Raw genomic sequence first — 142,620 nt, 5'->3', positions numbered from 1 at the left:
AACTAATCTTCGAACGACCACAAGGTAACTTGCCAAGTAATACTAAACCCAACCTAAGGGAATAGCTCAACGCAATTAATATTCAAGATGACGAATGAGTCGTTAAGCCTAAACCAGAACTTAGGCAATAAACTGTGGTAAGAAAAGGTCAAGGTGAGAAAGGTCATAATAAAAACAAATCAGAGAATGTCGAATATAAACCTCGTGTGCCATACCCCAATGAGACAAGGAAAGACCGCTCAGATGAATAATTTGGTAAATTCCTTAAACTCTTAAAAAAATTACACATTAACTTACCGTTTATTGAAGCTCTATTGCAGATACCAAATGCAATGAAAGTTTTCAAGGAGCTTTTAGCAAATAAGCGGAAGTTGGACGAGGCGTCGCATGTGGAGCTAAACGCAGTGTGCTCAGCTATTCTGCAAAATAAGCTACCGAATAAATTAAAAGATCCAGGGATTTTTACGATTCCTTGCTTAATTGGTAGTTTAGATGTTAATAATGCATTAGCTGATTTAGGGACTAGTATCAACGTCGTGCCTTACAAAATGTTTAAGCAACTAGGTCTCGGGAAACCCAAACAGACTAGGATGAGCATTCAATTAGCAGATAAAACTATAAGATTCCCTAGGGGTATTAATGAAGATATGCTAGTTAAAATCGATAAATTTATATTTCCCGTTGACTTCATTGTTCTAGACATAGAGGAGGATAGCAACACTCCTTTAATTCTAGGAAGCCCTTTTTAGCAACTGCTAAAACGATTATTGATGTTGGCACATGTGAACTCACACTCCATGTGGGAGACGAAACAATCACTCTTTAAGCCCGTAATTCTAGCAACACATCGGAAATTGAAGGTGATCGTTTAACCTATTCTATTAAAACTGACAATATGGAACAACCTACTTTGCAGGAAATGAGTCTGAAGGAAGCACATGAGTCATTCTCAAGCAATAGTAGAGGACTTGTTCATGAAGATCGAATGTTACAAATCGAGGAGCTAGATAAATGGCGGACCCATAAACCGAGAATACACGACAAACTAAAACTACACCAGGACGAGCTCAATACCTTTCCAAATCAGCTTAAGGTTGAAGATAGAGTCTTATTAGATTTTGTAAATCCCCACATTGTCACTACCACACCGAATGAAGAAATCCTCTTACGGTATTCAGCATTTTCCCATTCGGTACAGTCGAGGTGAGTCATCCCAAGTTCAGCACTTTTAAGGTAAACAACACCTGTTTAAAACTGTATTTTGATGAGATTGGTAGCAAGAATAAGGAGTATAAACTCCTCAAACCACCATGATCATTCAACGGAGAGGTAAGTCGAGCCTAGACTATAAATAAGCGCTTCTCGGGAGGCAACCTGAGTACTAACTGTATTAACTTCTTTAAAATTTAGTCTTCAACACCAACTTACTAACAGAGCTTTTGAATATAGGTTTTCCACAGAGACACGGCCAAGCACATAGGCGTGCTTAGGGCCATGTGAAAACAGGGCAAAGATTTCCCCAAACACGGGTTAGGATAAAACGCTACAGCCGTGCCACATGACCGTGGTTGAGCCTGCCAAAATAACACGGGCGTATGACACGCCCATGTGGAAGAACCATGGGTGAACCTGTTAGATTGATACAGGCGTAGGTCTTCATACACAGGCATGAGAGAAGCGAACAACGCCAGAAACGGCCGTGCGACACGGCCGTGTGCACCCACACACCCAAGGAACATGGGCGTGTACTAAATGTTAGATGCGCCCAACTTCAAAATTCGCGAATCACACGGGCTGAAATTGGCGAACACGGGTCTGTTACCTGGCTGTGTACCCCAAAATCTATAAATACCCTGCACTATTCATTGTTTTCGCCACTTAAAAACCCTAACCCTAGCCGCTGTAATTCCACACGGCCTCCCCGCCACGCCTGTGTACTGCCCCCAACTCTATTTTTGATGCTCAATCCTCCCTTCCTAGCATTTGGTTACTTTTTTCTTGTCTATTTTAATGATTTCTGAGGCTTTTTATCATAATAATATGCAAGTTTTTATGTTATTTTCATACTTTTAAATGTCATAATCTAGAATAATTTTCATTTTTTTTCATGTTCAAGTTTTTTTTATTCTATTATAAGATTTCTTTACTCCATTTGATTAGTTAAAGTAAAATATTCATGGTTAGGATAGGTGGAATACTCATGCCTTTTTCAAATATTCTAACTCAATTCTCATACTTTTCAAATGCTTCTTGTTATTTGCCAAATTTTTTTATATATCTTTTATTATTATTCATGCTATTATCATGCAATACCACGAAAGTATGCTATAAAATGGATTAGTTTGATTAGAATTGTTAACTGATGATAGTTGTGGCTGAAGTGTTAGCCACAATCTATGACCTTTTTGAATTTAGATACATTCTTACTTGTCCACTCATCAAAACAAAGTAATGGTTTTGATTGCAGGTTCAGAATGTCGTCTTCACGTAGTAAAAAGGCTGTTGTCCCTGCTTCAAAGGAAAGGAAGGGAGCGTCATCTTCCACAGGTCCTACCACGGAAGTTTGTCACTCTTTCCTAAGGTTCCCCATCGGGCACCAAGAAGAACTATTCCAAATACTCCGGGCCTGACCTTTAATTACGGGCTGCTGTATCGACTAGGCCACGGTAGAACAAGTTTAGTTGGCTGAAGCGATTCGGGCCCTCCTAACCACCGACCCTTGGGAGCTGTTCTTTAGGATCATCGAGCCAACATACCTCGAGATCACAATGGAACTATACTCAACGTTTTATTTTCAGACCGTAATGACGAACAACGATGATCCCAGCATAGTCTAATTTCGCCTAAGGGGTTAGTCCACTAGCCCAGAGTCCCAGAATTCGGTACGACGCTGGGTTTATATACGGAAGAATTCAAGGAAGAGAATGACTTGGATGCTCTCAACCGCCACATCCATCGTTCTCCTTTACGGTGCTGGGATGCACTAGTACCAGATGGGGCCATTTACAATCCTAGTCGCTCCAAGGCATCGGCTCTCCCTCCATCTCTGAGGTACCTACACACCATTTTGGCTCACACGATTACAGGATGGCGAGAGAGCACTGGCGTCGTCAACACTCATGATGCCTACTTTTTATGGTGTATGTCGCATGGGCACGTCATCGACCTTCCCTATTTCATCGCCCTCGCAATTCAGCACCAGACGGAGCGGAATAGGAAGGGGGTCATCTCCATTGGCCCCTATGTTACTCGATTGGCTTGACACTTCGGACTCCTCAACACCACAGCCCAAGAATCATCCTTAACCCTCATTGGCCAGATGTCTCCACAAATCATCTCGAGCATGCTTAAATGAGGATGATTGAAAAGCGCCCAGGAACCTACCCTCCTCAATATTGTCTCGCCCAATCCACCAAGGAGGAGGCCTACGAGGACATTCCTGATGATGTCCCTCCACAGCACGAGGACCCACCGAATCAGCCACCACCACCCTCTCGTCCAGTTCATGTGGCGACTTCATATACTAACATCTCTGAACGCCTCACTCGATTCGAGTAGTAATGTTTTCAATGATTTGACAATATTGATGTGACTCTACAGCAGATTTGTCAGCACCTCCATATCTCATCGCCAGTCCCACCTCGCAACCATCCAACGATGAAGATGTTTAAAAATATTTATTTATTATTTTATGTTTTTAATTTTTATTAAAACTGTAACGCCCCGATTTTTGGGCCTGAAAGTATTGGGCCTTGAGTTTGGGATCGAGTAGAAGACAGCCCGAATAATTTGGATATTATTATTATTATTTTTTATTATTATTTTGTATGTCGAGTGTAGTAATTAAATAAATTACGAAGGGTTACGGTATGGAGAAAAGGTCTAAAGCTCAGCCCATAGCTTTAGCAAAATTCTTAAATTTTGCCTCTTAAGGAAATCTGGGCATAAGGCCTTATAAATAAATTGGGCAAGATTGGGAATGAACAAGCGTACCTGGCCCAATGGTTAGCATGCTAGGTGGTGGGAAGGAGAGTTGGGGTTCGACTCCCAGCATGTGTAAAAGTGTTTTATTTTTCTTATATCAGGGAACGACTCAAGGAAACCTTATATATAGTTGGGGTTAAAAGGTAACACAAAGGGAAGCTTGGTCCAGTGGCAGAGGCGCTGGGAGTGTGGTATAGTGCCTAGGTTCGAGGGTTGGTGCACGCAAAGGCTTGTTTTTATTTTAGAAGCCAGGTCGCACTAAAGTAAGTTTTAAGAATAGTTGCGACCGAATTGTACCACAAGAGCGCCTGTGGCGCAGTGGCAGCAGCGTAGGGCGAATGCGTAAGGGGGCAAGGCGGATGGAGGTCTGGGGTTCGAGCCTCATCTCGCATACGCAAGGTTAGGATTTAATTTAGGAAGAATTCCTATGCCGAAATACACTCACTCGGCCATAGCTAATAAGTACCGTATATTTTGGCCTTTAGGATTCAGTTTTTTGTCTTTTATTTTATTTTATTTTATTTTCTCCTCTCTTCATCAACTTCCTTTCTTCTTCTTTTTTTCCTCTATAGCCGAATCTTTAGGCCAGAAAAGGACCGACTTCTGCTAAGGTTTGAAGGTTAGATCTACATCAGAATTGAATAAGAACTAAAGTGGAATCGTTGGCTGAAGGAACCGGTGGTAAGTTTTTGAAACTATTTCTTTATTTTGAGAGTAAAGAAAAGCCGAAACCCTTATGGGTGGCTAGCGTTTTGGACTAAGGGTTTTGTGCCTCTTTCTGTTTGGTTGTGTAAGCGTTAGTGTGGAAAAGGGGGCGTACAGCGAAAGGCTTGAAGGTTAACTCGGTTTGAAATCTAGATCTAGCCCATATTTCTATAGAAAGGTAAGAACTTTGGGGTTTAAGGCCTTGTTGGCCGAATATGGTAAGGGGTCTAGTATGTAGGCTGTTTTTGATATTTAGACTGACGTATTAGTAACTCAATTGTAGGCAACTCGTGTGTGGATCTCGCCAACGTATCGTTACAAATCAGGTGTGTAAACGACACCCACTCATAGACTAGATCGGCAAAAGCGAAAAGCGAAAAGTCAAAAGCCATTTTTGAACTTCTTGACGTCGCGGCCTTCCGTGAGGTGGTTTGGTTGTTAATTTTGGTAATCGCAAGTAGTATGATTGCAGAGTGCGCAATTTTGTGCACTTCGGTATATTTGGGCTTAATGGGCCGAAAATGGGTTAGTGGGCCATCGGGCCCAATTCGGTAAAAACGCTCGATAAATGCTTCTCCTAATGTGTTAATGGTTAGAATATGTATGTAAACTCTAGAATAGTAAATTTTATTAAACTAGCCCTAAGTATGAAAATGACCGTTATACCTCTAGGGTTAATTTTGACTGAAATGCATGATATTCTGATTATGTTTGTTGTATGCCATGACATGTATATCTGTTGCATGGGATCTGGGTTATGTTATGGAGGAAGAACCTGTTCGGTGGTCGTGCCACATATTACGATATAAGCGCTTTCTCATGGATTATAGTTAGTACCGCAACCGGTGCTAACACTGTAAGTGTAGGGATGGCATAGGTGATTTATTCCTCACAGGAAGTGTAGGGATGGACGGAGGCAAGTGTAGGGTTGGATGGGTTTATCATGCATTAATCATATGAGACTATTTTGTTATGGGCCAACTGTATTAAAATGGGCCCAACTGTGTTAATATGGGTAAGGCCCAATATATCTCGACTTGTAATAGGGCTACGGCCCAGATTAATACTGATATGGGCTGGGCCCAATATACTCCGATACTGTAAGGGGCTATGGCCCAGATTAATAATGATATGGGCTAAAGCCCAGTTAACACTGATTTCTGAATAGGGCTTAGGCCCAGTAAAGCTTGAACTGATTTGGGCTCTGGTTGGGATACTTTACACACTAAGTTTTCCAAACTCACCCCCTTTTTCTTCCATCCTTGCAGGTGAGCCCTAGTTGGTAGACTTGGAGCTGGGCGGGATTCAGAGTGGCCACGAAGATTAAATTTCTGGTTTTTAAATAAGTTTCAATTAACTTCCTTTTAAATTTCACATCTATTTTTGATTATTTCTATTTTGGTTAAAGTTGTAATAAGGCCGCTCTATTATTTTTGTTTTGGGTTTTTAAATTACTTAAATCATTTTCAACTTGAGATTCACATCACTTAAATTGATTCCTTAAAAATTGGTTACCTCTAGGGCGCATTTTATAAAAGTTACTTATTTTCAAAATATCACGATAACCGAGCAAAGCTTCCGCAACGTAAATGTTTTCAAAGGAAATAAATATTTTAAATAGACTTAAACTTAATTTGTTGTGCGTGGACAAGTAATAAGCTTAAAGTGTGGCAATGGATGTGTGCATGTCTAAGATTGGATCATGGAAGAGCTAGGTACTTAAGCAATCTAATTGGCTCACCTCCTCTTTTCTTGAATCCTACCTGGTGCGCAGCTTCCATTCACTTTAATCTTTAACGAAGGTATTCTTTAAACACTAAGAAAGACTTTAGATAAAACATGACTTTTTTAGTAACGCTTCAATGTGACACGCCAGATTCGGTCATAATTTCTGGGCCGAGTTGGGTGTTACAAAAACTACCTTTTATTTTTATTAGATTTTAGAATTTTATTTTTAATTATCAATTTCGGTTATTTCTTTATGAGTAATTATTCTTCCTAATATCCCCTAAAAAGTTCCTGATTTTATCACAGTTATATGAGCTCTTAAGCTCATCATCGCATAGGAACTAAAAACTCCACCAGGAAAGGTTCTCCACGACTGCCATGTCCTGATTGACCACGACCATAGCTACCACTAGATATAATCTTCTTTTGGCGCAGGACTTATGGACTAATAAACCTCTACCACCGCCGGTGTATCTTCCTCCACTCTCGCACCGATTACTCTCCAAAACTCCAATTCGAGGAATTCATCATACAGGAAGTTTCACTTCTCTCCCTATCTTATTTTTATATTCTAATATCTATCTTTGTACATTGTGGGCAATGTACATCTTAAGTGTGGGAGGTATTTATTTCATTATCAGAAAAATCCCTGAATGACTGCCTTGTTCTCTTGGAAAGCTCTCATATCGTATTTAGGATAAATTTTGATTGATTTATAACGTTGATTGATATATCTTGAATTAAAACATAGGCTTTTATGCATTGATTGTTTAAACCTCAAGACATTAGAAAATCAAGCATGATAAGTTGATTTTTAAGAATTTAAAATTTTAGGTTGTTTCCCCAAAGTTTAGGTATTACTTTGAGTTAGAATTCACAAGTTTTAAACATCAAAAAGCCATAATTTTTGTGAGATTCTTGAGCCTTTTGAGCATCTATTAATTCTTTCATGCTCACTTTTATTATTACTTTGAGTGTGTCAGTATTGAACTGTTATTCTAGAACTTGCTTGATTATGCATGTCAAGACCACACCTTTTGATTTCATATGTCAAAATGATTAAGGCACTTAGGATTAACCCACTCATGCCATGAAAAGCCTACCTCCACGATTAACCCCTAGTAAACCCCCTTGAGCCTAACAACCCATTTCTTGTATTATCCTTAATATTAACCCTTAACCTATTATTGTTGAAAGCCCCTAAATTAATCCCTATTTTTGTCGAGATTTGAGTTGAATAAATTGCTTAGCTATGTCTTGTTTTTAATAGTTAGTCTATTTTATTTAAGTTGTTCTTTAAAAAAAAACATGTATACATATTAGTAGTGATCTTCTGTTTGTAAGCTTCAGTATTTAAATTCCATGGTTAGAGAAGGAGTTATATTGTACGTAAGTGATGATTAAATATTTTTCTAGTTAAGTAATTTTTCAACTCAATCTCGACTCTAACCCTTTCTTTCATCTTGTGACCACACCCCCTAACTAAGCCTCATTACAACCCTCTAAAGACCTTTTGATTGATGTATCATCTTAAATTATAGTGGTGGAGATTTGATTTTCATGCAAGCCTATGGTAATGACTTTTCATTATTGACTATTAAGTGCTTCATTTATTGTCCTTAAACATCTCGAGTGATTTGAGTGAATCTTTAGTGAGGATGTGAAACTCTGTGATATTCTGAATCAAAGGTAATTACTTAGATGAGGGGAGACACCTATGTTTGCATGATTAAATACTCAACTTGGAATGTTTGAAACTTTTATATTCTTTTAGTTGAATTCTCAATGTATGATTACCTATGGATTATTTTGAGATATACCTGTGGATTATTTTGAGATATTATCGATAGAAATTATAAGTTGAGAAGAATTTATTTTGATTACGAGTTGAGAATTTTGCTTGAGGACAAGCAAATGCTCAAGTGTGGGGGTATTTGATAAACCGTAATTTGTACATATTTTTACCCCATGTTTAACGCATTTTATGGATGAATTCTCATTAGAATTGGTGAATTCGATGCTCCTAATGCTTTAATTTCATGTTTTATACTTAGGAGAGCATAGGAGAGTGAAAGGAACGAGAAACGGGCCAAAAACGGAGAAAATGGGCCAAAGTACGAAATCAACACGGCTTGGACCCCCTCACACGGGCAGACTACACGGCCGTGTCATTTTGGCAGGCTCGAGCACGACTGAAATGTCGCACAGGCGTGTCCCTACCGAGCCCAAGTTGAGTCCAATTGGAAAAGGCTAATTTTGAGGGCTCTTAGGCATTCCAAAGCCTATAGATACACCCTAGAGGAGGAAGAAAATAGAGGCACACAAAATAGGGAGTAAGGAATTACTCCAAGGAAGCCGATTGATCCATCTCAGAAGTCGGATTCACCATCAAGACTGAAGATCTCTCCTCAATTTCTCCTTCAGGAGTTTTGGATTTTCTTTATGTTTTGTATTCTTTATTATTCTAAGATGTTTTCTTATTTAGTTATGAACTAAAACCCCTAAATACCTAAGGGGAATGAAACCTAAGACGAATCATGTTATTATTTTCTGACTTGTATGATAAGTATTTAACTTGTTCTTAATTATGTGTTCTTAATTCTTATTTTGATATCCCAGAATACTGATTCAAGATAAGCTCTTATTTAGAGGAGGAATAAACCATGTCTAAGAGTACATTTGTCATAATTAAGCGGAGTTGTTTGCACGCCTAGACATAGGGTGACAAGATTTTGCCGGATTAGGGTGAAACCTAATAAGAGGATTCACAAATCGAGTTAATGCAACCCTAGGATGTTCATTAGAGAAAGGTCTCAATTATTCAACCTAGGGATTAGACGTTATTAGTCTTGAATGGGGATAATAACATAACTTAGGGATCTCTATGGAACAAGTTAAATGAATAAATCGCCCGATACAGAGCCAGAATAACAAGTACAATCTAGGTGGATTTTTCCTTAGGTATTGTCTTAATTCAATCGATTTTCCCAAAAGCAATTCCCCAATTTTATTCTCTGTGAGTTCTTAGTTTAGATAATTAGTTAGTTAAAACAAAACCTCTTTATTCTTAGGCTAGATAATAAAAAGATAGTAATTACTAGTACTTTTAGTTCCTTTGGGTTCGACAATCTGGTCTTTCTCAAACTATACTACTGTTCGATAGGTACACTTGCCTACATCGCGATAATAGTTAGTTTTAAGAATGATTAATTATAAATATTTAAAACCTATCACAAAATCACGCGATCATCTAACTATACTTGACTCAGTTCCTGTTAAAGTAGGTTTAGCATAATCATACATAGTACGCGGAGCAGGATTCTGATTAACAGCAATTGCAGGAGGTAGCGGATTTTTTTGGTTTTCAGCCATCTCCTTGGTTGTGGTTGAAGTATCGTCCTCTTGCTCGTTGTCTGTGTATCTTAAGCTTTGCTTTATTTCTCTTTGGTTTCTGCGAACTATACGATCGATTTCTTCGTCAAAAAGTAGTGGTCCTGACGGGTTTCTTCTAGTCATAAACTATAAAAACTTGCCAAGATAAAGAAAAAGTAAATTAATAAATAATAAAAAAATAGAATTAACTTGCAAGAAAAATAAATGGCTAAAGTAATAAAAATTGAGTGTTCCTAATATCTTAGTTCCACAAAGAATTCGCCAAAAACTTGATCGCGATTTTCGTGATGTAAGTTTTATATATTTATAATTAATCGTTCTTGAAAATAACTATTATCACGATGTAGGCAAGTGTACCTATCGAACAGTAGTATAGTTTTAGCAAGACCGGATTTTCGAACCCAAAGGAACTAAAAGTACTAGTAATGACTGTCTTTTTATTATCTAGCCTAAGAATAAGGGGGTTTTGCTTCAACTAACTACTTATCTAAACTAAGAATTCACAGAAAATAGAATTGGGGAATTACTTTTGGAAAAACGATTGAATTAAGACAATACCTAAGGAAGAATCCACCTAGACTTCATTTGTTATTCTGACTCCGAATCAGACAATTTATTCATTTAACTTGTTCCGTAGAGATCCCTAAGTTATGTTATTATCTCTATTCAAGACTAATAACGTCTAATCCCTAGATTGAATAATTGAGACTTTTCTCTAATTAACACCCTAGGGTTGCATTAACTCGACCTATGGATCCCCTTATTAGGTTTTACCCTAATCCGGCAAAATCTTGTCACCCTATCTCTAGGTGCGTAATAAATTTCGCTTAATTATGACAAAAGTACTCTTAGACAGGATTTATTCCTCCTCTGAATAAGAGCTTATCTTGAATCAGTATCCTGGGATATCAAAACAAGAATTAAGAACACATAATTAAAAACAAGTTAAATATTTATCATACAATTCAGAAAATAATAACAAGATTCATCTTAGGTTTCATTCCCTTTAGGTATTTAGGGGATTTAGTTCATAACTAAAAAGGAAAATATCTCAGAAGAATAATGAATAAAAAACATAAAGAAAACCTAAAACTCTTGAAGGGAAATTGAGGGGAGATCTTCAGTCTTGATGATGATTCCGGCTTTTGAGATGGATCAATCGGCTTCCCTTCAGCTATTCCATTCCTCCTTCTCTGTCTCCCTTTTCCTCTTCCTTTAAGGTGTATTTATAGGCTTTAGAATGCCTAAAAGTCCTCAAAATTAGCCTTTTCCGAATTGGACTCAACTTGGGCTCGGCAGGGACACGCCCGTGTGCGACTACTTCAGGCTGTGCTCGAACCTGTTAGAATGGCACGGGCGTGTGTTCTACCCGTGTGAGTCATGCTTCGATTCTGCCAAATTGACACGGCCGTGTGGTATGCCCGTGTAAGGAAGTTCAGGCCGTGTTGATTTTGTACGTTGGCCCATTTTCTCCGTTTTTAGCCCGTTTCTCGTTCCTTTCACTCTCCTATGCTCATCTAAGTATAAAACATGAAATTAAAACATTAGGAGCATCGAATTCACCAATTCTAAGGAAAAATCATCCATAAAATATGTTAAGCATGGGGTAAAAATATGTATAAATTACGGTTTATCAATCACCATTCTTTTGAAAGTCATGAGTAAGGGAAAATTTTGGGAAAAAATATATTTTGATTTCTTCAAGAGTTTCAACAATAATCATAACAAACTTTAATCATGACCACTCTATAAAAATACAAATAGGTATTTTGGATTATTTTATAATTATTTTTCAACTACTATTGATCGTGTCAAATTTACAATATATGTTCAATGATTTCAATTCATATAAATAAACAATATCTCAAGAATTTCAATATGCTTCTAGCATTCTAAATCCTTCAAGTATTTTAATATAAACATTACTATATAATGGTTCATAAAAGGTTGTAACAACACCATTAGACGCAAATTAAATCTTTTGTTAGTTTAATAATATATCTAAAAGTTATTGCATCCACCACAAAAAAATATTATATCTTTTCATAATCAATGCATGACTTAGAAAAAAAAAACTTCCTATTTTATTCTGCTTTTTGTAAAACTGCTTCATTTGTACCCTCACCGACTTTATACCTTTAGATATTTGGACTACTAGTCCAAAAACTCCATAAATTTGAGTTGAGTCTTTCTATTTTGACCAATCTATTTCATATCTATATTTATCAATAGATTTATTTAAGATCCTCCTTTTATTTCATTATTTCAACAATAATACTGCATGCAAAACCATTGTCAACCAGTTTTATTATTTAGTTCCACATTTTCTCGAATTGACATAACTTATTGAGATCTCTTATTTTCACTATTTTAATCTTCAGTTTCAAGTACTTGAATCTCTTCTAGAGCTTCACTTATTAGTTATATTTTGAGTCTCTTCTGGAGCACCTGCCTCCATTATATAACCATCTAGAAGAATTATTTCTTTTGCGAGAATTCTCATATTTGGAACTTGTAATGAGTTATCTTTGTTGAACTTCTGGTTCAAATTACTCTCCCCCTAACTCATTATAAGTTATTATTTCTCTCCACTAATGGTAGGAAAGCTATCGAATCAAAACAGTAATCACAAATCATGTCATAATTGAATCTCTAATACATTTAAAACATATAGTAATTCAAGGAGACTTGCAATTAATATATATTCCAAACTTTCTTTGAGGATTCACTCATCTCCGTTGTGGTGGAGCAAAACACATATGCACATACAAAATTTAAAGATGATAAATATTTAGCTTTTGACCAAAAACCAATTGTAATGGCAAGTATTTGTAACTTATTAGCTTGATGCATACAACACATAAATCAACATAATCTCATGTTAAAATAGGAAGTTTAGTTCTCATAAGTAATGATTTAGACATTAATCAAATGCATTCAATCAATAATTTTTCTAAACTGTTATGCGCATAAATAACAAGCATTTACAAATTTTTTTCAAACTCAATCAATAAAATATTGAGATATAAACTCATCAGCTTTAGCAAGATGAATTGTCTTCCTTGTATAATCTGAAACTAATTATTTAAACAACCAATCTTGCAAAAAAAACATGTTACAAATTGATAACACATATGTGATTATTTTATAGATGTGTCTATCAGGAATCATATAATATCAAAATCATCCATATGGTAAATGAATGAGCCCATATTTATTTCAGAAATGCAAGACATTAAATCTCAACTTTAGCTAGTGAGTTTCTAATAAGCAATTTTCATTAAAAACAAGCAACAAATAAGAATTCTTTAAATTAAAGAATCTTCTAATTCTTTAATGGATATCCATATGAATTCTCAATTAATTTTCGCATCATATATGATCCAGGATGGTCTAACTAATCATGCCAAGTGGTAAATGCATTTGTATCAGTAAACTTCTGGTTTACTTTAACATGCATTTCAATTGTACTAATAATATCAATATAAATTGTGACAAATTGATAATATTACCGTCATTCTTTTTACTTTGTATCCACATATAAGTACTATAGTGACATTAGCTATTGGAAATGTCTAAATCAATGTGAAGTTTATAATGTCACTAAGTTAATAAATATAATTTCCAAATAATTATATGTAATATTCGCTTTACAGAATATGCCAAAATCTTTAAATGCAGGGCGTTTGGTCTAGTGGTATAATTCTCGCTTTGGATGCGAGAAGTCTCGAGTTCGATTCAAAATACTTTTAAAACCCTTTTAGCAAGAGTTTTGCATAATCAGTTAATTACTGAGAATAACTACCTAGGTCATGTATATAAACAAGCTTATAATAAATATATCAATAAACATCACATCTCAAACATAAAAATATGACATAATGAAAAACTAGCAATTTTTTTCATAACCATCATCATAAACATGCATGAAATTTAATTCAAAATCCAACCATTCAATCTCATAATTTTTTTCATTTACAATTGCTCATGTCATTTCTCTAAATAATTAACAAATAGAATAATATAAAATGTATGAACTACTATCTTTAATAATTCTTTGAACTAAATCAAATCTGAATAACCATAAGATTCATAGGTTTGTTAACATAAATTTGAATACTAATATGTTTTAATCAAAATATATTATTTAATTATAAAACGTACTATAGTGACATAAATAAATCAGTTAATATTCATTTTCATGAACAAATAAGATGCTTAAAACAATATGTAACACATGTAATCAAAACTTAAAAAGATCATCTCAAAATATTTAAATCATATATCAAGTTGATTTAATATTTAAAGACTTATCTTTTTTTTTCCTTTTTTTTCTTTTTTTTGTTCTACGTTGATCATTGACGATAAGAAGTAAGCAAATTAAACTTCAGAAGTAGACTTTGAATCTAATCAAAATCTATTAATAGCAAACTTTGAGAGTGGATCTTATTCTCCAAGTGTACAATAGGTACATAACCAATGACTCTTCATAAATAAACTGTCTCTCTTCTTAAAAAGTTCTTGGAAATTCTTGTTATTTTCTTGCTTTATTCATTTTTCCACTTCTGATGGTGAGAAAATTTACTACGACCATCCCCCATGACTATTATTAGAGTTCAATTTACTACATCCACATCAAAGATTATGTCTTTCAAATTTATTACATATTGTTACATTCTCTTTAGATAATGGTTAGGTTTCGTGGCTAAAAACTTTTGTTCAATCATAAACAAAAAAATAATTAAAAAAATCATGATATTGCTACCATAGGAGCACATTTGAATCATGAAAAGTTGAATAAGTTCTTTGTTGCAAGTTCTTATCAGTAATATTTTTTCCAAATAGTCACAATCAGTTCAATTTAATAACAAGAGTAATCAATAACTCAATCCTCCATTGATTCATATGAAATATAATATTTTCATCATTCAAAATCTCAATTTGAGATCCATTATGAATATCTTTTAAAACCAATGGATTAACCATCACAATATATTAATATATTAGCTCTTCTAGAGCTTTCGACTAATTTTGTACTGCCAAATATTAGAATAATATTGGTTTTTATTTCTTTTGTATTTGTGTTCACTTCAGGGAATGCAATAGATTTACTAGGACGAACTTATAAACGTCCCAATAGATTCTTTATTTCATAATCATCATTGCAAACATGCGTGGATTTCAAATCAAAATCTATCTATTTATGTTGTCATGATTAGTCTACAATTATAATAAACATGATATAATAAATAAATCATAGTAAAATATACCTGAGATTCTTTAACATTATCGTTATCACCTTGACTATTATCACAAGCACACGTAAGGATTATATAAATTTCTTTGCATAATGATCACCCATAGTGTGCAGGCCCCAATTGAAGACTGAAATAGTAGTAGCTCTAGAAGGTAATCGACAATAGTTTAAGCAGCAAATTTGGAGTGATCAGCTATTGTATTGGTTGCTGCTTGAAAGAGGCAAGGTTTGGTCAAAGGGAAAAAAATTTTGTGACTTATGGAGAAAAAAAATTAAAAGAGAATCGTGTTGATAACATGTTATAAAATAAAAGATAGAGAATAAAGAACAAAGAGAATGGGAGAGCAAAGAGAAAGCATATTTTATTGATCAATCGGAATATTTACAAAGCTTCTCCAAAGTCTCTATTTATAGGCATAAGAAATATAAATGAAGTAGAAATTTACTTCTAATGACTATTAGAATTTAAAGTTCATCAAAACTTATTTTGATCTTAATGAACATCCACTTAATAATGTTGGACAAAACACGTTAGCGAATAAATATGGATATAAATAAAAAAATATTTATATAAATAAAATAAATATTTATATTTAAAATATCAGATACGAGAAATCAATTAGATAAATAAGATTATGAAAAACCATAAATCGAATAAAGAATCGAGTTTTACAAGATGTTGAGGCCTAGTTTACACAATTTCCTTAAGACAGATTCAGTCGCTCCTACGGTACTTAAAGAAACGTTGGTCAATTATCTATCAGGATACAACAGCACGATGATCGAAACAGTGATCAATGAACAAACATTACCTTCTTCTATCACCAGAACGTTGGAAAATATGGAGGGGTAAAGAGAAGAATTTTGGAGAACAAAATAAACTCGGTGTGAGAGTGTGCGTGTCAACAAATTCTGAAGAATTCTTTAGGCTTTTATAGGCATTCAATATGGAGGAATTTTAGGAAATATCCATGAATAAAGATACAAAATCTGTATTAAATGAGCAATTAAAATCAAATAAAATCAGGATATATGTCCTTTTAAATAAGATTTTGTATATTTGTTGAGAAAAAATAATTTTTTTATTGCCCAACCCTGACGGGTTTGTATTTGCACCCCTGTGCTTGAGACAAGATTTTAAGTTTAGTCATTCAATCACCTTTTAAGTGGGTTCTCATATATATATATATATATATATATATATATATATATATATATATATACACATCTCACACTTGATATTTAACCAATGTGGGATCTAAGCTTTTTTTTTTCCTCAACAAATATTCACAAGTAGCTTACTTTGAGTATCAATTTATCATTATCACTCAACCATTTTGAGCATATGATATACCGTTATAAAGGTCTCATGGAGTAGAATATAAAATCATAATTTTATTATTCAACTCTACACCTTTATCAATCGAGAATATACCTCAAAGTTTCTAAAAAATACAATTTTTCCAACAAATAAGATATTCATAACATAAATAAAATAAAACTCTATTTCTAATGAATCTTAAAATCTTAAAATATATCAAATTTATCTTGATCTTGATGTATAACCATTTAATAATAAAATAGTCATAAGAGTTTCAATTAGACTTTTGATGTGAGCATTAATTGTTGGTTATTAAGGGTTGTTGCATTCTATCCAATAAAGTAGATACTCCGGGTCCCGCTTGGACAAAACAAAAGATATTGTCTATAAATAGAAGTACATCTTGTTAACTAACATCTCGAAAATAAATAGAAGTACATCTTGTTAACTAACATCTCGAAAATATTGCGCCATAGTTAGGGCGGTCAATCCAACTCTCATACGAGCTCCTAGCTGTTCATTCATCTGACAGTAGACTAAAGCCACTTTTGATTCTGCAAGATTTTGTTCATTAATTACTCCAGATTCTTTCATTTCCATGTAAAGATCATTTCATCCACGAGTCTGTTCACCTACTCCGTCAAATACGGATATGCCCCTGTGAGCTTTGGAATGTTGTTGATCAATTCCATAATGAAAACTGTTTTACCTACCCCAACTCCCCTAAAATAGTCTGATTTTTCCTCCACGACGATAAGAAGCTAAAAGATCGACTACTTTAATTCTTGTTTCAAAAATAGATAATTTGTATATAATTGTATGAAAGCGAGCGCGAATTTATGAATAAGGGATGTTGTGTGAGTATCTACCTAACCTAAATTATCAACGGCCTCTTCAAGCACAGTGTTTATCCAAATTCTGAAATTCGGTTAATATAAAAAATGTGTGCAATTGAGGGTAGTGAATACAAGAATAATGCCATGTCTTCTCTAAAGAATTTATTCCGTATTGGGACACTTGAATGAGAGCCCTAAATTCATGATCCTCTTCGGAATTCCTTTTTTGTTTTCTTACTAGTTTTGATATTAATGCATTAATTCTACTACGGCGACACACAAATTACTACTGGGACTCTACATATCAAAGTTGTATACATATCATGAAATTGTTGCTGTAAGAAGATATAGTGAAAAGATAAAATCTCTAAAAAAATTATGTTATATATAATAGGGTTAAATTCTCATGTATTTCTTTTTTCTTATATTTTACTATACTTTTATTTTAACACTTTTCAACCCCGATCTTATTTATGGAGTTTAAAACTTCACCGATAATATACCAAATATTATTAGATTATTGAAAATCAATTTTGAAAAATATTTTGAAATTTTGTTAAAAATAAAATTGTTTCATCCTAAGAATGCCTTTATTGTAATGTCTTTAAATTTTAAATATACAAGTTAACACTATTTTATATTTAAAATAATAAAATATAATTCTATACTTATTATGCAAATATGTAAATATTTTATTATTTAATTAATATAAAAGTAAGTATGGTAAAAGATGTAAGAATCAGATTATATTTTGTCCTTTCTACTTAAACTATGAGTAAATTAGTTCTTGTATATATTAGACCAAAGAGTAAATTGGTTCTCTATTAGAAATTTTATCCATTTTTATCGTTAAATCATTATAACCAGAAAGTTACACATGACGTATCACATGAATCTCATACTAACATACATAAATTAATTTTTAATAATAAAATAAATGAAATTTTTAATAAAAGACTAATTTAATTTTTGATCTAATATACATTTTAATACAAAAATTTTATATTTTTTACAAAACAACTTTTACTTTTGGTTAAAATGGAATTTTGGGAGGAGTTTTTGGTCTATCAAAAGGCACAGCTAAATCACTTTATTTAAAATACCCAAAGGAAATAGTTTTGATTTTAAAAAAGACAATGCAAAACACACTCTTTGCTTTGGGAAATGTTTGGTCACAAGATTATGGTAATTGAAAAAAAGAGTAGGTCCATCATGCTTTCTTGGTGTCAAGATAAGCATCATACAAGTTTTGTTTTCTCACTAAAAATATTATTCTTTAAATACAATGTCTTTTTGAAACAAATAAAAAGTAGACGTTTGCAGAGGTGAGGGTTTGGGAGTGATGGAATATTAGGCATTAACCCATTTTAACAATTTAAAGAATAATTCATCATCTAAAACCTCAGGCCATTACTTAATTATTTAGGAGGCAGTAAGCATCACAAAAAAGTCATTCAATGTATTAACATTCAACTTGAGAAATCGAAAATCAACTCGAATTAAGATGTTCAAATAATTTATAAAATATAAATTTAAAAATTACACTTCAGTATGCATTCTTTCCACGTTGACAATAGTATTTATATTAATTAAACTAATACTCAAAGAATATTTTAAAATCATAAAACTTTAGCTTTTGTTAAAACGCCAAAGTCCAATTAATAGTTTTTTTTGTTTTAATCTAATTAATAGCTTTGTTAATATTATATTATGTTATGTCATGTCATCTGAAGAACAAGATGCTCCAATAAATTTAGAATTTCATGTGTTTTGTTGACTTTGATGGGATCATAATGGTATGCACTGCTAGATGCTAACATAATATTTGTTTTAATTCTCTTTCTATTCCAATCCCACGTGCTAGCCTAAATCTATTCCAATTAATTAATATTTTTAACTTAAATTTAAATACGTATATTCAGGACCATCTTTTTTTATATAATTTATTTCATATATTTTGAGGATTATTTACTGTCAGCATATTTGAATGCGTCCACTACAAATATTTTAAAATATCCCGATAATATAGCATAATAATTACTAAATTAGCAGCACTGTAGAGGTAAAATATATTGAGAGTTGTTGAGTGATAATCCGTAGTGTTAACTATAAATTGATATTGAAGTAGTTAATTACTTGTTTTATTTGGTTTGATAATTTAATGAAAAAATAATTATATTTAGTTATGTGTTGTTTAATTGAAGATTTTTGATCTATCTATAGAAACCAATCATTAGTTTTTAGAGATTGAATTGGATTCGAGTGAATCAAATCGACACTTAAAATATGGAGGATCAATCAAAATTATGATACTATTTTGAAAATCATATCTTCGATTGATTTTATATTAGTAAGTCGAATGGAATATATGTGGAGAGACTTGTATAGGTGATGGATTAGGGCTTATTGAGTGCATTCAAATCTGTTAATTAAGGAACATTTTTGTGAGATGGTGCAAATTGTATTGTAAACATTATTGAGAGAATTTACTTCCTAAGTTCTTAGGGGGGATTTGGATATGAGTGTTTTAGTCTTTATGTACAAAGATGAGTTTTCTATAATTGAAGAGTGGTAGAGTGTGAATCACTTGTTGTATTCATGTTTAAATATAGTGAAATTACTCATTGAGTTATGCTCCGTAGACGTAGGGAAATCGAACTACATAAATAAACCATTGTGTTGTTTTTATTTTGTTCACATAGTTTTTCTCAATGCCAAGTTGTAGTGGCCACTGCAATCTAACACTTCCATTATAATTTTGTATTTTAGCAAATAAGCAACTTGAGGTAGCAACAAGCACGATAAAAGAATATCTAGATGACTAATAAAAATTAAAACAAAATTATCATAAATATGTTATTCCAAGAAAGTAGTTAATAATACGATTACTAATAAAAAATGATAAGAAAAATAAATATGATATGCAATTTTATATAATTTCTCTAGCATTTCATATTGTTGGGTTATTCCTTTTTTAACATTTAACATATACTTTATTACCCATTTTCATCAGTTGTTGGTCCTTAACTGAGTTTATCATCACCATCATCTAAATTTGAAGTTGTATTTGTATTTGTGTTATTAAGATTATCAAGATCTTCTTTTTCTTCCATGTACTCTTTAATGGGTCATCCTAATTTTACCTACCAATAAGGTTATGAAGTAAGCAATATGCTAACATGATTCAACTATAATATATTGAGATGATGTGGTTAATATGGGAAATCTATTTTTTAAATAAAATATTATCTCAATCACATTTCAAACTTTCAATGTCTTAAATTAAAGAATTCTTACCTCAAATCTTTTTAAATCTCTTTTAAATAAATTATCTTCATACTTTTGGTCATAATTTTTATAAATAAGCAAATCATAACGCATTTATAACATATATATATATATATAATATACTTTTTTTCCATAATTTTTTAGATTTATAATATATAACTTTAGAAATTTTTTCATAACCATCTCAAATCGTAATATGTGTTCATGATTATAACTTAAACTATTATAAAAAATAATGTCTTAGAAGTTAAATAATGTACAAGTGTTGGAAAAGACATATGGTAATTGGATTTGGATGTGTTTTGTTTATGTAATTACTCCAATTCTTACATCGTCTTAAGAATTAGAAAGTGTAATTGGGTACTCCAACTATAGTTTATTTAGTGGGATCCACCAATTAAAATAGTTATCCATTATAAACAATTACTAAATAACTCTCCAAACACTACCTTAAAGGAAAACTTCTTTTAGGGTTTGTTTTGAAAGCACGGTATAATTGAATGAAAGTGTCATTATTAGAGGATTAACTATACTCTCTTGTAATCACAAAGAATTGTAATTTTCTAAACGTGTTTGGTTGACATAGTGTAATTACATTGTAATTCCATTTATCATATTCGGTAGTGCAAATTGTAATTATAAAGATACATAATTTATATTTTTAAAATTCATTATTTACTATAAAAATTTATTAGTACGATAAAAATAATTTCTAAACAAGTAACAAAAATTAAAATCAAATCATCATATGTATTGTATATTAGTCTAAAAAGTAGTTGATAATACGGTTGCTAATAAAAATAACAAAAAAAGGTTAACATCATATGCAATTTTATCTAATTGTTCTAGAGAATATTTGTTGGGTTGTTCTCTTTTTAATATTTAACATATTTTCCTTATCATTATCTATTGGCCATTGATCGAATTCATTATCGACTGAATTTGAATCTACATATTTAAGATTATGAAAATTCTTTACAGCAACAAATATATTCTCAACCATATTTCAAAACTTTAAATATCTCAAATTAAAGCATTTACGAACTATCTATGATACTTGTGTCTGGCATCACTCTCTCAGATGGTATTATGCCCCATGATATAGTGTAATAAAACATTTTATTCTTGCATAATTAACATCGATCTTATAATATTTGGACTCACAGTCCAAATAGTCTATTCCTTTAATTATAAAAACTTATAAACTTAATTTGGAGAAAATATTATGTTAGATTATATCATTTTTTTATAATATTATAATATGTATATATTAATTAAAAAATATTTTTATAATATATAACCTTTATAAAAAATATTTTATAAATTGTCTAAAACTTTTATAATTGTAACGCCCCCTTACCCGAGACCGTCGCAGGAGTCGAGCACGAGGCATTACTAAACTTATTTGAGCACTTAAACTAATTCAGACAATTTATATCATACTTTCCAGACAAGTTGTAAACTGCGTCACAGTCGCTAAAAAAATCATATCTCGAGTTACAAAACTCGAAATCCAATCCGTAAATTTTCCCCGAATCTAGACTCATATTTCTACTTACTAATTTTTTTCTAGAATTTTTGGTCAGGCCAATTAGTACAGTTTATTAGTTAAAGTCTCCCCTGCTTCAGGGTTCGGCTACTCTGACCCCTGTGCACTACGAACCAAATTTCTCCCTGTACAGAATTCAAATAACCAAGCCGTTTATTTCTATTAAAAATAGACTGAATAAGGAATCCATACATATACATTATGACTCCTAATTATTTTTGTACAATTTTTAATGATTTTTACAAATCAGAACAGGGGAGTTCAAAATCACTCTGACCTTATCTCACAAAAATTCAAATATCTCCTTATATGAAAGTCTTTTGCTTACACCTCTATGTGAAACTAGATTCAATAAGCTTTAATTTCATATTTTATTCAACCTCTAATTAGATTTTCATAATTTATGGTGAATTTTCAAAATCAAACTACTGCTACTAACCAAAAACCGTTTTAGTACAAAATATTGTTAACTAGTTTATAACATCTTTACTTCAATTCATTTAAACTCTATACATGCCATATAAATCTTTAAACATAAAACAAAAGCTACCGGAATTGATCTCGATAGTGTGCCTTGTTGTGTTGATCCGATCTACCAACTTCACTTCAATTCAGTCTACATAAAAATATCAAACACACACACAAGTAAGCTTATTGAAGCTTAGTAAGTTCATAGGTTTAAAAGTAATGCTTACCAAACATAATATTTCCAAACAATACCAAAACATTTACTAAAGTTTCTTGCCATTCACAACCACTGTTATAATACTTCACATAGTTGAGTTCAACAGTAACAACTACTCAATCTCTTTCATTTGGTTCACTTTTCTTGTATTTCTTATTATTAAATTAGGAAACGGCTTACGAAATTGAGTACGTCGTTGTTCAGTGCCACGATTCATAACTCAGTATGGTTTTCCTCATTGAAATACCATACCTACATTTTACAACTCGGTATGGGAAATGCCATACCTACATTTCTTAACTCAGTATGGATTTGATAATACCATACCTACATTTCACAACTCGGTATGGATGATACCATACCTACATTTCACACTTTGTCATGGAACAACCATGGTCTCATCTGTCAATTCATCACATGTCACGATACGAACGTACTCAATCCTGCGTTTTTCCTAATTTGCATTTCCATATTTATTCTTTCATTAACAAAATTTTCACAATCCCACAACAAATTCATATATAATAACACATTATGTCATTCAATCATTCACAAATAAACATCTAAATTCAACCATATGAACTTACTCGGCTAATTTGTAGAAGATATTAAAATTTAGGGACTATTCCGCAACTTTTTCTTTTCCTCATTCTCCTTTGGATTCTTGATCTATAATATAAAATATTTCCACTCATTAGCATTTATTTGATTTCTATTTCACTTCACAATTTATGCTCTTCAACTTTCAAAATTGCACTTTTACCCCAAAATTTTTAGTTTTTACAATTTAGTCCCTGCTCAATTTACCCATCAATTGAACCAATTTTTCTCAATTAACACTTTATTTTATTATTATAAACTATTTCAAAACCTTTGACATTCTGAATTTGAACACCAACCTTCAATTCACAACTTTTCACAATTAGGTCCTAAATACCATTTTCTATCAAAATTACTTAATAAAACCACCTTAATATGAAATTATAACTTAAATTTCATAATAATTCATCATAAATTTCCCTTACCCATCCAGGGTAACTTCCAATTTCACCCATAAAATCAAAAACTAATGAATTCTATAAGTGGACCTAATTGTAAAAGTCATAAAAACATAAAAATTATCAAGAAAAAGCAAGAATTAAACTCACATGATGTAAAAATATGAAAAACCACCTTTCTCCAGACCTTCTATGGCGTTTTGGCTGAGAAAATATGAAGAGATCTCTAGATTTTTCAATTTTGTTCTTATTTTATATGTCAAAATTGTAAAATTTCCAATTTTGCCCTTATTTCCCTTATTTTTCTGCTGATTTTCTCGCCCTTGCCATCCAGCCTATTCACTTTTAGGCTTAATTTCTCTTTAAATCCTCTTTCTTTTAACACTTGAGCTATTTAATCCTTTTAGCAAATTTTATTTTTATTACAATTTAGTCTTTTTTATTTAATTGACTACCCAAACGTTAAAATTTCTCAACCAAACTTTAATACTAGCTAAATGACACTTCATAAATATTTATAAAAATATTTATAGCTCGATTTTCAAATTCGAGGTCTCGATACCTCCTTTTTGACCCGTTTGACCTAATAAATTCTTTTAATTCACCAAATTCACCAATTCACAAATTCTTTTAAATTCTTACTTAACTCATAAATATTTAATTACTATCTTATTCAATCTAACTTGTCGAATTTAGTGATCTCAAATCACCATTTCTAACACCACCTGAAAATTAGGCCGTTACAATAATACTTCTTATAAATAATATTTTTTGTCATAATTATAGAAAATTATTTTTTATAAATAAGTTATGATAAAAAATTATATCATTTTTATAAATAAATATATTGTTTTTATAATATACAATATAAATACATAAATAAGTTATGTCCATACTTCTTAGCCATAATTTTAAAAACTTTTTAAGATTTAAATAATATTTTTATAACTTTATAAAATAAATAAATGTATTATAATATAATTCTTTGAGGATTTATAATATAAGGAATTCTTTGTCATAACCCTCCTAAACATTCATACGTGTTCATACTTATAATTTTTATAATTTGTATAAAAATAATTTTTAAAATTGAATTTAGGTGTAATTTTTGTGTAATTACTTCAATTCCCATCCACCCTTAACAGTTGAAAAGTGTATTTGAGGTGCTTGATTACACCCAAATCAGTGGAACTGATTAATTATAATGGTTACTCAAATATGTTACCATTGTGTAATTACAAGCAATTATGCATAAATCTAATTAGTAAGTGGCTTTCCAAATACTACCTTAGTTTTATTTAATTTTATTGGTAAACAAACGGATTTAAATTTTTTCATTTTTGTTAATTTGTTACATATAAATTGCAGAGCTATTATTTTTGTTAAAACATTGTATATAAATCATTCAACTGTTTATTGTTAGGTTAATAGACTAACTTCTCTTTTCATAAACTACAATAATCAAATTTTGTGAAATTAAAATAGAGGACTAAGCTTTCAATTTTTGTAAAGTAAATGGATAAAATTTTTAATTAAACATTTTATTTAATGATTGATTTAAGTAAATGTGAAAAGAGTCTTGCTTTGATTGTACTGTAAGTTGGTTTTGATCAGTGTTTTTGGTACAACAAAACCCAATGTTTAAGTTTAACATCATTAATATATGACCCCACCCCCCAAAAAAAAAAAAAAAAGAAAAATTAAGCTCCGGACCTAAAAGTTTCAGATTCAAGCTGTCTTGAAATGGGCTGGTTAAGGAGCCCCAAAAGGGAAACAAATCAGTGTTAAACAGTGTATAGACCAGAGCTTGTGTTGGGTGTGTTTATGAATTATCTTTCATGTCTTGTTTTAATTATTATTTTATTGTCATGTTCTTGTCTGAAAGTTATGGAATCTAAACTATGAAGATCTTGATCATTGAGATTGAAAGTCCAACAATGGAGAGGGACTGGAGCAGAAAACATTGAGACATTTACAAGCTTTACCGACATGGTGTTTTCACTTATGCAATTCCAAACTTGGAAATTAAGACATCAAGCATATGATTATGATCATTATCATTCTACAAATCTTAATTTGCACATCATTAACATTTTGTAAACTCTACATTTCTCTCAAATTTTAAAGAAAAAATAAATAAAGGGAAACAAACAGGGAAAATGGTTCTTAGAATAATTAAAAGAAATCAAATTCCAGATAGTTTTTCTGATCCTTGGTCACAGGAACAGCAGGTTTATCGCCAGCTGATGATGTGGGGACCGGAATCCGCTCGATTTCAACTGGTTTTGGAATCTCCGGGGGGCTTGCACAGCGAATTAAAGCCCAATTTACACCTTCAAAGAAAGGGTGTTGCTTAATCTCAGTTGCACCTCGCTTATAGGCTAACCTATGTTGTGGTTCTTTGACCAACAAACCCCTTATCAAATCTCTTGCGGCAAAACTTACTACTGGTGATTCTGGAAATCTCAAGGGTTGCCCTACGACATTGAAGAGTGTCGCTCGGTTCCCAGATCCTTTGAAAGGCGTTTTACCAAACAATAGCTCATACAAGAAGATCCCAAAAGTCCACCAATCAACAGCACTTCCATGTCCCTGACCTTTGATAATTTCGGGAGCCAAGTACTCATGGGTTCCCACAAATGACATGGAGCGAGCATTGGTTGGCTCAGCAATAAGCTCAGGCAATGGACTGACTTGGTTTCCCATTTCATTCTTCGGCTTGCGGTCTTTTTTGGATTTTGATGAAAAGAAGCGAGGTGAAAAACATGTTGTAGGTACCACACATGATGGCTGGATGCAGGAGGGCTCAATGCAAGCTGGTTGTACACAATAAGTTGAATTCTTTCGCAATGGTTCAGACTCAGGTGTGGACAACTTGACTAGTGTTGGATTGAAAGCACAACGGAGGGAAAGATCAAAGTCTGAAAGCATTATGTGTCCATCTTCTCGAACAAGAACATTTTCTGGCTTGAGATCACGATATACAATACCAAGCATGTGGAGATATTCCAAAGCAAGGAGAACCTCTGCTACATAGAATCTGTATGTTGAAGGCAAAATATCAAGGACTATCAGAATTTGGTTTCAACCTATTGTAATCAACTTACAAAGAAATAATTATCAAGCTAATCAGAAATCATCAAGATAGTTCAATAGATATTATAAGGAGGAATTTCCATACTTCACTGCTAGCTCAGTAAAATGCTTTCCTGGTTGTCTCTGTCTTAGTGTATGCAAATCACCGCCGGGGCAGAACTCCATCACTAAACATGAAAATTTATCAGTCTCGAAATGGGTATACAATGTTGGAAGGAAGGGATGGTCCAGGGATTGTAGTATTTCTCTCTCTGTTTGAGCTCGAAGAAGTTTCTTACGACTTGCTAAAGATGCTTTGTCCATCACCTTCATTGCAAAATAACACTTTGTACCATTTAATTCTGAAAGATAGACACTTCCAATATCCCCACAGCCTAATCTCTTCAGTAATCTGAAATGGTTCAAACCCAACACACCATCTTTCGCTCGGACAGCCTGTATGGCTTCCCACCTTATATCATTTGCCTTATGAGGTTTGTTGATACTACTACTTAAGCTGCTACACGTACTTTCATCGCTCACATCACTGCTTGTGCTACCTCTGCAAATACTGCTCTTACCACTCTCATTATAATCAGGATGATCACCAACTTTGGCACTTCCGCTAGTCTTAGCAAGGCCGGTGGCCCCATCACTAGATTTATCTGAAGCTGAATTAATCCCATGCTCCGATGCTTTCTTTTCTTGTTCACGAGAATCTTCTGGTGATCCACCACTCAGGGATAGACCTGAATCTACTTTCTTCGTCAAGGAATCAACGGACTTTAATTTATGAGGTTTTGATGGCTGCATACCCTCCGTGATTACAACAGAATTTTGTTTCTTAGGCACTATCCTTGGAGTAACAGGCGCTAAATCACTTGTCTTTGTGATTTGTATAGGAGATAGCCGACAAGAATTCCCTTCGCCAGTTTCGCTACCAAATGGTTTCCTCAGCTTTTCAGGGGAATGTATGACACTAGATTTTGAGGCCATCGAAAGATCGCAAAATTGTTACAAAGATTAGAGAATACAAATTCATTAGTTACCCCCAATCACGGATGCACGGTTACCTCCAGCAGCAATCCTAGTTACCTTCCCCTTCAATTTCATCACCCAAAAACTGATTTTTCCAACTGAAAGAACGGAAAAATATCACCTGCAAACAAAGTTTTCAATACATGAGTTAGATATTCATATAAACACACACACACATATATATACCCCTAAATGAAAATCTAAAAACCACAACCAGTAGCTTGATTTATACATCAAAAGTTCAGGAAACCTAGAATTCACACTGTATTCCTTCAGGTGATCCATTTATTAAATCTCAAAACCAAATCATTACAACAACCTTTTCAAAATTAAGCAAAGCACCATAAGACTCAAATTCATAGATGGACAATTCACCGGGATAAACCTCAGCATTTTCATCTCAAATCAAGGATAAACAGAATACCAAATAGGAAAGAACAGTGAAAAGTGGCTAAAAACAGAGAGAATTGCATACAGAACCAGATCATATCCAAAAATAAAGGCAACAAAGGAAAAAATTCTAACAATTTCATTGTGGTAAAAAGGAGAGCAGCTAACAACCAAGAAATGCAATCCTTCTTAGTCACCAAGATTGAAAGGGCCAGAGAAAAGAAAATGCAGTCATTTAAACACAGAAAAGAAAAAGAGAACATAAGAACAAAGTAAAGATCTCTCAAAGAAACAAAAGTCCTACCTTTGGATCAAAAATTCACACTAAGACCCATATGCTAAAAAAGACTCAGTGAGGAAATCACAAAACCAACTAAAAGCTAAGAGCAAAAAATAAAAATATATAGGTACCTGATATAGTTTGGAAGATCAGAAAGAGCTTACCTTCAGCAGTGGAGCAAAAACAAACCAACTTTCTCTCTCTTTGACTGACCAACAAACAATACAGATAGATTTAAAAAAAAAAAAGAAAAAGGAATTAATAGCTTCTCTTCCCAGAAAATATGTGGAGAGAAAGTAAAGAAAGGAAGACAGAAAGAGAAAGACTTTATGATTAAAAAAAAAAAAAAGCTTTAGAAAGAGAATGGGTTCAAAGAGAGAGGTGGGGTGGGTCTACCATTAAAAGCGAGAGAGAGTGAGAAAAGGTGAGAAGAGTCAAAGCTAAAGTAAGGCTTTTTGGGTGTTTCAATTATTTCAATGCTATTTATTTTGTTTTGTTCTTAAAAGAAGAACAAAGGTCTTAGAAAAACTTGAAAGGGGGCTCTCCAACCTGTCAATCCCTCTCATTTCTTCCTTTTAGTTTTAAGCCCTTCCTTTCATATATATATCTTTTATTTCAATGATTTTTTTTTATTAAGAAGTTTCCTTTCTCACCTTTATATTGTATTAGATATATTATATAAATTACAAGATCTAATGTATTCATTGTTTATTTTATCTTTTAATTATATGGTTACGAGTTTAACTTTTATTCAAAAACACTCATTATTGATCTGAATCTTCCCTTATTTTCATTATGCACATAAGTTCAAGTTTGGTTGAAGTCATATTCTTCATGAATGCCACCCCAAATGAGTGGTAATATTAAAGTTTTTATGCACAAAATTGTGTATATTTTCTTTTTCCAGTTTTAGGACCAAAGGCTAAGTGTAGGTTGGCCCTTTGATTGGGAGTCCTTTTAAAAAACAAGGGTGGTCCATGAAACGACAGCCTTGCTTTTAGCTTTATATGGGTTGTTATTGTTATAGATGATGAGGAAAGTTGGCCATATCATGGAGCTTCACTTAATTAGCTTATTATGAAGAAGATCTGACGGCTAGGATTTAGATGAGGTGGGCCCTCTCTAACTATTGCTAAAATTTTATTGAGTGGACAGTTATCTACTCATGTTTGGTGGGGGAGTGGGGTAGGAACTTTGCAAAACTTTTACTATGTTTTATATCTTTATTTTTCTCATTATAATTTTGCTACATCAAAAGAAATTATATTTTAAAATAACAAATAAGTTTTTGGTTTAATAAAACTTTTGTTATTTTATAAAAAATTATTTTTTATTTTAATTAATTTTAACTCAATTAATATCAGATTAACTCATAAACAACTTAAACTTAACACTTAAATATAGCATGCGTAAGAATAATTATGTGAATTAAATTTTAATATTTTATACTTTTACAAAATTATTCACCTTTAAAAATATTTTGTTATTTTTCTTGAAAATATGTCATTTTAAAGAAACTTCTCATTTTAACAATAAATATGAGTGTGACAAAATTTAATATTATTTAACTAGCCCAGGTGAAAATAAAATTAATATAAAAAGAAAAACTATTTAATTAATAAATTTTCTTAAAAATAATGATTATTGATATATATATATATATATATATATATATATATATAATTACTAATAATTGAGTTTTTCTTTTTCTTTTACAAATATTAAATTATACATACAGTGCTTGTAATGTTGATCTCTCTTTTACAAATATATTATCCGCTCATCATATCATCTCATTTCATAAATAGACATTTCATTTCATATTTTCTTTCATTTCTTATTCATTTGTCATCTCAATATCTAATACTGCATCTCACATTCAATTTTAAAATTTAATAGATTTCAAATGCTTATTCATTATCATCATTTTTTTTATCTTTTATCTCTCTACTAATACAACTCAGACAAATACACGAATCCAACTAACACATTAGTTTGGCACTCACTACCTCATCGGAAAAATCAGAAGCAAGTAGTTGCCCCCAGCGCTTATCAAATAGTTTGACACCCAGTGTCTCATCGGTATAACTGAAGCATTTTGGCACCCAGTGCCTCATTGACTCATAGTCGAAGTAACCCTGAACTCTTCTTATCCTATGGCATGCCAACTATATCCGTCTCTACTCGAACAGTTAATACAGTATTCATTACTCAATTTATCATCAATCAACATCTCAATCAACCAAATCAAGAATTCTATACATATATCATAGCTCATCACCACATTAGTATAATTCCACATTTCAAATAATATTTGATATTTTTGAATCTATTCAATTCAGTTATTTTCACATATAATCAATTTAAATCGAATCAATTCAGTTTATTTTTATCAAATAGTCACTTTATTGCATAGCATATCCTATTTTAGTCCAATTCAAAGTCAATTCCTTAATTTATCGAATTATACTACCTTCAATTCTATTTAATTTAATATTTTATCTCACCTTTTGTACCAAATTGTAAACAACGAATTTCAATTAAATATATTTACAATTATAATTTTAAATATATAACAATTTAAGACAAACATACCATATGAACTTACTTAATACTACCAACCAACAAATTTGTTCGTAAGAAATATTCTGCAATTTTTTCTTTTTTCCCAATTTTCCTTCATACGGTTTAATCCTTGATCATGCAAAGGAATATCAATGGCCGAATCTTGGAAGTTTTTAACAATGGCTTCTCATATTATGTTTTCTTATTTTGGTGGAATATGATGAATAAAAATAAAAATTGGTTTTTATTTTACTTAATCTCGCATAACTAATTAAAATTCTTTTAACATAAAGAAAGTTATCTTAAAACAAAGCATTACCATCCGCTACATTACCTTAGGGTCTAATTTCTATTTAGGTCCCTAAACCAACATTAATTATGCAATTTAACTAATAAACATCAATAGCGATTAACTTTTAAATTTTTACAATTTAATCATTTTTCTTTAATTAACTAACAAATCACTACAATTTCCAAATCAAACTTCAATACACTTATATAGTAACTCCGCAAATATTTAAATTAAATATTTACAAGTTTACAGAAACAAGGTTCCGATACTTCATTTTCCAAAACCACTTGACTTTAAGGACAAACCACTTGTACTTAAATATCCGTTCAATTAGCAAAAATTATCAAATCACAATTCAATAAATTACTATATTTTACTCATAAATATTAAATAATAATATTTACGGATTCACTCGTCGAATTTGTGGTCCGAAACTACTGTTTCTGACACCACTAAAAACGGGTTGTTGCAATATTAATCCTTGTAAATGTTATTTGTGAGTTGCTCGGGTATAATTGGCATGCCATAGAGTATAGAACTCTTTAAATTGTGTGTTATGCGAGTTGTTAAATGCGCCTGAGAGTATTGTAATGTAGTGCTTTGCGCATTCAAGAGGTTTGGTTGGTTAAGTTGTGCTTTGCATCACATAAATATGACTAAACATTTAATTATATCGTAACAAAATTTAAATATATACTCGTGTATCCAACATAACTTCCTACAAATGGTTACATGGGCTAGTAATTGAAATTTTTATTGTGTCTGTGAAACAATTAGAAGATATGTTGCTTTTGTAATATGGAACTAAGATTTTAATATTGTTATTCAAATATGATGCATGTGTCATTAGTGTGTTTGTCATTGACCTTCTATAATTTGTAGTAGTAGCAAATTAGGTACTTTCTGGCATTTAACGAGTTTGTTTTTAAGCCGTTTTAGGTTATTTTATTAAATTTTGAGTTTGTTTCTAAGCCGTTTTAGTTTATTTTATTAAATTTTCTGTTTCAGTAGTTTAGATTTAAATTCTTGCAAAATAAGTATTTTTATGCATAGTTTTGAGTTAGTTGACCTCTTCAACTAATACAGATCTTAAGGTAGTTTTAATGAGTAAATTGAGCATGCAGGACACCTATTTTCAGGCCCAAAAGCAATAGGAACAACAACCAAGTCGCAACACGAGTTAATTCTCTTTATTGGTGTTTATCGTTTTATGATTTTTGGTGAATACTGTTTAGACTTATTGTTGTAGAAATAATTTTAGTTTTAATCCATCCTCTTTTGGGTACGATCCCGGAGTACTTCTTGTACCTATTATACAAAACTATATTACAATTTGACTCGTATTGTAACACCCCTAACCCGCATCTGTAGTTAGAATAGGTTTTCAGAGCATTACCGAAGCTTATCGATCAAACACATTCAAAACATGTCAAAACAATTATCCTAAGTGCCCAACCAATGTACCCTTATTGGTACCACAATTATATCATCAAACATATCATCAAAGTATCATTCAAATCCAAATTATAAACATACCTAATTCCATCTATTTTGCCTAATTTATGAACTTAAACATTAACTGAATTTTACATGTTTATATATACATATATATACCAAACTAACATTATATTTATAACCTCATTTACAAACAATTCACAGAATAACTATTATTTAGACATTCTAGGTAAATGCCGACACATTTCAAAAGGATAAACATCACCACATTTGAGTTCGAGATCGCTGTTGGATGTTGAATCCGTGATCAAAATTAAGTACCTAACCTACGCACGAAAAACAAAACCGTACATTGAGTAAAACTCAGTAGTATTCCTATAATCCGATTATTTAAAAACAAAACAATATAACATACACAATTAAATGTTAAGCACAATTACATATTTAAAACCACATTTATTTATACAATAACATTAACCATTCAATACTAAAATCATGAATACATCATTTTATACTCCACTCAATTTCCATCAATTGTTATATAATAGTTTTTCACAATTTGATTCATATATCATTTAACAATAACATTACTCATTTCATATCCAATTCATGAATACATAATTCATGTATTTCATTTGCATATTTCAATTCACTATTTCATTTTCAATTCACATGCCGTATCAATCATAATACTGCTTTATTTAATTACCCCTATTAACACGACTCGGACTCAGACGGATACACGGATCCAACCAAACACACCAATTTGACACCAGTGCCTCATCGGATAATTCGAAGTAGTAAATTGACACCCAGTGTCTCATTAGTTAAACCGAAGTAAATTGGCACCCAGTGCCTCATCGAATAAATCAGAAATAATAAACTGACACCCAGTGTCTCATCGACTCGAAGTCAAACAAATCTTTGAACTCTTCCAATCCTATAGCATTCCATCTATATCTCACTTATCCCGATACAGTTAATAGGGTTCTAATTCACTTTTCAAATACAACGAATATTCATTTCAATTCAAATAATCAATATATTCAATATAAATATACCAATTCAATCCATTCAATCAACTTAAATTCAATTCAATGACAAAGTGTCAAATACTCACCTCAATATTTACCATATGCATTAAAAAAAGTCTACAAATAATAATTAGTTTCGGATTATAGAAATACAAACTAGAAATTCCAAGCTATCCCTCATCGACTTTATCTTTCCCCTTTTTAGTCGAGGGTTCCAGTACGACGTTAGCTATAGAATTAAAACAATTAAAATTCATCAATACAACACAATTCAATTTCATGTTGAATATTTTAAATTTTTACTCAATATTTGCCTAAATTTCAATTTAGTCCCTGACTAACTTTATTTCTTCACATTTAATTCTATATTTTCATTCAATTTCCACTTTAAACTAAATTTAACTCCCTATTTTCATTTAGATCCCTAAATTTTTAATTTTTACAATTTAGTCCCTATTACTCAAAATTTACAATTTATTCTACAATTCCATCCTTTTTTTTCATTTCTAATTTAAAAATCTATCAATTTAATCCCTCATACTAAAATTATTCAACATAGACAACACTTAAAACTCAATAATTTCTAAAATTTTGACATGGGTCGGGTAGTATTGAATACCGGGATTCCAAAAACATAAAAATTACAAGAAAAATGGACTAAATTGACTAACCAATTGAACTTGGAAACTTTGAAACCCTTGGCTGTGGCTTCCTTTCTTCTTTCCCTTTTTCGTTTTCTTTCTTTATTTCCTTTCTGTTTCGTTTTGCTTTGTTTCTTTTTAATTCATTCTTTTATTATTTTGTTTTTTATACATTAATATTTTATTATTATAAGATATATACTTAAATGTTAAGTAAATATATTATAATATATATATATATATATATATATTTTAACTTTAAATTTTATATTAATTTTCATCTTATGTCGCTTCATTTTAAGACAATGGTATAATTAGTTCTTTAGTCTCTTTAATTTTTCTTTAATCTATAATTCAACTTTCACCCTATATGTAATTTAGTCCTTATACCTAATTACTCTTAATTCATGCAAATTCACTTAACCATGTAACACCCTTTAACCCTAATCTGTCGCTAGAATAGGGTTACGGAGCATTATCGAACATTTTTTAACAAATACGAACAATCATTTAATACTATAACATACACATCATAATTTAATCATAATGTCCCTTTATTAAGCCATTGAGACCTAATTCATGTGTTAGAAACAAATCGGGACTCAATCGGAAACTCAAAAATTTTTTCATGAAATTTCATAATTTTCCTTAAGTGCAAGGTTCACACGCCTGTGTGGTCAAGGGACACGCCCATGTGACCTTATGACATGCCCGTACTTCAGACCATGTCCTAACCCGTGTAACTTCCTGACTTACCTCACACAGCCAAACCACACACCCGTGTGCTAGGCCGTGTGCTTCATATGGCTGAGACACACGCCTGTGTCTCTGCTCGTGTGGGAATACCTGAGCATTCTGTTTTAAACTTTTAATATGCAGGGGACACACGGCCTAATCACACACCTATGTGTAAGTTGCGTGTCTCACACGGTCTGGTCACACACCCATGTACCAGGCCGTGTAGACTCAAAAGGAGCCTTGTACATCAAGTTTACCAACCCTGCAAATCTTGAACAACAAGCAACTCAAAATCCAAATATTCAACCAATCCAAAACATATTTAAATACCGCTAAAATTTATCAAAATCATTAATCTAATGACTTAACCAATATACTTTCATAGGTACTTCACATATATTATTCAAATCAATCCAATTAAATACCATTTAAACCAACTCTAATTTCATACTAATTTTCTACTAAAACTTATCATTTGATAACCTTAGCATATCATATATAACTAACCATTCATATTACAACATCATTTACAAACATTTTCCAAAATGACAAACACATCATCCTAGGTACATGCTATTACTAAAAGAAACATACTTCACCACTTTGAGTTCAGGATCGGCTTTGGATATTGAATCAACGATTTGGCTTTAACCTAACCTGTGCACAGAAACAAACCGTACGCTAAGTATAAACTCAGTGGTATTTCTATAATCCAAATACTTTTAAAACAAAATAATTAAACATGTACATTCAATTCATACAACTTCCAAATCCACTCAATTAATTAATTCATATATAAATCATTATCACACATTCAATTCTCATCAATACCTATCTCAATAGCTTTTCTCAATTATGATTCTCATATTTATACTTCAATAATAATTTCCATTTCATGAATTCCATGATTCATGTTTCTCTGTTGTACAATTCAATTCATTATCCATTCTATTTCTCATACAATGTCATTCAATATCAAACTTATTATCAATTCATTCATTTACCCCTATTAACACGACTCGGACTTTGGCGGATACACGAATCCAACCAAAACACACCAATATGGCACCCAGTGCCTCATTGGATAATTCGAAGAAATAAGTTGACACCCAGTGTCTCATCGGTATTACCGAAGTAAGTTGGTACCTAGTATCTCATCGAATTTATCTGAAGTAATAATATGACACCCAATGTCTCATTGACTCATGGTCGAAGTATCCTTGAACACTTCCAATCCTATGGCACGCCAACTATATTCGACTCAGCCCGATATAATTAATAGGGTTTCAAATCACATTTCAATTTCCAATCAATACATATTTCAAATAATCACATATACTCATAATTCAATTCAATTCAATACTAATACTTACCTCAATTCCACTTACCATATATATAATAATAAATATAACAATTTATAATTAGCTTCAGATTATAGAAATACAAACTGTAATTTCCAAATCACTCTGTCAACTTTCTCTTTTCCTTGCTTAGTCAAGGTCTCTGGCACAACATTAGCTACGAAATTCGAAGCAATTAAAATTTATCAACACACAATTTCACGTTGAATATTTAAATTATACTCAACTTTTATCTAAATTCCAATTTAATCCTTAAATCAAAACTAATTCTTTTTTCTTACAAAAATAATTTCATATCTCATTCAATTTCCACTTTAAACTAATTTCAACTCTCTAAATTCACCATAAAACCCTAATTTCAAAATTCTCTCAATTTAGTCCCTATTACTTCAAAACCTATAATTTATTTTATAATTTAATCCTTTTCACTTCTAACTTAAAATTTTATAAATTTAAACCCTAATACTTCAAATTATTCAACATGAACAACTTCTACAAATTCACTAATTTTAAAATTTCAACATAAATCAAGTAGTATTTTATTCTAAAATTCTAAAACTCAAAAATTACAAGAAAAGAAGCTAAATTGACTTCCCAAATTGAATTTAAACCCTAAACCCTAATTTTTTTTCTTTTTCTTTTCTTTCTCCAATGCTTTGTTCTTTTTCTAATATAATAGAATAACAAATATCATTTACGTAACACCTCAAACTCGGCCTAGACGTTATGGCTGAATCTGGCGGCGTCACATGAGAGTGTTTTTAGAAAATCTTAGCAAGTTAAAAATCGTTCAGTTCATTATCGTTACTTAAGTCGTGAAATCTCCAAACCGATTATTAGGTGAACACATTTCATTATCCGGAAGCTAAAACATCATTATTTCATTAATCAATAGCTTAATAGTTTAAAAACCCAAAATAACTTAAAAATAGTTCAAGTTCAAAGATATTTTAATCCCCAAAATAAATATTTAAAAAAAATAGCAGACAAATAGAATGTTGCTCAAAAATCCATAAATGTCCAACAGTGGTCACCATCGAGCCCTCCGTCGCACCGATCCATCTACTGTTAAGGATTACCTGACAGGCAAATAAGCAAAGGGGTGAGTTTTCACAAACTCAGTATGTACATCCCCTCAAACAGCATCCATACAAATAGTTAATAGAATACAGACAGTTGGCCTTAGCCATGCAGGTATCGCATGCATAACAAATCAAATATCAGAAAATATGCCCACCAACCCTGCACACCATCTCCAACCAACCCAACATACCATGTGGGGATAAAATTGACCCACTCAACCCTACACACCAAGTATGGGGATATAATCAACCCATCCAACCCTACACACCAAGAGGTACCGTAAAACAGTACATAATAGATATATGCATCGTAGCTGCCAGATATAAGGCTAATCGCCTCTCAGACTTCCTTCTCTTCACAACAATACCAACCCAATGCAATGCAACATATATATCATGACATGCTTATATGTATATCAGATCTTATCAAAATCATGACAGAACAGATATACGAAATCCAACAGATACACATACTTATAATAACATGCTTTTGCATACAATCCAGTAATCAATCAGAGTATGGGGTTTAAGTAACACTTACCACCCCTACAGTCATGTCACAGTAGACTTAGGCGACCCGTGCAACCTTATAGAACATTTCAAACAAATTGGGCTCACACGCCCGTGTGCCCTACTCGTGTGGGCCCACACCTGTGTGGCCCACACGGCCCAACTTGGCTTTGCCCGTATGGATCACACTGCCTGTCCCAAAGTCTCACACGCCCGTGCGGCCTACACGGCCCAATTGGTCGAGCCCGTGCCTCGCACACGGCCTCGTCAGCCTCACATGCCCATGTTTGTCGCGCTCGTGTGGTACGCGCACGACCTAGCTTGTCAGTGACAATACCGAACCCAAAATCAATCACTTAAATCGACATCCTTACGAACTGCCGAATCCTGAAAGAAGGCTCTATTTACCTTCAACGAAGAATAGTGATTCCTCGCTGTTAAAAACTCGGTTAGTGATCCATAGATCCTTGAATATTCCCTAAACAGTAACTAAAGTCCTTCTTTAAACAAACTCCAAAGGAAAACACGTAACTCAATTTAAAGTGATACTTACCGAATCAACAGAATCGCTAGCTATACGTCTAAGCTTATCGAAAAAGAAGAAAAACAAAAGAGAGGGGAAGGAGAAAGATGATTTTCGACAGCAAGGTTTTTTTTGGGGGGGAATAAAAAAAAGACGGCAGAAAACAAAAAGAATGCCTTTATTCCAAAAAGAAAGGAATAAACCCTAATTTCTCTTAAAACCCTAACTCAAATTTCTGATAAGCCCAACTCTTAATTGCAACTTGCAGCAAAAATAATCCCATCATCACTGCAGGGAATCGAACCCCTGACCCTAAGCGTATTCCCTTGCCACTTAACCGCTAGACTAGTAGGCCCATTCTGTTAAGTTTCTACCAACAATTCCTTATAAGCCCACTGACCTAAAGTCAGGCTTTATTCAAATAAAAAACACAAAATTTAGCCCAAGTTAAAGCTTGAACTTAGGACCTCCCAAACACACCCCAGAGCATATAACCACTTAAACCAACACGTTTAAAGCAAAAAATAACACAGACCCAGTTGTTCAGTTATTTCCCTGCTCAATAATTACAAAAGCCGAAATCAAAGAAATTTTGGGGCGTTACAATTTACTTAAATAATAAGTAATTAATTAATTAATATATGTATTTTATTTTACCAAACGTATTCACTATTACAACACACTTGTCATTTATGGCTTAATTGCTAATTTAGTTCTTTGACTTTTCTCTATTCTATAATTAAGTTTTCGCCCTTTATTCAATTTAGTCCTTACACCTAATTAATCTTAATTCAAGTTAATTCACCTAACCAAAATCTAATTAATTACACAACTAACCTCGTAAATATTTTTAATAAATATTTACGAAATCGTTTTACGACAAGGTGGCCCGAAAATGTATTTTTCTATACCCGTAAATTTTGGATCGTTACAAACCAAAATCTAATTAACTACACAACTAACTTCATAAATGTTTTTAATAAATATTTACGAGTCTGATTTACGGGAACAAAGTCTCAGAAATACACTTTTCTGGCACCCGTGACTATCGGGTCGTTACACGTATACTTGCGGATATTGCAGCTTGATTATATATATTTGCAGCAATATTTCTAGTCCAAACATTCGTACGATTGGTGGTGGTCAATACTCTTTTATCTAAATACTCCTAATATGTCTATTGCATGTTTGTAATTTAGCATAATTATGCGATATTTTACTATACGCAGAATACCACTAAGTTCTAAAAAGTTTAGTGTTCGAGGTTTTAATTTTGTACGCATGTAATAGTTGAACCAAAGAGTTCGCAATCAAGTAGCATCACCAAAGAGTCTCCTCAAATCCTTATTTTTGTAAAGACATTACTTGATGTAACTTTGGCATGCACTTAAGATTTTGGTATTAGTCATTTAGCTACATTGGTTCTATTTTGGAACTTATTGGTTATCTGATTGATTTTGTTAAATGATTTTATTATTTGATTATATTTCAATATTTACATTTTATGTTTTTATGCATAATAAATGAATAATAGATTGAGTATGTCACTTTGGCGATCAATGTAACGCCTCGGATTCAGCCGAACTTTTAGGTTTGGTTTGTAATGCTATTCCCATGAAATCAAACTATCAGAAAAGGCAATTCTACTAAGTGTGAATTGATAACCCATAATATATGCATATTTTTATCCCATGCTTGGCTTATTTATGGATAATTTATCTTTAGTTTTACTGAATTCAATGCTCCTAATCTGTTAATTTCATGTTTGATACTCAAGAGAGCATAGGATAGTGAAAAGTGCAAGAAACGTGACAAAAAGGACAAAATAGGCTAATTTTAAGTGTTCCACATGGCCTAGGCACTTCCACACGAGTAATCCATACGGTCGTGTTAAACACACTGGCAGACACACGCCCGTGTGTCATGGCCATGTCGACTTAAAACCAGATTAGAATTGCACACGGCTTGAGCACTATCATACAGGTATGTCACACGGTCATGTCCCTGTCAAGACCTTTTTTAATTCTACTCGAAAAAGGCTAATTTTGGGTACTTCAAAGTCTATTTGAAGAGAGGAGAAGAGGATCAAAGGGGGATACGAAGAGCAGAAGGTAGAAAATACTCGAAGACAGCCATTAGAATCAGCTCGGAAGTAGGAATTACTTCAAGACTGAATATCTCCATTCAACTTCTACCAAAGTTTTTGGGTTTCCTATGTTTTGTTATTTTCCTAATTTTAAGATGTTTTCCCCTATTGTTATGAACTAAACTCCCTAAATACCTAAGGGAGATGAAACCTAAGACAGATCTTATTATTATTTGAATTATATGATAAATTCTTTTCTTATTCTTAGTTATGAGTTTTAATTCTTGCTTTAATATTCCAGGATATTAATTCAGGTTTTGATGTGCTTATTCAGTGGAGAAAAAGTCTCTACTTAAGAGTAGATCTTCCATAATTAAGCGGAGTTGCATGCAATCCTAGAGATAGGACAACATAAATCTACCAGATTAGAGTCAAATCTAATAAGGGAATCCGTAGATCGAGTTAATGCGACGATAGGGGTTTTAATTAGAAAAAGATTTCAATTAATCAACCTAGAGTCAGTTGTTTTTTGTCTCGAGAGAGATATTAACATAAGCTAAGGATTTCTACGGATTAAGTCAAGTGGATAAATCATCTAATTCAGAAGTAATAAGTGAAGTCTAGGTGGATTCTTCCTTGGGTATTGACTTCTCTATCTATTTTCTAAAGCTGTTTTCCAACTTTAATCGCTGTCGCATTCTTAGTTAATTAGATAGTTAATTTTAGTCTAAAAACATCCTTTTAATTTTTAGGCTAGATAATAAAAGGATAGTAATTACTAGTACTTTTATTCCTTATGGATACGATATTTTCGGTCTCACCATAACTATACTATTGTTCGATAGGTGCGCTGACCTTAGTGGATTTTTTTAGTTAGTTTAGCGACCATCATGAATTCCACAAGCAAGTCGTGCATAAAAATGGAAGACTTTCTGTACTTAAAAGATGTTATCGAGAAGGGCATTTAATAAGGACATCTCCGCTAGTGTATTGGAAGGATAAATTGGGTCAAAAATGCCTCATGCCCTATGGGAAAAAATTGGTTATGACGTGCCATTGGTATGCTAAGTGCCTTAGAAGCAATGGCAAAAAAGACACCCTAAGAAAGGTGAAAGGTGAAGCCAATAAACTTTCACTAGCAAAGGTGGTCGAAGAAGCAAAAATCGCATGAAATATGCCAAAACTCATGGGACACCTAAAAAGATATCCATTACTACCACCAAAGAAAACCCCGCCTCTTCAGAATATGAAAGCTTTGATATAAGTCCCTACATATTTTCTTCATATTTTTCCTATTTTGCCATTAATGAGTTTCAACAGTTGAGATTTAAACATAAGAAATTGATCTAATAGATATTATTTATCCCAAGATGATTGATCAAAGGGTCAAAAATCAACCACACTTTCTAACATTTCTCTCTTTTTCTTTTCAAATAACAAATTTTTATTTTAATAAGACAATACGGGAGAATTTTCATTGTTTAATTTTCACTTACAAGGTGTTATTTATAAGCTCCTTTACAATCAATTAGTAAATGTATTACATTTAATGAATTAAGTTTTCTTAATTACTCCATTTAATGATCTACTGCTTATAAATGAAGTAAAGAGTTTTATCTTATTACTTTAATATGTTTAAAGGGTTATAAACATCCATTTAATGTATTTACAACATTCCCCCTTAGATATCTTTTAAATAAAAATGTGCCTCATTAAAACCTTTATTAGGAAAAGCCCTATGGGATAAAAACTTAATGAAGGAAAAAGAGTACACAATCTCCTATTATAAGTTGCCTCGTTAAAAACCTTTACCAGGAAAACCCAGTAGGACAAAACCTTAGTTAAAGGAAAAGAGTACAATGTGTTTTAGACTCCCTCTAATGGAAACATCACATTATATCTTTGAGTCAACGCATTCCAAACTTGTTTCATAGTCTTTCAAATGTTGAAATAGGCAATACTTTAGTAAAAAGATCTACCAAATTATCACTAGAACGAATTTGTTGAACTTCTATGTTACATTTCTTCTCAAGATCATAAGTAAAGAATAATTTTGGTGAAATATGTTTCGTTCTGTCACCTTTGATATAACCACCCTTTAATTGGGCTATACATGTTGCATTATCTTCGTATAAGATAGTTGGCATATTTTCCTGTAAAGGTAAATTACATATCTTCATGACATGTTGAGTTAATAACCTTAGCAAAATACATTCTCGGCTTGCCTTATACATTGCAATTATTTCAACATGATTTAAAGAGGCAGCAGCAAAGTCTACTTTGTCGAACGCCATGATATGGCAGTACCTCCAAATGTAAATAAATATCCTATTTGAGATTGACATTTATGTGGATCCGATAAATATCCAGCATTAGCATAACCAACTAATAGGGATTTTGAATCATTTGAATAAAATTTCATTAAGAAATTTTACCGATTACAAGTTTCATTTGATGAAAAGGACCAAATTGTACAAAGTGCAAAAGTTGAATTCTAGTAGCTAAAGGTACCAAATAGCTATGGGATTCAAAATTGGAGGTCCTTATATGGTAAATATACCATTTAAAAGAGTTAGTAGATAAGGATGACTAGTCATCAATGGAATTTAGCAAATTATTAAGGTTAATTTTGGAAATTAAGAATTAAAGTAATATTAAATAAAAGAAAAAAAATCTAATATCATCATTATCATCATCTTTCCTAAATAAAAAGACATGGAAACCCTAGTTATGGGTGTTGAGTTCAAGCAAGTTATTTTGGCTTAATTAGGTATGAATTATTGTCCAATTTTTAATGAGTTTTATGTTTCTGATATCGTAATAACTTAATCTAGCTATCTCGGGGATTAATTTGCAAAACTATAAAAGTACTAGGGTTTTTCCATGGATGAATATAGTTGAATTATGAAGTTTTATGGTAGAAAATGAAAGATTGTTGATAAATAAACAACTTTTGTAAAGAGAACTTTGATGAAATTATCATTTAGGGACTAAATTGAAAAGATGGAAAATTCATGAAAAATTTCTGAATTTTATGAAATACCTGGGATGTTATTGTTATATATGAAAATCGTCTAGGCTTGGAATAAATATTTAATTGTATAAATTTTCTTTTCCAAGCGTAAGGACAAAATCGTAATTAATTAAATGTATAGAGGTAAAATAGAAATTTTGCCAAAGATATGTATTGGATTGAATTGAATATGAATTGTATTAAATTAAGCTAGATTCATTTGTATAGATCCCGATAGACCTAGTACAGAATTGGATCAAGGAAAAAAAGTATCGAATTAGTAGCCTTTGTATTCACGAACATTGTCGAGGTAAGTTTGTGTAACTAAATTGTATATTTATATGTTTTAAATCAAATATATTTTTGTGTATGATTTGTATAATATGCCATTTATAAGTATTGATCGCATATTCGACAAGTACTAAGTCTCGTTTGAACCTAAGGAATTCGATGGATACAAATGACATTGTCATTAAGGGTTCCCAATTGGTTGTGGTCCTGCATGTGTTACGGACACACCAAAGCTCTTATGAGCATCCCGATATTTGGCTCTCATGAGTTTCCCGTTATTTGGCTATCCGGAGCTTCCCGATAATTGGCTCTTATGAGCTTCCCGATTAATGCTCTCCAGAGCTTTCCGATATTGGCTCGCATGAGCTTCTCGAATTTGGCTCTCTTGAGCTTCCCGTTTATGGCTCGTATGAGATTCCCGATAATTGGCTCGCAAGAGCTTCCTGTTATACAACTCACATGAGCTTCCCGTTATGTGGCTCGGAAGAGCTTCCCGTTTGCATGCTTGTATAAACATACAAGTACATGAATTGACGGATTACAGATTTGTACACTTCGTGTGCACTACCCGTGTATCCATCGATATTATGAATGATTCAATAGGCAATATTTTGTATAAAAAAATGTGAATCTGATACGAACTGTTATTCGTGTATGCCTGAAATACATGAAAATAATGTTACTTGATGTGTTGATAAAGAAAATGAAATGAAAGATACGTGTGTACAAAACTTGCCTGATAACTCTGTCCATTTGTGATTATGAATTACATGACTAACATGCTTGATGAGGATATGTGTTTAAGCATTTGGCCAAATTGGTTTGAGCATGTTTAGTTAGCTTACCTTAAATGTGAATTAAATGGTAAGTTAAATTTCATGTTAGACGAACTTACTAAGTTTAAAAGCTTATTCTGTTTTATTTTTCCCTGTTTTATAGTAATTCGGAAGCTCGTTTGGGTTTGAAGCTTGGCGAAAATATATTACACTATCCATCGGCCTTGTCGGTATATATATATAGTAAATCAATTTTGGTTATAATGGCATGTATAAGTCAATTTGGCCAAATGTTGAAATGTAATGGTCTTGTTATGGTTAGTTATTTGAATGGCTTGTAGGTTTTTGCTTGTTATATTTTGATATGTAAGAATATTGCCTTATCAAGGTTGGTGTGTATTTTGGTATGGTTGAATGATGGTTAATTAATAGGCATATTGAGGCATGGTTTGAATTGGTATATTTGGCATGATGATACATATTTGTATTTGGTCAATTTGGTAAATATGGTTATTAGAATATATGTGGTGATTTGTTGTGTATAAGACATGATTTTGGCTCATTTGGTTGATTTGTTGTGGTTTGTTGATGTGTTAAAATGATGTGTCTAGGTTGATGCCAATTTAAGTGATAAATGTGGCTTGAAAATGGCTTATTTTCGTCCACACAGGCAGAGACACGGGCGTGTGTCTTAGCCATGTGTGACACATGGCCATGTGACACGGTCTGTGCCTCCTGTATTTAAAATTTTTCACAATTCAATAGACTCAAAATTCATCACACAGCCTAGCACACGGGCATGTGGCTTGACTATGTGATCTAAATCAAAGAGCTCCCAAACTAGGACACGGGCTGGGACACCGTTGTGTGTCCCTATTTTGAATGCCCACACAGCTTGAGACACCGGCGTGTCTCTTGACCATGTAAAACATATGGCATGGCCACATGTATGTGTGTCCCTGTATCATTGAAAAATTTTAGTATTTTTTAAAAAAAACTTTGAGTATCTAATTTAGTCCCAACTTGTTTCTAATGTGTATTTTGGGCCTTGAGGGCTCATATAAGGGACATTATGATTGATTTCTGATATAAATGTTATATGATATGAATTATTTTTTATTGATATGTAATCTTCGGTAATGCTCTGTAACCCTGTTCCGATGACAGGTATAGGTTAGAGGTGTTACAAATGGTCCCTCTGAGATATCTAAATACATGTTTAAAATTTCATTCCAATGTCTACGTGTTGGAAAAGAACTAAATCTTGCTAATAAGTTTACAGCAACAGTTATATCAAGTCTTATGTTGTTTGCAAGATACATCAATGCTCCTATGGCACTTAAATATGGTACTTCAGGACCAAGAAACTCTTCATTATTCTCGCAAGGACGAAATTGATCTTTATTCACATCTAACGATCGTACAACCGTTAGGGTACTCAATGGATGTGCTTTATCCAAATAAAATTTCTTTAAAATTTTTTTCGTATAAGTTGACTGATAGACGTGAATTCCATATTTTAAATGCTCGATCTACAGGCCAAGACAAAATTTTATTTTTCCAAGATCTTTCATCTTAAAATCTTTCTTTAAATAATTTTCTGCATTTTGAAGCTCATCAAAAGTTCCAATAATATTTAAATCATCAACATAAATAGCAATTATCACAAAGTTTGATTCAGAAATTTTTATAAAAATACATGGGTAGATTGGATCGTTTTTATAACCTTCTTTTAACAAATATTCACTAAGACAAATGTACCACATACATTCAGATTTTTAGTCCATATAAACTTTTTTTAAATCTGATTGAGCAATTTTATCGGGAAACTCTATATTCTTCAAGGATTTTAAATCCTTTTGGGATTTTCATATAAATTTCACTATCAAGTATACCATACAAATGGGTTGTAACAACATCCATTAGATGCATGTCAAGTTTTTCACATACTACCAGACTAATAAGGTATTTAAACATGATTGCATCCACCACAGGAGAATATGTCTATTCATAATCAATGTAGGGCCTTTGTGAAAATCCTTGTGCTACAAGTCATGTTTTATATGTTACGACTTCATTTTTCTCATTTTGTTTTCGCACAAATATCCATTTATATCCTACTGGCTTTACATATTTAGATGTTTGGACTATAGGTCCAAAAACCTCACATTTAGAAGATGAATTTAATTATGCTTGAATTGCGTCTTTCCATTTTGGACAATCTTTTCTATTTCTACATTCCTCAATAGATTTAGGCTTAGGATCCTCATTTTCTTTTGCTATTTCAATAGCAACATTATAAGCAAAATTGTTGTCGACAACTATTTTTTTCGGTTCCATCTTTTTCCTGAAGTAACATAACTTATTGAGATTTATTCGTTATCACCATTTTCAGGTACTTGAACCTCTTCTGGGGTTTTTTGATTAGTTATATCTTTGGCCTCTTTTTGGGCACTTGCCTCCACAATCCATATTGAATAATTGCTCCTTTTCTTTTACGAGGATTTTTATCTTTGGAACCGATTGGCCTTCCACGCTTCAGGCGTAGATTACTTTCTTTTGCACTAACAATTTGCTCTGTTGGGATATCAATTCGTATTGGAGGATTTTCAGATGGTACGTGAGATTTTGTAATTCTCTTTAGGTCAGCAAATGAATCTGGCAGTTGATTAGCGATGTTTTGCAAATTTATAATCCTTTAAACTTCTTGTTCACATTGACTTGTGCGAGGATCTAATTGAGATAATGATGATTCATTCCATGTAATTTCTTTTACCAGTTTTATTTTCTCTCCCCCTAATGTTAGAAATGTTGTTTCATCAAAATGACAATCAATAAATCATGCAGTAAATAAATCTTCAGTTAATGGTTCAACATAATTAATTATAGAAGGAGATTCATAACCAACATATATTCTCAACCTCCTTTGAGAACCCTTCTTTGTGCGTTGTGGTGGAGTAATTGGGAGGACAAATTAGGTCAAAAATGTGATTACATCCACCACAGGAGAATATGTCTATTCATAATCAACGTAGGGCCTTTGTGAAAATCCTTGTGCTACAAGTCGTGTTTTATATGTTACGATTTTATTTTTCTCATTTCATTTTCGCACAAATATAAATTTATATCCTACCGGCTTTACATATTTAGATGTTTGGACTATAGGTCCAAAAACCTCACATTTAGAAGGTGAATTTAATTATGCTTGAATTGCGTCTTTCCATTTTGGCCAATCTTTTCTATTTCTACATTCCTCGATAGATTTAGGCTCAGGATCCTCATTTTCTTTTGCTATTTCAATAGCAACATTATAAGCAAAATTGTTGTCGACAACTATTTTTTTTTCAGTTCCATCTTTTTCCTGAAGTAACATAACTTATTGAGATTTATTCGTTATCACCATTTTTAGGTACTTGAACCTCTTCTGGGGTTTTTTGATTAGTTATATCTTTGGCCTCTTCTTTGGCACTTGCCTCCACAATATTATCATATTGAATAATTGCTCCTTTTCTTTTACGATGATTTTTATCTTTGGAACCGATTGGCCTTCCACGCTTCAGGCGTGGATTACTTTCTTTTGCACTAACAATTTGCTCTGTTGGGATATCAATTCGTATTGGAGCATTTTCAGCTGGTATGTGAGATTTTGTAATTCTCTTTAGGTCAACAAATGAATCTGGGAATTGATTAGCGATGTTTTGCAAATTTGTAATCCTTTAAACTTCTTGTTCACATTGACTTGTGCGAGGATCTAATTGGGATAATGATGATTCATTCCATGTAATTTCTTTTACCAGTTGTATTTTCTCTCCCCCTAATGTTGGAAATGTTGTTTCATCAAAATGACAATCAATAAATCATGTAGTAAATAAATCTTCAGTTAATGGTTCAACATATTTAATTATAGAAGGAGATTTATAACCAACATATATTCTCAACCTCCTTTGAGAACCCTTCTTTGTGCGTTGTGGTGGAGTAATTGAGAGGACAAATTGGGTCAAAAATGCCTCACGCTCTATGGGAAAAAATTGACTATGGCATGCCATTGGTATGCTAAGTGCCTTAGAAGCAAAGGCTAAAAAGACACCCTAAGAAAGGTGAAAGGTGAAGCCAATAAACTTTCACTAGCAAAGGTGGTCGAAGAAGCAACAATCGCATGAAATATACCAAAACTCATGGTACACCTAAAAAGATATCCATCACCACCACCAAAGAAAACCCCGTCTCTTTAGAATATGAAAGCTTTGATCTAAGGGTGTTAATTAAATATAAAGGCTTTGATCTACGTTCCTACACATTTCCTCCGTATATTTCCTATTTTGCAATTAATGAGTTTCAACAGTTGAGATTTAAACATAAGAACTTGATCTTACAACTATTATTTATCCCAAGATGATTTGATCAAAGGGTCAAAAATCAACCACACTTTCTAACATTTCTTTCCCTTTGTTTTCAAATAACAAATTTTTATTTTAACAACTTAATAAAGTACATTTTACCTCTTCTATCATCCCAACAATAGCAAATAACTATCCCTTCCCATGTCTAACATTTCATTCCTTTATGGCTGTCAGATTTCAGAATATTTGAGTATATCAAATATGATTCTAAAAATATTCTATCCCTAACTTTAAGGCTGTACAGTATCCCTGCAATTATTTTGTTTTCCTAACATAAAGTTACCTTAGTTAGGTTAACTATGTGTATAAATATGTACGTAATCTCTTGTAGAAAATATAATAGAAAATATCTTGTATTTTCACATGGTATCAGAGCTTGTTATTTAGCCCGATTTCTGAGATTTTTTAGCCGGTTTCTTTAGCCTGTTTTTTTTTTTGACTCCCAACTAGTCCTCAAGTTTATAGAACTTGTACAGACACAACATGACTGAATCGCAAGACCAAGAACAATGGGAGGGCTCGAAATTTCGTAAACAACTCAAACCCAATGAGTGAGTTTCGAATATCCAAGTAGCCTCTGAGCTAACTGGAAAAATTATCTGAAATGGTCCCAACTGGTTCGTACCTTCTTGAAAGGAAGAGGAAAGTGAGTCACTTACTCGGAATGGACCTAAAGAAGGGACCCTAAGTTTGATGCTTGGGATGAACAAGACTCTATGGTAATGTCTTGGTTATTGAACTCTATGATGCCGTAAATCGGTGATACATGCATGTTTCTTAGCACATCCAAAGAAATATAGGAAGTCGTGAAGCGACTTATTCTAAAGTTCGAGATGTTGCTCAAATCTATGAAATCAAGACTAAGATTTCATCCATCAAGCAAGGATGTCGATCAATCACGAGTATTCCAATCATTGCAAAGTTTGTGGCAAGAGATGGATCATTACCAGCATTTCGGATGAAGTGCAAGAAAGATGCAAGACTCTAAAAAGGTTTGTTGAAAAGGATCGAATTTATGATTTTCTTCTTGGATGAATGTTGAGTTTGATGCAAGAAGAGTTCAAATACTTGGAAAGAGGAACTACCATCACTAAATGAAACAATTGCAATTGTTCGTCTGAGGAAGGAAGAAGAGGAGTTATAGTGGAGAACAATCAAGTGGATAGTTCAGCCTTGGTTACTAATGCAAGAATGAGAGGAGATTTGGCCCGAGCACCAACTAGTGAAAATAATAGACAGATAGAACGTACAAAGTCTTTTAACAAGGATTCGCATGGTGCACCTACTGCAAAAGGCTCGTCACACTAAAGATGATCTTGGAAACTCCATACGAAACCATAGACAACAAACAAAAAATTTTCGAAAAAAGGTGGACAATCAAAGGGACAAGGACGAGCAAATACAACTAGACAGACTAGATGAAAAAACAATTCTCGTGAATTACCTATTGAATTCAATAAAGAAGAAATTGAGAAGTTAAAAATTTGTTGGGATCATTGGAAAAACTTCTTCAACAGTACTTGTAGTTTGGCCTTTTCGGTATATCCTCTCCTCAAAGTTCTAAAGTCTCAAATCAGATACCAAAAGTTCTTGGGTCATTGACTCAGAGCTACAAACTACATGACCCACCTCACAAAAATTTGTTTCATATACACCTTGTTCTAGTAGTAGAAAAATAACGATGGTGATGGTTCTGTAATCACGTTGGCAGGTCAAGGTGATATTGTTATAAACAAAAACCTTACTCTTAAAAATGTCCTTCATGTTCCAAAATTATTTACCCATCTTTTATCCATTAAAAAAATTACCAAAGACTCTAACTGTAAAGTTATTTTCTATCACAATCGGTGTCTTTTTCAGGAACAGAATACGAGGAGGATGATTGGACATGCTAAGGAAATAAATGGCCTATACTATCTTGAAGAATCCAGTGAAGAAGTTAGTATTCTAAATTCCTCACATTTATCTCTCATATCCGAGTCTATTAAAACCAATAAAGACCAAATTTGGCTCTATCACCTTTGCCTTGTTCACCCATCGTTTAGAGTCCTTAAAATTATGTTTCCTTCACTATTCAAAGGATTGACTGTTGAAAAATTTCATTGTGATATCTGTGAACTTGCAAAACATAAACGTACCTCTTTTCCAGTAAGCAATAAAAAAGCATCCACTCCTTTTACTCTTGTTCATAGTGATGTTTGGGGCCATCCAATATTTCAAATATTTCTGGAGCTCAGTGGTTTGTATCCTTTATTGATGATTGTACTCGTGTGTCTTGGATTTTTCTTTTAAAACAAAAATCTGATGTTAGGTCTGTCTTTCCAATTTTTTACAACATGATCAAAACACAATTTGGGGTCGAAATAAAAAGGTTTAGGTCAGACAATGCCAAGGATTATTTCAATCAATTCCTCTCAGCATATTTTCAAGAAAGAGGCATTCTACATGAGTCATCTTGTGTTAGTACACCCCAACAAAATGGTGTAGCTGAAAGAAAGAATGGTCACATTTTAGCCATTACAAGAGCCCTATTGTTCCAAAAAAAAGTCCCTAAACAATACTGGGGGAAGGTTGTTCTAACTGCTACTCATTTGTTAAATAGATTGCCTACAAAGGTCATTGAATCTTAAAGTCCTATGCAAGTCTAGCAAAATTTTTTCCTGATTTCAATACCTCCAGTAATCTTACTCCCAAAGTATTTGGCTATGTCGCCTTTGTCCATGTTCATTCTCAAAATAGAGGGAAATTTGATCCACGGGCTGTCAAGTGTGTTTTTCTTGGATATTCTTCCACTCAAAAGGGGTACAAGTGCTATCATCCAACCACAAAAAAAAAATTTGTAACAGCTGATGCTACTTTTGCTGAACAAGAAAATTTCTTCACTCGTCCTTATCTTCAGGGGGAGATCTTATTCACAGAAGATAAGGACAAAGAATTCTTTCTTCTTGACATTCCAGCTCCTGTCCAGCAATCAAACACTTTCACTCAGACCTTGCCTGCTACCCAACCTGCCCAACTTGAAACAATGACCCCTATACAACATGAAACTAAGCCTAGTACACCCAAATCACCAAGAGGAATTCAGGACACTACTCGTCTCACATCTTGGTTTACTCAAGGAAGAAGGCACCAGTGCAAGTTCAATCATCTTCTTCTCTATACGACCGAGGTAATCTTGAACCTACTTTGAATTCTAATACTACTGATTTAGATGATTTTCCCATTGCTATTAGAAAGGGGACTAGAGCTTGTACAAAACATCCCTTGCACCTATTCATGTCTTACAAAAACTTGTCCCATAACCACAAAGCCTTTCTTACTAGCCTAAATTCTATTTCCATTCCTAAAACTGTATTTGAGGCATTAGAAGATGAGAATTGGAAAAATGCCATGAAGGTTGAAATGGAAGCTCTTGAAAAAAATAAGACATGGGACTTAGTGAAATTACCGGAAGGAAAGAAACCGATGGGATGTCGCTGGGTGTACACAGTGAAATATAAGTCAAATGGTTCTTTGGAGAGGTACAAAGCAAGGTTGGTTGCTAAAAGGTACACTCAAATGTATAGGATAGACTATCTTGAGACATTTGCCCCTGTTGCAAAGATGAACACTGTAAGAGTGTTGCTGTCACTAGCTGTAATGACCCGAATTTTACCGTTACCGAAAAAGTATATTTTCTAGTCTCCGTTTCTGAAAAAATGGATTCGTAAATATTTATTAAAAATATTTACGATGTAAAATGAGTGGTTAATTAGAGTTTAATTAAGTGAATTTAATTTAATTAAGAGTAATTAAGTAAAAAGACCAAATTGAATAAAGTGTGAAAGTTGAATTATAGATTAAAAGAAAATAAAAAGGACTAAAAGGGCAATTATACAAAAAGTATAAATTGAGGTGGTTTATCGTGAAGAAAATCTAAGATTTTTTTATGTTTAGTATATTATTATATTATTATATTATTATATAATAAAGGTACTTTATGTTTTAATTATATTATATTATATTATATTATATTATATTATATTATATTATAAATATAAACTAAAGAAGCAAGTGAAAGGAAATAGAAATGAATGAAACGAAAGCAGAGCAGGGGAGAAAAGAAAGAAAGAAGGGAGAAAAGGGAAAATTGAAGGTTTGAAGCTTTAAGCTTTAATAGGTAAGTCAATCAAGCCCTTTTTACTTAATTTTGATGTTTTAGAAGTTCTAGAACAAAGTTTTGATGAAATTAAGTTGATATTTTGAAAGTTATTAGATTTCTAGATATTGTCCATGTTAAATAAAATGATGAATTAAGGGCTAAATTGATAGAAATTCAAGTTAAAAATGATACAAGGATTGAATTGTAAAGTGATTCATAAGTTTTATGCTTTAAGGACTAAATTGAAAGAATTTCGAAATTATGGTTTTATGATGAAAAATAGATAATTATGTCTAAGTTTGGTTAAAAATTGAGTAGAAATAAAGTATGAATTAAGATAGAAAAGTAAGTGAATTTAGTTAGGATTAAATTGAAATTAAAGTAAATCAACATTTTGTACTAAGACTATTTTGGACAGCAGCAGTAGTCTAAGTTTGAAAAATCGCCAAAAATTTTAGAAATTGAATTATAAGATGAATAAAATATGGAATTAAATCTTATTGAGTCTAGTTTCTTATATAATAAATGTATAAGCAATTGAATTGTAAATTATGAGATATAATGAATTTTGTGAGATAAGGTCAGAATGAATTAGGGTTTCCCTGTTCTGAATTTGGAAAATCACCAAAAATTGAAGAAAAATAATTATAGGCTTAAAGTTATGTGTTTAGAATCCATAATGAGTCTATTTTCAGAAAAAATCAACGGGAATATTATTCGAGTTCTGTACTGTGAGATAATTAATTTTTAGTGAAGAAGGGACGAAATTGTCAGACAACAGAATAGGGGCGAAGTTAAAGAATAAACTGTACTTAATGGCTAAACCAAAAATTCTGAAATTTTTATTGTAAGAAGATTTGTGAGTCTAGTTTCAGGAAAAATTAGTGGATCTTAATTTAGAATTCTGTAACTCAAGATATGAATTAGTAATGTATTAATGATTATGAATTGTATTAATTTCATAGTCAATGTGGTACCGGAAATCTCGGCTAAGAAAGGACAAGACAAAGTCAACGGGAGTTAGCTCAAAAATTACGGTTTGTATTTCTATAATCCGAACTCAGACATTATTTGTTATATTTATATACATATGGCAATTGTTAGTAATTGAATTATGATGTTTTACAATTGAAATGGATTGATTTTAGTTTGCGATGAATTTATTGAATTTATATTGATTGAAATTATTTTGATTGAAATTATATTGATTGAATTATATAATATATATAATTTATGTAGAAATTTGAATATTGAATGAATGTTATATTGAAAAATATATTGATTGGAAATATGAGGAAATTGATATGAATATATGAGATTGTGATATTTGAATATTTGGTATTGAAAAGTGAATTGAGTTGTATTGAATTATGAATTAATGTGCATAATTGAAATATATTTGTTGAATTGAATGAAATTGTATGAATTGTGAAAATGGGTAAATATGTGTAATTATCGGAATGGGATATTGATGAAAGAATTATTAAATTGAGAGAGTGAATGAAATACCCTATTAACTAGTCGGGCTGAATTGGATATAGTTGGCATGCCATAAGATATGGAAGTCTACGGGAATTTGCCGGCTTTACTGATCAGGCACTTTATGTGTCGTATTTTAGGCACCTCGTGTGTCGTATCAGGCACCTCGTGTGTCGTATCAGGCACCTCGTGTGTCGTTTTAGGCACTTTATGTGTCGTATACTGATCAGGTACTATGTACCGTTTTAGGCACAATATGCCGTACTGGTGTGTTTGGGTTGGAATCCGTGTATCCGTCAAAGTCCGGGTTTGTTAATAGGGGTAAATAAGTGAAAGATAAATCGAATAAATTTGATTGATCAAGCTATTGAAATGAAACGAGAAATTGAATTGAGAATTGAAAATTTAGATATGAAATTGAAAATATGAACCAAAGGTTCATGAAATGATTGGAGTTCGAATTGATGATATATGATGCCATTTGATGAATTGAAATGTGATTTGAGATATATGAATCGTATGTATATCTTGAAAGCTATCGGGATAGTAAGTTGATATGATATAAATGAAATTGACTGTTATTGAAATGAATTAAAATGGAATATGATTGATAAGTGTATAGTTGAATATAGTTTAATGATATTGAATTGTGAGTAAATTAAAGAAAGCTATACCGAGTAGTAAGTGAAAGAATGGAGTAAATAATAATGGATTTAGTTAAGAATTGAACAATCATGTTATTGTGTTTATTATATGATTTGTATAAAATTTATATGGTAAGTAGTTGAAATTTATCTATGAATAAATAATTGAATAATTGTAATTGTTATTATGATCTTAAGTATTTGTTATATTATTAATTGTTTGGATTATAGAAATACCATTGAGTATACCATACTCATTGTCTGCTTTGTTTCCGTCTTGCAGTTAAGTAAAGATAGTACCTTGAATCAGCATCCCAAGACGATCCCGAATTCATTAAGGTAAAGTATGTTGAGTATTGATAATGGCATGTACCCAGGATGTTTAATGAGAGTCATTTAGGTTGTAAAAGTATTGATGAAATGAGTAAATTATGGTTGGCAACGGTATGTAGTATGAATTTTAAAATTTACTAAAAATTCGTAGTGATTCTAAATTAGTCCCGAATTGAAATTACTGTTCATATTGGACCGCGAGGGCCCATTAAAGGGACGACATCTTAAAACTAGGATGTGTGTGGATATTTATTTTAATTAATGACCGGAATTGGACTGTACTGACTAGTAATGTCTCATAACCCTGTTTCGATGACGGTATAGGGTTAGGGGACGTTACACTAGCTGCTAACCGAGGCTGGAAATTACAGCAATTTGACATCAAAAATGCCTTTTTACACGGTGACCTTGAGGAGGAAGTCTATATGGATGTTCCTTCGAGATTCGGTCCAAATACGTGATGTAGTTTGTAGACTAAAAAGGCTTTATATGGACTAAAACAGTCCCGAGGGCTTGGTTTGGAAGATTTACCAAAGTGATGCTCAAGTTGGGGTATAAACAGTTAAGGAGATCATACTGCTCAGTAAAACATTCATCTTCGGGGGAGTGACCGCTTTAATAGTCTATGTTGATGATATTATTGTGACCGGTGATGATCTAGAAGGAATGGAGAAGTTAAAAATGCCTAGTAAAAGAATTCAAGTCAAAGAGCTAGGTAAGTTAAAATATTTCCTTGGTATTGAAGTGGCACACTCTCGGAAGGAATATTCATATCTCAAAAAAAATACATAGTTGATTTGTTGACGAAACAAGCAAGTTGGGTCAGAAACCAGCAGAGACACCCATAGAGGTGAACCACAAATTCGGAGATGTATTAGAAGATACAGAGTTGATAGAAGGTCATATCAAAAACTTGTGGGGAAGCTTATTTACTTGTCCCTTTCGCACGGATATTGCCTAAGCAAGAGGTGTTGTAAGTCGGTTTATGCACAATCCTAAGGAATCACATCTTAGTGTCAGTATATCGATTCTACAAGATTTAAAAGGTATGCCGTGCAAAGGAATCTTATTTAAAAAGAAGAAAATTTAACCCTTGAAGCCTATACCGATGCAGATTATGCAGGATCTATGGTTGATAAAAGATCAACCTCTCGTTCTTGCACTTTTCTAGGAGGCAACCTTGTGACTTGGAGGAGTAAAAACAAAAGTTGTGGCTAGATCTAGTGCGTTTGAATTTAGGACAATGGCTCTTGGAGTTTGTGAGTTGTTATGGCTAAAGGTTATATTGGAAGACTTGAAGATCAAGTGGAAGGTCCAATGAAGTTGTATTGCGATAATAAGTCTGCTATCAATATCGCACATAATCCAGTTCAACATGATCGAACGAAGCACGTTGAGGTGGGCATGACATTTCATAAAGGAAAAACTAGACAAAGGCTTAATTTGCACTCCATTTGTGTCCACCGATGAACAACTAGCAAATATACTTACCAAAGGATTGTCAGGAAGTTGTTTCAGAATTAGTAAGCAAGTGAGAATGGATGATATCCACTTCCCACTTGAGGAGAGTGTCGATTTGAATATTTGAGTATATCAAATATGATTCTAAAAATATTCTATCCCTAACTTTAAGGTCGCACAAGATCCTCGCAATTATTCTGTTTTCCTAACATAAAGTTACCTTAGTTAGGCTAACTATGTGTATAAATATGTATGTAATCTCTTGTGGAAAATATAATAGAAAATATCCTGTTTTTTCACAATGGCCATGAGTAGTTTGCTAACTTGGACAATTTACTCATCTACTCCTTTACTTGATTACTCACTTTCAATTTAATCCATACTCAAATTTTCCAATTTAAAATTTTATCATTTTTTATGCTTCCTTCGGATGTCTAATTAATTCCATTAATATTATTGGACAATAATGACTTATTGTCTTGTACTTATATTAAAAAAATAGAACCTTTATCGACCCAATAAAAATTAATCTAAACTACTCAATAAAAATATCCCAAAATAGAGAGAATAAAGATCTCAAAAACTCTTGGCAAAGTATGCAAGTGAATAGCCTTTATATAGGCAGTGCAGCTAAGACTTGAATATCCTTATCTTATCATCTTGAAATTAAACTTTGTATGATATTGAATTAATAAATTAATATTCCTTAATTTAAAATCGTTACAAGTCTTTTAAACCTCTCCCTTGGTTGGTTGGATGATTTTCCAAGTGTTTTCTTTAAAATATTCAAAAACATTCTTCTCTTTTGTGTAAATTTATTTAGTTTTATTTTATAAATAATCCCTACTTTATTTCGAGTTACAAAAACATTTATTACAAGTATATAAATTAATTTGTTGTCTTTAGTTTATTGACTAAATTTTTGTGAGTAATATGTGAAAATAATACACATATGAAAATATGTTTGTCGAATCAATTTTAAAAATAACATAATTTAATTTAATGAATTTAAAATTATTGTTTAATGATTGAAATTTTAATTTTAAAAAGTATATTAAATAAAATAATCAAATTAAAGTACAAAATTAAATCCACAACTTTTGCAAAGTATAAGGTTTAATAGCAAAATTTATCCATAAATTTACAAAAGATAATTTTAACAAATATTAAATTATGAACTCTTTCCACCACATCATTCATGATCTCTTTCCAACTATTTAATGACATTAATTTCAACAATTTTTTTCATGTCATTAACACATAATTTTGATTTTTTTATTCGAAACCTTGAACCCCGAATCCCAAACCTTGAACCATGAACTTGGGTTCAAGATTCGAGTTTTGGGTTCAGTTTTCGAGTTTCTGGATTTGGGTTTGGGTTTTGGTTAAAGATTTTGGATTCGAGTTTGGGGTTCAAGGTTAGGAATTAAGATTCATTATTTAGTGTTTGAGGTTCAGGATTTATGGTTCGAGGTTTAAGGTTCAGGCAAAGGCAAATCTTGGGGGACTAGCAGGGGCCCCACCCCTCCTCCCAAATGTAAAATTGCTATCTAGGCCTTTAAAATGTTTGAAAAATTTTAAATTAGTAAAGGTAAAATTACACTTTAGCCCCTTAAAATTATAAAAATTTAATTTAATCCTTTAAAAATGATAGAGATATAGACTATAAAAAATTAAAATTTCATTCGCCCCCCCTAAAAAATTGTTTTGCCTTCGCCCCTGGTTTCAGGATTCAAAGTAAAAAAAAAATTGTCAAAATTATGAGTCAATAACATTGAAAAAATTGTTGAAATATTATTAAATAATTAAAAATAGACCATAAATAATATGGTGGGAAGGATCCATAAAATAATTTCGTGAAAGAAGGAATATTTTTTTCAACCAAAAACCTCTTAAATTAATAACAAAAATATTATATTATAAAGCATAAAAATTTAGATTCTATCACAAACAACCATCTCTCAGCAACCCAAACTCTCAACCCAATCATTTTTTCAAATGTCTTGGACCGACCAACCTTTTATATGGTTTTTAATCTACCTTATTTTATAAACATTATTCTAAAATATATTTGTGTTAAAATTTTCAATTGAATTAATTTCATATGCTTACTTCTTATGCAAATTAAAATCAATAAAATTTTATTTTAAAAAAATAAATTTATATTCAAATCTAATTCATTAGAGTTTTGTAATTTATTTACAACGAATTATCTTCCTGTCCTCTTGTTGTATACCTTACACATGTCTATCTGATAAGGCCTAATCAAATCGCTAGTAGATGACCAAACCTCATATGGGTTTTGAGTTGGTAATTATTAGTGTATAACAACAATAATTTTGAATAAAATATGAATATTTACAATATATTATTCAAACAGTAAGTAAAAAATTTTAAACTCTTGGAATGAAAGAAATGATGAGTATTTTTTTGTTGTTAATATACCATTCATTAATCATATGAAAATTACATGTTGATCTAAACTAACGATGTCTAGATTGATTATAAATAAATAAATAAAAGTAATAAAAGAGGACCCCAGGATTCTTTTCAATTAATTATTGTTGAGATGTGAACAAAACAATATTTTTCTCAAATTTCATAAATTTGATTTGCCAAATACCTAATTATGCCCCCCACTACACTGTTTCATTATCTAGATTTTAGTCCTTTAGTCGCATAGGGTAAGTTCAAAGAAATGTAAATTTTTGGACTGGCCCATTTGGTTCTATTGTCAATTTATCAACCTCCATTAATATATGTTATGTTTTACCCTGTTTTGTCTTGCTTCGTTGGGATTATGTTGAGTGTTTTGACCCGCCAAAGCCTATTATATTTTAGTAGCAAAATTCTGTTATTCACAATACAGATGATGAAGAGTTGATGAGGTGACACGAAAATCAGGATATAAATTTTAATTATATGTGTTAATAAAACTACACGACCCATTTCATGAGTATCTAAGAGAGAAACATGTTTAAAGATGCGCGTGTGTATATATTTTTTTATAGAGTGTATATATACTATAACTTATCTAGAAAAGCGATCTTCTCCTTTTTTAAACCTAAGCTTTCGATACAAGTCACACTGTATGAAGCTCGTACATTTTCTAAGTTTCATCTTTTTACCTACTTCACCGGCCAACATCAATAATAGGTGTGGTTAACATGAACTTACCCTGTGATAATACTATCCCAAATCACCGACCTTTACATCTCAAAAGTTACTCTTCAGCCAACAATCAACCTTACAATCCGTTGGACCTATACGGTCAAACAAACCTTGCCGCCACAGAAAATACTGTGGCCACTCTCCTAAAGAATTTTCCCACCACCACCATCAGGAATTCAACCATACTGCCGTCATCTGATGATCAACCCACACCTAACTTGAATTCTAATTCCGAACAAATCTTTGAACTCTAGGAACAAATGAAATGATGAAGGAACGGCTACAACAACAATAAGAGCAGAATTGGCAACTGACCTTACGATCACCCCCCAATTTATGTAAGAATTGCGAGCAACCCGAAATTCCCCTCAAAAATAATGAAGAAGCAACCTCTTCTCCTCTTGGTCACCAGCAAAAGCATCCCGAAAAAACAATCTTCAAATTTTGCTACAAACACTACCAAATGGAATCCATTAAAAAACTACGAACCTTATAGTGTATAAAATTAGATGATGGAGAATGGAAACTTTCTCCAAATAACCTTATGGCTTCAGATATCACGGTTGTAGACTTACCACCCACCTTTAGACCTCTCAAAGCGACCCACATGATCACTAGTTAACAATACAACAATTACATGGATATCATGTGTGCCACTGATGTGCTTAAATGTAGAGTCTTTTTGGTAACCCTTGCAAATCATGCAAGGTATCAATCTCTATTCTCTAGGTTAATACACACTTTTGAACAACTACCTCGTCAATTTATGGGTCACTTTGTATAATCCTTAAAAGCCCCACAAATATGCTTTTAGTTAAGCAAAATAGAGGCAAACCTCTTAGAGAATACATTCGTCATTTTAACGTAGCAACAATGGTAACCAAAAACTTAAGTGATGAGTGGGCAACCCAAGCCTCTATATCTGGTGTAGAGCATGAGTACCTAAAATATGCTTTAACAAATGAAAAGCCTGATAAACTTTACAGTTTGTATGAAAAAGCTAACATGTACATGGAAATAGTATAAATAGTACGGTCAAAACACACCTCACCCACATCATGATTCAACGTAGGACAAATTCGACTGTCCCAGACGAGGTAGACCTAGAAGTAGAGACATACCAGCGTGAGCTTTTAATTCAGAAGTCCACGTGGGAGGAACGGTTCCCTCAGTCATCTCAATCCATGAAACATCATGAATCAAACCAGTTATCCTGGAGGCTAAGCAAGTAGATAGAGCTTCGTATGAAAGGTTTTGACTCGAACGCCCCTTTAAATGCTTCCAAAGCTTCTATACTTAATCAAGTCAAGGGGCAAGGAATTCTTAAGCAACCACTTCCAATGAGGTCCAGTCAGTTAAGGTGACTGTCCTTTGAGCATTGTCAATTCCATAATTATATTGGGCATTAGACAAAAAAAACTGTGTCTATTTGAAAGACACCATTGAAAGTGCAATTCGACATGGTAAGTTGAAATAGTTTATAGGCCAAGACCTTCAACAGCCTCCTCAACACAATCCATGAGCTTCCTGAAGAGGCAACTAATACAAATCCTAAGGTAAGAAACCTATTAGAGGGAAGTAATGAAGAATGGACCCCTTCAAAGTCAAAAAGAAAAGCTCACTTACAGAGCGCTATGTAGATACGTACATCAATGAAAAAACCTCGCCATTTGGAATCCTAGAATGTAAACTTCGATAACAAGGATGAAATGCTGTGTTGGATGCTTGTGCAACTAACCCTCTAATAGTAACAGTGACAATAGCTAGATATCAAGTCAAGCGAATTTTGGCTAATAGGGGTTAAGTGAGTTACCCCACTTTGATCCTGTCCAAACCTAATTGGAGAGGGTCATGTTTGGATGATTACAACTTTCAGACATTGAAATTTTAATTTTATGATTAATAAGTTACTGGTTTAGTAACAAGAATTATAAGGTTGGTTTTAATTTTTGAGGGGGAAAAAACCTTTTAGGCTTGTAATAAATTGTGGTTAGGTGGTCCAATGGACATTGATATTGTCTGGAAACGACAACGAGATTGTCTTTGTATTCTTACATTATAGCATTTGTTTCTTCTATTTTCTTTCTTGCTTTGTGTCTCATATCTCATTCTTGGATCCAAGACCACATAATCATATCATTAAAGTGTATGACAAAAGTAGTGTACTGATCCATCTATATATATTATATAAAATATTTGCAAGTTATAAAACATTGAACGAGATATAATCATAAAAAAACAAGAGAACTCTAAAAATCAAAGTCCCTTTCACTATTACTATATTAATGGGTTTGTTTTGACATTTGTTCATTAATTGTATTTTTAATATAAATATATTCTTTCTGCCCTAAAAAAATCCACTGATCTAATCACTGTGCTAATAACCAATCAATCATTCATCAGAGAACTGATGCAATTTTACTGTTTTTATGCCACTAAAAGCAAAGCTGATGAATTGGCTACTTCATAAGGTTAAACCACGGATCCTTGTATTACAACTATATATTAATTCAAGACCAAAAATGTAAAAAGCCCATCACCAATAATCTATCCCTCTCATTACACATTAACTCACAAAAATCCATTTTTTATATATCTATATGTGAATCATACCATCTGCCCCTCCAAATCCCATCCATGAACCAAAAGATGAGAAATGAAAAGGATTTGCTAAGAGGAAAGAAAATCTCCTTGGATTAATAGAGAATCCATTGCTCCTCTCATCCTTACTAACCATATTAAAAGAATCATGAGAGCTCCGTTATCACGCGTTCACACTTGTCTTCTAAAATCTTCACTGCTTCAGTAAATAGAACTTCAGGAGGTAATGCTCCAGTAGATTCAATGGTGACTAGAAAAGGGGAGAAAAACATATTAATCTTAAGCTGTGCCTAACCTTAAATTGGTTTGAAATCAATGAAAATATATTAATCAAGCAATGGCATTAAAGAAATCTAGAACTAATTTTGACAACACATGCAGAAGACAGAGAGTAGCCCCACATTACTTACATATGAAATGATCTTTAACACGGCGTAGTGCCACACGTTTCTCCCAATCGTCACCTCTTATGCATTCTCTGCAAAGTGTGCACGCACGTGGCCTTGCTACAGTTGCCCTTCTCCTACCTGCTTGGCAGCCAAATTCTTCATTAGGAAATGTACCTAAAACAATATCTCCTAACTTCACATGCTAAAGCATATCAAGCAGAACCGGTCAGCACTATCACATAGCTACTGACCCCACTATTAGAGGAATATAATCCACATTTAGTAACGGAATACTGGAAAACCCTTTTATAGAGGAAAAAAACATAATTACCAAAATTTACACCATATGGACAACAAATCATAATGAACAGAAGTACCTTTTCCAAGATCTTCTATATCAAACACATTAACAGGGCATTTGCTTTTGAGTTCTTCAGCAAGGTCATCTTCGATATCTTCCAATAATACAACCTAAATATATAAATATATCACAATACTGTAATAATATAGAATCAAAATGAGATAGAATAAACGAAAGAAATGAAGAAGGTTTAGAAAAGAAGAAATCTACAGTTACAGTCTATCCTTACCTCAGGAAGCATCCGATACCAAGCAGTGGCCACTGGGGACCACTTGGCATGTGTTTTCCCAATGCCTTTAACAGCATGTGCTTCCAGTTCAATTTCCTAGCAAAAAAGTTGGAACTTTTAGTACACTTGAAAAACTTCATAAGGATTAGATTAACTTCTAACAACTTCAAAACGGATCCTGAACTAATGAGAGCAGTACACAAAACCTTCTTAATCTACTAGCACCACATTTAGCTCACGAAGAGATTTTTTTTAAACCTAAGGCATGATCTGCCATCTTGACATGCTTTATGAGCAGTTTTGGAAACAAACAAAAGCATGTAAAATATACCTGTCCAGGGCCAAGTTTAGCAATAATAATATCTGGATACTTAGGGATAATGGGGTTCTTGACAAATTCTGGAACCGTCTCTTGACTGCAACCGAAGTAAGTGTATGTTTCAGGCTTTGATGATGAATCTGAAGTTGCATTTCTTGTTTCCTTAACCAGTTCACTCCCATTAGGCAACCACTTTAATGCATCCGATTTAACTGCATTATTATACATTATTAGGAACAAGGCAAAGCTATAAAGGGAAGAGCTATTAATTTCATTTAAGTAAAAAGGTTTCATGTTTCACTGATAAAGCCCAAAACCGTACCTGTAATACGTGGACTACCTCTTTTACACTGAACATGGAGTTTGAAAACAATGGTGTTCTTTTCATTTGGCTGATCATTTTCTACAATTGAAAGAGACAAAAGTAAAGAATTACCAAGTGCCCCAAGGGTAAACTCCATAAATTCAGATAAACCATCAACCAAAAAAAATGAATTAAACCTGAAAGATAATCAAAAAGCCTTGGGTCAACACGGATTGGAACGAGGCCCAACCTATGAGCAAGAACTTCATCTTGGATTATTGATGTGTTGTTTGCAATGAGAACTTTTTCAATTGCCATTGTAGGAAGCTGCAAGCATAATCAGTTCTATCAGTACCAGCACAGACAATATGCTGCAAGCTAACATAGCTAGCATAGGATAGGATGCAATAATGTCATTAACATAGCATATGTTAGCACTGAAAAGAGGTAGACCAAAAAGTCACAGACCTCAGCTATAAGGATCCTCCTGAATGAATTGGCAATAGCTGCATCAATACCGATCATATCAAACTCAATGTCATCTTCATTGAGTCGAACCACTTCAACTCTAAAGTTGTTAGAGAATCGATCAAGTCTTGAACTATTATCAATTCCCATCGATGCATAAGCGCCAGAATATTGAATACTCTCAGTCTACAAGCAACAAAAGCCCCCAAAACATAAGACGTTTAATTATAATACAAAAAAAGAGACCCCCAAATTTCAGAACCTTAAGAACAGAACAAGACAGGTGATACAAAGAAACTAACCCAAACCCAAATAAGGAAAAAGGCTCCAATTTTTTAATTACCCAATTAAACAACCCCAAGAAACCAATGTTTCTTAACACTCCATATATGAATAAAAGAGTGCTCATGAGAAAATTTCAACTGAAGATGTGTGCTTTAGGGGATAAAAAAAAGGGGGTAAGAGAGAAATACATGGATAGGGGCGTCCTTATTGCATGAAACACGACTTCGTTGGAGTTCAAGGTGCGGTGGAAGTTGACCCATTGGCACATCTGGCAAATCCCAGATTGAAAATTTCTTCTTTTCTTCTCCTGCCCCCTCTGCCATTGCTTTGTTGCTTAGATTTTGCTGTTAGGAATTTAGGGTTTAAATAGAAACTGAAAAGAAAGGGGTTTTAGCTATCTACACGGTTGAGGAGAAACGCTTATTAGGGTTTTAGATAATCCTCAGCCCTCGCAACGCTTAATACATAATTGGTCATATAATATTAATAAACACTTTATTTATTTATTTATTTTAGTAGAATTTAAAAAAATAGACATTATTTTTAAAATTATTTCATACATTGTTTTTGAAGTATTTTAGATTTCACAAACAGGTTAAAATTTTGATAAATATATTATAAAATGTAGTAAAAATTAAAAAGTTAAATAACATTTATTATACTTTCAATTTTTTCACATATCAAATCAAATTCAAAAAAGTTTGTAAGAGAAATATTTCAGGTGTTTTAATTATATTAAATAAATTATTGAATTTGTTGATTGAGTCTAAACTTAATTAGTATGAGTATTGATGTCAATGTAGGAGCACATGGGTTTGAATGCGTTAAAGCGCATTATCCTCCTATCTATGAGTTAAGGAGAGGTTATAAGTAGTCCTAAAGGTATTTAATCGGTTAATCGACCAGAACTACCATTAACTGAATTAACCAACTATTTTAAATTCTTAACCGTTAATCGAACCGAGTTTTTTTAGTTAGTTCGGTACGTTAACGGAAATTTATATATTTTTTGTTAAAAGAAGTATAAAACATATAAAAAAATTAACCGAATTTAATATATGTAAAATGTATATAAAAAATAGAAATTTTTGGTTGATTCGGTTAATTAACCAATTTCGAAACAAATTAACCATTAACCAAACTTTCAAAAAATTATTAACCAATCCCAACCGAATTAATTCGATTTTACCTGAATTTGCACACCTCTAAATAGTTCTAAGCATTATATTAAAAAGATCTGATATAATCAAAAATATAATGAGATTGTTAAAAATAAATAAATTATTAAATTTTAATTATATAAAAAAAGCGTAAACTATAAGATTGGTTTTATTATAATCTAGTAATCTTACTTTTTAAAATAATTGAAATAAAATTGCCTTAAAAAAAAAAAAATGTTGATGAGCTGAACTATTATTTTACCTTGATTTTTCAAACCCAATTAACCCACTTCTAAGTAGTTTACTTTTCTCAAAAAATAAAAATAAAAATAAAAAATAAAAACAAGACTGTTCAGCATTTTAGTTATCCTTATATTATGGTCTAAAATTGAAATTGATGTCTATTTTAAATTTTAAAATGTTAGTATTATATTAATTATATGCTTTAATTAGAATATTAAATTATCAACATATATGTAAATTTTGAAAACATTGAAGAATTTTTACACCCTTTTAAGCCTTATTTATTGGTAAAGAAAACGACGACTTTCTTCATAAAATGTGATTATCAAAGTTTGTTTCTTATTCAATAATTTCATAGTTTATTCACCTAATAATTATTTAAAAAAGAAAAAAGAAAAGTGGAATGGGGCAACTCAATCGATTAAAAATTTAAACAAGGATTTGTGGTTAATTAGAGAGAAATTAAGGGTATTCAGTTATTTAGTTTATTATTTAGCATGTACCCCCATGTTGCATTTTAGTTTTTGCTTTCCATTTCTACTAAAATTTAAAGAAAAAGCCATACAGATTACATTGTGAAATGGGATCACATTTGATAATCTTAAAGTGTAATTTCGTTATGACTTTAGATTACATGTATAATTCAAATTTTGGAAGTAATTTAAATTATAAACATAATCTTAAATTTTAAATCAATTTACAAAAATATTAAAAGGACTAAGCTTGCTTTTTAAGAAACTGTAATCTTAAATTCCGTCAACACTTGACTCATATTTGGACCAAATAAACTAAACAAAAATAATAATATAATATATCAAATATTCTACCATAACCGTAATCTGTCCTAGTTTTACTCAAGGTTCAAGATTAAAAAGGCAAAATAACAGTCGTTGCTAAAATAAATAACAAAATTAAACTAAGAAATAAAATGAAAACAAAACTTTGATTAAATTGTAAACATTCATGCAGTCATCCAGTTTTAGTTCTCAAATCACCGCATGCTGTAAGCATAATGGTACCAAAAGAAGCATCATATTCCACTCTTGTCTTCCTTTGGTTGCTTCTTTTTCCCCCTCATTGCCTTTCTCTTCTCTTCCCTACAACATGACCAAAGATTTCAACAAGGTTTCCCATCATATTCACCATAAACCAACTTTTTTAAAAAGGATTGAGACAAGCCATATCTAACCTTGCTTTTGAGATTTCCTCTTTAGAAGGAAATTTTCTTTTCCTCTTTTTCGATGTCGCTGCCAATTCTACCTTCCCATTTTCGCTTCTGTCCCGGTTTTTCAATGTTGGTGGTGATTCAACCTTTCCGTTTCCAGATAACCCTTTCGCCTTTAAGCTCTTCATTTTCCCTTTCGGGCTTTGTTTCTTCATCTTTTGTTGTTCAAGCTCTTTTTTGTTGTCCTCATCACTATGGATCTCCTCTGGCCTCTGGGTTTGCTCTACTGTTTCTGAACCATCAGAACTTACAAGATTCTTCTTTGTATTGCTCATTTTCTTCAACTAAAGAAAGTCAAAGAGGACAGTATAAACAATGGGCAAAAGTGTTTGGAACTGAGATCACCTTAGGGTGAATGACATTATGTAATTTACGTTTGAAATTTACCTTTGCCACAAAAAAGCCGTCCATATTATGTACATGAGGATAAAACCGCCTTGTGTTTTCTAAGGATGTATGAAACCGATGCTCCCTAAATCGGATATATCTGGTTAAAGGAAGGAAACAACGTTAGATAAAGAAATCAGTCAGGTCCGGGAGAATGTCAAAGAAAAATGATCATTACCCTGGACACCCAAAGTCGAGTCCACATGGAACTACTTTGACATCTCTCTTCTTGAGTGCATAGTCAATGACAGCTTCATTCTATAGAGATACAAGTCAAAATGAGAAAAAGACTGAACAAAATTCGAATGGTTGGAAAACCAGAAAAGCATTCCTTAAACAAACCTCTGGAACCATCATGGAGCATGTTGAGTAAACGATGTATCCGCCAGTTTTGGAATTTGCATCAACCATATCAATAGCAGCAAGTATCAATTGCTACAAACCAAAAGATTTGTGATGGCATGAATTAGTCTCTTAGCATATGCAAGATATAACAAAAGAATCAATTTATCTCCTTTTCTGCTGACTCTGAACTTAGGATGATTACTGTAGTTCCAAAATACAACCAAAAAGGCAAAAAGCACACCGAAAGTACGTACCTTCTGCAAATGGGCACATTTTTGTATGTCATCTAAACTTTTAGAGGTTTTAACGGATGGATCTTTGGTTATAACCTACACCATAGAGTAGAGATCATTAAATGCAAGCACAAAGCAGTGAGCAATACACCAAATGCGGAATAAGGTTAAAACAAATGCTTACTCCTGTACCACTACAAGGGGCATCCAACAACACTCTATCAACCGAATTCTGACCCAAAACCTTGGGAAGCTGAACATTAACACAAAAGCAAAGAATTAGGATTCTGTCTCCTAAGTGTATAAGACCCTCGAGAAAATATGAAGGACAAGTTTATGCACTTTGTTTTTAACCTACAACTCATCTGAGGCACCCAGAAAGAAGCACTTAAAGAAAAAGGAAAGAAGCAGGATTCAACACTTTGGCTCTGATTGGTATAAAGGATGGAAAGGAGTGAGAATTGAAAAATTGTTAGCCTAACGGTTAAGCTACAAAGTAAGAAAGTAGTCATGAATACAATGTGATTAACAAAGTATCCATTCTCACTCCTCTTCATCCTTCATACCAAGTAAAGCCTTTATGCTTTTGAAGCTCTTGAGCTTGAAACATCAACTCATCAACTTATCATGATTAGTACTGCATTCTCTTAGAGGGGCAGAAAGATGCTAACCTCCCTCCCATCATAGTTACAAACTATTGTGTTTGTCACTCCCATACGATGCAAATTTGCAGTAAGTGACTTCAGCCTTGTTTCCTTCATTTCATTTGCAAAAATTAACCCTGGCCACAATATCAACAAAATATTAGAAAGGAATTTGGAAACAATAGTAAGAGACATATTGAACAAAGAGCATATCACCACTATAAAAGGATAATTATTTATGCTTTATTCAACCAACTCAACCTTCCAAACTATATATTCAACATGGACAAGCAAATTAAAAAGGTAAAATAAAACAAAATAGAAAATCACAAAGAGTCCAAAACAAAATTCAACGGTTTGAATGAAAAATAGACTAACATACCACTATTTTTCATGAGAGCGGCAACATAGGTTGTTTTACCACCAGGTGCAGCTCTGCAACGGGCACAATTATAATCAAAAGATGAGTTTTATACTTTTATTTTTTTATGGCATGACTGTATCTGGAAAAAACAAAAGAAGCAATTTAACATTATCTAATATAAATGAGCACGACAGGCACCATGGCTACCAAGTGAAGGAACAAACTAGTAGTTGGAAGAATGTTTGGGATTTCACAGTAGTCCAAGTACACACCATATAGTGTGTAAATGCATCCATCTGATTAAACATCTGGACTTTGAGTTTAAGGTTGAGGTTGAGGTTGAGCTTATACAATATATATAACTGTAAACAGTAATGAAGCACCTTAATGCAGTTAATGTCTATTAGTGTCTGACCCCAACCACAAACTCATGTCAGTGTAATCTGAATTTTCTGCTTAATTATATGGATTAGCCTCAAAATGAGTTACAATGTCAAAATGGAATATCTGCAAGATTGCAAATCTTATAATCATGTCAACCGGAAAAAAAAAGCATCTCTCCTAGCACAGATCTGCAATACGGATATTGCAGAACATTATAAACTCCCAACATCAGTTTCCTAAAATACAGCTCACAAGGAAGATTTTCTTCAAAAAATGAAATCAACAAACGAAAAGGCAAGGCAATGATAACAGCATGGAGTAACTCACGCCATATCAACTACTCGTTCCTTTTCCTGAGGAGCAAGAGCCATAACAGGCAAAAAGGAGCTTGCACCTTGTATCTGTTGGAGAAAGAAGATAGGTAATTGGAAGTGCCACAACACTTACTTCTACAAAACAATTAAAGAAATAGAATGGAAAATGTATAATGAAAGAACACATACATAGTAAAAGCCAGCCAAATACTCTGGAGTGGCTCCAATAGGCACATGTGAATTATACACCACCAATCCGACCTAAAAATTGAAAATCAGCATTCATTATGCAATCCATTAGAAATAGAGGTCTCAGATAAATGAAAATTTAAAACAAGGTAGTTCTTACTTTTGACCACTTGCTTAATTGGTCTAGTTCTACTCCTCTTTTGGAGAGAGTATCAGCTAGATCCCTCCTGCGAGTCTGCATTTTGAAGGAGATTATAGATATAGTTGAGCTGAAAATGCACAAATCAAAGATGAAGACAACAACAGAGAAATGTATATTTACCTTTAAAGTGTTTGCCCTGATACATGTAGGTCGAGGCTTTTCAAAAGCTTCAATAAGTTCCATGAGTTCCACAACTGGAAACATCTGTAGAAGAGATGGCAGATTTAATATAAAAATTGATCAATAAAACTTTTTTAAAGAATAACCCTCCCCCTCCCTTCCTTCAAAAATGGGAAGAGGAAGAAACATGCAGTGCAAAAAGACAAAAGTATTGCAGACAACGAAAATTAGAACAAGATGATCATTACATCCACCAAAACCCCTATGAGGAATTCATTGTAGCCATAGTATGAACGCAAATCCCTTTTAAGTTGGTCAACATAATCCTTCCTTGTGTTTCCCTCTTGCCTCAACTCCTTAAAATTTGAGAGCACTCGAACAACTACAAATAAATGACAAAACTCTTAGCAAATTATATGATAAATGGCTAACCATGAGATAGAACATTAGCAGAAAAACCACTGACTATCTTTTATTCTCATCTGAAGATTTGCAAGATCAGGTGGACGTTGTTGCTCTGCTTCCAGTTCCTGATCGGTAACATGAAAGGAAGGAAATATAAGTACCTTCACAGAATTAAATTAGTAATAACAGGAAATAAAATCAAATTCAAAAGAAGACCTCTTTTGTTGGCAATCTAAACTCATCAGACTCTTCTTTAATGTTCAACTGCATTTCTGCTTGTGCATCTGCTTCTTCCCTCTCCCTTTGTTCATCAATAGCCCTTGACTTCTCCTCAATATCAGTTCCATCTGAATCGGAACCAGAACCTGATGCAGAACCTGAAGCTCTGTCTGCAACATCATGATACAACAATGGTAATCACTATGAACCAGATGGCACGAAGTGCAGTGAAAGTTATGAAACATGCTAACATTTCTACCATGCTAATGCAATGGAAGCGATGTTTGCTAGGACTCTTATATGTCACTGATATGATTGAGTTCCATTTATCCCAAGTTTTTAATTGCATGGGTGGCAGGCACCCACATGCCAATGTCCACTTTCATGATATGGGTACTTGAAGAACAAGATAGATGCAAACTAGAATTTTCAGTTCCTAAAGCATAAACTCATCAAGGACCATTATTAAGCAGTACTTCGCACACAGATCAAAGTTGCACCTACAAGAAACTATTGAATAAACGAAAAGCTTGAGCTCGAAATCATATTTGCTATAAGGCATTAAATTCGATGTTACTAATGTAAATAAAGAATTTACAGGGAATTAACAAATCGGTACCTTCATCTTCGTCATCACTTCCTTGAAGGAAATCATCAGCCAAGGGAGCATCATCATCATCTGAAATATCAGAGGCATCATCAAAATCAGACACTTGTTCATCCCCATCCAATAAGTCTTCTGCTTCTTCTAATTGTTCTTCTTCGCTCTGGCCATCAGAAACATCATCAAAGACCTCATCTTTTTTGGTGGGTCGTTTTTTCTCAGTGAAAAGATGGTTTCTTTGCTTCTTTTTTGGAGGCGGGTTCTTCGATTTTGCTCCTTTGTTCTTATTAGCTGCCATTTTGAAACTGAAAACAAAAAATCGCACACAAACACAGGAGTTTAAGCTCTTCTACTCAATAGCAATACCTAAAGTAGCACTGAAGTTGTACCTGAAAATTAGGGTTTTTCTTTTTTCAGTTTTTTGAAGCTCTCTAGGGTTTAAGCATTATATGTGTAATAATAGTATCTGAAACATAAGCAGAACCCATGGCTTTTGGGCTGAATTTGGGTCAGCCAATTTTTAAGGTTTGGGTTTTGGTTTATGAGTTTGGGTTTTGAGAAATTTAAAAAAATAAGGGATAATGTCACATTTAGTACTTGTACTTTTGTAAAATATCAATGTGGGATCTATGTTTTGTAAATATTCAAAACTGTCAATATGTGTTTTGTTATGGTACTTTTATTTTCATAAAATATTTAATGTGGTACGTGTACTTTGAAAATGTCTAATTTAGTACCTGAACTATCAATATGTGTTTTATTATAATAATTAATGTTAATATTGTTAGTAAAAAGCTAAATATAACCAAAAGAATTTAATCTAATTTTAAAATAACTAAACATATGGTTAGTTAAAAAGTAAATACAAAATTTACATGAAAGTACATTACTTTCGAGGATAATAAAAATTTTATTTAAAATCAATTAAAATGTTATTTCAAATGAAAACTAAGAAAGTGAATATTTACTTAAATTGAAAATATGACGTTTTGTTTATGTAAATTTAGTATTTACTTTTTTTTATTAATTTATTTTTTATTTTGTTTTCATATAATATTATATTATCCATATTTATTCGATGGTTTGAAAAAGAAATTCTATGTGTCAAATTTTTATTAAGCTGGTTTAGCGATTTACTAACGACGTTAACACTTATTAATAGTTCATATACTACATTTGACATTTTCAAAGTATAAATATCATATTAGACATTTTATGAGATTACAATAATAAAACATATATTAATAGTTTAGGTAATACATTAAACATTTTATAAAAGTACAAGTACCAAATTTGACATTACCCACGTAATAAATTGAGTCCTCTTTATCTTCAAAAATACTTTTAAAAATAATCATAATTTCTATAGGGTTAGAATGGTAATAACAAACTTATTTATTTATTTTTAGATTTTAAAATATTCTTTAAGAAACATTTATCACGATTCTAATATTGATTCGGATTTTTTCCTATGATATTGTATCAAATAATAATTTATTTATATAATTATTTTGAATGATTTATTTATTTAATATTGGATAAATAAATAAAAACAAAATAAAGATTAAAAATTGCGGATAGCAAACTTTTCTCACATTTTTATCCCTACAAAATGATATTTTTCTCACTTTAATATTCATTTAAATGGGAAATAAGATTAGTTTTGATGAATTTGAAAATAACAGTGGAGATGAAATTAATTTCAGTAGCAATGAAATTAAAATGAATAGTAAAATATATATTTAAATGCAAATGTACAAGTGATAGTGAGGTGAATTATAAAGAGATTATAGAGTGATCATTATAAACATTAGATTTAAAAATTATATGATTAAACTTATAATTTATTTGGGAATTTAATACATGGTTTTTTTAACAATCTCGTTATAGGTTCGGTTATATCATTATTTTTGATACAATACCTAAAATTATCTATAGTCTCAACTCGTAAATACAAAGACAATACGCTTATGTCCTATTGCATTGGTAACAATGTCAATATCAATAGAGCTAAAACTCAGTCGGCATAATTATTTATCTTTTAAATTGTTTCTACTGTTCTTTTTGTTTTTATTGATTTAATATATGTTTTTTCTTGATTTTTATCGATTAAAATTAAAACTATTAAATAATAGTGTATAAAATAATTATGTATTTAATATAAAATACTTAATTCATTCAAAAGAATACTTATTATGTATTGTTTATTAATGCCAACGAGACATTGGTTCAATTGGCAAAAGTGGAGGCCTTAGGTCTTAAATACTCATATTTGATATTCATTATTTGCAATTTCATGCATGGGTCTTGAAGTACCATTATATGCAACTGTCATGTGTGGGTTTAGTCTTATTAATTAAATTTGTTCACTTTAGTCTAGATTGTATTACCTTTCAAAATCTTTTTTAGCCTCCATGGTGCTTGCTGCAGTGAGAATTGCAAGTTGTTCTTCCATTAGTGCAATGTTTATGTTCATATAACCAAGCACTATAAGTGTCTTTTTCATTCCTTGAAATTGGTCTCATTAAGCATAAGTATAGAATTTATATTAGTAGATATTGTGACAACAAAAGATAAATTAGTTGAATATAGAACAAAATATATAAAAACAAGCTCACGTGAATATTCATAAGTAAATAATAAATTCAAAATTACAATGGCTAATCCCATATCAAGATACAAACACAACATTAATATAAAGTTTTTGGACATAAATATTAGTTATAAGCGATACTTTTGTTGTAGTAATCAAACATTGACAATAAATTATATCAAATAATGAATCAACATCTGGGCTAACTTATTATTCACATAGAGTACCTTAAAATTGTAACACATTTATCACCACAAATGTTGAAATTATGCCAAATATTAACTTACCTTTAGGTCGGTTAATAAATGTATGAATCACAAAAACATATAATCATTTTGATATTTAAAATAAATTAATTTACACAAAAGAGATCATTTTGGTTACATTTTGTTTCAACTAATCTATTTAAAATATTAGACATCCTTAATTAAATCAAAGCCAAAATCTGAATTTATTTATTTCAAAATATTTCAAATTTAAACCAAAATAATTTGAATAAAGGTAAGTCCTATCTCAAGATATCGGGCACTGTATTAATATTTCATCTTCAGACAAAAATAGTAACTTGTAAGTGATATCTTAATGTAGTAATCAAACACTAACAATAAGAATATGTCAAACAATAGATCTTCCTTTGGGTCAAGTTATTACTCACATGTAAAACCGAATAATCGTCACATGTTAATTATGTAACACCTTCTACCCGTATCCATTGCTGGAATAGGGTACGAGGCATTACCAGAGTTTACTGAGCATTTTCAGATAATTCTGAATAATTTATTATTCATATTCTGAAAATAATCATAATGTCCCTCTATTGGGCCCTTACAACCCAAAACATACATTTAAACATTCAATTCACATTCATGTCACATAAATGTATAATTTAAACATTCAATAACTCAATCCAAGTTGCACAAACTTACTTTATTGCTTATTCGTATTTATAGTTTTATTAATCCGAAAACTTTTTCTTTTTCACGTTCAAGTCTCATATTTGAGCCACCCGATCTTTATAAAAATTTGATCATCATTTTTATTTATTTCATATTCTAATACATTCAATTAATCTCTAGGCAAAATTACCATTTTACCCCTAAACTTTTGATTAATGACAATTTCATCCTTAGACAAAGAAAAATAAAGTTCTTGTAATTAAATCCTTGTTTCGAACCTAATTATTCTTATATATATATATATTGATAAAAACCCATAAATTCTATAAAATAACAAAATTTTTCACAATTTCAACACTTTTTAATTTAATCCCCAAAACATGTTTTCACCCGATCTTGATCTAAATTAATAGTTTCATTCAATTTTATAATTTAAATAATAAAACAATTCATTTCCTTTATTTTGGTCATTTTTGACATTTTTACAAAATTACCCCTACAATTTTTTTCTTTTATTCAATTTAGTCCCTGAGTCTAAAACATACAAATTATCCATTTTAAATGTAAACCTATTAAGGGTGGCAACAAACAATAGTATGTATGTTACCCGGATGAAATATGAAATACTTCTCTAAATTTTTCATCCCATTTGCTTCTGTTCGTTTGGTTACAACTCCTAAGTCTTTGAATCTCAAACTTACTTCATACTTCATCCGGAATTATTACCTTGTTGCTCTAACTTCAACAAGAGCTTTATATTTCATTCGGAATAATTGCTTTGTTGCTCTAGCTTTAACAAGAGCTTCATATTTTATCTGGATAACTTAGTTATATTTTTTTTTCTGTGTGAAAAACCCAACAAAACCCTTGCTAGCTGAAAATTCATATGTTTATTTTCCTCCTCCTCCTCTCCATTCCACATCCTAAATGTATATAGCATTCTTATAAGTAACATTATCTATGATCTCACTATTTACTTATAAATTTATTTAAAGATGTCCATTCGTGTCATAGTCACTAAATTATTTTTAATTTGAGCTACAGAGATCCAAATTAAGGTCCGTAAATTTTCCCTGAAACTTGACTCACATATGTTTCCACCATAAAATTTTCAGAATTTTTGGTTTAGTCAATTAGTCCAGTTTATTCATTAAAGTTTCCCCTGTTTCACTATCTGACAGTTTTGACCTCTCTTTACTCAAAATTAATTATCTCACAGTACAGAACTCGGATAATGTTCTCGTTGGTTTATCTTGAAAATAGACTCATTAAGGATTCTAAAAATATAATTTTGAGCCTCTAATTATTTTTCTCCAAATTTTTGTGATTTTCCAAAGTCAGAACAGGGGAACCCGAATTCATTCTGACCTTGTCTCACAAAATTTATTATATCGCATAGCTTACAATTCAATTACTTGCACGTTTCTTCTATAAGAAACTAGACTCAATAAGCTTTAATTCAATATCTTTTTCATCCTTTGATTCAATTTCTACAATTTATGGTGATTTTTCAAAGTTAACCTACTGCTGCTGTCCAAAACTGTTTTAGTTCAAGATGTTTATTACCATTTTTCCTCTAAATTTCACTGGTCATACAATTCAGTCCTTGCTCAATTAGTCCATAACTTAAGCTAATTTTTCTCAATTAACATTTTATTCCATCATTCTAAACTATTACACAACCTTAAAAAATCAGAATTTCAACACTAAACCTTAATTCACAACTTTTTCACAATTAGGTTCTAAAATCAATTTCTATTGAAATTACTTGATAAAATCATTAAACAACAAAGAAAAAGCTTCAAATCTATTTTAGTTCATCATAAACAGCCAACACTTGTCAATGGTAGCTTTCAATTTTGTCCATAAAATAAAAAACTAATGAATTAAACACTTGGACCTAATTGTAAAAGTCACAAAAACATAAAAATCTCAAAGAAAAGGGAAAGAATTGAACTCACATATGTCAAAATATGAAAAACAGCAACTTTCAGACCTCCCATGTCATTTTTGCTGAAGAAGAATGATGATATCTCTAGATTTTTCAATTTTGTCTTGTTTTATACGCTTAATTTGTAAAATTTCCAATTTTGCCCCATTTTTATTTTTCCTGTACAGACATGCCGTCCAGCCCAATAATGGGTATTTAATTGCCTATTTAGTCCTCCTTTAATTATTACTAGAGCTATTTAATCACATTTCATAATTTTGCACTTAATTCAATTTAGTCCTTTTTACCCAATTGACTACCAAAACCTTAAAATTTATTGACGAAACTTTAATACTGACTTACAAACACTCCATAAATATTTCTAAAAATATTTATGGCTCCGTTTATGAATTTGAGGTCTCAATACCTCGTTTTCAACCAATTTACCTGATTAATTCTTTTAAAATCGCAAAATTCACTAATTCAAAAATTCTTTTAAATTCGCGCTTGGCCCATAATTATTATTTATTAAAATTTCTAAACTTACTCATTGGATTTTGTAATCTCGAATCACTGTTTTCCAATACTACTGAAAATTTTGGCTGTTACAAATTACCACAATTGCACGTGTAATTTTGTTAATTATTAACCTTCCTTTGGGCCGATAATATTAACGTAACTTAAGTTATATGTACATAACTTTTATATGTTAAAACAAAATAATTTCAATAAAAATGCCACTTTGGCAACTTATTATTTCAATTAAGTTATTTTAAATATATATATATATATATATATATATATATATATATAAACATACCAATATTCAAATTTAAAATCTTCATAATAGTCAATGGTTAGAACTAAAATTTCTGATTACACTATCATTTCAAATAACCCAAAATAAGATTCTCTAAATAGTGCAATAAAACACCAAATACCTTAATCTTTAACTGATTTTTTTAATACTTAAACAAGCAGCCATCAAAAGTTTTACAATTAAAATCCATAATCAAATTTTAAAAAACCAAACTTAAAACCACCCAAAAAAAAAATTGAATAAATATGCATATAAAAAACAACTTTAAATTTAAATGAATCTCTATCAAACTAATTTCACAAAAAATCATAATGGGATCCATTAAAATTTATCAATAATCTTAATATAAATACACACAAAACTTAAGTTATACATATAACAGCCCCAAGAATTAAACATGTAGGCAATTCCAGCAAGCCAGCTCAATACTACATATTTAAAATTTTACTCTTTAACACCTCCTTAATTTGCATTGGCTTTACAAATAAAAAGCTAGCAAGATTTGTTTTAAATAAAACACCATTTTCTTTAATGAGAGAGAAAGACAAGTAAATCATCATTAATTAAAGTTTAAATAAAGTTTTAGACATTTACAAGAGTTTTCGAGTAGTTTTCAAATCTAAATTATACCTCATATTCTTACTTTTCATTTCAGAGAACAAAACAGGTTCCATTATTTTTAAAAATTAACAAAAAAATAAAGGATAAAGTGCATAGTCTTGCCAAGTTGAGAGAATGAACAACGAAGCGAAAATAACCTTTCTAACCAATGATAACACCGTTTTTTTATAGCACAAAATAATTTTACATATATATACACTTTAGTAAAATTAAAATTCTAATGCATTTACAATTATCTTAATCTTGAATTCTGAATTGTTGAATAATCAATAGAGTAATAGAATTCAATCGACATCACTATTATTTTATTGTAGAATAGAAATTAGAGCACAAACATTCAAAACCTATCAAAATAAAAAAATTAAAGATCAAAATTCTAATAAAATTCAAATTTATGAAGTTATAAAAACTTTAATATGGATCTTCAACCATCAACATATATACACCGAAATGTTAAATTTATAAAATCTAAAAATAAATCAATCCAAAAATAATAGAGAATCAAATTCATCCTCAATGATTCGACATAACAAGGCTCTGATACTAATTATTAGAACCGTAAAATAATATTTTATATAAAACTTAACAAACCATAAACTAAAATATATCATGTCAAATCATCAAGAATAAATAAATAATAAAATTAGATGCGAACGCACTCAATTCATCGATTTCTTGAAATCTATGAATCTTACAGTCTTGATATTTCAAATTAGCATATAAGTAATCTAGAGAAAGCGACTCAATTTTTTTTAAAGATGATATATTAGAAAAGTTACATATATGTACACTCGGAACCATAACTCTAATACATAACATCTACACATTAACCTTAATCTTTAATCAACCCATCATCAATTTGAAACTAGTTATTAGAGTATCTATACATATTTGACACATACTTTATTTAATAACTAAAACCCAATAAAACTTAACCAAATTAGATCGTTTTTTATTTGGATTAATATTTTATAATAGTAAATAATAACATGTAATTATACTTATTATATATATGATGTTCATATTTTTCCAAAGATCATATTCCATGTTTGATTTATATAGATTATTCACGCCAATTTGCTATAAATTTTACTTACAAATATCTTAACAAATTTTACTGTTAAATTGTTAAAATATTAATAGTAAAAAATATTAGAGAAAATGATAAAACCACTTAAAATTTGCACTAATTTAAATGAACTATTATGTTATTTTATATACCATAATATTAACCAATATGAGTTTATATATATTAATATTAATTACTTAAAAATCATTTTTAAATTATATATTTCATATATTATAATATTACAATATTACGTTGTGTTTGATTTATGATAAAATTAATTATTAGCATGTTATAATATTCTAATAATTTAATTATGTTGATAAAATTTATTTTTACCATTTACAACCTGTGTTTGTTATTTTGTTGTCGGAGTTGTATATTTTCATTTTTATAAAATTAAATAAAAAATAGCAGAAGAGTAAATGCTGCTTTATCCTAAAAAGAACTAAAAAGAAATTACATACAGTTTGTTCAAACTATTTTTCTTCCTTTTCCCTGTTATACTACTATGTCCTAGTTATTATAAACTATCCTTGTTTTTGCCTCTTTCTTCTATTTTGTTTCTCTGCTACCATGAGCAACAAAGGTAGCAGCGGCGGCGGCGGCGGCGGCGGTGTAGGTGAGGGGTCTGCAGTGTCGATCCCTGACAATGCAAAGAAAACGATCCAAAGCATAAGGGAGATCACAGGGAAGCAGCACAGCGATGAAGAAATCTATGCAGTCCTCAATGAGTGTTTTATGGATCCTAATGAAACTGCCCAAAAGCTTCTTTATCTCGGTACCGAATGAAGATTTCATTGTTTCTTTTCTGTTTTCACGGGGGTTTCATGCTCCTTTTTTAGTGTTTTGCTATGTCTGAGAGTTAGCTTGGTTTATGATCTGTTTATTTTTTTCCTCTCTGCGGCTTTTGTATTTTTTGTTGAAGAGTTCAAGAATTGGGATTTTTGAGAGATGGGGTCTTGGGCACTTTCATATGTTTTATGTCAATAGAAAGTGGATTGTGCAATGTTTAGTGTTGGCAGAGTGAAGAAAGTTGGGATTTTGAGAAGTGGGATTGGCTTGTTTTTATGCGTTTAGCTAATAGAAAGTAAAGTTTGCACTGTTTTGTTGCTTGGGTCTTGTTTTCTCGAGGAAGCATGTGTTTGGTTTCTGGGAATTGGGAGTAGATTAAAGAAATTCAATGTGTTCAATGTCCCGTGTGCTTTCTTTTGATTTATCAGTGTATTTTTCTTCTTTTGATTCAAAATGTTCACTATTAACTTAAATGCATGCAAAATTGCAAATGCTTATTAAGGCTGTTGCATACTTTGATTTTGCTTAATGTATCTTGCAGTTTACTTTTGAAAGTATGACGATCACATTGTTTGGTTGGCAGATACATTTCATGAGGTGAAAAGAAAACGTGAAAAGAAAAAGGAGGCAAGTGTTGTTTTCCTTTCCAATTGGTGAAAATATGAACTTATCTTCATTTTGATCTTCTATTCTTTCAAACTGTAGTTAGAATTCTGGTTATCAATGATTCTATTGGTTATATAGGTCTTTAGGTGTTTGCTTGGTAAAAATACCTGCTGTAAAATAAAACCTAAAAAGGATGCCGAACTGCTATAATGTGTCAAGGGTATTACTTAACAGAATTTGGTTTAGTTGAAGGAATTTTTTGGTTGGATTTTACTCTTGTTAGCTTAGTGAATTGTGAATTATAACTCAATTCTTCTTTTGTGCAGATAGCTGGTACACAAGGACCAGCGGGGCGGGGTAGACAAGGGAACTATGGTAAAGGTGTTATTTTTTTCCTCCTCTCATATTTATGCATCAGTGTACAAATTTAAAGTATTTTTCTTGTTTATAAGTTGCCAACCGACCAAGCTTTGTGATTTTAAGATGTTGTAGGTGCAAGGAATGCATCTGCTCCAAAGGAAAATGGAGTTGTTCATACCTCAGATAGAGGTTCTGCGTCTTTTCCAGCATCTCAGAAAGTGAAAAATAATGCAGCACCTTGCATGACTAAGTAAATATGCATAATGATGTTTTTTTTTGTTTCTAAATATGAATTTTATGCGCTTATTAATTGGTTGGTTTTAGAGAAAAAATTGTTATATTTACCTCAAATTTGTTTTGTTCTTCTGCAGAACACCAACCGCTATTCCAAATGGCACTAAGACTTTGCCAAATGGGATCTCCAATCAGAGACATGGACTGCCATTGTCTGTTTCTGGTGTTAATAGTGAAACTAAGGACGGCTTGCCTTTAGTCGGTCCAACTACAATTTCAGTGCAACTGACTGTTACAGAAGCTCCTGCCAACATTTCTGCTCATTCCTTTAGCTCTCTGACCAGAGATCAAGAGAAGTTGTCCTCAATATCTAGTGCCTCACCAACTTCTGCCACTTCCACAACCTTGTCTGGTGTCTATTCATCTGCTTCAGATCCTTTGTTGGTGCCAACTGAGTCATGGCATGTTGGTGATGTGGGTACAACAGAACAAGAATCTGGATGCCAACTAGAATCAGCTGAAACAGGTCATATTCAAGGAAACAAGAATGTTCCCTTTGATATTAATCTATCTAACACAGAGAAAACAGCCTCGGAAATTTGGAGCTCAATGCATGAAAAGAATCCTCCGAGGAAATCAAAGGTCGCTGAACAGACTAAGCAGTCCAGGCCTATAGAGCCTGCATTGCTACAAGGTATTAACACTTCTGTTTGATTTGTGACGCCATAAATTATGATCATGTTGTAGTTTTTTGGTCTTCCTTGCTATCCTCTTTTTGAAGTACAATATTGTATTTTGCAATGCATGTGTCTCTTTGGCAGTATATATTATTTGAGTTATATGACTTTACCATTTTTCTGTTTCGTTGCTGGCTTTCCATCAGAGGAATGTTAAAAGATCCTGTTGGATTATCCTGCTTAACTCCTTGCAATTTTCTTTGCATTGCAAGTTGTCTCTGGATTATGTATTAATTATCATGCTTTGCACTGCCTTTTTTCTAATGGTTTTCCCTTTTTTTCTTTAATGATAATGATACAGTGCTTACTGTAAGCATAAGTGTGTCTAATGCCTTTGTTTATTTTTCTCTAATGTTCCTGCTCTTGAACCATCCCTAGCCTAGGTATTGACATAAAAAGGTCTTATACATTAAGGTTATTTTTCTGCACTTTTTGATGTCCCCTCTCTCCCCCATTCTAATTGGAGATTTCTGTTGGTTCTTGTTTTTGAAACAGTGGTCATTTCTGAGGTTGCAGCCGTCACTGATAAAGCAAATTCTCAATTGCTTGCTGGTTCAAATTTTCCCAATGGTCAACATGTTACTTTTCCCACCCACTTCCGAGTCTCTGAAGCATTAACAAATGGCTTAACTTTTGGAAGCTTTGATGCTAGTTTTGGACAGGTAACAAGACATGGTTTTGGTACTAGTGCGGAGATTACCCCTGCATATCCTATTGAAACTTCTCAGGGTAGTGATGAAACTGCTGAAGAGCCTTCTTCTAGGTTGGTTGAAATTAGTTTCTACTTTTATTGGAATTTATATTTTGTTTGATGGATTGTTTTTCTTCTGCTAGAAAGTATCGAATATTTCCAAAATCGTTTTATTCATCTCAAGAGTTGGTTCTGAGTTTTTGTTTCTATATTAGTGTAAATTCTCCTTTAGTTGATTAAAGCAATTAAGGAGCGATGGGTGATTGATAATTGAGACATGATGTTTTGCCATTGAACTGTTTTAAAAGGATCAAAGTGGGATTATAGAGGGAAAACATGTTTGGATTAATATCCAAGGTTATAAATGTGCCTAATTTGCTATCATATATACTGCTAGAGCAGTGGGATCTGTAGGCAATATTTGCAGTTATCTATTTTGTTTTTCGTTTTAATATTTTAGATATTATTGAGCCTTATGATTTCCGCAGAAGCAAAGGTATACTATCAGCTATGGAAGGCGATAGTGCTGATCAACCACAACCTCCTCCTGATTTTGAAAAAGCACCCAAATCAGATGACATTATTTCATCTGATGCAAATTTGAAAGTTGATCAGTCAAGTCAAGAAATGGGTTTGCACTCAGAGGGTAATCAGAGTGTCATTCCAAATGACACAAGATATGGATTTGGTTTAATGCCTGCATCAGCAAGCCACTTTGTGCAGTTTGATGGACTTGAGGCTCAGGCGCATGATGTTTCTCGCCCTGCAAACTTTGTCGTAAGCTCATATGCTTCTTCCTTGTTGCTGTCATATTTTTAGATGTAACTGGTTAAATTACACCAGAATGATTCAAACGTTCTTTAAAACCGTTGACACCTTGTACTATGCTTTAAGTATTGTTTTAGACTTTTAGCACTTGGCATTTGTACTTTCCTCAGTGTTATTAAGTTCCTGATGCTTTAGTAGGTTGGAAGATGACTGAGAAAAAGTTATTATAGACTTGGTGGACCTAAGTAAATTAACTTGTTTTGTTTTTCGTTTTTCATAGTGATGGCAGATGTTAGTCTATACTTTATAAAGATGCTTATTACGCTCATTTGTCATATTTGTAGAATGGGAATTCTCCAGATCCGTCTGGCAATTCAGCACCACCTGTTCAGAGGACAGTTACTGCTGCCCCACCAGCAATTCACCTTTACCGACAACCATTTTCACCTAATTACTTCCCTTATCTGCACTATTTTCCACCTTTTTATATGCATTATCCACCGCATCAGTTTTTAAACTCCAGTGGTCTCCCTCAGCAACCTTCAACTGGGAACATGTACATGCCACCTGGGGTCAAATTACCTCTTTCACAGTTAAAGCCTGGAAGCAATGCAGGAAATCCTGCTCTCCTTACAATTCCATCAGGATATAGTCAATTGACTTCTCCACCTGTTGGTTTCAATTTATCTGTTCCATCAGTTACGTCTGGAAGCTCTGCTAGTAAGGAGGATCTTGCAGCATCACAATTGAAGGAGAATCATATCTACCCCACTGGATCACTGGTTGGTTTTGTTTTTCCTTTTCCTTTTATACTTCGTCTTTTGGCAACTTCTTATTAGCAATTTTAACACAATGCTTTGGGTTGTCCTCTTCTTCTCTTTCCCTTTTTTTTTTTTTTTTGCAGAATGAAGGTTCGGCTCTCTGGATGCCTGCACTGGGGCAAGATTTAACCAACTTGCAGGTTAATTCTTTGTACAACCTCTCTCTTCACGGCCAGCAGGTTCCCTTCTCTCCTACTGCACAGGCTGGTCATGGTTCCTTTGCTGGACTTTATCAGCCACCACAAACATTATCTGCTCCTTCCAATGTTAATAATCTGCTACAACAGTCTCAGCCCATGGCTGCAGCTGTTGAAACTGTGAGTGCCCCTACTGGTGCTTATCAGCAGCCTCTACTTGCACAGATGAACCGGAACTCTAATTACTGAACTGTTCAATTCTCTCAACAATGCAACAAGGTAGAAAATTCATGGAGGAGCTTTTAAGAGGGTGAAACACTGGCCTGCATTCTGAGGGTAAAATTATTAAGGGCATCTGAGAAAATATTAATTAGGGTAATATCTGTTGATTGAAAGATGTTGCTGACTTGTCTGGGTTTCTATTGGAACTAGTTATTATTCTCAAAAGATACTCTGTAGGAATCTAAGAGGTCAATAGCATGATTAGGTGGGACTGATTTGGCTAAATTTTCCCTTCTAAAGTCTCATTCATGACACACCTGTATGATAAATTTTGAGTAGGGATACAAGCTGTATGTAATTGGTATATGAGAGAGTTATTCTAGCTTCATTGTATAATTCCCTGATGATCATATCATATCATTGTCATTTTATTATGAGGTTATTTAAGATTTCATCATCAATTCTTCCTTATTATGAACAATGAAGTACCTTTTCCATGAATGCAGCAGCTGTCTAAAAACTCTATGATTTGAGTAAAATGTCTACTTAAACAAATCAAATCTTGAATAATAATAATAAAAGAAGAAAGTCTAAGGTTCTTTCAGTCTTTGTTTCTTTGTTTATACAAAATCTGAAATCTTACATGCATCCAGAATTCCTTTGTTGGAGCATAATAGAAGAATAAAGAGAAAAATGGGGTGGTTCTTTCTACAATTTTTACACAACATTACTAGTACTAGTTACTGTTGAGCCTTCACTGCCTTTTTCACTGGTTTTGGACTTTGGTAGAGGAATTTATGTGGGCAGCTGCTTACTTGAACTTTGATGATTTGTCTCTTTCAAATTAAGTGATGTGTAAACTGACGTTCCTCCCAAGGCAGCAACAGCTCCACAAAGGCTGACGAACCCCGGATCCGAATTGAAAAGTAGATATCCTCCAACAACTATCACACATGTTTTGAATTGCCCCAACACCACATGAGAGGTTGCAGATGTTGCTCTACAAGGACAAACATTAACAAAAACACAAACAAAAACAATGCTGTCCGAAAAAAAGGGAGAGAAACTGTACCCTCACCCTAGAGCCAGAGCACCAGACCATTGTAAGAGGAAACCAAGTAGAGCTGATGTGAGAACTGCTGTTGAGTTGTTTATATCCCATTTGAATGATAACACTCCTGGTGGATCCAACCATGGCATTAAGGCTAATAAAAAAAAAATTGTGATTGGGGTTGTCTTCCACATCAGCCTGCATGCATTTGGAACTTGTTTTCTCAATACACTTAAAAGAGACAACAGAAGAACATGGATATTACCTAATCATTTTGACTACTTACGCGAGTCTTGTTGTAAATTAGACCAGAGAATTTTGTTTATAGCACTCGGGATTATCCATGCTATGGCGATACATGCACCGAAAGCATTGAACTCTAAATCGGTTACAGTGGCTACTGCTACACCTGCCAACACGACTGCTAGAGCCAAAACCTGCAAAACCGCGATAACTCGCTGAGAGAACCAGATAATAGGAAAAGATTTGAAGGAAATGTTTCCAAGAGCAGGACAACAATACCTTTTTGAAAGAAATGGTTTTCCTGAAGAGAATGAATTCTGCAAAAACGATGGTCGGAGTGACCGCGATTTTAGCCATTTGGTAAAAACCAACACTGCACCATGGGCTGAATTGTGAGGAAACTGGACCAATGACAGTTAGTACTTTCATAAACCTAAGGCAAAAAAGCAGACCTGTTATACTTTAGGCTGCTATTGGCAAGGCCAGAGGCAAATGCCATTATAACTCCCAAAGAGAAAAGAGAGGAGAAAGGAGTAGTTTTAGAAGGAGGGGAAACTGGAAGCAATGACATTGTCTTGCAAAATGCTAGTAAGATCCATGCTATGGAGTAATGTATTAAGGTTAAGAAGATTGGGAAATTGAATCCAACTCTCCCCATCACCTGCAATAGTAAACAACATAAGATTGCTTATTGAGACATCACTGCTTAATATTCTAAAAAACAAAGATCAAAGGGACTAACTAGTTTGTTAGTCAGTATAATCCCAACAGCAACAAAGAAATTGAAGGACATCGCCACCACTAGTCCGCAAAACCGTTGCTGTTGGCGCTTGGCTCCTTCTGAAGTCCTAAGCTCATTGTAGAGGGAACTTCTGAGCTCTTCCAATGCTCTACCTGAAAAAATTTGAATTTTTTTGAGAGCTAAACTAATCCAACAAAAAGGTCACACCACCAAGTCATTAGCAGATCAGAAAATTCATGTCCAGCATTACAAAGATCAATATGTCATGTACCAAGATTTTAATGGTGGTCTCTAAGGAACAGATAAGCTACCTTTAAGACCATTTAGCAGAAGTAAAACATTCATTGTTTTCCTGAACCACAAAAGTTTAAATCCTCACGACCATCAACACTGTAAAGTGAAAACAACAATCAACACTGACGGCTGCTTCAATTACTTAGAAGTAGTAGCAGTTCAACGCAAGACAAAAATCACTTCAAAAAAAAACTACATGAAAATAGTCAATTTCTTTTCATAACAAGGACCTTAAGATAAAGAATTTAATTAAAATCAAAACATCTAAGGGAAACCAATAGGAAGAAGATGACAGAGAAGAGGTCCAAATCAACTAAACCTCTATTATACTACAATATATGTAATCGAAACCCCTTTGGCCTTTTACCCCCCACACAAAATACATATTGCAAGACAAAAATAATAACACCATTTTAAATGAATAATTAAAAATGAAGGAGATCAAAGACATAGACACACACACACACATTGACATTGACATTGACATGGAAACAACAACGATTTACAGGCTTGTCTGTAAAGAATGGGGACATAAGGCAATGGAGGTTTTTTAAGGGATTCAGACAAACCTGCTTCGCCTGCATCACTGTCTTTCCTTTTGATAACCTTTCTTCCATCTAATAATACAAAATCAAACCACCGATTTCAACACAGATATTGAATCACACATTATCGCAATGAACCATCAATTTATATATATTTGAAAAGAAAAAAACTTTGGGATAAAGGCAAGAAAATGGGTTTTGTAATAAATCAGAAGGAAAAAAAAAAAAAGATCAAATGAAAGATTTGAACTTCACAGAGAAAATAGTTTTAGATTGACATGAACAAGTGTCCTATTAAAGTTAATGAAAAACTGAAATTCAAAATATGAGATTAGATATTTGCTGTGCTCTGTTAATAAACTGTAGGAAACGGATGTAGCAATGAAATGGTAACATGATGCCACATGTCGAGTTTCTTACATGCAAAGGTTACAAGGGTGGGTGACAATTGACTAAGACAACATAGGATGTTTGTTTTAGTACGTTCTTTCTTTTTTTGGATGATCTGATATGGATGTTTTTCAATTAATATTTGTTTACTAGAAAGAAATAGTCAACCTATATGTGCATGTATGAGCGGTAAGTAGTCTCCGGAAATGAGCCAATTACAGCAATCCCATGGTGGGGAAGTTCATGATAAGGAGGCAGCTCTAATGGTTTTGATGCCACATTGGTAATGTTTAATGAGCAAAGATCGAATGTTTCATGGATTCAATTCACTATTTTATTCATAATTAATGGGACAAGTTAAAAGGATAATATCGTGTTGAAAACGTAAAAGTAAGCCTAGCTAGCTCAAGTAGTATCCGATTATCCAAAATATCCCTAGACTTTAAACTACCTTGCATTCTTCAACGTTACACTGTAAGATTTTACTTTTCAGTTGGAAAGTACAAATTCGTATAAACTTCTTTAAAAAATCTCATATATTCTTATATGACACATACAATTATTTACAATAATCGTCATTAAAGAAGCCATTTCTAAAGCAATTCCAGATATCTTGTAATGAAATCTGATTTTCTTTTATTTATAATTTTAAATATATGAATAGGAAGTGTGTAATTGACTGAGCAAAAGAATTTATATGCCTTTAGTAGCTCACAAATGCATTCTTCTCTATAAATTCTAAGCTAATTTATGAAGAAATAAAAAAAAAAAAAAAAACAAGAAAGGAATTTCTTGGAAGTTGGGTTTAAGAAAAGCCAAGGTTGTTGTAATATAATAATCTTGTCAATAATTTTACTCTGATGTTTGATTATAGAATTTATTTGTGTTTGATTATATTATTTTAGATTTTTTTTTAAATTAAAATCTTTTGTACATATATAGAGTTTAATTTTGAGTTTTTAAATAACATCAAATTATGGATATGAAAGCACAAAAATAGGAAATATTAATTAAGTTGGATAACTTATTTTAAAATATAATTGTAAATGAAACTCCTATATACAACACAAACTTAAATGATTTAATATAATGTGGAGTGGCAGTGTAATGTAATTTCCTATAAAGAAAATTCAATGATAATTGACCTCATCCACACTCTTTTTATTTGGAAAGCATAAAAGTCCAGACCCAAATCAAATGCGGTGAAGCAGGGGAATAAGGACAACCTTATCAATTTTCTACTCAATCTCCGCATTCTTTTTTCTCACATTTTCGGGTCAAAGGAAATTCATTGTTTCATTTTAACAACGACATTAGACAATTCCAAAATAATAACAAACTGATACCATAAAAATCAGTTTTAGAATGACTAAAGTGACAAATAAAAATCAGTAAAAAATTGAGTATTTATTAAATTAGATAGTTTGATAATAAAGTCATATCTAAACTCAATTGTAAAAGCAAAATTATATGCATAAGTAAAACTTATTAGATAATGAAAAACAAATAGAAAAAATATAAGATTGAAAAAGAGAACATGATTCTAAACCAACTCGTGAAATCATTTATTTTTGTAAAATACTCTCGTAATAGAAACATGTTAAGAAACTGACGAAAATACCCACTTTTCAAGAGAAATTACTGATGGCTGGTGGAGTTTCAACAACGACAAACACCATCATCTGTCCATCACAACTTGTGAAGATAGTAAACATACCCATAAAATAGATCTACAATTTACAAAATGAAAAGAGAGAGCGTGGAGTAAATGAGGAGAAAAAAAGAAAATTAGTGGGAGGAAGAAAAAGACGGGCAATAGCCAGTTCAGAAGCTGTCATCGTTGCTGAGCAAAACAAAAGAGAATAATCAAATGGTTTGGAGACGATAATTACATTTAGTCATGATTAAAGGTTTCATTTTGATGGGTGGGATGAGGTTGGTTCCAATGAGAATAAAAATTAATGGTAGTAATGAGGTTAATTAATATAATAGTGAGATTAAAATAAATAACGAGATATGATTGGATTTCAATATCATTGTGACGGTAAATTAAAAATAGAAAATAGACTATTAAAGACATTAAATTAAAGTGTATGTATATATAACGAGAATGATAAAATTATATTTAAATTAATATTATATATATTAAAATTTTATTTATCTTAAATAGTAATTAAGATTTAGTAGATTATATTTATATTTGATAGAATAAAATGAAATGATTAAAATAAAAACATAGATAACGATAAAAAAGCATAATGATAAATTTAACTTTCAAGGTTTGCATTTTCATCAATTTGATATTTATTCTGCTTTTTTATTAAATTTGACTCGTAACTTTTTAAAAAAGAGCTAAATTACTTTAAAAAAAAAGGAAATAGTAATTAAAATAGTAATTTTTAACGTTGTTAGCGTGGTAACTCCCATGACAATCCATGTGCACCAAGGTGAACCTAAAAATTTGGGGGGTTGAAATTTAATTATATATTTTATGATAACAAAAATACAATTTCATCAATTTAATAGCTTATATCTTTATAACTTTTAAAGGATTAAAATAATTTTTATTATTTTGGGGTCAAAGTGTAATATTATTAATGCTAATTTTAAAATTTATAAATTATAAAGAGGCATAAATAAAAAAAAATTATTTTAGGGGGATTGGGCTCCTACCAACACCCTGGCTTTGCCACTAATGTGCACATTATGCTAATATAATACCGTATGTCTTATATGTAATGTCAACATTCAAAATTATAAAACAAAATATTTATGTACTTTTATATATTTCTTTAAAGTTTTTAGAATTAGGATTAAATTGAGATCATTTGTAAATTTTGAGCGTTAATTTTTTAAAATTATGACTAAATTAATATAATATAGAAAAGATCAGAGCTAAAATTTTTATTATACTGATTTTTTAACTGTCACATCATCTTGACGTTTTTTATTTTAATGGGAGTGATCAAAATAATTAAACTATACAATGTCGGTGGTTAAATTGCAATATTTTCATTTTAGATTCTTAAAATGATTTTTTTTTGTCTTAGACCACTATGTATGTAGTTTATAATATTATAATATTTTAAAAACAATAGTTTATCATATTAAATAAAGGTAGGAGGTAAAATGATGTTGGGTTGAACACCAAATACCACCATGGCTGCATGGCATGGAATCTCAACAACTTGCAGCTTCATTCCTTCAATCTTCTATAATCCAGACGCTCAATTTACAAAAATCCGTGTTGAATTCAAATAAAAAAGAAAAACGTGTTGAATGTTGACCTATTAATTTTTATTCTCAAATAATGATTGGTCTAATTCTATAAAAGGCTGTTGTACTATCCATTTTTTAAGAATTTAGTCATTCTACTATAATTTGATAATTTGTTAATTCCATCAAATAATTTGATTTGATTTATTTATTAAGTGGCATATAAAATATTACCATAATGTTATTTATTTACAAGTTATTAAGGAAATAAAAACCCACTTTTCTGGTTTTAATTATACTTATCTTGCACAAATTATGCAACTTCCGAAATAAGAAATATGACCATTTTTGTTTTAAAGTTCTTCTAACAAAAGGCCATAAAAAAGGAAAGTAAGACTTAAGTTAGAACTGGACACATGCAAATTTGCAAATACAGGTCATGAAAATGCTATAAAAAATCCTCTGTGAATTGTAGTTGTGGTACATTAAGATGATACATGCAACCCCACAAAGCCCTTTCCCCTGGAAGTCAAGAAGTTACTGACACCATAAAAAGGATGCCACCCAATCTCTCTCTCTCTCATGTCCACTATCTATCTGTTGCTTCTGTGTCAGTTTTTCATTGGCTCTCTCTCTCTCTCTCTATTTATTTTCTCAAAGGAACTTTGTCTCTCTTCTTCTGCAAAGACTTGATCTTTCTGTGTTCGAAAAACTGTCCTGGACATGGAGTTGGTTCCATATTCAAGTGAACCAAAACCCAAACCAAGCTCCTCAACTCTTCCATGGCAAGACATGTTCCGATCTGCATCGGTAAGGAAGCCTTCTCCAGCACCAGGCAACAGCGACGCGCCTCCCAACCAACCTCACGCGCCACCCCAGGTTCCGAACTCAACCGACCCAGATCACAAAAACAGCCTCTCGGGTGATCCCCAGGTACGGTTGGCTCTTTACATAGCCATGGCTCATGCTGGCCTTGCCTTCACCATATTCATTTTATATGCGATTTGCAAGCTTTTGCAAGAGTATTTTAGGCCAATTCAGTGGGCTATCTTGTGTTCGATTCCTTTAAGAGGTATACAAGAAACCCTTGTGGGATTTTGGAGCGAACCTTTGAGACTAGGCCTCACTGAAACTGTTCTTGCTGTTCCTGTTGCTGTCTTCAAGGCTTTTATAGGTACCCTTGTTGATATTAAGGATGTCTGTTTGAGGGTGTTCCTTAAAAGACCAAAATCTAATCTTTCAAGGCGCAAGAGAAGTGGGTTTCCAATGCTAGTTAGGTGGTTAGTAGCTTTCGCTGTGTTTGTGATTGCCTATGAGAGAATTGGTGGTGTTGGGTCATTGGGCATAATTGTGTTGGGGTTTGTGATTAGTACTAAAAACATAGATGATTCATTGTCTGCTGTTTCATCATTTAGGAGTAACAGTTTCAGGAGAAGTAGAATGAGTGCGTATTTCACTACTAGGATACTTAAAAGGTTGGATACTATTGTGGCTATTGGGCTGATAATTGGTATGTTTGTGGGGTTCTTTGCTGGAGCTACATTTTTCTCGTATAAGATCGGTGTTGAGGGAAAAGATGCCGTGGTTTCGGTGAAATCTCATGTGGAAGAGAGTAACTATGCTGAGAGGATGGGTGTTAAAAGATGGATGGAAGAGAATGATGTCCCTGGAATGGTGGATAAGTACACTACTCAGTTCTATGAAACAGTTTCCGAGCAGATTGATAACTTGGCAATGCAGTATAATATGACGGAGTTTGTGACCGGAATTAAGCATTTCGTCATAACTTCAACCACCAGTTCATCAGTGCGATCGACAGCTTTGATGACCCCCTCTCCTTATACGGAAAAGTTTTTGAGTTTGAGGAAGAGGGTTAGCAATCGCGAGTGGGGGCAAATTTACACCGAAGTCGATGCGATTTTCAGAGAGTTGATAATCACTCGGGAGGATTTGGTGCAAAAGGCTAAAGGGTTTGCTGTTAAAGGGGCAGATGTTTCGCAACGGGTGCTAGCAAGCAGTGCTTCTGTTTTAGGTGGAGGCGCGAAGATCATGTTCACCATCGGCAATTCCATCCTCTACGGAGCTGCTGAGGTGTTCAATTTTGTATCTCAGTTGATGGTGTTCTTTTGGGTTCTATATTACCTTATCACATCAGAATCTGGTGGAGTAACAGAACAAGTAATGTCTATGATTCCAATATCAAAACCGGCTAGGATTAGATGCGTGGAAGTTCTTGATGAAGCTATTTCTGGCGTGCTTTTGGCAACAGCTGAGATTGCATTCTTTCAAGGATGTCTTACATGGCTTATGTTTAGACTGTTTGAAATACACTTTGTGTATATGTCAACAGTGCTTGCTTTCATCAGCCCCTTATTGCCCATATTTCCACCTTGGTTTGCGACAATTCCTGCAGCTATAGAACTAGTGCTTGAAAGTAGATACATAGTAGCTGTGGTCTTCTCCATTAGTCACATTGTGCTTATGGATTATGGTGCTGCTGAAATCCAGGAGAGCATACCTGGTTACAGTGCCTACCTTACAGGGCTTAGCATCATTGGTGGAATGACATTGTTCCCTTCTGCAGTTGAGGTAAGTTTTAACAGCTGATTCCTTTAAATCTTTAAAAATCTTCATCAAACAGTACTCAAATGGGTGTCTCCTTCCTTCTTCCACAGGGAGCAATTATGGGACCATTGATTACGACGGTTGTGATCGCTTTGAAAGATCTCTATGTGGAATTCGTTCTGGAAGAACCTAAGAAAAAAGACTAGAAGAACACACCATACCCTTCAACGGGTTTGCTTCCATGGTGGAGAGAGCTCATGTATATTAGTACCACTGGTTTCCAACAACTTCAAACCACAATTCTTTGCTACTTGAACAGTGCTTCAATCTACATGCTATGTTTATTACATTTTTTTATATCCCTTTGAAATCAGTGGCAATGGTTATGTATCCTCGTGTTTGCTTAGAAAGAAAGCAATATCGTATATTCTTTGATTCAGTATTTAAACATGTAATAACTGGTGAAGCCAATGTTTGAGTTCTGTATTTAAACAAGTAAGAACTGGTGAAAGGCAATATTTGAGTTGAGAGAGAATGTGTGAAGTTGGTGGACTTGTTTCTTTATTTTTATCTGTTACAGGCAGCACCAAATAATACATCCCAAGAAGCAAGATTACAAGGGAAAAGTCAATGAAAAAACTCTGCTTGTATTTCATTAAGTCTCAACCAAATCAAGAATGCATACATCATTGCCATTTGAATGACCATTTAGTATATTTACAACAGCAGCCATAGCCGTAGGAGATATATACATCATGTTTTCTAGAAAAAAAATACAGCATCTTCAAATCCACTTCATTCCCTAATTGCTATGGCATTGAAGTGATGAATTACTTAATGTATTTGAGCAGGAATTTCCTGTGAAAGTCATTCCTTATGGTATCTTTAATGAAGCACTTTTGAGGCTTGGTTTCACCACGAACCTGGTTCTTGAAGACGACATCATCATCCCACCTAAACCATGTATAGATATATAACAAAATTAGGAAAGAACTTCTATCTCATTTCGAATACCAGGCTTTACTTGGATGACACTAGCGGGATGTGCTGATTTTTCAAGCCTACAGCGTAATATAGCAACAACACAACATTTATCATTGAGTCATATTTTGTTTAACTGACGGAGTTTCTCCTCTGCTTTCTCTTTCTTTATTCGTTCAAGCTCAGCCAATAGAGCTTCTTCATCATCACTACGACAAATAATTTAAGAAAAATTATGAAATGGTAATACACAATAACAAGTAGAACACAGCAGATTCCTGTAGTTACCAACAATAGCAGGAATTATCCTTTAATAGGTTCCAGAAATTATGCAATCATAACTCATTAAAATTTTGCATTTTAGTCTTCTATTGACTTCACCAAACAATTATATGCCATATTTTAGACTGCGTCATCTAAACCATCCAAAAGCTTAAAAGAATCCAATAATCAAAGTAATCAATTGGGGTAGCAGACAAAACAGATATACTGGAAAGGAGTAGAACCTTGCTTCATCACTGTTGACCTCCACATCAGAATCATCGGCATCAATACTGCGTGGAACAAATCCATCTTCAGTCTCCCTCTTTGCCCCTACGAGTGACTTATCCTGTTAGTAAAATGCTTTTATAGCCCAATAATTTGATAATTGAGTAGGTTGAGAGTTCACCTTCCAAAAGAAGATGGTTTCCTTATGACAATCTCTATTACTTTGAAGAAGTACAACTGGACGATTATAAAAGAAAGAAAGAGTTCTATTTATACTTGAGCTCATCATGATCCAATGGTCTAGTTTAAAATAGATCACCGGTTAAGATTAAAGACAATGCACAACTTGAGATTCTTACGGGATTTATAAGATCCTCTAAATACAAATTACTGGAGTGTTTACATATTTATCAGGCTAAATAGATGGAGCTTTAGTCTCTCTAAATAATGTGTCAGTTCTGTTGGGCCAAATGACCCCAAGTGAACAAGATGAATCATCAAATCATGAGCTCCTTTGCGCAACCCGTAACCTTTGGAAACCATATCAATAGAAAAAAATTCATGCAATATACAAAGAACAGTTAGTAGCATCCTTGGATTTGTCCTTTGATGAGAAATGTCTCCGTTCACGCTCTTCAAGCTCAGCACGGAGGTTTCTCTTCTGCAACTCGTCTTGTGTGTCCTGCCCATCTTTTCTGCATTTTACACATGCAAAAACAAATAGATAAACAATGAACTTGGGTGCAATACAAGTATACCATAGGACCTTAATGCATCTCTAAATGCCAAGAAGCATGGATTTTAAATATGGAAATTCTCCAAAACCAAGGCTTTGTAAACACGTGAGAAGAACACAAGAACAACAATACATATTCACAGCATCATTTTCCGCTTCAATCATTACCTTTCTATCTACAGCAATTAGATACTCTAATTAAACAAAAAACACCAACATGATGTTTGAAGTTAGAACAGCCCATGAAACACGCACATATAGATATGATGAAGTATAAAGAAGTCTTAAAAGAGACTGCCCTATGCTTTAGAGTAGAGTAGTATGAGCAGCAAGGTCCATGGATGAGTACTTCTGAGATGGGCCAAAAATCCGAGTATCACCTTATTCGTTTTCACCTTTGGCAGGCTGCCATGTGGGTCTAGCAGCGGTTGTCATATGTCTTCCTCAGATATATATGAAAGCAAAAACTTAGGGTTTTAAATACAGCAGAGTGACGCATAGATACAGAGCAGATAACTCTTAGTATAAATCTATCATAAACTTAATCTTAGGGTTTCGAAAATTAGCTTAATTGAATTGCTAGTCCGTCCGAAACTTGAAGGAAAAAGAGCTTAGGGTCAGAAGAGAAAGCCGAGGCTCAAAGTTTTTATATATTTTAATTTTAATATGGTTTATATTTTATACGTTATTATTAATTAATTTCGAAATATACATTTCTACTTTTTCAAATATAAATTTATATTTTAAATACTTATGTATACAGATGATATGGGTCAGATTTGGGTTGAGCTTCAATAGAATTTTAGGCTAATTTTTTAGTCTGGGTATGATTCGGTTAGAAAAATAAGCCTAAAATTTTACTCAATTCGCCCGAATAAAATACTAAATTGAGTTTGACTCAGCTCATATGTATTAATTTTTTATGTTATTATTTTTATATAAAATAATTTACCAAAAATAATACATCAAATACACTAAAAACATTAAAATAAATATTTCCTAACAAGTTAAAAATAAATTAATAAATTATTTATACTTAAATAATACTAATATAGGTGCAACTTAACAAACAAATACCTCTAAAATAGTAACAAAATTAATAATAAAATAAGAGTTCTATAATATCTAAATAATAACAACAAAATAGTAGCAATATAATAGTAAAACGACACCAAAACAGTGAAAACGGCAACAAAAAACAATAGGTTTTTTGTTCAAATTGGTCGGGGAAAAAAAAACTTACACAAGGCCTAACTCGTTTAAAAAGCGAGCCTCATTTTTTTGCAAAGTCCATTTTTTGGACTTATATTTTTGCCCAAATCTTTCTACTTTTTGGGTGGGTCTTCGACTCGGCCCATGATGAGGCCTACTTACGCATGTAATATAGCTTATAGTATAAGTTAAATTTGTACAATTTAGATTTAAATTTTTGTTACGGACACACCATAGCTCGAAAGAGCGTCCCGTTGTTAGCTCTCATGAGCATCCCGATATTTGGCTCTCATGAGCTTCCCGTTAAATGGTTCTTACGAGCCTACCATTAATAGCTCTTCGGAGATCCCGATTGGATGTGATCCTGCATGTGTTGTGGACACACCACCGCTCTTATGAGCGTCTAGATATATGGCTCTTCGGGGCTTCCCGATTAAAGGCTCTTTCATGAGCTTCCTGATTAATTGGCTCTCTGGAGCTTCCAGATATTGGCTTGCTTGAACTTCTCGATTAAGGCTCACACAAGTTTCCTGTTATATGGCTCAAAAGAGCTTCTCGTTTATATGGTATGAGTATTCCTGAATATAAATTGATGAATTATATATTTGTACACTTTGTGTGTACTACCCATATATCCATCAATATTCTAAATGATTCAACAGGTAAAGTTCTGACATGAGATAACATGAAATTGAAATGAACTATACCAGTATATACCCAAAATATATGGAATTAATATATGAACACAAGATGTGGAAAGTTTATGAATATGGAAATTTGATATTTGATGAGCTCATACATGTTTCTTGATATTCATATGAAATACATGACTGACATGTTTGATTAGGATATGTGTATAGGCTATCGACCAAATTTTTTTGGATGAATTTTGTATGCTTACCTTACATGTGAATTAAATGGTAAGTTAATTTCCCGTTATACGAACTTACTAAGCATTAAATGCTTACTCTGTTTTATTTTCTTTGTTTTATAGTAATTCAGAAGCTTGTTGGGTTGGAAGCTTGGCGGAGATACCTCACACTATTCATCAGCTCGTTTCGGTATATATAGTAAACTAAATTTTGGTTATAATGGCATGTATAGACTAAAGCTAAATTCGACCAATGATGGCATGAAAATGGTTAGTTGAAAATAGCCATTGGTATGGCTTGTGATTGGTATATTTTGATATGTATAAGTATGGCCTTAATATGTTTAATGTATGATTTGTTAGTTGAATGATGAATACTAATAGGCATATTGATGCATTGTTTGATTTGGCAGATTTAGTACAAATAAGCCTATATGTGTGATTGGGCAAATAGGTAAGTATAATTACTTGATTATATGTAGAATTACGAACCAAATTTTGGTCTGATTTGAATGCTTTGGTATGGCTTGATGATATGTTAAAGTGATAATATAGGTTGAAGACAAATAAAGTGAGAAATGTGGCCTTGGGAATGGCTTATTTTCGTCCACATGGGCAGGAGACACTGGTGTGTGTCTCAGCCTTGTGTGACACATGGCCTAGCACATGGGGGTGTGATTTGGCCATGTGTCCCCTGCATCTTATGAGTTGCGAAACAAAATACCCAAACTTTTTCACAGGGCCTAGCACACAAGCGTGTGGCTTGGCTGTGTGACCCCTACACCCAAATAATGCAAGTCAGTATGCTCACACGGCCTACCACACAGGCGTGTGGCTTGACTGTATGATCCAAGTCAGAGAGCACCCTAATTTGGTCACGGGCTAGGACACGGCTCTGTGCCCCAATTTTTAATGTCCATACAAGCGCGTGTCCCCTGCACTTTGGAAAAATTTTGATGTTTTGTGAAAAATTCTCTAAGTACCCGGTTTAGTCCTGATTCTGTTTCTAATGCATATTTTGGGCCTCGAGGGCTCATATAAAAGACATTATGATTGTATATGATTAATTTTTTATATGAATGTGAAATAGTATGAAATGTCTGTATTTGATCTATAAACTTTCGGTAATGCTCCATGATCTTATTCCGGCGACGGATATGGGTTAGGGGTGTTACATCTCTCCCTTAAAAATTTCTCTACACCATTGTTTATGTTTGACTTTCAAGTGTTTAACTTCTTCGGCAGAGAGATTTATTTCTGTTTGAGGGAGACAATGTGCTAGTTTTAAGGTACGCTTAAGTTCATGATGATGTGGTGGCACTTCGAAACCTATATATTTCATCTGTAGTGTCAGGACGAAACCTTTTGCATTAGAAGTCCATCGCGTCACAACTCAGCCTTCGAGTTCATGGTGCTTAAATGATCACGGGTTGTAGTCTAATGATAGGTCCTAGTTGATGGATGTTAATGTGCGGTCAAGATTTGGAGTATGAGTCGGGAGCCCACTTGATGGTGGTTATGCGATTATGGGTTCAAGTTCCACCTTACCAAAAGTGGATGCTTTGTAGAACCGAGACATAAGATTGAGATAATAATTGTAGGGATAAACTCATGGGCTTTCCAATATAATCCACTTATTCTTTTTCTCCATCACCATCAAAGGTAGTATTACCAACCTCCCTCTTGTCTGAAACCGGTGACGAAGTTAGGGGCAAGTACACTGTGAGAGGGTGAGCGATTGTACCTTTGGAAAAAAAGCTAGAGGTCGTTTTGAGTCGACAACAGTTGTTGTGATTAAATCACTCATAAATAACTACAACCGCTGTCGCCCTGGCTCGACTTCCACTATTGTTACCCCCCCGACGACTCGACCTCTAACTTCTCTCCACAGCCACCATCGCGCCCCTCTGATAATGCTCTTGTATCCAACTTTGTTACTATTTCGGACAATAGGGAGATTATGGATCTTGTTTTTGGTAGAGATGGAGAAAAAAAATAAGTTGGTTATACTAGAAAGCCTTTGAGTTTTTCCCTTTGATTATCATCTCAAACTTTTGTATTAGGTTCACAAACCATCCTCTTCCGGAGAGGTGGAACTTGAACTCGTGATTGCATAATCACTGTTAGGTGGGCTCCCAAGTTATATTTTAAACCATGACCCTACATTATTTTTTTGATAAAAAGACCCGAGGGTCATCCTCAATTAATAACATCATTTAAAACAAATTTATGGACTTCAGAAGGATAGTCCATATTAAAATCCTTATTACAATAATTTGTTTTGGTCTACCTACAAAGATAATCAACCACTTTATTACAACAGCGGGGGCCCTATTTAAAATTGAAAAAAACTAAAACAATGAATTTGCCTTTAGATCTTCCGCATACGATGGCCCAGCATAGTCAAATCATAGCTTCTATTTTTGAAGCGGTTCACAAGACTGGCACAGTCAGACTCCAACTCCAAAGTATTCTAATTATTTGATCGGAAAACCTTTAAGCTTTCTTCTATGGCCAGCAATTCAGCCCACTCAATTTGCATCTCTTTATCCATAACCCCCATCCGCCCCCTATGAACAAAGCCCTCAGAATCTCTAGTGACCAGCCAGTAGTATACCTTCTTCCCATGAACAAAGGCGTCAAAGTTAATCTTAATCACCCCTTGAGGCGGTTTCTTCCAGACTGTATCCTTCGCTTTCCTAGGTAACATCGGCTCCTATAGCAGGTTAAAAATTCGAAAGTCCTTACTCAAAGCCGCTGCTCTCTCCTAGATCACTTTGGCCCCTTCTTCCGCTTCCCTAAAGATTTGGTTATTTCTACAGTTTCAAACGTTCTAGAGGACGGTGAAGAGGTCAGAGACCATCTTATAATCCAATTCTCTCACCATATCTTCGATCTAGTTAATGCACCTGGAATAATTCCCGACCAGGAACTTATTATGAAGCCCACCATGCTCAAGCACATCACGGGCCAGCGGGCAGTCCTTCATCACATGAATAAGGGTCTCATTCTCTTTACCGCATCTGGACAAGTATCATCAAAGCTATTACGAAAACTGGAAATTTTTTCGTACGTAGGCAAGATGTTATGGCCAAGTCTTCAGCAAAAAACCTGAATTTTCGGAAGGGTTTTTAATTTTCACGTGATTTTTCAAAAGATCCTATGAAGGCCAAATCCTACCTGTTTAAGCATCAACCACGAATAGGCAGACTTTGAAGAATAAATACCATGAGGGTTATGAAACCAAGTACGTCGATCTTCAAGACCATTATGAATAATGGGGATATTACATATTTGGTCCCCATATTTTCACCATAGATATCCCGAACCCTTTCCTTGTTCCAATCATCTTTGCTATCGTTGAACAAATTACAAACCTTCTCCTCTTTGACTAGTCTTTTTTCAAGAAAAATGGACTTACCCGAAAAACCTTCAAAACCCCAGTTATCGTGCCACACTCTAATACTTTTGTCGTTACCAACAATCTAACGAAAACCCTCGTGAAAAGCCATAGCTGCCTTAGCAATACTCTACCACATATAAGAGGGCTTGTCCATACTTTTAGGGTGAAAAACATCTCTATCAGGAAAGTACTTAGCACTTAAAACTTTATAGCACAGTGTATCCTTACAGTTGATGAGGCGCCACACCTGTCTGCTCAATAGAGCAATGTTGAACAGCCGAAGATCCCTAAAACCAAGGCTGCCCATACCTTTCGGGTGACACAGCCAATTCCAAAGTAGCATGTTCCAGCCTTTTTTCTTCTCCCCACCACATACGGCTCGTCATGGATTAAATATCCTCTAAAACCCACTTAGGAGCCATGAACACCGAGAAGGCGTAAGTAGGGATCGCTTAGATAACAGACTTGATAAAAATCTCCTTGCCTCCATTTGACAAAATGTGTTTTGACTAGCTGTTAATTCTGTTGACTAGCTGTTGATTCTGCTCGCAAGACGATCCAAAGTGTTCTAAAAATGCTCGATCTTTTTTTAGTAGCAGGGATGGGGAGGCCAAGATATCTATCGAGATTATCCACCACTTTCATATAGAGTAAACCCCCTAAAGTAACACGTTGAGCCACAGGGGTGTTGGGGCTAAAGTTCACCATAGACTTTTCCAGATTAATGCACTATCCTGACATCCTTGTAAAGTTGTCCAAGATTCTCATAAAAGTTTCTACTTCACTATGTTGATTCCTGACAAACAAAAGAGCATCGTCAGCAAAGAATAGATGATTAATTCTAGGACCATCCTTACTCGCACGGATGCCTTTAATATTATTATTCTCTTAGGTTTTGAGCAACATGTGAAAGAAAACGTCCATGCAGAAAAGAAATAAGGGGAAAGGGGGTCCCCTTGGTGAAGAGCCCTCTCCAGGATAATGATATCCGTAAGGTTCATATTGCATTTAACTCTATACCGAACCGTACAAGCATAATTCATGATTTTTTAACCCAGACTCTAGAAAAACCCATTCTTATCATCACTTTCTTGAGAAAACTCCATTCCACTCGATCATATACTTTGCTCATATCGAGCTTGATCACACAACCCTTGTTAGGGCCATTTTTGGAGCTCCGAAGGTAGTGCATAAGTTCATGAGCAATAAGGACGTTGTCGTGGATCATCCGGTCAGGGACGAAAACGCTTTGATTTTGGCTTATACACTGGGGAAACACAACTTTGAGCCGATTAGCTAATGATCTTATAGATGACCCTACACAAGTTTATCGGGCAGAAATTTGTCATCTCACACGGATTCTTGACCTTAGGAATCATGACCAGTAAAGTATCATTAATGCAATCTACCTTTTTATTGCCTTGTAATACATCTCGGCACATCCTTAAGACATCACTTTCCACCGTCGACCAATGCTCTTTGAAAAACTCATTGGTAGTCAATCAATCCCCTGGGCTTTTCGGGGATCCATTTGCTTAAAGGCCATCATAATCTCATCATCAGCAAACTCACTATTTAAGAAACTATTCATGTCATCAGCAATGCATATCGGAACAAAACTCAGATCAATATCCTCATCTGGCTCGATAGAGGTCTTGAAAAGATCATGGAAATAGCTCCAAATAATGTGACAGATCTCATTTTTGTCTTCATGCCACGTACCTTGCATGTCCTTAAGCTTATAGATGCTATTTTTCTCCTTTCGGCCCGTAGCTCACACATGAAAATACCTGGTGTTACGGTCGCCTTCTCTGAGCTATTGATTGCGAGCCCTTTGTGCCCAGTACCTCTCTTTCGTATCGTATAAATGACGCAGTTGATCACGAGCAGCCTTCAAAAAGTTCGACGACCTCTTATTATTTGGCTCATCTATGATCTTACCAATCTTCATTTCCAGCTCATTAATCTTATACTTCATTATCTTATACCGTTGATACTGCCACGGGTCCAGCTCCTCCTGAATGTTATTCTCTTATCTAAAATATTATTATCCTTATCAGCCCAAATGCGGTTAATAATATCCTTAGTTTCCTGCTCCTTAGCCCAACAAACATCATACCTGAAGCAAGATCTATAGTCTCTCCCTGTCTCCCTCGGCTAACAACCTAGTGTGTTCAACAATATAGCCTCATAGTCAGACTTCAACTGACGCACCACTTTAGTAGTAATAAAAGGCAATTTTTCAATCAAATCCTCCAAAACCAAAAACCTATCCAGTCTTTCCTTGACGAGGTTGGCTCTCTCTCTGTTATTAGACCACGTAAACCAACAATTGCTAGTTTTAACATCAACCAAAGCCAACTCGTCTAGGATATCTCTGAACTCGTTTATAGGTTTTCTCGACTTTCTACGCCCCCTTCCTTTTCAGCATTGTTAATGATAGTATTAAAATCGCCTCCAACAATCCAACCTTCCTTGATCGTTCTTTTAACCCTTCTTAACATATCCCGCGATTGATTCCTTAAGTTTGGGTCGGCTTGACCATAGAAACCAGTAAACCAAATCGCATCATTCTCATCAAAAGTAACTAGAAAATCAATATGGTGATTAGAAAAATTCTGCACATCCACCTTCACACCCTCCTTCCACATTAAAGCAATACCCCCATTCTTACCCTCCGAGTTAATAGCCATGCATCCTTCCATCCTACAAATTGATCGAATACGAGAGAAACTATTAGAGTGAATTTTGGTTTCACACAAAAAGAGAACATCAGGAACATTTGCAACAAGGAGTTGCTTCAACTCACGAACTGTCGCAGGGTTTCCAACCCCACGACAGTTCCAGCAAAAGATCTTCATGGTTCCTGGCGAGGCTGATCTCCAGCCACCGCCTTTAAAGGTGAAACATTCTCCATCAATCTTCTTCTAGCAATTTTGGAAGGGCTTTCATCAGGGTGTTCTCCATTCCACCCCCTCATTCTCTTTCTCTTATGCTTGAATCGTCTCATGCTATCCCTAGCCAACTTGTGATTCCTTTTCTTCGTGGGCCAGGTTGATATCGGGTCTTCTTTAACACCCTTCTCTTTATACTTCTAATTAGGTTAGCCACTATCGTCCTTTGTATTTGTATGGCTTTCTTCTCTATCTATGAAAATTAATACATTAACATTTGTCAATTAGGAGCCCTTGTTATACTATAACCTGTGACGTTATAAGCGTCATGAACTTCGAGTCTGAGTTGCAATATGATGGGTTTGTAAGGCAATGGTTCCATCTTGACATGATAGTAGAAATGTATAGGTCTCCCAATACTATTGCATCACCATCAACTGAAATTATACCTTTGAGTTTTCACAATGTCTACCTCAAACATAAACACAAATAAACCGACCTCCCATTATTTCAAACCTTAAAACCTACAGCCCAAAAATAAACCCTAAACCTTTAAACCCCCCTAAAATCTATTTAGCACACTAAAAAAACCCTAAAACCCTTAAAAAAACTCTAAATCCAATTAAAAAGTTTTCACCCTATCTCCAAAATCGACCTATTCCGATAAAGATTTTAGAAATTGACCTATTCAGTTAAATTTTTTTTAAAGCCACTTTTTTTGTTGTTGTTAATTTAGCCTAAATAAACAGGCATCCCATTTTCTTTATTTTCTATTTATTTATTTTTTATAAATAAAAAAAAATGTGGGAAGATGAATGACCGTCCACTCCACCTCTCAAAAAGGATAGAGACTATGAAGTTGTTAATTCTTGTAAATGAATTAGAGTATGAGCTACGGGTTTGCTTTTTCTTATAATACATTCAAGAATAAGAAAGTGAAAACCAAGATAATAAGGTGTTGCTCCAAAAACATGCCAATAAATGTGAGAATTTCATTCATATTTCGTTGTGGAATGGAACACGTATTAATTTTCATTATATAATAATATTAATGATAAAATAAAATAAAATAAAACCTCCCATCACCCATATCAACGAAACATACCTGCCCATATTTGGAAGATGAAACAAGGTGGTCAAAGTCAAAGCTGATTACTTAGTCATTAGTCTCTTTCGGGGTGGCCTCACCAGTGTTAGTATTATCAATTAACAATTAATTAATTAATATCATGTGTACGATATGATGAAATGAGTTGGAAGATGAAACAAGGCACCTTTCCATATGTTTCCAGTTTAACATTTCATCCTATCTTATATCTTAAAACGTCAGGTTTTAAACAATTTTGACGATAAATAAATAAACAAATACATCCATTTGACGTGAATGGATGCTTCTAAATTATCTAGATAAGTTTGACGGAAACACACAATTGTGATGACCATCCAATCCATACAGAATTTTCATTCGGGTCAAATTCTGGCATTTACTCTTTCTTATTATCTCAATCTACTATTTTTATTTTCCTAATATTATTATTTAGGTCAAATAAATAAAATGTTAACAAATATTTTCAAAACAGAAAAATAATAGAACTAAACTTTAAATTTAGTTAAAACTTTTCTTTCTATGGAATTATAAATATCAATTACAAAAATAAACCAGATCTATTACAAACAAGTTGTTCATCTATCTGAAATTGTTCAATGATTTCTGTCAGAACTTTCTTGAACATTTTAGTACCATACAAAAAATTTCACATTACACCAGCTAAAGTATGAGTTGTAACATTGGATTCTCTTGAAACTTTTTGTATGATCACTCACCGATCTCTTCTATAAAGCTCCTGAATTTTTTATAACCAAGTCCCTATTAGATTTTCCATGAGTCTTGTCCGAAATTGCTGTAAGAGCTTAAGTTCAATCCGTTTCAACAATAATATCATCCCATTTCGCATCCCAAACTAGAGTAAGACGATCATAAATTGTCTAAATTTTAGCCTGCTCGACACTGCACTTGCCAATGTTCCTCCAAGCCATCTACTCACATCATCTCTTGAAGCAAATCTCAAATTTGAGGATCACGCTCCATCCGTGTTTAGTTTTATGTATCCAATAATAAAGGTTTTCATTCTCAACATTGTCTCTGTCTCATGATAATTAAAAGATCTAAAAAAGATTTAATTAAAACTTAATATAATATTAAATACAAAAGCATTAAAAAATATATAAGAATTAAATTTTAAATTTTTTAAACTTCAATGTTGGATCCACAACTAAGGGTGTTGATCCATAGTCAGTCCTCCAATTTGAATTTCATGTCTCATACCAAATTAAGGGAAGTATAGTAGTGGAGTTCTAACTTCTAATGCTAAACAATTAGCATAAAACTAAAAATAGATTAAAGATTGATGAAGTCATGTTGGTCTTTTAACATAATAATACTGTAATGTAATGGAAATGGAACTAGGTTGGATTTGGTGGCCAACTGCCCACCACCACCACCACTGTACCCGCCACAATTCAAAACATTTTACATCAATATATTAATCAATTAATTATGAAACAAAATCTCTTTTTGCCACTTTCATAATTAAAACCATTGTGATTTTAATTCATATTTATATGACATGGAGAGAATTTGATTGTTTTTATTCTAATTCTTCGCAAGGGAAAAAAAAAAGATAAAAAGGAAAAATAATAGCAGTTGAAGAGGCAGCAGTTGTTGTCTCAGCTTTGCTTACTAGAGACACAAAAACCTGAGGGAAGTTAGGCCAACGGTTAGCTTCTCTCAAAGTTTCCCTCTTTCCATTCACTTGGAATCAAAGCAAAGGTTTTTTTCAGTTGATTCTTGGTCACCATCTCAAACCCAACTTCACCTTCCCCTCTCTTTCTCAATCCTTCTCCATATTTCATTCAAATCCCTATATACTTAAATACCCACCTCGGTTTCCCTGCTTTTTCAGGCTTGTTTCCTTTTTGGGGGTTAATAATTCCTGGTGAACGCGTGGTTCTTTATTGGTTTCTGAGGTATTATATTTAGTTGGTGTCCCCCCCTATATTTGTGCTTTGTTTGAAGTACATGTTTTGACAGTATTTAGAAGTTGGTGAGCTGTGACTAGCAAGTTGGGTATGGCTGCCTCCAGAGCTATTCCTGCAGATATATAAGCTTATGGTATTTGTTTCTCAACTACCTCATGTTTGTTAATTTGCTCATGGAAGTCTTGCTGATATAATCCCCAGCGATATATTTGTGATTCATCAGTTTCATGAGATTTGTGTTGAACAACAAAGTTTTTCGTTTTTTTTTTTTTTGCAATTGTTATTTGGGGCTGAAGTAGGAACTTGTTCATTAGTTTTGGAGTAGTTGTAATCATGAATACTCGTCATTCGTTTCAACCGGATTCATTGTGTAATTCGAGCACTGCGGCTCCGTTTTCGTCGAATCCTACTGGAGAAGAAGATGGAGTGGCTGCAGGTTCCCGGAGCAGGTCTCCTCGTGCCGCGTCTTCTTCGATTTTGATAAGGATGGTGATGAGGATGTCTAGAGCAAGGTGGTTTACCTTCTTGAGGAGAGTTTTTCACTACCAGAATGGATCGAGGTCCGACCTCGGGTCCAATCCTTTCAATTCCAGCACTTGGATGATGCTGGAGTTCTTGGCTTTAGTAATTCAGATTAGCGTCATCACATTCACTTTGGCCATTGCAAAGAAGGAGAAGCCTGTTTGGCCTATGAGGATATGGATTGTTGGCTATGATATTGGTTGTGCCCTTAGTTTGTTACTTCTTTACGGGCGCTACCATCATCTTCACATCACTCAAGGAGACGGTTTTGGCCTTGCCGACGTAGAACAACAGAGGACAAATGAAGAATCGAGGTAAGCTTCTTGACACTCGATTCAACCTCTGGTGTCATGCATGGCATCATTCATAACAGAATTTTCATGTTCTCATCATGCCATATCATGTTAGTGTCAGAACTTGGAAGATATATGCTGAAACCCCATAATTATGTAAGGAAACATAATGACTAGGAACTTGCTTGTATGTTCAGGAGCACACATTTGATGAACAAGTGCCGGACATCACTAGAACTGTTCTTTGCAATATGGTTTGTGATGGGGAATGTATGGGTGTTCGATTCTCGATTCGGATCCTTCCAACGAGCTCCAAATCTTCACGTGCTTTGCATCTCTTTGCTAGCTTGGAATGCTCTGTGCTACTCTTTCCCATTTCTGTTGTTCCTACTTCTGTGTTGTTGTGTGCCACTTATTAGCAGCCTCTTAGGTTACAACATGAACATGGGTTCCACTGATAGAGGAGCATCTGATGATCAGATCTCCGGGCTACCTAGTTGGAGATACAAAGAAATCAGCACCAACTCGGAGCTAGATCACAATTCGGACCACACAAACGAAGATCCAGTAAGTCACATATAGTTGAACAAACATTTGCACATATACCATACTTAGTGTAGGAGACTAATGATGTTCATCTTGTGTTGTGTGACAGGAGTGCTGTATTTGCCTAGCCAAGTACAAAGACAAAGAAGAGGTGAGGCAGTTGCCATGTTCCCACATGTTTCACCTCAAGTGTGTGGATCAATGGCTCAGGATTATATCTTGCTGTCCACTTTGCAAACAAGAACTGGAGAGATAGAAACAAAGAGAGCAAATACCAGAGCTGAAAAAGCTCTTCTCTTCTTCATTATATTTTTCCCTTCCGTTCACTATGGTGTGATTTATTTTATTTGTATACGGTACATTCGCAAAGGTTACTTAGAGTGAGTTTATTGTTTTGTACAGTGGATGCTCACCAGTAACCAACTTTTTTTCCTTTTTGGCTGAAATTTTTATACTGTTTCTGGGAATATGTATAGCAGAAAGAATCAAGAATGAAGATTTTAATTTTGGTTAATACCCCAAACTTTCTACATAACTTTATCAATTCATGCTGTAAAATAATGAGTATAATAAATTGCTAATCAATCTGCTTCCCAATTCTCATTATTTCAGTCTCAAGTGAAAACTACCAGCACCAGTTGGCAACTAATGATTAGGCAAAGTGCCAAGAACAAAACTTTAAAGGATGCTGTTGGAGTTTTTGTAAGAGTAGAGGAAGAAAAACAGGGCACAAGACAAGGCAGCAGGATACAAGAAAAAATTTTTACTTGCTCACAAATGTGCAGCAAGGAAGCTTATGGCTGATAGCTCATTGTGCTCACTCATTTAATAAGAAAACAATACATTTAGAATCAAAATACATCACCAAATACTACCTACTACCACTAAGTAGCTTAGTAACTTGATAAACATTGCTTGTACACATAAACAAGCCACCTAAACTAGTCATTCAACACATAATGTATCAAGCTGTCATCAACTTGTTCATTTTCAACTAGTTTAATTACAATGAAACTAAAGAGAAAACCTTGCTGTTACACCAAGGATACCTGCTGCAGCATGTTTACAATCTGCATGCACTTCGACCAAAAATATCACAGCAGCATGGGTGGCCAATTTTCAACAGATGCACTCTGCTTTATAGAAATGTGTTAAATGGATATTGTGGTGAGTTAATTTGTTGACATAATGAATCTGAATTCAGATTTGGAGTGCTGAGAAATTTTGGGTTTGGGCCAGAAATTAAGGAGGATTCGGGGAGACTTGGTTGTTCTTACATTAAATAAAAGAAAATGGGTCCACAATTGCGGCAGAATCTGAGACGTAACATTTGTTTTGACAGAAACGAGAATGAATGTGGAGTGGAAGGTAAAATATCTAGTGCCTACTTAGAAAATGCAGCCACTGCCATTTTTTCTTCCCACGCCAACCGTATTTCCATGCCTTATTCAAGTTATTTTCCACTTCCTTTTCCTTTATTATAACACCACCACCCTCATATATATATAAACCTTTCAATTCACTTTAGTGTGGTTTATGCTGTCTCTCTTTGTGGTTTCTTCATATGAAATAACGAAGAGGGAAAAACCCAGACATGAGTGACATAAAACCCAAGTTTCTGGAGGTCTACTCTGCACTTAAATCAGAGCTTCTTGATGACCCAGCTTTTGAGTTTACTGATAATTCTCGCCAATGGGTTGAGCGTGTAATTCCCTCTCTCTCTCTTGTTGATTTCTTTGTTGTGAATTGTTTTATATTGGGCTCTTCTTGTTCTTTAGTCTAAAGGCTGAACACTTTCTGGGGTTAATTGTTTCGATACTCTTGGTTTCAAAGATTAGGTACTAAGGCTTTCTTCTTCTTTTTTTATTTTTTATTTTTTTTTGCATAAACTTTGAATTTGGTGTTCCTAGGTAGCAGGAGCAGCAGTAATTCTGCATATAAGTGTCAAAAGTGTGTGTGTGTGTGTAAGATTTTGGAAAGTTTATCAAGTTGTTTGATTGGAGCTATTGGTGAATCATTTGTTAGTCCCGGAAGGTTGAGATGTTTGTATGGACACAAAAAGAAAAAAAGAAATGGTTTTGATTTGAAATAACATGATTATTTCAACTGTGAATTCATAAGCTGATTGTTGAAAATTTACCAGGGCCTGCTAGATTTTATTTATTTATTTATTGTAACTATTAAACTTTGATTTTAAATAAAACTTGTAATGAACCAGCAATTGGAAGTGTATCTGTCCCATTAGTTAATTTGATCTTATAAGCTTTAAATAATTTCTGTTTCGGGACTTGTTGTCATCCCTCTCCTTTCTTTGAGTAGTATCTTATGAATAATTGAAAATCCTGATAGCCTGTTTCTCCTTTTGCTGCAGATGCTAGATTACAATGTTCCTGGAGGTATGAAGTCTGTCACAGTTCAGAATAAAAATCGATAAGCGACCAGTATCTTTATTAAGGGTGTTCAATGATTTTATTGTTGGCAGGAAAGCTGAACAGAGGGTTGTCTGTCATTGATAGCTACAATTTGTTGAAAGAAGGGAAAGAGCTGAGTGATGATGAATTTTTTCTTGCATGTGCCCTTGGTTGGTGCATTGAATGGGTATGCCTTAAGGATACATAACCTTTACTGTTATTTTTCCTCATTCTCATCAATAGTTGCAACAGTTGTTTCACTTTTGTTCTACTGGAATTGACTTTTTTTCTTAACATTGAACAGCTTCAAGCATACTTTCTTGTTCTCGATGATATCATGGATGGCTCTCACACACGCAGAGGTCATCCATGTTGGTTCAGGCTTCCTCAGGTAACTTAACAAAGAATGACCTTCCCTTCCTAACATTACAACACAATCTTGTTTGTTCCTTTGTGCTTTCTGGGGATAAATCAGTTTGCAAACCAGTTGAGTCTGTCTATGGAGTTGGCTTTCTCAGCACTATGGAAATTCTAACGTCTGAAAGTTTCATTGTAGGTTGGGATGATTGCTATCAGTGATGCCTTAATTCTGCGAAACCAAATCTTCAGAATTCTCAAGAAGCACTTTAGAGGAAAGCCTTATTATGTATATTTACTAGATTTATTCAATGAGGTGAGTTTGTTGTTGCACTGACTGCAGACTGCCGATGTTCACTCGCATTTGATATAATCAGGTGCTGCTGGTGTATCTGAACTATTTTTATTTAGGTGGAATTTCAAACAGCCTCGGGTCAAATGATAGACTTAATTACCACACTTCAAGGAGAGAAAGACCTATCAAAGTACTCATTGTCAATGTAAGACAGTATTTGAAATTGTTGCATTAAATGTAACTTAAGCTCGAGGGTATTCTTTTTAGCACTTCTAACATATCAAACGGCATGTTTCATGCAGTCACCGCAAGATTGTTCAGTATAAGACGGCTTATTACTCATTTTACCTCCCAGTGAGTATTCTATGTTACAAGTCAAATTTTTTCCCCAAAGATTTGCAACCCCACTGTGACAAACCAAATTGTAATGCCATCAATGATCATTCAATCTTGCTTCTTGCTTCTAGTGTACATCTTGATCATTCATTTTTTTAAGCATTTAACCTCGTATCTATTGTCATTACATTGGATCAAACACTGCTTCCATATTTTTCAACAAGTAATAACTGCTACTGACTAAAAAGTACAGTTTTCTATCACGATATGTTTAATCTGCTTTGATTGCTTCTTTTTTCTCCACATGAACCAGGTTGCATGTGCATTGCTTATGGCAGGGGAGAATCTTGACAATCATTCTGATGTGAAGAATGTCCTTGTTGAAATGGGGACCTATTTTCAAGTACAGGTGACTACTAATTTCGAGACTAGATTTCCTGTAAGTTAATTTGACAGCTTGAGATATGAGGAACTTCTGATACCAAAAAACTAAAACTCGGTACATTTGTAGTCGCTTTAGAAAGGAACTTCCTAAAACCAATTTCTTTTGTTGGTGGAGTATCTCTGTCAACTATTAGGTAAGCAAACATCTATTATTTTTAGGTATTTTCCTAACGAATTTTTCATTTTACAGGATGATTTTCTAGATTGTTTTGGTGATCCCGAGGTAATTGGCAAGGTGAGTATCAAGGCTGTGCTAATATGGATATCTGTATCTGGTAATGCAATTGGTTTGACTACTGTTTTTCTTCTCCATTAGGTCGGAACTGATATCGAAGACTTCAAGTGCTCTTGGTTGGTAGTAAAAGCTCTGGAACGTGCTAATGAGGAGCAAAGGAAGTTGTTATATGTAAGCAGGAAATACACCTCTGATAATATCATATATATTATATACAACAGTTATAGTCCTGACTTGCTTTAACGATATGTGTTTGATCTTTAGGAGAACTATGGAAAAGATGATCGAGTATGTGTTGCCAAAGTGAAAGAGCTATATCAAACTCTGGATATTCAGGTTTGTCCTGGTGCAATCTACTTTTGCATTCATTAGCTGCGATATTTGTTTGGTTGACAGATAGGTGGTACTCCTACTTGTAGGGTGCGTTTGAGGAGTACGAGAGCAAGAGTTACGAGAAGATAATGAAACAAATCGAGGGTCATCCAAGCAAAGCAGTACAAGCGGTGTTGAAATCTTTTCTGGCAAAGATATACAAGAGGCAAAAATAGAAACTTAAACAAAGCAGAGAGAATAAACACGGGAGACTATGTAGTTCTAATATATTTAGTGTTGATATTATACTATTAGAGGGGAATAAATAGCTAATGATGTAGTCACATGATGAATCTCTCGAGAGTTGTAGTGAAAAATAGAGGGTTAGATGGTAGTTAAACAATGAATAATAGTTATTACAACCATGAAGCATTTGTATCTTGCAGGTGATACTTCGTAAAACTTGTGTTGTGTGCTATGAAATTGATATCCCATGTGTCATTTTAGTACCTTAATTTAGCTTGAACTTGGACCAACCATCATGGCATAGGCCTTTATAGGTACATATGCTATACCGCTTGGATTAAATAGATTTAGATGACAAATTCTAGGGAGTGGTGGTGTGTGGAGTAATTACTAAAATTTATAATTAAATCGAGGAAGGCAAAATTTAGAAAAAAGTGGTTAGAAAAAGAAATTATTGATAGGGAGTAAACCACATGTGGCTACGGAAAACCAATACCAATTTTTAGAAAAAAAGGGAAAAACAATTAACTATTTTTTATTCTATTTCTCCATTCTAATCATTACTTCATTTTGTTTTTGTGTTGGATCATCAAGTTGATGATACACTGTAATTCAATTCCGACTCCCCATTTCTAACAAAAACAAAGCTTGAAGAAGCTGCAGTGGACGACACTTCTTCCTAATTTTCTTTCTTATCATCAAAGGTTATCAAGGCTCTTCTTTTTTGTGTTTTCATCTCTTTACTTCAAGTGTTTTGATGTAGGGATATATTGGGAGATTTGCATGTTTTCCACCTATCATATAAATTTTGGATTTGACTTGTTAAATCGAGTATTTTTTTTTGTTGTTTTTATGAACTTAAATTTATATAATCATGCACAAAAGTCAGATCTATATATAAAAATGTGGAAAAAATGTGGATTTAAATACGTGAAGATAGATAAAACTTTATGAAACTTGTATATAGGTAAAGAAAAGAATGTGCATGAGATGCATTGTTGTTAATTCGTTGACATGTATGTATATATGTATTTGTTATGGATGAAAACAAAAGGGAAAGGCATGGGCGAAAAAGATGAGGAAGCAAACCCTCCAAAAATGGAGCTAAAGAAGCAGCAGCTAAACCTGACAGAGATGAACTTGGAGGAAATAAAGAGGCATCCAACGGTGCATCACGTGTCACCAAGGTCAGGCAAAGCAGCAATGACAGCAGGGGTAAGGTCCAGCTGCCTCTGCTCCCCCACCACCCACGTCGGCTCCTTCAGGTGCCGTTACCATAGAGTTTCAAACATGCCAAGGCCTAGTTCCGTGGGTTCCAACCTTAACATGCTCCATGACCACTAACCCCACCGATCTTCACCACTTGCACTGCTTCCTTCAACTTGTGTTCCAATTTGTATATGTAATCTCTCCTCAAATGTACCCCCTTAAAAGCCTGTTTATATTACATGGAATCAAATTACTGTTATACTATATATTTTTTCAATTAAATAAACATAAGCTTTGTTCACACTGACATTAATTTCTTATTGTATCATTTTCAACACTGATAGTTGTGCTTGCTTTATTTTATTCTCTGATTTATACCCCAGAAGAAAATTCTATGTTATACAGAATCTGAATAAAAAAATTAAGTAGCAGAATAAGATAGAGTAAAATTGAATATCCACTAAAATTTTCTTTTGATATATTTAAAAAACAAAACCCAATTTTTTTTTAATTTTACAAGTTATATTAAAAATTATGATGCATTTTAATTAATATTTTAAAAATAAGATGTAATGTGATTTTCTTGGTGATTTTTGAACCACTATATCAAATTTTAGATAAACAAATAATATAATTATTATAATAATCTAACCCCATATTTTTAGGAATAAAATTAATTTTATAAACATAAAATATACCAAAAAAAATTATAATAATAAAAGAAATGAAAAACGTAAAAGTTCCCTTCTTGTCAAACCAAACCGTAACCTTTCCTATCAAAGTATCAGCGTCACGTGACACGTTCCATCGAAATTCACTAATTTTATTTATTTATGATGTCATATTTTTAATTAATTAATTCAAAAAATTATTGTTTTTTCATGTCTGCATATAAATTATTGAAATCTCCACTTCCGTTCCACCCCCTGTTATCACCACCTTCACTTTAAACTCACCGCCGGTTTCATAGCTTTTATATACTACCCCTAAGCACTCTCTTCTTAACAAAAGGTGATAACATTTTTGTTTTCATATATTCGTTTGTTCCCCGATAATAATTCAAAAGAAACCTTTTTGAATCTATGTGAGATTAAAGTAGGTAGTTTTTATTATTTTCTATGCTTCAATAGATCTATTAAGTTGGCAATTCGGTTTGTTTGTATATTCTTTTAAATGAATTTTGTGTTTTTGTGGAATTGATTAGATTGGATCCTGATCAGGTTCAATTTGTGGTGGAGTTAATAATCTTGTGTTTGAATTGGGCCTTTTGATGTGTTTGATTTTATGGGTATTTGATTTTGAACCACTTCTCTTTATTAGATTATCTGTTTTATACAGCAACGCTGGAATGGATGTTAGCAAATATTTGTGATTTGTGGTCACCCTTAATTTTGTAGAATGGATGTTAGCAAAAATATTGCTGTATGCGTTGCCTGATTGTATTTTGTTGATCTCCGTGTATGAGAAATAGACAAGGAGGAGTTAATTCTTTATTTGTTCCTCCATGCACAAAAGATAAGAAAGGGGAAACAATTATAGAATGCTTTTAAAACTGTTAGGACAAAAGAAAATTCAAGTAGGTTAAAAGGTTAATGTCATGGTTTGATTTTATAAGACAGATACTGATTTGACTTTGAGTTTGAGGTCTCCAGCTTTGTCAAATTCCGACTCCAATATTTGGTCTTCAGTCAGCAGAATCAGGAAATGGTTAAAAGGTTAGTCCTGTTGTTTGCCTTTAGAGTGACCGAGTGTATGGAAAGAATGACATGAATGGGATTTCTGGTCTCTTTTGCTGTTGCCTAGGTATGGAGTGTATTGATGTGAAGAGAATACCATGTTGCAGTGCATAGACGGATTGAAGCATTTATTTGCTTCAGTGCTGCAATGCTGTGATATTGATTTGTACAAGCAATCAAGAGGTCTTGTTGATCCTGAACTTCTTGCAAGAGAGACCGTTTGTATGTTATCATTTTTTCTTTTCTTTTTAAATCGTTTTTTTATATTGCTTATGTGATAAAATCAATGATTTTGCTTGATTTAACATTTGTTCAGACTTTGCCTGTGTTATTTTAGTTTTTGAGTCCTACTGAATTTTTCATTTTGCTCATCTTCATGCAGTTAGTGTAAGTGAAATAGAAGCACTTTATGAGCTTTTCAAGAAGATAAGCAGTGCTGTTATAGATGATGGGCTGATCAACAAGGTCTTTGTTTTTTCATAGTTCTCATTTTGTTATATAAGTGATATCTTTTGTTTTGTTTGTCAAGTTTTTCGGCTTGATGATCACTCCTCATCTTGAGTTGGTTCTTTCCATCTCATCTTTGTAGTATTTAAGTTTATTTATATTACTATTTGACAGGAGGAGTTCCAATTGGCGTTATTCAAAACAAACAAAAAGGAGAGCTTGTTTGCTGATCGGGTATTTTTATCTAATGTTAATTAATATTGTCCCCATCCTTGATAGAATAATGCTTGTTAGCATATTGCCTGAGTTGCTGTCAATATATTTCTGATTTCACTGCAGGTATTTGACTTGTTTGATACAAAGCATAATGGAATTCTAGGTTTCGAAGAGTTTGCTCGTGCTCTCTCTGTCTTCCATCCAAATGCGCCCATTGACGATAAGATTGATTGTATGTGTTAAATATTTAAGTTATCTGTATACTTTGTCTCTCTGTTTACCTCTCTTGCTGTAAGTCATAATCATGTTAACATAGTAGTTGGATTTAAATGACTGGCATGGAAATGGAATTATGGACTTTTGTGCATCGATGATGTGTCTAAACTATCTTTTTAAGTTTCAATTATCTATCTGTGTATACTTTGTCCATCATAATTCACTTTAATACCCTTTTGCAGTCTCTTTTCAACTATACGATCTCAAGCAGCAAGGTTTTATTGAGAGGCAGGAGGTAAGTATTACTCTTTTTTATTTTGATCTTGTGTATTCTACATTTGTTCTGTTTTAAGCTCATATTATAATTATATATATATATATATATTGTATATAGGTGAAGCAAATGGTAGTGGCTACCCTAGCTGAATCTGGCATGAACCTTTCAGATGATGTTATAGAAAGTATAATTGACAAGGTGATCACTAAATCTGATTTAGTTGAAGTCATATCTCTTGTAATTTTCATTATCTCGTTTCTAGTTTTTACATGTTAAGTTTTGGAGCTTTTCAACAGACCTTTGAGGAAGCTGATACAAAACATGACGGGAGGATCGACAAGGAAGAGTGGAGAAGCCTTGTTTTGCGACATCCATCCCTTCTGAAAAATATGACCCTGCAATACCTTAAGTGAGTTCTACACACACTATCATGGAACACAATTGGCTGCTGAATAACCATAAAATACTTGCTGCTAGCTATATGTGCTCACTTTGAACTGTTATTGTTTGTTTTACATGAGCAGGGACATCACCACAACGTTCCCAAGCTTTGTTTTCCACTCTCAAGTTGATGATACCTGAGATCAGCAATTCGATTCAAGCTTCCATAGACCGGCTTGTTTCATTCTAGGTGGTTTCAAATATGAATGCCCCAAGAGCTAGTGTATGTGATATTCTGGTTTATTGGTTAAAAACAATTCCTAGTGTGGGTCTAAATTCAACAGTTGAACAATCGTCATCTTCTTTTTCTTCTTCTTGTCAGTGTTATTGGATAATTGGTACTTCCAGACGTGCTGAAATATTTAGGTTGTATTTTTCACTATGGTATTGCAATGTAAAAAGTGATGCTCCCTTTGGTTTTTTATTTTTAAATCAGAGCTTAGAATATGATAAATAAACAAATCAGTGGGAATTCACCCTTGTGTTTTAATTGCAAAAATGGTGGTGGTGGTTTCAGTGTATCCATAACAAAATGAGGCTATGACAAGGACAACACCCATGGTAACACAGGATAAGAGCATGCAAAATTAATTTCACTGCAGCAAGCAGGCTCTTTAACAAGGTTTATTAACTTTGGTTCAATCTCAATATGTGAAAAATGTTTAGTTTTCATGTGATTCTAGTTTTTCTTCAAGTTAACATGTTATTCTAAGTTCTATGAAATTCCATTCTTGAATATAATATTGTATTTTTATTTATCAAATTTAAATTCTCAAAAAATAAAAATAAAAATAAAAATATTTTCAAAAACTAAACAAAAACCTTATCGTCATTTATCATCTTAAATGATGACTCTAGTTGCGTGTTTTTTTGGTACATCTAGTTGTGAATGATTAGTACACTTTGTTGGACTAAGTAATTACCATCATCATTATATATACAAAGAGAGAACCGAATATTGAGGAATGCAAATTTTTAAATAAAAATTTTTAGATCAAGTCTTTTCTAACTAATAAAATATATTCTTTTTAAGTGCACTATCTTTTATTTTGATTAACATTTACAATTATATTTTTGAGTTAATTCTATAATTTTATATTTTTACTTTTATTCCATTGAATTTTGTTACTGAAGTTTTGAGTTTTGATTGAATTTTGCTATTCAATTTTAATTTAAGATGATTTGATGACAAAATAAAATTAAAAATTACTTTTAATATTTTGTTTTAAAACTAAATAACAATAATATATCACTAAAATGAATAAAACAGTTATTTCATAAAAATAATTTTTTTTAAAAATTTCAAGTATTTCTTCACTAATTTAGAATTCTAAATTGATTTGTTATTTTTAAAAATATTTTATAAATTCACTAATAATTAAATATTGAAATAAAATATTTGAAAAATAATTTCTAGTTAGATTTGTTTTAAATCATTAAAGATCAAATACCTAGCAAAATTTAATCACATATAAACAAGTGGTAAATTTACCCCACACGACAAATTTACACTTTCACCCTAAAAAATACATTGAGTTCAAGAAACAAAAACTTAATTGGATAAAGTTGATGTTGTCTTTTCATTTAGAATCCTTGTAATGTCCATTGGCATAGAATCGTCAAACGTGGGATCTTTGATCTCTGCGCATATATGTTTTGTGTTGAACAGAATGTCTAGTATTAGCAAAATACTAAAAGAGCCATATAATATATTCCAGAAACAAACTACATTTTAAGAGTTTGACAAAATAACCAAAACCTCTGTCGGTTGCAAAACCATTAAAGCTAAGGGAACGTTCAAAATTAGAGATCATACTAGTGAATGTTGGCATCAAAATAATGGTTAAGATTTTAGTCAACTTCCTCCATCTTGCTGCCCTCGGCATCTGCATCCTCCAATGGGGGCATGTCAGCATCAGCATCTGCATCACCAGCATCCTCGTCGATGCTCAACCCAAGTTTCAACATCCTGTGAATTCTGTTGCCGAAGGTGTTTGGATCATCAAGGCTGAAGCCAGAGGTGAGGAGAGCAGTCTCAAAGAGGAGCAGAACAAGGTCCTTCACAGACTTGTCATTCTTGTCAGTATCAGCTCTCTTTCTCAGCTCTTCCATGATGGGATTCTCGGGGTTGATCTCCATCGTCTTCTTGCTTGACATGTATCCTGCCATACTGTTATCCCTCAAAGCTTGGGCCTTCATGATTCTCTCCATGTTGGCAGTCCAACCATACTCGCCAGTGACCAAACAGCAAGGAGAATCAACCACACGGTCAGATACTATAACCTTTTCAACCTTGTCACCTAATACATCCTTGATAACCTTGCAGAGACCCTCGAACTTTTCCTTCAAAGCTTCCTTCTTTTTCTTCTCATCTTCGCTCTCGTCAAGTTTCAAACCTTCTTTGGTTGCAGACACAAGCTTTTTGCCCTCAAATTCCTTGAGCTGACCAACTGCATACTCATCGATAGCATCAACCATGAAGAGAACCTCATAACCCTTCTTCTTTAACTTCTCAAGGAAGGGAGAGTTCTCAACAGCCTTTTTGCTCTCGCCAGTGATGTAATAGATGTCATTCTGACCCTCCTTCATTCTGGTCACATAGTCCTTCAAGCTGGTCATCTCATCACCACTCTTGGTAGAGTGATACCGGAGCAATTCAGCAATCTTGTTTCTGTTTTGAGAGTCCTCATGGATACCAAGCTTGAGGTTTTTCGAGAAAGCCTCATAGAACTTGTTGTAATCTTCTTTGTTCTCAGCAATTTCAAAGAAGAGCTCGATGCACTTCTTCACCAAGTTCTTGCGTATAACCTTCAAGATCTTGTTTTGCTGCAACATTTCTCTCGAGATGTTGAGAGGAAGGTCCTCTGAGTCAACAATACCCTTCACAAAGCCAAGGAATTCAGGGATCAGCTCTTCACAGTTGTCCATGATAAAGACACGTCTGACATAAAGCTTGATGTTGTTTGGCTTTTTCCTTGTGTCAAAGAGGTCAAAAGGAGCCCTCTTAGGAACAAAGAGGATAGCCTTGAACTCAAGCTGCCCCTCAACTGAAAAGTGCTTGACAGCCAAATGCTCTTCCCAGTCATTTGTAAGACTCTTGTAGAAAGCAGCATATTCCTCCTTGGTAATTTCCTCTGGCTTCCTCATCCAAATAGGCTTCTGCTTGTTAACCAATGACCACTCATGTGACACCTCCTTAATCTTCTTCTTTTTCTTTTCTTCCTTCTCCTTCTCCTCATCAACATCCTCAACTTTGCCTTCTTCATCCTTCTTTTCCTCCTCATCCTCATCATCAGAAATCTCTTTCTCAATTGTCTTCTCAATCCAAAGAGAAATAGGATAGCTAATGAATTCAGAGTGTTTCTTAATCAAATCCTTGAGTCGGCGCTCCTCAAGATACTCAAGCTGATCCTCTTTCAAGAAAAGAGTGATCTTAGTACCTCTACCAATGCTCTCTCCAGTGGTATCCCTAGTGACAGTGAACGAACCCCCAGCTTGAGACTCCCACACATACTGCTCATCGTCATTGTGCTTTGTGGTAACAACAACTTTCTCAGCAACCAAATAAGCTGAGTAGAAACCAACACCAAATTGTCCGATCATACTAACATCTGCACCAGCAGCCAATGCCTCCATGAACTCCTTGGTGCCAGACCTTGCGATGGTACCCAAATTGTTCACCAAATCTGCAAAACCAGACGAGAATTCACATTAACCACCTCTTTTTACTTGAAAGACAACAATACACCAATAAATATACAAGTAATCAATAAATTACAAATCACTTACCAGCCTTGGTCATGCCAACACCACTATCAATGATTGATAGGGTGTTATTAGTCTTGTCTGGCACAATATGAATGAACAACTCTGGCTGAGCATCAAGCTTGCTCTTGTCTGTCAAAGACTCAAATCTGATCTTGTCTAAGGCCTACAAGCACATTTACAATATTAAAACAATTAAAAACCAATACGAAGTCCAATCCCATTCATTACCATCATGAACTAAACAAGACTCAACTATGATACTAACATCAAGTAGAACTCATTGAGTTCCACAAAACAGAGATCTTCATTACAAAACATAACAAATAAGAAATTATTTCGCTCATTACCATTTGTTATACATTCTCATTTCAATCTCTTAAGAGTCATACAAACCCAAATGTCATACTAACAGCAAGTAGGATTCATCGAGTTTCATAAAACAGAGATTTTTTATTCCAATCACAAAACATGAATCATTTCCGTCATACAAACCAGAAAAGGCTCAAATTTAATTGAGTTTCATAAAACAAAGATTTTTATTCCAACCACGCAACATAGAAAATAAGATTATTAAGTTATTTGACTCTCTTCATGAAAAATAAGAAGTTACTTCACTCTCTTGCAGTCCAGAAAAGATTGCAATGTCATACTAACAGCAAGCAGTATTCATTTCATAAAACAGAGATTTTTATTCCAAAAACAGAACATGACAAGCATAAAAAAAGACCCCACAATTTCTGTATTTAAATTAATGAGCAAGATCTTTTACATAAAAAAAGAATCATAAACTAGTTAAATCATTCATAAAAAATGCAGAAAGAAGTACTCAAAAAAAAAACCAGAAGCTTACATCGGAAGAATTGCTGATGAGTTCACGAAGAAAGATCTCCTTGTTACTGTAGAAAGTGTTGATAATCAAGCTGAGAAGCTGATTGATCTCAGCTTGAAAGGCAAACGTTTCAGTCTCCGCCATTGATGATAAATCTAAAATGACGATACCAAACACAACCTAAAGAAATATCAGAAGCAGAAGCGAATGGTTAGGTTAAAGTTGGGGGATTTTTGAAATCGCCTGTAACGAGACTTTATGGAAGAAGAGTTCGTTCTAGATGCTTCTCTTTTGCTATTTTTATCAAATAGTTTTGGAGGGATGTGCGTTTGGGTTTTACTTTTTCTATTCTCTCTCTCTCACTATGCAGGTTTAAATATGTGAAAATTTTCTCATAGGTGGGTTTGTGGCGGTGGTGAGTTTGAGGCAGTGGGACGTGTTTAATTTTTTTTTTTTACGTTACGGTATAGTTATAATATTTAAAAAAAGTTTAAAATTGGTTTAATTGTTAATTTAACTAATTTTTTAACTCGGTTTAATGTAGGTGTAATCAAGCCGAGCTGAATTTAATTACTGTCGAGCTAGACTCAAGATTTGAAGCTTGATATTCAACTCAATCTTGGTTAAGCATTTATTTTTAAGCTCAAGTTCGACTCAAGATATAGTCAAGCTATTCGAGCTTGAGCTCAATTAAGCTCATTTACCAATTTTTGTTCTCAAGTTCTAATTCAAGTTCGACTCAATAATTAAACTTAGGGCTAATAATACATATTAAGGTCAATAATGTAATTTTAATGATATAAAAATATGAAAAGTTCGATAAGGCTTACAAGCCGTTCGAATTAAGTATTATTAAGTTAGAATTGGGCTTGATCGATAGCTTAAGTTGCTCGAGCTTGAGCTCAGCTCGATAATTACCGAATCAAATTCAATTTTTTTTAGTCGAACTCAAGTAGCTTCCAAACACCAGTATTTCATTTACACCCTTAGATCAACTAGTCCAGACCAGTTTGTGGGCAATCGATTTTTTAACTCTCATCGGACCGCTAACCCAATCAATTCCCAGTTTGACTGGCAAGTTCAATTGGATTTCGAAAATATTTAATATTGAAATTTTTATTTATATTTTTCAAATCATTTATATTTTTGAATTTTAAAGAATTTTTATTTTTTAAAATATAAATTTTAATTTAAAATATAAATATAAAAATAAAAATAAATATTTATGTTTTTTTAAAATATATAAAAATAATTATTAAATTTTTATGTACTTTTAAAGTGTGAGGACCGAATCGGAAAAAGACTGTAAATGTTGAAGGCTAAATAAATATTTTAGTTTTGATATTGTTAACTTTAATGGGATCAATATTTTAAATAAAAAGAGTACAAGGAGTCAATGTCTCAAAATTAAAGTATAGAAACTAAATTTTAAATTTAAAAGAGTAAAAAATTATTTAAATATTTTTCTTCGCAATTTAAATTGAAGGAAAAAAAACAAATTTCTTGACAATGGTTTGCTTTTGTGTTGAATTGTTAATAAAAATATGATCTAATTTTGCCTTTAGTCCCTTTACCTCGTGACTTAAAACTTAATTCCACTTAATTTAAATTTAAAGTTGAGCTTCTATTATATTTGAATGTGTTATAAATTCAACTTTAATTTTTAAATCATGATAAAATATTAAATATTTAAATTTAACAAAAATTTATTAATAGTTTATTAATTGAGTTTTAGTTTTCAAATTACATAAAGTAGAAAACAAATTAAAAGTAGAGGAAGACATTTAAAATTGGTACAAATTAAGTGAACCAAAAAATTGGGCACTTTTACTGGGTCAGACAGACTCGTACTAACTTAAAAAAGAAATAGAAAAATATAGGAAAAAAGTGAACACATTTTGACGTGGCAAAAGGCCATTGGCTGTGGAATTAAAAAGGTTGTTGAGACGGTTCGCAGGCAATTGCAAGCCCTTTTAAGTCTTTTTCCTTATTAACTATGGGGTTGCCTCATCCGTTATTACATCCTTTGAAAAAACAGCATTCATTTGTTTACGAGACATGCACCTGCAATTACAAGCTCTTCCATTTCAGACCTTACAACAGTTGCCCTGTTCTTTTAACTTCCCACCAAGGTACTGTTTTTTTCTTTTCAGTTCTTTACTTCTATATCTTATATTTTCTGGTAGAGAAAGCATTCTTGTTTTCTCTTCACGATTCTCAATCTTAGTCAATTTTACCTACTTTGAAAATCAGATCAATGGTAGTGGATTCTAATCAGAAATCAAAAGACTTGCAAAACTACTCTTTACGTTTCTCATCAGAAATCCCTCAAATATGATAGCATAGTGTGGCATTTTGTTAGTCAATTGTATCAAATTTTATTAGAAAGGACTAGTTTGCTCATTAATCTAATATACAGGGGATAATTTGCATAGTTTTTGAGTTAATCTGACTACTTTTACCTTTACATTGTGTATGCTTATTTCATTTATTGGAGGTATGTTTGTTATATGCATTTGTGTTCCTTCAGTAGCATTTCCCATCATGGTCATATTACTTTTGCTAGAATGCTAAGCACCTGAGCCTGTAATATTATGGACAGACAGCACAAGGATGTTACGATTAAGGGCTCGCATAGCCGGCACCCTTCTGTATCAGTAAAAAGTTTGCCTAGGAGGGTGTTTTTGCAGCTTATGGGGTTCAGTCCCATATCGTTGTGTATTTATCCTCTTTTTGCTGCCCCGATGCAAGATATGAATGAACCTGAAGTGATTCGGTAAATTGTTGTATGTGTTGATTATTATCTTTCTAGCCATTCCATTATCTTTATTCTTCTATTTGGTGATTTTCATCGGTTCTCACCGAAGATTGTTACTTTGGAGTTGAACTTTGAGGTGTTCAGGACATTGAAGCTTTCCAGTGGGGTGAGAATTCAAGGTATGATGGAACTCCAAATCTTTCACGAAAGTGTAGTTCTTATCAGATAAACAAGAATTATGAGTGAAATGCTCAAGTTTTTCTAATAAAGATCATACTTAATTCCCTAGCTTTTTCTTTCTAGAAATTATTGAAGGGGAGGGACGGCAAGCTCGTGACGGAGACTATGTACAAGTAAACTATGTCTGCCGACGATCAAATGGATATTTCGTTCACAGGTTGAAAACTTGAAATCACAAAAATCCTGAACTTAACTAATGTGGAGTTTCTTTTATCAATTCGCCACTTCATTAGTTGAAACACATGATGTTTGATCCAGTCTGACCTGCCTCTGTTCTGTGGGAAACTTAACAGCACTGTGGATCAATTCAGTGGAGAAAGCTCTCCTGTCACCCTTCCTTTGGATGAGAACCAGGTGTGTTCCTGTTTCCGTTAATGTCGATACCATAGCATCATCACTATGTTGTTGCCAACTACATTCTTTCACTTGAGCAAGATAATTTCCAATCATTCTGCAAATACTCATCAAAAGTGGAACCTACGAGATCGCCATTTTAATTTACATCAAGGATTCTTTAACTGGTTTCTTCATCTGACAGATTATAAAGGGCTTGAAGGATGTTTTGACGGGCATGAAGGTTGGAGGTACATGGATTCTTGATCATTATAATTGCCTACTGCCACTACAATATTACAAGGAAAAAAGGGACAGAAAAGCCATAATCTTTTCTTGTGCATACATGCATTGATAATTGGGCATGGATTTCGACAACTTGGTTGAGGCGAATATTGTTGCTAGTCTTTGTACTTAATGACACTTTGAGCCAAATTTCGTGACCACCATTTCCACTGGTTTGTTCTGTACTTTCTCTTTTCAGGAAAGAGAAGAGCATTGATACCTCCTTCCGTGGGATACATCAATGAAAACTTGAAACCGATTCCTGATGAGGTTTCAACCGTGATTCTTTTGTTTAATAAAGCATTAATTTTAGGCAAACCGGTTTTGTTACATTTGTTGTTGTGTTTGATTGCAGTTCGGTCCTCGGCGTAGCCTCTTATCTCATGCCAAAGAACCTTTGATCTTTGAGGTCCAGCTTCTGAAGATATTATAAAGGTTGTTGTGTGAGAAACTATGTTTTTCCTTCTCTAAATAGCCAGTAGTAGAAGAAATGACGTAAATGAGACATTGTAAGCCATACATTACTGCATTACTTATAATATCAGATTCAAAATTTTCTCAGCAACTGCAGCTGTGGGAGCTTATTTTTAATCTTTGAGATGATACCTTTAATTGGGATAATATTTTCTTATATACAGTACTAGCAGAAGTGGTAGTGTAAACTGAAAAGCAAAAGACTTACATTATTATTATTTATTTTTTTAAACAATTTCATTATAGATTTTGATCATATCTACCCATAGTCCCTCCCTAACTCATAAATAGAAGGATAATGTACTTCAGTGCATTCGAATATATGTCTCAATTATTTTCAATCTATTAAAAGTGATAAATGATGAATCCATCTTTTCCTTTCTGAAAATGATAATATTAAGAAACTTCTATCGAATTTTATTTTATTTTATTTATTTTAAAATATTATCCTTTCAAGAACTCCACATTTATTTTTGTAAGACTATTCCATAATTTATGGAATTTATGAACCACTTTTATTTATTTAAGAACTCCACATTTATTTTTGTAAGTCTATTCCATAATTTATGGAATTTATGAACCACTTTTATTTATTTATGATAATTTATATTTTATATTTAATAGTAGAAGTTATTTCTATATTTTTAAATGTGCAAAGTGACCTTGAATTTGTTGAAAATAACATAAAATGTTTTAAAATAAAGATAAAATGTAGATTTTATAAATTAATTTTATTTACTTAATTTTTCAACCGTTAATACCGTTGTAATAAGCGGTAATTTATAAAAATAAAATAAAATATTTGACATTAAAACGACACCGTTAACTTGTCAAACCAGAAATAAGGAACCAAAAGCACCGAGTTTCCTTCCTTACTAAGGTCTCTCGTGGGACGGTTTATTCTCATACAGCAACCTCACCGCTCCCAGCCCTTAACTAATCCAAAAAGAACCCCAACTGAAAGGCTGAATCTTTAGAGCTTTTTTCTTTTCAAGAAACCAAAACCAAAAATTTAAAAAAAAAAATGCGAGCTTGGTTCTCAGGCGGCAGTAGTGGGAATGATGAGGAGCAGGGAAAAGAAGGGTCATCTCTTTTATCAGATTGGAACTCATATGCTGCTTCAAAAGAAGCAGAAGAGGGAACTACAACTGTGTTTGGGTTTGATCTTGAGTCTGCTGCGAGGTCCGCCAATGATACTGTCACTGGTACCTTCAATGTGTAAGTCTTCATCATCCCCCCCTTTTCTTTTTATCTGTAAAGATGAACCATCAAATTTTATGTGTTCTTAGGTTTAGTTTGGTTGAATTAACTATGGGGCTTCTTCTTTTTTTGACATTGCAAATCGAGCTTTGTGTTTATTTGTTTTTGTGGTCTAGGAGAATGGGATTTGGATCATTGGTGTTTTATTTTATGGGATGTAGTTAAAAAAAAAAAAAAAACTTTAGTGAAATTGACTGTTATGTCATGGTTATTTTTACTTTTTCGCCAATTTGATTTAGGATCATGGATCTAAGTATTATTCAAAATATGGGAAGTTTGACTTTGCATTACCTTGGTGGAGTTTATGTTGTTGGTGAATTGGAGTGGGATAAATGATCATTCATTTTGATTTGTAAGCATCTGGCCAATTTAATTAAGTTTGAAGATCTTTGTTTGATTTTGTTAACAGTCATCACTTTGCCTAATAGGAAGTGAACTCGTATAGCATATGTGCAAGCCTCGGCTTGGATTTCCTCTGTTCTGTTGAGTGTTATCCTGTCAAAAATGGCATTGTGACTTTAGTTGGTTTTAGAATAAGAGGATAGATGGGTGAACAAGAAATAATACAGTATTATTAGGTCTTTCAGTTGATAAAAACCTTGAGATCGAGTTTTATTTTCCATTATGTTATAGGACTAAGTGTTTATCAGAGCATGTATCTACTTAATGTTAATTGGGTTGGTTTGAGCAACAAGTAGATAGTAAGATTAATATAGATCTAGTATATATTGCCAGTTTATGAGTTGAAAACGATGTGACTAACAATAGAAGCAGTTCTTTTATGAGTTAACTGAGTTCAATCATTAAATCAACTGTTGTATCTTGGTTATTCGTGTATGCTGTTTAGGGCTGTCCTTGGCAGTGCTGTGGTCTGGTGTTCAAATGGTGAACTTAACGCATCTCTACCAAAGCGAAGACCTGTGACTATTGGTCATTGATATGTTTGCTACCTGGAGTAAAATAGTGAACTGTTTGGTGCCTTGTTTTGCTTGTAGTTGAGGATAGTTCAATTGCTGGTACTTGTAGATTCCATGTCTTTCTATTTATCTCCAGAATGTATTATTCCTCCTTATTACCCCCACTGCAACACAATCACTGAAATTAGTATCCAAATGTAAATGCTAGCAACCTGCTGCTTTTACCATAAGTTGGCATATTTCCAATTTTGTATTAACTGTAGTTGTGAAAGAGCAATTACTTTTTCATATTTAATTAAAACCTGTTAAATTAAAATAAAAATGGATTGGTACATCGCATAACTCATAAGTTCATATTCTTCTGTTAATGCAATTTTTTTTGGTTTGGTTCCTCGTGTTCCAGTGTTTCAAAAGGGGTGAGAGATCTCCCTGGGAATCTCCAATCTGCCACAAGTAGTGTCCCTTCAGGAAAAGCATTCATCTACTTTGGTTTATTTCTGGCAGCTGGGGTCTTTTTTGTTTTCATTGCTTTTACCATGTTTCTTCCAGTCATGGTGCTCTTGCCCCAAAAATTTGCAATCTGCTTTACCCTTGGATGTGGCTTTATCATTGGATCATTCTTTGCTCTCAGAGGCCCAAAGAATCAGTTGGCCCACATGTCATCGAAAGAGGTACATATATGCTATATTTAGATATTTTGTTTTTAAATCTTTTACCATTTTGGTTTTTAATTTTGGATTTTCACACCATATCTGCAGAGGCTTCCTTTTACATTAGGATTTATTGGAAGTATGGTGGGCACCATGTATGTTTCCATGGTGCTTCATAGCTACATTCTTTCTGTGCTTTTTTCTGTTGTTCAGGTATACTGGTTCTTTTACTTGTGTCATTTTCGCTATTCTAAGGATCCCGTAGTAGTCTATTATTCTTATCATGCCTCTTTTTTTTTTTTTTTCCTTAAGCTTGTTAGGTTAGGTTTGTCAAATGATCAGCTGATATATAATTAATTAACTTAGCGGCAGTTCAATCTTCTGGTTTGATATCAATTTCTTTTCTGTTTCCGTGAAAATTCTAGGTCCTTGCACTTGCATACTATGCTGTTTCTTACTTCCCTGGTGGGTCTGCTGGGCTCAAATTTCTCACCTCTGCTCTTACCTCTTCAGTGTCAAGATGTTTTGGGAGGTGACCTGATTTACTTTGACTTTGCTTTTGCCTTGTACACATCTCTGATAGTTGAGACTTTAATGGTCTTAGGTACATAGCTTTATTGCTTCCATGTTCACATCATTGTTGTTACCGGTATTTTCCTGAAAGAAAAAGTTCGAAGAGTGTACCTTTAGATGTGTCTAATTTTTTTGGAACGAGTTAACACCAAATTTCAATCCAATAACAGCACGACTCATTGGTTTTATTCCTGTCCATTTTGGTCTGCAATATGTTTAGGCTTATCTACTCATGTATATATATATTTATACCATTTTGGTATCCCTGAGCCAAGTCTAAGTGACTAGAGTTGTGGTTGTTTTATATAACCATAGATAGTTCATTTTTCTTTCAAAATTGAAGAGCTAAAGCTAAAAGTATTGAAGGGTGACAGATGAGGCTATAGTATTATATGCACTAGTTGATTGATAGGGTACTGTGTTTTTATGTTGGCTGATGGAAGCAAATTGGCAATGTCCTATGATCCATGACCATGTGTGCTTCCATCCTTTTGTGAACATGGATCTGCATACAAGTCTGAAGTAGATCTGGCATTAAATGTGTGTTGGTTGTATCTGATTCTAGTATCTTGGGATTTTCAAGCTTCTCAAATATCACAGCTGAAACCGACTAGGGGGAGATGGGATGGATGTGTAAGTAGCTTCTATGTCACATTCTGGAAAATAAATATTATCAGTTCATATGATGGGATATTATCTAGCAATCATTAGGGGTATGTTTTTTAATTTGGAAAATTGGGAGAAAAGAATAATGAGCTACTATTCTCCATCATTCCTTTCCATGTATAACTCATTTCATTTCATTACCTTTTGTGTTTATGTTTTCAACCTTAACCCATCATTCAAGAGAGTGAAATTTACCAGATAAGAAAGGGCTGTGTAAATGGGATTTTGATTTGTTTGCCAGTAAGATTTTCTGTTCTCTGGCTTGCCTGGATAGTTTTAAACATGAAGTGACTGGAAAGTGAAGTATTGATGTCTCACACAAGAAGCAATATCAGCATCAATTCCCCTTCTTTTTTTTCTTGACCAAGTAATATTTTAACAGAAACTCCTTGCTCCTGGGCTGAAATTGAAATGTACAACAAATTATTAAGTTTCTAGATAAGGAAATGAGATGCAAATAGGGTATTTGAACTAGTAAGCAAAATCTAAAAAAGGATTATATGAACACGACGTATATCATGTTCGTTTAAATCATATCATAAACTATGTAAAGTAAAGAACAAAGATTTAACCATCAGCAGTCAGCACAAAATTTTTGACCGGAGCTTAAAAGCTTTCTCTCACTTAAACCCATAATTGTCAAGCTCGTACCATCATAAAGAAATAAATAAAGGATATGTAGGGAACCCAAATCCTGAAATTAGGGAAAGATTAGGACGGCAATACTGTGATTAGGGGACAATGATGCGACCTTCTAAATGCATGATACGTAGCTTTCTGTTTTCTAACTAGTATAATATAATCACTAACGTAAGGATATGGTTCGCCTTCTCCATTAACCAAAAATTAAAGAAAGGAACAAAAGAACTTGTCACATAAATCACAAAAGACAATGGGGAAAGCCAACAAAGTGTTCATATTGCGGAACTTTAATGCATATATTGAGCAAAAGTAAAAGCAAAAATAAAATAATAAAAACTATAGACTACAAAATTATAAAGAATACCAGTGGTAAGAAGTTTGTTATCCTTCACATAAGATTTTAGATTTAGTCTTGAATATAGAGAAAATAATATCGGGAGAGTTTATTTCCTATTTAAAATTCGACCTAACTTGATTATAATTTAATTGGAGTTGAATGTAACTATCGAATATCAGAAAATCTTCAATAATATATATATATATATATATATATATATATATATATATAAACAAATAAACTGACACCAATTGATGACATTAGGAATAAATTTGGTATAACAAAGTTTTCAACATTGAATATTTACTAGAAATGATAAGACAAAAACAAAAAAAGAGAGAGAATTAAACTTTAAAATTCATTACAGCCGGCTAGAAAAGCCTAGAAGGCTTGGGGAACACTAGCAATTGAAATAGTGGATGGTATATTGGCATTTGTTTGAGTTTTGAGTAAAAGATTGTTGTATTATTTGGGTAGTCCATGCAAGAGGAGAGGAGGTGCTAATGCTATGTACAAAATGTAAAAAGGAATGGAGTCGACTCCATCATGCATTTGTTCAGGGTCCACTGCTGAAAACATCCCAATTACAAATATAAATATAAATAAGAGAGGTAGGTAAGCTTAGCTAGGCCTTGATAGTGTGGAGTGGACATCATGTGCATAGATTGTTGTGCTCTAGTATAGAGGTGAGGGGAGGGGGTTATTGTGTTAACTTCATTTCATTGTGTTCCATAACTATTGAAACATTTCCCCATCTCCACCATGTATAATCTTACATGACTTTCAAGCATGCACCTCCACCTCTTTACTATCATTTCCATCCATATATATATGTATAAAGAATGCATTTGCCCATCATCATCTTCATGTATTGCATATCTCCTCTCATGTGCTAGTCTCATGCCAACAACACCAAGCAAAAAACTAATTAAGGTATGCACCACGAACCAAAGTTGTTTGATATGGTACAGTGAGGATTAAACAAATTAAACTCAAAAACAAAAATATATAATTTCTATCTAATCTCTCTATATATTTTAAACCAGAGAACAAAAAAAAAAAAATAGTATAATAAAGGTCTGTTGTTGTTCAGCTAATCTTATACAGTTGCCATTTGGAAAACCAGCAATCTAAGATCACATCATGTGACCCTTTGTTGCCTACTAGTTTAATTTGATTCCATTTGCTCATTTTTGTGATGCTTAAACAACTTCAATAATTAATAAATACATGAGACATCAAGTTCATGTGATGAGAGATAGATCCATTTGTAATCATCTTCTTGATTTGTTTTTGTTTTAATTTAAAAGGAAATTAAAAAAAAAAGAGAGTAATTAATTAAGATGACAAGTATACCCCTAAAATTGCAATCAAGATCCACTACTTTCAAGCTTTTTACATTTATAGGTATATGTTAAATTGATTCGGAACTTGAAAAAGTTACCTAACATTGTTGCAGAAGATGAAAAAAGAAAGGAGAGATGATGCCCCCCATTCATGTTATAACACAAACATAATATAATATTACAAACATAACCTTTTTATTTCCTTACACCAAAAGGTTTTCCAAGTTGAGTTTCACTAAGAAAAAGTGAACAACAAAAGGTAGAAATTGGACAAAGAGGGACCATTTAGATTGTTATATGGTTTTTATTTCATCTCTGTTTAAACTGAGTGCCCTTTGTCTCTTCTTTTAACGCTTTGTTTCGCTTTATTTTTATTCTTTTCATTGTTTTCTGGCTTTCATACATCTTTTCTTTTCCACTTTTTTTTGGGGGTCTCCTTGGATTAACATGTCATGTATCTATGAACTCTTGGCTAGAGATTGTGAAAAAACAAGTTTCAAATATTTAAGTATTGGGCATTGGTGTTATATATATTACAAGCGAACCTTATAGGGTCCACTAACTAGTGGTGAATATCTGACAATCTTACAAGAAATGTGCATTGGTACTTTGGGTTTGCTGGTATATACTAGTGGGTAAGAATTTATGGTCAAATTAAAGGGTAGGTATCGTCAGTAGATGGAGGTGGAGCAGAGCAAAAATAGTACTGTTTTATGATTCTGCGTATTTAGCAATTTCACTATATATGAATAAAAATTTCACCCCATTTTCTCAAGAAACTCAAGCCCATAATTGTTATTGATTTAGTATTGTTTATCTTGAAAGATTTTAATTATTGAGTATTGTTTTTGTTTTTTAATCAGTGGGCCAAATTTGATTATGATTATAGTGAATAAAATAACAATAAAGAATTGTCAAGCTGGTATGTGGTTGTCCCTTCAATTCAAGGCCAAGCTCCATTTCATATATATATTTTCTTTATAGCAAAGACTATCCGACAATTTGTCCAGATTTGGTGTTTAAACAAATAAAAATTTATTGCTTGATTCCATTACTTCCATGTGATGTTCACTATTGTAATGTGCTATAAACGAACCAAAATGCCTTTTTACACTTACTAAACATCCCCCACTTAGCTTAACTCTGCAGGAAAAAAAGTAATAAAAGATATCAGAATTTTAACACAAATCAAAATAGTTGGCATTTAAGATGGCCATGTGCTCCAAACATTACCGCGAGGGGGAAAAGGGTTTGTATCAAACAAAATTATGTGTGCTTATGCTGGTTAAATCAGAGAAAAGCAACTGAAAACTATACGGGAAACAAACACATGGCTTGGTAGTCAACTGTGACCACATAAATTTGATGGAACACCTTGCTTGGATTGGCACATAAATTCCATGGTTTATTGACATACTAGAGGTGCTTTGGGGTTCTTTCTGATAGTTAATTGTAGTAAAAAATTAAGGCTTAAAAACAAAGTATGTTAAAAGGTACAGAATGGGAAGAATATCAGAATAACCTTTCCTTTTAATTGACTGATTAACATAAAGACTGAAAGAAAGAAATAAAAAAAAATAAGAAATCCATCTGCAATGCATCACCATCTCTTGTTTAACAACTACATCTAGACCTATTATAATATTAGAAAAAGAAAGTGCACTTGGATCCAGATCTTCTGCATTTGTTCTATAAACAAAACATGGGGTTCAACCCTCTTCAATCCCAAAACAGATCACCTGTTCTCTTCTCTAAGCAATGCCTGCAACACCAAGGAATCTCCTGCTTTCCTCCAATATCTTCTCCTTCACCTTACTTCTCTCAATAAACACACTTTTTTTCTATCGTTGCTACTCGATTGATGAGCAGGGGCAGGCTCTTTTAACATGGAAGAACAGCTTAAACAGCAGCGGAGATGCACTCAAATCGTGGAGTTCATTAGATGCTACTCCATGCAGATGGTTTGGGATTCATTGCAACTCACAAGGCGAGGTAGTTGAGATAAGGTTGAAAGCAATAGAGTTGCAAGGCTCATTGCCTTCTAATTTGCAGTCTCTAAAATCCTTGAAGATCCTTGTGCTTTCATCAACCAATCTTACAGGCACAATCCCTAAGGAGCTCGGTGATCAGTATGAGCTAAGTTATGTTGACCTCAGTGGCAATTCTCTCACAGGTGAAATCCCCCTGGAAATTTGCAGACTGAGCAAATTGGAAACATTGTCTCTCAACTCAAACTTCCTTGAAGGTGAAGTTCCGTCAGGAATAGGGAATCTTTCCAGCCTTGTTTACCTGACACTCTATGACAATCAACTCAGCGGTGAAATTCCAAAGAGCATTGGAGAATTGAGAAAGCTACAAGTTTTTCGAGCAGGTGGAAATAAAAATCTTAAAGGGGAGCTGCCCTGGGAGATAGGGAACTGCACCAGCTTGGTTATGTTCGGCCTCGCTGAAACTAGCATTTCTGGCAGTCTTCCCTCATCATTAGGAATGCTGAAAAGAATTCAAACCATAGCCATTTATACATCTTTGATATCAGGTCCTATACCAGAAGAGATTGGTAATTGCAGTGAGCTGCAAAATCTTTACCTGTATCAAAATTCTATATCCGGTCCAATCCCGAGTCAAGTCGGTCAGCTGAGCAAGCTTCAAGGTCTGCTATTGTGGCAGAATAACTTAGTTGGTAGTATCCCAGATGAACTTGGAAGCTGCACGGAGCTAACTATGGTGGATTTATCTGATAATCATCTGACAGGTAGCATACCAAGAAGCATTGGAAAACTTTTGAAGCTTCAAGAGCTTCAATTGAGTGTTAATCAGTTATCAGGTACAATTCCTTCTGAAATTTCAAATTGCATTGAGCTAACTCATCTGGAAATCGACAACAACGCCATCTCCGGTGAGATTCCTGTTCTCATTGGCAACCTTAAGAGCTTGACTCTATTCTTTGCCTGGCAAAATAAGCTGACTGGAAATATTCCAGATAGTCTTTCTCAGTGCCAGGATCTTGAGGCAATTGATCTATCCTACAATAGCCTATTTGGTTCAATCCCAAAAGAGATTTTTGGTTTGAGAAATCTCACCAAATTACTGCTACTTTCCAATGATTTATCTGGTTTTATTCCGCCAGATATAGGAAACTGCACCAATCTGTACAGGTTACGTTTGAATGACAATAAACTTGCAGGAACAGTTCCATCAGAGATAGGGAAGTTGAAGGGCTTGAATTTCGTTGACTTAAGCAACAATCGCCTTGTTGGAGGAATTCCTCCATCAATAAATGGAATTCAAAACCTTGAATTTCTTGACCTCCATTCAAATGGGATTACGGGTTCTTTGCCAGATTCTCTGCCTACTAGCCTACAATACATGGATATTTCAGACAACAGGCTTATAGGTCCTTTGACTCATGGTATTGGGTCCTTAACTCAATTGACCAAGCTTAATTTGGGAAGGAATCAACTTTCTGGAAGGATTCCATCTGAGATATTGGCCTGCAGTAAGCTCCAATTGTTGAACCTGGGTGACAATGGTTTCTTTGGTGAAATTCCAAAGGAACTAGGCCAGATTCCAGCACTTGAAATTTCTCTCAATCTTAGCTGCAACCAGTTTTCCGGTGAAATTCCCTCTGAGTTCTCTGGTCTTACTAAGCTAGCAGTACTTGACCTCTCTCACAACAAATTCTCTGGTAAGTTAGATAACCTCGCAAGCCTACAAAACCTTGTGTCTCTCAATGTCTCCTTCAATGACTTCTCTGGTGAACTTCCAAATTCCCCATTTTTCCGAAAGCTCCCATTGAGTGACCTTGAGTCAAACAAAGACCTCTATATTTCAAATGGTGTTGTAACTTCAGCTGATATTGAACATTCAAGGCATGTTAGGCCAGCTGTGAAGCTAGCTATGTCTATCCTTATAAGTGGCAGTGCAGTTCTTGTACTACTGGCTATCTACATGTTAGTTCGTGCCCGGTTTGCTAACAATGGCCTCATGGAGGATGATAATTGGGAAGTGACCCTGTACCAGAAGCTCGACTTATCAATTGATGATATCGTCCACAATTTAACTTCAGCTAATGTGATTGGCACTGGGAGCTCTGGGGTCGTATACAGGGTAATAATTCCAAATGGTGAAACCTTAGCAATTAAGAAGATGTGGTCATCAGAAGAGTCTGGTGCATTCACTTCTGAGATTGAGACGCTTGGCTCAATCAGGCACAGAAACATTGTTCGGCTTCTTGGTTGGGGTTCAAACAGGAATCTGAAACTGCTGTTTTACAATTATCTTCCAAATGGAAGCTTGAGTTCACTCCTTCATGGTGCTGGAAAAGGAGGAGCTGAATGGGAAGCTAGATACGATGTTGTGCTGGGTGTGGCACATGCCCTTGCATACTTGCACCATGACTGTGTGCCTGCAATCTTGCATGGGGATGTGAAAGCTATGAATGTCTTATTAGGTGCTGGCTATGAGCCTTTCCTTGCTGACTTTGGGTTAGCTCGTGTTATTAAAAGCAATGAAGATGATAAATTTTCCAAATTAAGTCCAAGACCACACCTAGCAGGTTCTTATGGGTACATGGCTCCAGGTATTATTTCCTTTGTCCTAATCAGGGTTCAATCAACTTGTTATTCTTAATTCATTCATATAAATCGTTAATGGTTCTAATCTTTCATGGCTACTCTCAGAACATGCAACAATGCAACGCATCACAGAGAAAAGTGATGTATACAGTTTTGGAGTAGTCCTCTTAGAGGTGCTAACTGGAAGGCATCCATTGGACCCAACATTGCCAGGGGGTGCACACTTGGTTCAGTGGGTTCGGGACCATTTAGCAAACAAGCGGAACCCATCTGACATCCTGGATCCAAAGCTTAGAGGGAGGGCTGACCCTGCTATGCATGAAATGCTACAAACACTGGCTGTATCATGCCTGTGTGTCAGTGCCCGGCCTGACGATCGTCCAACGATGAAAGATGTTGTAGCAATGCTTAAAGAAATTCATCATGTTGAGACCTCGAGGGACATATCAAAGGGAACCTCAACAGCCCCTCAGCCTCAATCACCACAACCTCCTACTAGAACAGTAGTTTCTCAAGGATCTTCTAATTGTTCCTTTGCTTTTTCGGATGATTCAATCCAATCATCAGGCGGAGGTTTCAATTTGTAGCTACTTATGTGGTGCATAATTTGTTCATAGTCAGTCCATAGAAGAAACTTTGGGAAGTGTTAAATGGTCTGAGTTGTAATTGATGCTATACTTAATAATTACTTCTTTCACTTAAGTGTAAAGTAAAAAGAGAGAAGAGGAATATGTTGGGAGTAGAGATGAGAATTGAGAGAATGAGTGCAAGCAGGTAGAAGCCGAAACAATGATTGTTAGCACTGGAGTTATGTAATTAGAAGTTATTGCAAGGAATAAGATTCTCTGTTTCTCGACCAGCTTAAGAGAAGAGGTCACATGGTCCCATGTTCCATGTGCATGTGCTGTCTGACAAAGACTTTACTTCCAGTATTCAGCGATGTTAAAAGTCTTCCCCAAGCTAAACTAACCCGGGTTTGTGTATTGAAGACTGTCCTAATCATCAGCACATGCAGTGGAAAATACCATTACATTTAAATATTCTCAAGATTTCTAAAAGAGTTAATCCATTAGTTGGACTCAACTTGATCATTGTTTCACATCCATTTCTGCGTTTATGGTGTTTTGTTATTAGTTTCACTTGGTTTCCTTTCCCAAAACATGGCTCGGGGAGAAAGATTGATGCACAACATAAACTCTGTTCACGTGAGGGTAGTTGGCATCAAAACCAATATTTTAGAATTAGATCGGTGCTCGAACTAATCAAGTCATTAGTTCATCTCGTCTAATTCAATTAGTTCAATCAATTTGATAAAAATAATAATAAATTATAAAAATTTAAAAAAGGAAAAAGAACAATTCAACTTATTCTTACTGATTCGAAATTCAATCAATTTAAAACCTTTCTCTAAACCGATATTTTAATTTAACCGATTTGATTAATTGATCCAATACCGTTCAAACAATACTAATCTCATTGTGATCAGACCAAGAGTTTAAGGATACTATATATGAACTGTTTATTCGCTAAAGGGACAATTTTATATAATACCCAATCTAAATAAAAGCCCAATTATGTTTTTCAGATTTTAAGCTAAAGCCCATAATTAAATAATGCAATACAGGGTTAAAATGAAAGATAAAAAAGAAAACCCAACGAGAAAAAGAGGTGTGAATCTTTTACTTGAAGTACAAAAATAGAAAAAATAAAAAAAATTCAAAAAGTAATAATAAATAAAAATAAACACAAAAGAAATGTTAGGAAAAAGAATGAAAATCCTAAAGTAATAGAGGAAGACTGAATATTAAGGTTTTATCTTTCAATTAAAAGATTACGTTGAACTTTTTTTTCAAAATTTCAATGTAATTATTTTGATCAATTGTAAAGATATTAAAAATTTTAAATTTTGAACCTTGAACCAAAAACTAGGTTTAAAGTTCAATATTTTAAATTTGGGGTTCAGGTTCAAGATTCAAATTTGAGTTCGGGGTTCAAGGTTTAAAGAAAAAAATTATTAAAATTATGTATCAATAACATAAAAAAAAATGACTGAAATTTCATTAAATAATTGAAAATGGATACAAGATGATGTGACACCCTATTTCATATAATCATTTCTCGAGCCATATATAGTTAAAAGTATTACCAAATTTAATTTTTAGTTGATTAAGCAATATTGAAATCCGAATTTTATGAAAGAAATATTTTATTTTTAGTAAATTTTGTTCAAAATGTCTGGGGTAATTATAAAATTTTATTACAATTATCTGTACTAAACTAAGATTCAAAATATATGAATGAGAAGCCATTATGTCTAACTTCGAAATCCTTAAATGGATCAAGATATACTTTCTAACAAGATTAGTGGGAACAAATTTTGATTTTCCTATAAAAAGAGAATCAATGTGTTGTCTAGAAAACATCAACAAGTATGAATTACATAAATGACTTGTAGAGATATTTTATTTATAGTAATTTTTTTTCTAGATGTTTAATAAATACACTTGGATAATTTCAAAATTTCAGTGCAAATTATTTATAGTGAACTATTCAAGATTTATATAGACGAAAAGTCACTAGATTTTCAAATGCAACAATGAAGTTATGAAGTTTCGGGTTCAAAAGGTTACCTTGTGATTACAATTTTTCATGGGTCGAGTCAGTTCTGTCTGAAAAGTGAGAGGGTTTGGGTAAAAATATAAGCTCGAAAAATGGACTTGGGTAAAAAATAAGACCCGTTTAGAAAATGGGTCGGGCTTCGAGTAAAGCTTTTCTGGCCCGAGCCCGGCTCGGTCCGACTTGAATATGCAAAAAAAAAAACTATTGCTTTTTTTTTTACTATTTTCTTGCTCTTTTTTTAACTATTTTGTTGCTACTTTCTTGTTGTTTTTTCACTATTATATTGCTATCATTTTGTTGTTATTGTTTGAATATTGTATAACTCTTGTTTTGTTGTTAATTTTGTTACTATTTTGGAGGCATTTGCTTATTAAGTTTCACCTATCTTAATGTTGTTTAAGTATAAATATATATATATTTTAAAATTATTTTCAATTTGTTGGGAAACATCTATTTTAATGTTTTTAGTATTTTGATGTATTATATATATTTAAAATTTATATAAAAATTTAATATGGGCCGAGTGGGGCTAAAGTTTTAGCATTTTTATTCGAGCCAGGCTTGGGCAAAATTTTAGGCCCATTTTTCAGGTCAAGTTGAGCCCAGACCTAGCAAGCGGGCCTAATATTTTGGTTGGACCCTGCCCAATCCGACCCATGGACACCTCTACTTGTGATGCATCATTGTTTATTTGGCAGACTTTTGGTATTGTTGTCTTATAAGAGGGGGATATCATCATTACTAGTACTAATCCTACTAATAGTTAACAAGTCATCGACTCTTTCTCTCAAAAATTCTCAGTCTATTAAAAAGTTACAAACTCCACCCTCTTGCTCTTCAAAGATCTCTCTGACAATCTTAGGGTAACTTCTCACTATTAACACCAAGTTTTGCATGGTAAATAAAGCACATTGAAAGTTTATTTGCATTCACATCAAGCCCAAAACTTTGGGTATTGCTCAAATCTCTATCACTATCAACTTGTAAATATACTTACAAAAAATCTTCTCAAGGTAGCCTTCTCCTACTGTGTGGATTCTTGATTATCATTTAATATAAGAAAAAGCTCATTGTAGGCTTAATTTTCAAGTGCCAATCTCTATTGGCTGAATTTCTCAAGACCAAAAAAGAGAAATCCATATAGTGAAACCATTGTTCATGAATTAATGTATTGCAATAAGATTCCCTTGCCTGCAACACTGACTTGTATAAAATGCTTGTTATTGGGTGAATATCTCTTGATTATAAACATCAATTTTTTAGTGTTATTTAATCAACGATTCTTGTCTTCCATGGCAAAAGTTATGAATTCTGAATCATCAAAA

General features: G+C 33.3%; 13 protein-coding genes and 3 long non-coding RNA genes across 28 annotated transcripts; 8 read left to right on the top strand and 8 right to left on the bottom strand.

Moving 5' to 3' along the window:
• Positions 1-22,424: 22,424 nt before the first annotated feature.
• On the bottom strand, positions 22,425-23,973 carry LOC128285544 (uncharacterized). 2 transcript variants are annotated; one of them, XR_008276008.1, is made up of 3 exons: positions 23,895-23,973; positions 23,330-23,415; positions 22,425-22,677 (listed from the first exon to the last, which is right to left on the bottom strand). It is a non-coding gene; the product is annotated as an uncharacterized LOC128285544 (long non-coding RNA). The 2 variants fall into 2 exon arrangements; XR_008276002.1 differs by having other exon boundaries at positions 23,334-23,415.
• Positions 23,974-25,715: 1,742 nt separating this feature from the next.
• LOC108483603 (serine/threonine-protein kinase D6PK) lies at positions 25,716-29,093 on the bottom strand. 3 transcript variants are annotated; one of them, XM_017787086.2, is made up of 3 exons: positions 28,692-29,093; positions 26,926-27,978; positions 25,716-26,784 (listed from the first exon to the last, which is right to left on the bottom strand). In XM_017787086.2, the coding sequence occupies exons 2-3, from the start codon at positions 27,813-27,815 to the stop codon at positions 25,920-25,922; spliced, it is 1,755 nt and encodes a 584-aa protein (XP_017642575.1). In that variant the 5' UTR covers positions 27,816-27,978; positions 28,692-29,093; the 3' UTR covers positions 25,716-25,919. The 3 variants fall into 3 exon arrangements, with proteins under 3 accessions (XP_017642575.1, XP_017642576.1, XP_017642577.1); XM_017787087.2 differs by having other exon boundaries at positions 28,659-29,090; XM_017787088.2 differs by lacking the exon at positions 28,692-29,093 and adding an exon at positions 28,552-28,670.
• Positions 29,094-60,326: 31,233 nt separating this feature from the next.
• LOC128294106 (uncharacterized) lies at positions 60,327-62,418 on the bottom strand. Its single transcript, XR_008284367.1, has 2 exons — positions 62,150-62,418; positions 60,327-62,062 (listed from the first exon to the last, which is right to left on the bottom strand). It is a non-coding gene; the product is annotated as an uncharacterized LOC128294106 (long non-coding RNA).
• A 500-nt stretch (positions 62,419-62,918) lies between these two features.
• On the bottom strand, positions 62,919-65,948 carry LOC108480727 (uncharacterized). The gene is made up of 9 exons (XM_017783813.2): positions 65,668-65,948; positions 65,195-65,380; positions 64,924-65,053; positions 64,745-64,825; positions 64,435-64,634; positions 64,104-64,199; positions 63,891-63,984; positions 63,535-63,651; positions 62,919-63,374 (listed from the first exon to the last, which is right to left on the bottom strand). Exons 1-9 carry the CDS (start codon positions 65,800-65,802, stop codon positions 63,271-63,273), a joined length of 1,143 nt encoding a protein of 380 aa, XP_017639302.1. The 5' UTR covers positions 65,803-65,948; the 3' UTR covers positions 62,919-63,270.
• A 1,661-nt stretch (positions 65,949-67,609) lies between these two features.
• Positions 67,610-73,039, bottom strand: LOC108483738 (26S rRNA (cytosine-C(5))-methyltransferase NOP2B). Its single transcript, XM_017787299.2, has 18 exons — positions 72,907-73,039; positions 72,533-72,822; positions 71,911-72,083; positions 71,756-71,819; positions 71,538-71,671; positions 71,290-71,373; positions 71,128-71,202; positions 70,968-71,039; positions 70,792-70,865; positions 70,099-70,151; positions 69,744-69,853; positions 69,257-69,325; positions 69,094-69,168; positions 68,837-68,929; positions 68,673-68,752; positions 68,495-68,594; positions 68,072-68,391; positions 67,610-67,979 (listed from the first exon to the last, which is right to left on the bottom strand). The coding sequence occupies exons 2-18, from the start codon at positions 72,813-72,815 to the stop codon at positions 67,913-67,915; spliced, it is 1,926 nt and encodes a 641-aa protein (XP_017642788.1). The 5' UTR covers positions 72,816-72,822; positions 72,907-73,039; the 3' UTR covers positions 67,610-67,912.
• A 7,759-nt stretch (positions 73,040-80,798) lies between these two features.
• Positions 80,799-86,295, top strand: LOC108480218 (GBF-interacting protein 1-like). 3 transcript variants are annotated; one of them, XM_017783127.2, is made up of 9 exons: positions 80,799-81,224; positions 81,822-81,865; positions 82,171-82,219; positions 82,328-82,454; positions 82,576-83,132; positions 83,671-83,938; positions 84,355-84,643; positions 84,979-85,416; positions 85,539-86,295. In XM_017783127.2, the coding sequence occupies exons 1-9, from the start codon at positions 81,020-81,022 to the stop codon at positions 85,839-85,841; spliced, it is 2,280 nt and encodes a 759-aa protein (XP_017638616.1). In that variant the 5' UTR covers positions 80,799-81,019; the 3' UTR covers positions 85,842-86,295. The 3 variants fall into 3 exon arrangements, with proteins under 3 accessions (XP_017638616.1, XP_017638618.1, XP_017638615.1); XM_017783129.2 differs by having other exon boundaries at positions 82,171-82,225; positions 82,337-82,454; XM_017783126.2 differs by having other exon boundaries at positions 82,171-82,225.
• A 115-nt stretch (positions 86,296-86,410) lies between these two features.
• LOC108481232 (nucleotide-sugar uncharacterized transporter 2-like) lies at positions 86,411-88,789 on the bottom strand (the record flags this gene model as incomplete). Its single annotated transcript, XM_053018971.1, has 7 exons — positions 86,411-86,814; positions 86,893-87,079; positions 87,152-87,302; positions 87,388-87,493; positions 87,561-87,769; positions 87,851-88,002; positions 88,714-88,789. Coding segments are annotated over 7 exons (1,086 nt in total), but the record flags the coding sequence as incomplete, so codon positions are not given.
• A 3,911-nt stretch (positions 88,790-92,700) lies between these two features.
• Positions 92,701-95,395, top strand: LOC108483328 (uncharacterized). Its single transcript, XM_017786665.2, has 2 exons — positions 92,701-94,884; positions 94,971-95,395. Exons 1-2 carry the CDS (start codon positions 93,019-93,021, stop codon positions 95,064-95,066), a joined length of 1,962 nt encoding a protein of 653 aa, XP_017642154.1. The 5' UTR covers positions 92,701-93,018; the 3' UTR covers positions 95,067-95,395.
• A 92-nt stretch (positions 95,396-95,487) lies between these two features.
• On the bottom strand, positions 95,488-97,710 carry LOC108483329 (uncharacterized). 2 transcript variants are annotated; one of them, XR_008284362.1, is made up of 4 exons: positions 96,512-97,710; positions 96,348-96,435; positions 95,983-96,050; positions 95,488-95,814 (listed from the first exon to the last, which is right to left on the bottom strand). It is a non-coding gene; the product is annotated as an uncharacterized LOC108483329 (long non-coding RNA). The 2 variants fall into 2 exon arrangements; XR_008284363.1 differs by lacking the exon at positions 95,983-96,050.
• A 10,424-nt stretch (positions 97,711-108,134) lies between these two features.
• Positions 108,135-110,431, top strand: LOC108483195 (E3 ubiquitin-protein ligase At4g11680). Of its 2 annotated transcripts, none has more exons than XM_017786463.2 (4): positions 108,135-108,618; positions 108,800-109,321; positions 109,498-109,867; positions 109,956-110,431. In XM_017786463.2, the coding sequence occupies exons 2-4, from the start codon at positions 108,819-108,821 to the stop codon at positions 110,100-110,102; spliced, it is 1,020 nt and encodes a 339-aa protein (XP_017641952.1). In that variant the 5' UTR covers positions 108,135-108,618; positions 108,800-108,818; the 3' UTR covers positions 110,103-110,431. The 2 variants fall into 2 exon arrangements, with proteins under 2 accessions (XP_017641952.1, XP_052885982.1); XM_053030022.1 differs by having other exon boundaries at positions 108,785-109,321.
• Positions 110,432-110,888: 457 nt separating this feature from the next.
• Positions 110,889-114,751, top strand: LOC108483194 (farnesyl pyrophosphate synthase-like). The gene is made up of 12 exons (XM_017786461.2): positions 110,889-111,551; positions 112,218-112,242; positions 112,329-112,444; positions 112,562-112,648; positions 112,814-112,930; positions 113,026-113,114; positions 113,212-113,263; positions 113,559-113,654; positions 113,880-113,924; positions 114,006-114,095; positions 114,189-114,260; positions 114,344-114,751. The coding sequence occupies exons 1-12, from the start codon at positions 111,441-111,443 to the stop codon at positions 114,470-114,472; spliced, it is 1,029 nt and encodes a 342-aa protein (XP_017641950.1). The 5' UTR covers positions 110,889-111,440; the 3' UTR covers positions 114,473-114,751.
• Positions 114,752-116,555: 1,804 nt separating this feature from the next.
• LOC108480154 (calcineurin B-like protein 3) lies at positions 116,556-119,523 on the top strand. Of its 3 annotated transcripts, none has more exons than XM_017783047.2 (10): positions 116,556-116,702; positions 117,344-117,406; positions 117,495-117,649; positions 117,810-117,892; positions 118,049-118,108; positions 118,214-118,322; positions 118,549-118,601; positions 118,701-118,781; positions 118,880-118,992; positions 119,108-119,523. In XM_017783047.2, the coding sequence occupies exons 3-10, from the start codon at positions 117,526-117,528 to the stop codon at positions 119,163-119,165; spliced, it is 681 nt and encodes a 226-aa protein (XP_017638536.1). In that variant the 5' UTR covers positions 116,556-116,702; positions 117,344-117,406; positions 117,495-117,525; the 3' UTR covers positions 119,166-119,523. The 3 variants fall into 3 exon arrangements, with proteins under 3 accessions (XP_017638536.1, XP_017638537.1, XP_017638538.1); XM_017783048.2 differs by having other exon boundaries at positions 116,590-116,702; positions 117,311-117,406; XM_017783049.2 differs by having other exon boundaries at positions 116,590-116,786.
• A 1,181-nt stretch (positions 119,524-120,704) lies between these two features.
• Positions 120,705-123,963, bottom strand: LOC108483054 (heat shock cognate protein 80-like). Its single transcript, XM_017786238.2, has 3 exons — positions 123,643-123,963; positions 122,814-122,955; positions 120,705-122,710 (listed from the first exon to the last, which is right to left on the bottom strand). Exons 1-3 carry the CDS (start codon positions 123,763-123,765, stop codon positions 120,876-120,878), a joined length of 2,100 nt encoding a protein of 699 aa, XP_017641727.1. The 5' UTR covers positions 123,766-123,963; the 3' UTR covers positions 120,705-120,875.
• Positions 123,964-125,617: 1,654 nt separating this feature from the next.
• LOC108482272 (peptidyl-prolyl cis-trans isomerase FKBP16-1, chloroplastic) lies at positions 125,618-127,802 on the top strand. 2 transcript variants are annotated; one of them, XM_017785398.2, is made up of 8 exons: positions 125,618-125,753; positions 126,188-126,397; positions 126,524-126,558; positions 126,683-126,776; positions 126,913-126,973; positions 127,158-127,203; positions 127,437-127,507; positions 127,593-127,802. In XM_017785398.2, the coding sequence occupies exons 2-8, from the start codon at positions 126,216-126,218 to the stop codon at positions 127,668-127,670; spliced, it is 567 nt and encodes a 188-aa protein (XP_017640887.1). In that variant the 5' UTR covers positions 125,618-125,753; positions 126,188-126,215; the 3' UTR covers positions 127,671-127,802. The 2 variants fall into 2 exon arrangements, with proteins under 2 accessions (XP_017640887.1, XP_017640886.1); XM_017785397.2 differs by having other exon boundaries at positions 125,623-125,753; positions 126,224-126,397.
• A 733-nt stretch (positions 127,803-128,535) lies between these two features.
• LOC108480586 (protein transport protein SFT2) lies at positions 128,536-131,983 on the top strand. Of its 3 annotated transcripts, XM_017783630.2 has the most exons (5): positions 128,536-128,929; positions 130,292-130,559; positions 130,647-130,751; positions 130,964-131,070; positions 131,677-131,983. In XM_017783630.2, exons 1-5 carry the CDS (start codon positions 128,736-128,738, stop codon positions 131,723-131,725), a joined length of 723 nt encoding a protein of 240 aa, XP_017639119.1. In that variant the 5' UTR covers positions 128,536-128,735; the 3' UTR covers positions 131,726-131,983. The 3 variants fall into 3 exon arrangements, with proteins under 3 accessions (XP_017639119.1, XP_052885963.1, XP_017639121.1); XM_053030003.1 differs by lacking the exon at positions 130,647-130,751; XM_017783632.2 differs by lacking the exon at positions 131,677-131,983 and having other exon boundaries at positions 130,964-131,299.
• Positions 131,984-135,347: 3,364 nt separating this feature from the next.
• LOC108480653 (leucine-rich repeat receptor-like serine/threonine-protein kinase RGI4) lies at positions 135,348-139,546 on the top strand. The gene is made up of 2 exons (XM_017783707.2): positions 135,348-138,681; positions 138,782-139,546. Exons 1-2 carry the CDS (start codon positions 135,861-135,863, stop codon positions 139,261-139,263), a joined length of 3,303 nt encoding a protein of 1,100 aa, XP_017639196.1. The 5' UTR covers positions 135,348-135,860; the 3' UTR covers positions 139,264-139,546.
• The last annotated feature ends 3,074 nt before the right edge of the window (positions 139,547-142,620 follow it).

Source organism: Gossypium arboreum, chromosome 1 (assembly GCF_025698485.1).
Source record: "Gossypium arboreum isolate Shixiya-1 chromosome 1, ASM2569848v2, whole genome shotgun sequence".
Taxonomy (NCBI): domain Eukaryota; kingdom Viridiplantae; phylum Streptophyta; class Magnoliopsida; order Malvales; family Malvaceae; genus Gossypium; species Gossypium arboreum.
The sequence above is the reverse complement of the archived record's forward strand: the minus strand, read 5'-3'. Positions and strand labels throughout refer to the sequence as shown.

Coding starts and splice junctions, on each gene's coding strand:
- LOC108480653 (XM_017783707.2), top strand. CDS start 135,861: ATGCCTGCAACACCAAGGAATCTCCTGCTTTCCTCCAATATCTTCTCC. Junction 138,682..138,781: donor TTATGGGTACATGGCTCCAG/GTATTATTTCCT, acceptor GGCTACTCTCAG/AACATGCAACAATGCAACGC.
- LOC108480586 (XM_017783630.2), top strand. CDS start 128,736: ATGCGAGCTTGGTTCTCAGGCGGCAGTAGTGGGAATGATGAGGAGCAG. Junction 128,930..130,291: donor GTCACTGGTACCTTCAATGT/GTAAGTCTTCAT, acceptor CTCGTGTTCCAG/TGTTTCAAAAGGGGTGAGAG. Junction 130,560..130,646: donor CCCACATGTCATCGAAAGAG/GTACATATATGC, acceptor CCATATCTGCAG/AGGCTTCCTTTTACATTAGG.
- LOC108480218 (XM_017783126.2), top strand. CDS start 81,020: ATGAGCAACAAAGGTAGCAGCGGCGGCGGCGGCGGCGGCGGTGTAGGT. Junction 81,225..81,821: donor CCAAAAGCTTCTTTATCTCG/GTACCGAATGAA, acceptor TTTGGTTGGCAG/ATACATTTCATGAGGTGAAA. Junction 85,417..85,538: donor TCTACCCCACTGGATCACTG/GTTGGTTTTGTT, acceptor TTTTTTTTGCAG/AATGAAGGTTCGGCTCTCTG.
- LOC108483194 (XM_017786461.2), top strand. CDS start 111,441: ATGAGTGACATAAAACCCAAGTTTCTGGAGGTCTACTCTGCACTTAAA. Junction 112,243..112,328: donor AGATTACAATGTTCCTGGAG/GTATGAAGTCTG, acceptor TATTGTTGGCAG/GAAAGCTGAACAGAGGGTTG. Junction 113,115..113,211: donor TCAAAGTACTCATTGTCAAT/GTAAGACAGTAT, acceptor TGTTTCATGCAG/TCACCGCAAGATTGTTCAGT.
- LOC108483603 (XM_017787086.2), bottom strand. CDS start 27,815: ATGGCCTCAAAATCTAGTGTCATACATTCCCCTGAAAAGCTGAGGAAA. Junction 26,785..26,925: donor TTTACTGAGCTAGCAGTGAA/GTATGGAAATTC, acceptor TTCAACATACAG/ATTCTATGTAGCAGAGGTTC.
- LOC108483054 (XM_017786238.2), bottom strand. CDS start 123,765: ATGGCGGAGACTGAAACGTTTGCCTTTCAAGCTGAGATCAATCAGCTT. Junction 122,956..123,642: donor TCATCAGCAATTCTTCCGAT/GTAAGCTTCTGG, acceptor ATGTGCTTGTAG/GCCTTAGACAAGATCAGATT. Junction 122,711..122,813: donor TGTTGGCATGACCAAGGCTG/GTAAGTGATTTG, acceptor CTGGTTTTGCAG/ATTTGGTGAACAATTTGGGT.
- LOC108483195 (XM_017786463.2), top strand. CDS start 108,819: ATGAATACTCGTCATTCGTTTCAACCGGATTCATTGTGTAATTCGAGC. Junction 109,322..109,497: donor AGGACAAATGAAGAATCGAG/GTAAGCTTCTTG, acceptor TTGTATGTTCAG/GAGCACACATTTGATGAACA. Junction 109,868..109,955: donor ACCACACAAACGAAGATCCA/GTAAGTCACATA, acceptor GTTGTGTGACAG/GAGTGCTGTATTTGCCTAGC.
- LOC108480727 (XM_017783813.2), bottom strand. CDS start 65,802: ATGGCAGAGGGGGCAGGAGAAGAAAAGAAGAAATTTTCAATCTGGGAT. Junction 64,826..64,923: donor GCTTTTTGATTATCTTTCAG/GTTTAATTCATT, acceptor TTTCAATTGTAG/AAAATGATCAGCCAAATGAA. Junction 64,200..64,434: donor CTAAACTTGGCCCTGGACAG/GTATATTTTACA, acceptor CTTTTTTGCTAG/GAAATTGAACTGGAAGCACA.
- LOC108480154 (XM_017783047.2), top strand. CDS start 117,526: ATGTTGCAGTGCATAGACGGATTGAAGCATTTATTTGCTTCAGTGCTG. Junction 117,893..118,048: donor ATGATGGGCTGATCAACAAG/GTCTTTGTTTTT, acceptor ACTATTTGACAG/GAGGAGTTCCAATTGGCGTT. Junction 118,602..118,700: donor GTTTTATTGAGAGGCAGGAG/GTAAGTATTACT, acceptor TATTGTATATAG/GTGAAGCAAATGGTAGTGGC.
- LOC108483738 (XM_017787299.2), bottom strand. CDS start 72,815: ATGGCAGCTAATAAGAACAAAGGAGCAAAATCGAAGAACCCGCCTCCA. Junction 68,930..69,093: donor AATGTGCCCATTTGCAGAAG/GTACGTACTTTC, acceptor TTTGGTTTGTAG/CAATTGATACTTGCTGCTAT. Junction 68,753..68,836: donor GCTCCATGATGGTTCCAGAG/GTTTGTTTAAGG, acceptor GTATCTCTATAG/AATGAAGCTGTCATTGACTA.
- LOC108482272 (XM_017785397.2), top strand. CDS start 125,680: ATGCACCTGCAATTACAAGCTCTTCCATTTCAGACCTTACAACAGTTG. Junction 126,777..126,912: donor AATGGATATTTCGTTCACAG/GTTGAAAACTTG, acceptor GAAACTTAACAG/CACTGTGGATCAATTCAGTG. Junction 127,508..127,592: donor TGAAACCGATTCCTGATGAG/GTTTCAACCGTG, acceptor GTTTGATTGCAG/TTCGGTCCTCGGCGTAGCCT.
- LOC108483328 (XM_017786665.2), top strand. CDS start 93,019: ATGGAGTTGGTTCCATATTCAAGTGAACCAAAACCCAAACCAAGCTCC. Junction 94,885..94,970: donor TGTTCCCTTCTGCAGTTGAG/GTAAGTTTTAAC, acceptor CTTCTTCCACAG/GGAGCAATTATGGGACCATT.